At 39.2% G+C, this 144,179-nt stretch overlaps 1 pseudogene; it reads left to right on the top strand.

Annotated features, from left to right (window-relative positions):
- The first annotated feature begins 78,734 nt into the window (after positions 1-78,734).
- Pgk1-ps7 (phosphoglycerate kinase 1, pseudogene 7) lies at positions 78,735-134,993 on the top strand (annotated as a pseudogene).
- Positions 134,994-144,179: the final 9,186 nt, after the last annotated feature.

Here is a 144,179-nt window from a genome sequence, read left to right as displayed (position 1 = left end):
AAGAAGAAAAGATTAAAGTCCTTAAAATCACTTTCTTTTATTATTTGTGATTTTATGCATGCATATAATGTTTTGATTAACTGTATCCCTCCTCTTGAATTTCTTTCCTATACCCACCACTTTTCCCTCCCAACTACAGTCATCTGTTTAAAAACACAAAAAGTTCCTGATCCTATCTCCCTTTTTTGCTTCCCCTCCCTTCTGCAACCCAGGTCTCCTGAAGGAATACAGGAGAGAAACCCAGAAGGCCAGGAGAATGAATGAAGTATGCAGCTGCATCAGGGGTGGGAGGTATTGTGGGGAAAGTCTCAGAGACCTGAGAAGTGAGAGGCTCCCAGGACTCAATGGGGATGACCTTAACTGAAATGTCCAACAGCAGGGAGACGGAACCTGAAGAGACTACTTCCAGGAGATAGTCAGGGCCTGCAGTGGAGGCATGGGGTCACCAACGTACCTTCGAAAAATTTGACCCAGAATTTTTCCTGTATAAAGGAAATGCAGGGACCAAAATGGAGCAGAGACTGAGGGAAAGGCCATCCATTGACCGGCCCAACTTGGGATTCATCCCATTGGTGGGCATCAAACCCTGACACTATTACTGATGTCATGTCGTGCTTGTAGACAGGAGCCTAACATGGATGTCCTGTGAGACGCTCTACCAGCGGCTGTCTGAAACAGATGCAGGTACTTATAGCCATACATAGGACTATAATCAGCTACCCCTATGGAAAAGTTAGGGAAGGATTGAAGGAGCTAAAGGGGATGGCAACCCCATAAGAAGACCAAAAGTATCAACTAACCTAGACCACTGGGAGCTCCCAAAGACTAAGCCACAAACCAAAGGGCATACATAGGTTGGTCCATGTCCCTCACGTCTCAACATATGTAGCAGAGAACAGCCTTGTCTGGCCTCAGTGGGAGAGGATGAGCCTAATCCTGTAGACACTCAATGCCCCACAGAAGGGCCGGGGGGTAGGGGATGATGGGGGATGAGATGGGAGTGGTTGGGTGGGGGTGCACCCTCTCAGGGAATAAGGGTTGAGGGATGGGGGTGAAGAACTCTGGGGGGGACCCGGAAAAGGGGGAGCAACATTTTGAATGTAAATAAATAAAATAATTTTGAAACCAGAAAGAGTTGACTTAGTGTTCTGTTTATATACATGAGGGTAGGACCATCTACTGGAACATAGTTGCCTCTAGGAGGCCTCATTCCTGAAGAAAATGGTCTTTTCCCCAGCTGATACACATTATCCGAAGTTTCTCATTAAGGGTGGGCTTCCAAAGCTTTCCTGCTATGTATTCTGGGATTTTGGATAGCTTGATAGGTCTTTGGATGGCTTTGGATAGTATATAGATCTTGTATACAATCACAGCCACTCTGAGTTCAAGAGAGCAAAAGCCCTGTCATGTACTATTTTACTACAGATGCTCACTATTTCTTTCTGGCCCCAACAGTCTTTTTGATCTTTTCCCCACAATGATTTCTGAACCTAGAGGGGAGGGAATGTCATATAGTTGTCTAATTGAAAGCTGAACATTCCATTGATCCTCTGCATACTGACCACCAGTTGTTAGTTTTGTATTTTGCCATCTACTATAATAAGTTTCTCTGGTGAGGCTTGAAATGTTTACTAATCTATGGACCCACAGATTTAATACATAGATTTAAAGATAAGAATTTAGGGGGCAGTTGTTATTATGTTCTCTCTAATGGAATACTCAAAAAAGTCAGTAAACCAGTGAGGGTCATTGTAGGATGATGTCATTATGCAGGTGAAGGCAGGTACAAGATAAAATGAGGTCTGTCATTGGATGAAAAGGAAGGATGGGGGGAGAAAAGTTTTAGAGAGGAGGAGATGAGGGAGAGAGAGAAGCAGCCAAGAGAACATGGAAGCAGATGTTAAGATTCCTCTCTGCACATTTACAGGTTGTTATGAATATTTTTAAGGGATGGATGTGTACAGGGCTTTGTTTGTCTAGATGGGCAATTATATAGTATCAATTGGATCAGAGGTTATTGTGTTGTGTGTTCTTTCATGTGGCGATTTAATTGAGTTCAAGAGAGTGTATAGTGACTGGACACAGTGGACTGCCACGGAACTGGAATGTGTATGTCTGGCATGGTGGCAGCCTGCCTTGGGAACTAGATGGCTGGAGAGATTGTTTCCAGGCTCAGAGAGTAGCCATTGGTAGTGTGATGTGGGATGGAGCTAAATGGGTGAGACACTTTACTGACTGAGATGAAAATATTCATAGATATCATGTGGCACTATGGTGACAGCTCTAGAGTGGGGTAAAAAAAACAAAACTCATATTTTAATTTTACTGCAACAGGTCATGGGAAAATCTTAGCAGGAGAAGAAACAGACCACAGGTTATATGAAGGCGGGGAGATGAATACAGAAATAGGAAGGATAAAATAGGATGGGGGATGGAATAGCAGGGCAGAGAAGATAATTACAGGAGGGAGGACTAGTACAAAGGAGCTCTTAAAAAGCTATATGGAAATACACTACTGTTTACCTAAAGTGTGTGTGTGTGTGTGTGTGTGTGTGTGTGTGTAGTATAAGTGGAATTACCCAATACTGGGGCACTATGCCTCTCTCAAACACCTTAGACTATCAAATAACAAAAACAAAAGAAAACCAAAACAAACAAACAAGCCCCATACGTCCAACAAACAAAAAATAACCCCAAAAAACTATTCCAGGTATGGGTTATCTCTTTTCTAGTTGTTGGTCAGTGGGGTTCAATGGAACCCCATGCAACAGTAGACATTATAGTCATTTCTTGAATGTGGAAAAAACATGGCACTGATCTTGAAGCTCCACATGCACTGGCTAGCTTTTTATGTTGCTGGAAGGTCTTTGCCCCAGTCTAGGGAAGAAAAGTAATGACCAGTCTTACTCAGTTGTGAGCTTTGCAAGCTACAGTAATAGCTGTCTTGGCAAGGTGTGCCCCGGGTATAATAGTACCATGAACGTTCCAGAAGCAATTAACTACTCTTTTATAGGATTTAATGCCAACTCTACAAAAAAGAACTGATGCCTGCTATTGTCAATTGGACGACCCAAATACTATGCTTTGCTAGGTCATAGGCCCCAGGGGAGAACCTAACATTATTCTCTCTGGTATGAAATAGCCAGAAGGGAACTGGCTATTTGACCAGGGGTCCCTGTTAATATTGGTGTCCTTCCAATATGAGAATCTTTTGCTGGACAGCTGTGCCAAATGCAAACTTCAGGTCATTCTTGTTATTCATGGTAGAACCTCTTAATATCAAATGTCTCATCTGCCATGCTCTGATGTAGCATCTCACATCCTCCAGGATTACATTTAAGTATCTGGCTTTGGTTTCTGTCCTTCTTGTTTGTTGATAGACAGCACTGCCCATCAGAAAGCCTGTTACTTTATTCTTTTATGTGTCTGTTCTTAGATCTCTAGTCCTCCCTGATTTAGATGTGGCTTTGACTGATCTCTAGGAGGGTTTTACAACCCTCAATTCCAAATACATATTCCTGAAGTTGAATTTTAGCAGTTATTAGGTTCTTACCCAGAAAAACAGGACACCAAAATATGCAACATCTCAGTTTAATGTAATAGGAACATTTCCCCACACGGAGTAAGTAGATTACGGCTTAATGTAAGCCCTGAGGGAACAGATGGAATCCTAGGGAGAAGTCCAGATTTGCCCTTGGTGCTAAAGTGTAGCTAGCACAGCAGGAGGGAAGCATTAAAAATTTAAACCATTTACTTCAACACAATTATGGGTACAGATTTTTAAATGAGTTTTTGGGGGTCTTCAACATAATTCTGAAGGAAACTGAAAACACTTCACCACTTTTCTAAACAGCTGTTAGTTAAAGCTTTTAAACATGATTCTTGAAAGTTGTTGCATAAAGTCTCTAGTTTCTCACTTCTTTGTCTTTTTAAAAAAAAATCTGGGATGATTTGCTTACAACTGGACATGATAGTCATTTTTTTTTTTTGCTGGTGTTATGAAAAGTCAGGAGGAGGAATGGTTTGGAAAAAAGGCAGCAGCCAAATTTATCGATAAGAGCCTGCTCTAGCTTCCTTTCTGGTGTTGATAAAATTCTCTGACCAAAAGCTACTTATGGAAGGATAGGATTTATTTGGATTATACTTCCAAAGTACAGTCCATCAATGGGGAAAATCTGAACAGGAACTCAAGCAAGGACTTAAAGCAGAAACTATTTGTCATGCTTGTTGTCTCACTCAGAGACTCAGGCTTAGCCAGCATTCTTATATGGCCCATGACCACCTGCCCAGGGAACAGCACTGCCTACAGTAGGCTGGGACCCATATACCAACTATCAATTAAGACAACACACCAGAGGGATGCCCACAGTCCAGTCTGATCTTGGTAATTCCTCAACTTTCTAGTGTGACTTCAGGTTGGGTCCAGTTGGCAGTTAAAGCTAACTGTGACAGTGACGAAGGATGATGCTTGTGTCAGGCACCTATTAGGTGTTTGGCTTCCACAGATGTACTATCTTGTTTAGTCCTCACAGGAGGCACTGGGAATAAGCCCTATCTGTTCTGCAGATGAGCTTCAGCTAAGTTATGTGGTTAATTTTCCACAAGAGATAAGCTACAAGCTAGCATTTATTGATTTGGTATGTAATGGAGGCGATTTTTAAAACATGGGCCAAATTCAGCATGGTAAAGTTTTATGGGGTAAAGAGGCATTTTCTGTATTTTCTTTGTAAAGTTCTATAGGTAGATTCAAATTGTATTTTGTGAGGAGGTAGTTCTAAATCTGCTATTCAAAGAAGTAATTCCTGGCAACAAGGATGAACTTGAAGACTGTGAATCATCTTGGCTGCTGATGGTCCATTTCTATACTAAGCCTGAAACAACTGCTCATAATTCCTGAGATGTTTGTTTTCCTGCCATTGTACTGCATCCAATTACCATCTTCAATACTTGTCCTTTTATAAGACAAATAGACACTCAGCTTTCCATCAGTAATTTGGGAAAACAAAATTAATTCATGAAGGACTAAGTAACAGGAGATAGAGTTTGTTTAATAATTCTTGTACATGAAGAAAAAATTGGCACATGGCTAGGATAATTGGTGCTGGTCTTGAAAATTTTAGGTGTAATATGTGCAAGAGAGAGAGAGAGAAAGAGAGAGAGAGAGAGAGAGAGAGAGAGAGAGAGAGAGAGAGAGAGAGAGAGAGAAGAGAGAGAGTTAAAATTTTTTGTGACCACCAGTTTAGTTTAGTTTTCTGAAAGTATATGCTCTTATTGGCTGGGTCATCTCTCTAGCATCTTAGCTCATGATTTAATTGAACTAAAAAATGAATGTTTGATTGTTGCCTATTGCAAAAGTCGCTTTTCTGACCAAAGTTAAGAACACCCCAATCCTATAGCTATATTTTGAAGGCAATTTGACAGCATGGCCATTTAGTAAATAAGCAATATCTATCCCAGGGCCTATAACCTCCCAGCCATAGACTTTTAAGCAGGGTGACAGTACCAGACATGCTAGTCTCTCCTGTTGAGCAAGCCCCAAATATAATCAGAAAGCAGTTAGTTCACAACAGTTATGCTAACATGGTACCAGTGGTTGCATTTCTCCTGGCGTGTTGGTAGTATAGCTGGGAATGATGCTGGGGAAGACCATTTATGTCTTTTCTTTCCCAGCCACCAGCATAGCTCTTCCAGGCACTGTGAAATCTAACCAGCAGGGAGGAAGTTTCCAGGTCAGTTTGAGATTGAGCTTTCTATGTCCTGTAGCTGAAGTGTGTGGTGTCTTTAGTAAAGTGGTCTTACTTTATTGAATGCAAACAGACCTGTTAGACAAACTCAGTGGAAGAAGTGAAAAATGGCTAAAACTAAGGAATAAAATGGATTTGTTGTTTCAAGTATAGAAAAATTAGAAACCTTTAAAAATGTCTTACTAACACTATTAAGTTTTAAACCCATGTGTTTTATTTGTATAGAAACTGTTCTTTTTAAGACTAAATGAAGCAACAATATTTAGAGATGTTGTATACATTTTTTGATGTCTATGCAACCATTTGGACCTTATCACTCACTATTTAATCTTATCCATTTTCTTTTCTATGCTGTATACCAACTAATTTATATTTCTCTCCAAACAATGATTATAACATTTTTTGGAGTTTCTAGGCTTTGCTAGTTCTGTAATAGCAACTGTATGCACACTCAATGTCTTATGTATGTCAGATCCAGTGCTAATTCTATGCAGACTCCAGTGACTCACACAAATTGATCTTCTCCACAGACTCACTCTCAAGCAAGTCTCATGATGTAGGAGACTGTGTTTCTAATTAGCCTGGCATATTCAGACAAGACAGAGAACGCTCAAGGAAGAAGAAATAATCTAAGTACTTTTAGTTTTTAATGACTCTGTTGGTAAGGTATTAATAACAAGCAGGGAAGACATAGAATATTTCTGTATTCTTTGGAAGTACAACGGTGTACATAGAGTTGTTGGTATAGGATGGAAAGTAGGTGGGACTTTGAAATTTGCTTCAACGTCAAAAAAGATCCTAGCTTTATTTCCTTCTAAAGCAGGAAGTTTTGTGTTGTAGTATCCATGTAGACACATTACACTCTTGCTTTTACTAAAGCTTCACCACTGGAAAATGACAAGCAAGAAGTGATAAAAATATTGGTAAAATGAAGGAGACTAAAATAAAGAGTTGATGAGAAGGTAGAGGAGGAGGAGCTGAGGATACCGAATGGTCCAGGATACTTGATTTTTATGTAGTGAATAATGGCACACATCAGTTTGAGGGGACAAAAGCAAGAGAGTGGTCAGAAGACAGACTGAGCAGACTGAAAGCTAAAGGCCTGGGTCCCTTGTTAATCAGCCATATTTCTTAGGAGAAGATGTTGATCTTAGTTTCCTAGTCATCTGATATGAGGGTTATATAAGATGATTTATGTGGGTGTCTCTTATAGACCTACAGGCTACCCTATAATGTCAACAATCTCTATTTATGAGTAGGTAAATACTAATCTAGGGCAGGATGAGATGGGGTTGTTTTCATTGTTAGTAATACATCTTCTTTTTAAAATATGACATTGGGTTTAATGGAAAGTATACACTGTATCCTCTTTCCCATTTTTTTATTTGAAATGATTATATTCTTTCCTGAAGACTTGTCCTGTCTTACTGGAATTTTTAATGAAAAGTTTAGATCTTCCTATTTTGGTGTAGTATAAATTTGTTTCCTATAGTCTGATATCATTTTTGGTTTTATTCAAGTTGGTCAAATATTAAAACTAGATCTAGCCAGGTATGTATCAGGTTCTGGGTTTGATCTCTTCTACCAGTAATGCGCACGCACACACACACACACACACACACACACACACACACACACACACACACACGACACGTTTGTTATTGTTCTCTAGGATATAGCAAAGGAGTATCACAGAACAAATATTAGACACTGAATTCTCAGGAAAATGACCCTTCTTCTCTATGGTTCTGAATGTCTTGATGGATTACTTAAAAGTCTACCATGGTATCAATAAGGAAAGAAAATGTGGAAAGTCTAAATATTTTAATTAGGTATCTATTGGTTATGTGATGAACAAGAATAGTCCATTTTCTTTTAGAATTTTGTTTAACAAGGCAGTTAACTGGAAGGCTTGAAAATGTTTCTCTGAAGAGAAAGTTGTAGCAAGATACAGGATAGAAATGCCTGATTCAGTAAGTGAGGAATTTCTGTTGCCATGCTGCTTTGGGTAACTGCGTATGAAAACTTCAAGAAACCATAAAAGAGGGCTGAATGTGTTTCTTACATTATGCAAATAACTTATTGATGAAACAGGACTCGTAACTTCGGTGGATTCTACAAGCCAGATATAAAAATTTTAAAAACCAGACAAGAATGAATACCCTAATTACTAAGCCACACTGGTCCCTAAAGTGTTGTTGTGTTTGACATTGTGTATAATTGTTGGTTTTGGTGATCATTAAAGTAGTGGAAGGTTCTAGCAAACCCAGCTTTGTAGTTGTAGCGATGAAACCAAACTGTCTAGAAAGATCTGTTCTCCTACTTTGTCTTTTCTGCTTGTTTCCTGTTAGGCAGAGGGACGGATGTGGGGATATGAATACAACCTCCCTTTGGCAGCTCCCATAAAGAAACAATAGTTGGCAGCAAATTGTGGTGTGCTTAACAGCAATCTACTGTGCTTGCATAGACCATATTAATATTATACAGCACGTCATTTTGTTATGCTATTTGTTGTGGCAATAAAAGCACCATGTTCATACAGCATGGAGTTACATGCAATAGATTTTTAAGCATCTAGACAATCTTCAGATGGAAAGGCAAAATAGAATATTTCTTAATTTTCAGGTCCTTCATCTTTATAGATCCAAGTATGTTAGATTCTGATGTAGAGCAGAAGGAGAGTTTCACATTTGACTGAAATGTGAGTTTTCAATGCTCCTGCATTAATCTTTGTCTTGTGACAATAGTCTTGTCAGCACAGCAATCAAGGTACTATGACTCTGTCAGTCGGCAACAGTGGTGCTGATACTAGCCCTAATAAAATTCTAGCTCTCACCTATGCATGACTGGCAGTTTCTTGTCGAATTCCTCTTTTAATGAGGCTGAAAAAGTGTCTGTTCTAGAGCCTAACCCCTTTGAACCTCTGAAGTGGATTTTTGATATATAGCAATCTCAATTTCTTTTCCTATTCTTGAGCTATTCTCCATGTGAATCCTAAGTTGAAGCCCAAATCCTTGAACAGTTCCTGAGTCCTCTGGTAAGAAGCTAGCTCCTTGTTGTCAAATGTGCTCTTCCCAGGTTTAGAATTGGAAGCTACAGTGTTGGGACCACAGCTAAAGCACAGAATTACTCTAGTGCTGGTGACAGCTACACTCAATTCTTCAGGGGAGGCCATCAACCGATTTCTGCGCTCTGAAATGTAATCTGAGAGCAGGGTTATCTTCCTTGGATCCAGCCAATGGCAAATTTGCAATGTTATTTCTAGATACAAAGATTCCAGACAATCTGTGATCATTCTTCGGATAATTTGTTAAAAATGAAATTTCTGTTGTTGTAATGACATACGTTATTTGTCATTTTAAAATTGGCTTAATTCAATTAATATGATGATCTTTAGAACCTTATGCAAAAATGATAAAAGTTGTTTCAAATAAACCATCTCAGTGGTGCTTTGGTCCGTTCAGAATGCACTTATTCTTCTTAGTATGGGCCCTATGGTTCTTGGTTTAACAGTGATGTGGCTGTTGCTTGTTTTAATGATCTGTGTTCCCCTTTGCACATGCAGCACAGTGCCTAAAGCAAGGTTTCTCTGTCAATTTATGTGCTTTTACAGGGTAGCCACAGTGAAAGACATATCCACTCGTATTCAGACACCCCGAAGACTGTATAGTGTGAAGGTGAAGCCCTAGGAAAGGTCTTTGGGGAAGCCAAGCTTCCATCTTGTTTAGCATTTTTTTTTAAATTTAAAATTCACACATTGATTTAAAGAGAAATTTTGCTTTTAAGTTAATAGATACATGTATACATGCAGGTATATATTGCTTGTTAAACACATTCCCTCCGTACCCACCATCCTCTGGTTTCCCATCTCTCCATCCTGTCTGTTATCTCACCTTCTTCTTTGTGCCTCTGTAATTCTTGAACTTCTACATTCATGTCATATATACATCTATGACTTTACACATATATTTAAAATCTAGAGACCACGAAGAAGGGAAAACATGATATTTGTCATTGTAAAATTGACTTGATTCAATTAATATGATCTTCAGTCATTTTCATTTTCCTCCAGAGGGCATGGATTCATTATTTTTTATGGTTGAAAAAATCTTATCTATCTATCTATCTATCTATCTATCTATCTATCTATCTATCTATCTATCTATCTACCACAGTTTTCCTGTCTACTCTCCTGTTTTTAGACACCCAGGCTGGACCATAATTTAGCTAATATGAACAGTGTTGCTTTGGCATCTCTGTAGCATGCTGACTTAGAGTACTTTGGGTAAATAACCAGGAATGGTACAGGTCAACCAAATGGAAGATTTATTTTTATGTCTTGAGAAGATGCATAATACTGTTCGTAGTGACTGGACCAGTGTACATTTCTACAAGTGGCATTTAAAAACTTAATTTTGTCCAGCATTTGCTCCTATTTTTTCTCAATGGCTGCCATTCTCCAATTCACTTTGGGTCCCTAATGGTACACATTCCCTATCCATTTTATCCACCTCTCCCTTTATTTTAACTGTTTACTGTCTTGGGAACCATTGCAAAACTTTCTTTTTTCTTTTTTCTTTTTTTTTTTTTGGAGCCGAGGACCGAACCCAGGGCCTTGCACTTCCTAGGCAAGCGCTCTACCACTGAGCTAAATCCCCAACAAAACTTTCTTAATAACAGGCTTGACTGAATTCATTAGCTACCACTTTGTCAATTTTATCTTTTAAGAAGCATCAGGTTTTAACTGATCCCAGCAAATTATTGTCAAAAATGAAGTTCATGATACTGACTGTAGTGATGAATATTTTGCATTTCATTTTTCTAATTCCCTGCCAAAGTCCCTTTATAGGAGGTGATACTTCTGTCTTGCTTCTTCTGGGTACAGCTGTGGAAGTATTATAGTTTCTCATCTGCAGACACAGGGATATTACTTACTATGGTCCTTTTTCTATAATAACAAACATGGATTGCAGGATCATGTCTTCCACAAGGATTTCCTTTAAAAGATGTTTTCTATTTTATATTTAGAGTTAAATGTTCTACCTGACTACGTGAACAAATTTTTATTTTAAAATTTAGCACCATGTTGTCTGTCTTATTCTATGATTGTAGCTTCATGCACGAATTGGGAAAGACATCAAAGGAACGGCTGCATTTATATTACTATTTTAATATCTAACCAAATGGATTTCAAAATCCCCACCCCCACCAACCAAAAGGAAAGCAGGTTATTGCTCAGATGACACTGTACAATTTCACCTCAGTGTCCTCTCTTAATTAATTTCAAGGTACAACCCAAAGGGACCATGAAAAGGTGAAATGAAAATAAAACACTTCAAGCCTGTTCTATTTTTTCCCCCTGAACTCAATATCTCCTAAAATTGGAAGTCAGAATCCAGGTGTTAGCATAGTATTCGCCTCGGGAGATGTGAGTAGAGGTCATACTGTAGAATGCCACTAAAGCATGAATATTGCATGAGGGATTAATTGCTTAGAGCGTGTGAGAATTATGACAGCAATATGCAGAGTCTGAGCAATCATCATTGTGGGAAAATGGTTGCATGTCTCCAAACACAGGAGTGCTCTAAAATAGTGATGAAAAAGATAATAGCTTCTTTCCTCATGAATGGCAGAAGACATTACAGGGGCAAACCATCAGCAATGGGCTCCATTATGACACTTCACTCAAGTTCTTTACAGTTGAAATTCTGAGAAGTATAGTAATTGAGTCCCTGTTTAAAGAATAGCAAAGGGATACCATGAGGCGTGTCTAGATTTAGTGGTTTACCTTCCAGTCAAGTTTGTGCATTTTGAGAATTTATAACAATAATGTTGTACATTGAAGATCTACTTTATCATCCAAACCTTGAGGCACAATTAAGCCCTAAGTACTAAATGGTAATTCAATTATGTTCTTTCCATCCTATTTGCTAAGGCAGCAAATTGAAACCATTTGTCTTGGAGCAGTATTTTTCACTTGTGGTTGGAGAGGGGGACATAGAAAATTCTCCCCCCTCCAAAAACCCCATATTGCATCCTTCCAGGGGGTATATGAAAATACTTCATGTAAACTTTAATATTAACCACTAGGAAGGATGTTACTTTTGTGATGTAAATCATGCAAAAAGCTGAAGGGAACTTCTAGGCTAATGAAACTATGCAGAAGATCAACTCTGCTCCATCTCCTGGGGTCTCCATTATGGAGAAATGAGTAAAATTTCAGGATATAAAATGGTGAAGCAGAAGCTTTGGACAAGGTAGCAGAACATCACATTTAAGGATGGGGTAAGGTTGAAACAAGATCGTAAGATTACAGCCCTATGACAGGGGTCCTGAGTGGCAGGATATATATATATATATATATATATATATATATATATATATATATATAATCCTTCAGTTAACTGTCAATTTGGTTTCTCCCTTTCTATTTTTGGTAGTATATAAAACTGACTTTTATATAATGGTCTGCTTGAGACTAGAGGAATTCTTTATTGTACTGCAGAATTCTATTCAGTTTTCTGGGGCATGAGAGATGAATTATCAGAAATATGTGTCCCTTTTAATGTGATTTTGAACACTCTAAAATAAAACTCTTCACCAATGCTTGGAATCTATTGCATCTATTTTCTTTCATATTAAATGTTTCATCTTTGAATTTCTCACTAAGTTTGTTAGAGATATAACATTCAGAAGTTTCATGCAAGTGTTAAACACATCCTTGCTTTCAAATCTGGTATGTTTTAAGTTGACAAAATGATCTAGAGAATCTGAAGAAAGGAGGCAGAGTCTGCCAGTCATGTAATCATCTCATAGTTTGAGGAGTATTGGTTTTATTTATGTTTTCATTGTAATTCCAATATCTCATATCAACAGTGATATATATGTATGTACACACACACATATATATATATACATATATATATATATGTATGTATCATAGGCCAAATGTTGCATTAACCTCAAGAATATATATTTTTAGGGCATAGAGAGTTTAGAGGTTAAGAGTATTTGCTGCTTTTTCTGAGGACCCAAGTTTAGTTCCCTGCACCAGATTGCATGATCATAGCTGTCTGTAACTCTAATTCCAAGCAAGCTGATGCCCACTTCAGGCCTCTGTAGGTAGTGGGCACTAGGTAGTCATGCGGTGCACATATATACACATTAAACATACTATATTTTTCTTTCTCATTTACACTTTTAACTGGATGTGGGTCCTGACAGTAAATAATTTCTTAAAATGTCAATTTTGTTTTTCTAGTTGTTAGAATTACCTCCTTGGATATGGGTATAAACACAGTGAATCCTTTTGTATGATGTAGTAATGCCAGGTGAGGAGAGACTCTACTCCTGGTTAGATTTCTCAACTTAGGAAAAATTTTGAGACATAAGAAGCCTGAAATATCAATAGACAAAAAATCAGAATTACAACATAAAGGCCCCCAAACAGATATTCTTTGTGTACTGAGGAGAAACCAGGAAATTTGACATGCCAGGTTGGGGGGTCTAGGCCAGTATTTACCACCAGTGTTCTAAAGGATGAATATAGGTCTTTCAGGAGAACAGGATGTTTGTGTAACTCTCTACCATCTTGAGAGAGTCACGACTTCTAAGCACTTATTGAGACAGACACCATGATACAAACATGTAGAGTTAAGTTCCACTCTCTAGTGCAAATGAGCGTGTATATGTTGATTTTAACAGAATAAACTGGAAGCTCGCCTGTGGTCTGGGGAAAAAAAATCTAATGATCCAGACACACAACAGTGTAATAAATGCAGGTCTCGTTATGCTCATTTGTAAAACACCATTTGAATATGCAGTAGATAGGCTATCGTTTTTTCCACTTAGAATAGTACAGAATTTCATAGAGAGGGTGTAATCAAAGAATAAGCAGCAAAAGTATATGAAAGAAATATAGAACTAGAGTGAGAAATGACTCAAAGATACTTACACCTATTTAAATATCACATATCCAATGTTTGTAATATTTGTAAAGAATTGAATTTTCTAAACTCAGTTTTATTCGGATTTCATTTTGGTGAGTAAATCCTCGACAGACCTTTACCTTAATAATCTATTTCAAGTTATTTTCCTATATAATGCATATGCATTCCCTGAGTGTGGCTATGCTGTATAAATTTGAACTAGACTTTCTGCATGTGTGCTCAGAGACTGGAAACGCTCCAAAGAAGGTCTTTGTTGGCATCTCTGAGGCAGCACCTCATTGCTGTCGATAGCATTTTGTATTTAACCATTTCCCATTAGTAAGTCTAGGCTGAACTTGGACTCTGACAGGGTTCATGATTAAGTGGTTCATCCAATATTTTGTTCTTGGTGCTGTCCAAAGGCTTAATTAAACATAAATTATCAAGGAGGCAATAAATCTTGTTAATTCAAATAAGTCTAAATAAGAACAAATACCTGAGGATTAGATGCACCTAACCCTTAAGACACTGGAAGCCACAGGGAGTTTAGAGGTCTTGTGGGGTGGGTGGGGTGACATCCTTGTGGAGATGGGGGTAGGGGTGGGGAGCAGGTATGGAATATGGAACAGTCGGAGGGTGAACCAGGAGGAGAATAACATCTGGAGGGTAAAAATAAAAAATATAAGAGTAAATTCTTGTTCTTAGTGAAAATAGTGATACAGAGAGTGCAGTGGGAAGGCATGTGAAGAGCCCTTCCCTCAACTAATAAAAAGAGCATATATGCATACATGGGGTACTGAGGTACTTTAGGTAAGTCTCACCTTGACTATCACCTGAAATAACTCTAACAGCATTAATACATAGAGTGCAATGTGCCATTTGAGTGCTATTTGTAGCAAATGAGTGTTGTGTATTCATTCACCCTCAGCATGTAATAGAGACTTTTTCTCCTAGGGAGTGATTTCTCTTGAACATTGATAAGAACATGGGCTCCTCCAGTACAGATATCAATCTTAACTGAGTACACATGATGATTAAACATAGTCAAATAGAGAACAGCAGCTACAGACCACAGCATGAGTGGTTGTAACTCCACACTTCCTCAAGAGAAGCAATGAAAACAAGGGTAATGCCATTGTTCTGGGTCCCAGGGTGATTGAGAGATGCTTCTTTTCTGAATTCTGAGTTCTGATGTGCTGTGCCATGTACCCAGTGGACCCAGAACGCAGTCATCACACCTGTCTTGGAAACAGTGTACAGACTGTAGTCACTTTTTACCTCCACATTCACTCTCTATCTGAAATTCCATCTACCTGCTCCTCTTTTCATTGAGTAAACTAAATATATTTCTCATAACTATATTTCATTTACTGATTATATTGGTTTGATTATCACAGTGCCTGAAAGTAGAGTGGTAGTTGAACATTTGAAGGATTAAGGATCGTGGTTATTTTACATAAATTATAGCAATTAATATTGTATTAGTAATGATACTGTAAAAGTTACATGACAAAACACAATAATGCCTACACATGTTAATGGGCACTCTGAATAAACTTTTCTTCAAAAACACTTAACAATGTTGTGGTTATTTATACCTAACTGTTGAAAAAAAGGGTTCAGAAATTAGGCAATCCATCCAAATTAATGAAGATAAGACAAAAGAGACATCTCCGTTGGGAAGGATAGATAAGTATTGTATTAAATAGATTATTTCTGCATGAGCTATTGAATAATATAAGGTTTCATGTAACATATTAGTAAGTATTTAGCTGTACATGTGATATATAACTATATTTGATGACGTTATATATGTACAGAAGGCACTGCCACTGAGACATGTTTTCCTCAGAGTATTTCAGACCACTGCACACACATGTAGAAAGAGAAAAGTCTAAAACTTCTTCTTATAAATTAGTATAGTATATTCATACTTACAACCCCTGGTTTGTGGTAGTGTGGCTATACAATTCAGGGTGCATATGCTCTCTCACTATAATCAGAGATTTGCTCTCTTCTTGTATTTGTCAATTCACGTGGGATCTACTAGCTTGATGGACTCATCGATGAACTGATTTGCTTTCTGCTAGAAAACTCCAGCCTAGGTTTTTGCTTGGGGCTTGAGACTGGTAGAATGTGTAAGTTTGAAAGGAAGCTTTATTGATATGCATTTGAAAAAATTTAAATCCAATACAGAATAGAAGGAAACCATGTTAGAAAGGGTGATGTTTTATTTCCCAGACAAAAATAGACATATGCTAACTATTTAATAGGAAAGAGATGTACTGTTGAAGTAAGTTATATGTTCATATTTAGCAATATATTCAGATATTCAGTTAATAGATTTTAAAACATTAATTTATTAATCAATGTCTGTGGAGGCCAGAAAGGTTCATTGATTCCCTGTAACTAGAGTTTCAGGCACTTGTGAGCCTCCTGATATGGGTGCTGGAAGCTGAACTCAGGTCCTATGCAAGAACAGCAAGAACTTTAATCACTCTGCCATTTCTTCAGCTTCATTTTTTGGGGATTTTAAAAATTATTTTATTGCAAAATAATTTTTGCTGAAAGCAAAAAACAATCGACAACCTTGAAGGCAGGAGGTTTGTTTGGGAAATTATCCTAGCAATAAAAGTGAATGTGGAGGGGAACAAATGAATAGAGAAAGGCAAAGGCAAGACCACGAGGTCAAGCAAATGGCCTCTGTTAGGGGAGACTATGTGCAAAACCCGTATTTAATTGCCATCTACCCAGGGAAGAAAGAAACACCCATCAGCTGATTGCACAAAGATCAAGGTTGATTCTACAAGATACTGAGGCAGGTTCTTTTTTTTTTTTTTTCCGGAGCTGAAATACTGAACCCAGGGCCTTGTGATTGCTAGGCAAGTGCTCTACTACTGAGCTAAATCCCCAACCTCTCCACAAGATACTGAATGTCCAGTAGTTTCAGATTGTGTGTGTGTGTGTGTGTGTGTGTGTGTGTGTGTGTGTGTGTGTGTGTGTGTAAGGGAAGGGGATCTGAGTGAGACTAATCTGAAGAAGAAGCTGTCTTGCTTTGACAGTGTCCAGGAGATGAGATAAACCTGAGATGTCTTCTAGTTACATGGATGGAGTGCCAGATACATAGGAATAATTACAAATAACTAATTTGTGGTCACAGTAGAAAATATTAATAACATTATACACAAGGAAGTAATGTAGTAATTTGAAAGAAAAGAAAGATTGCTTTAATGGTTAATACTGATTTTAAACTTATGAAGATCTAGAATCCATCTAGCAGACAAGGTTTCTGGTGTGCCTAGGAAAGATTATCTCAATTAGTTTGAGATTAGAAAATTGGCTCTAACTAAGGGCAAGGTGATTCCATGGGAGAAGGCTGGTAGAGTGCTCAAGTTTATAGCTCTCTGCTTCTTGACTATGAATAAAGTGTGACCATGCATCTCATCCCCAGCTGGCAGAATTTTCCAGCCACGATGTAGTGTGCCAACACATTGTGAGCAAAAACATTCCTTTTTCCCCATATGTCGTTTTTGTTGGAATTACTTTACCACAGCAATGGAAAAATAACTACAACAAAAGTACTTCACATATAGCTCTTTTGAATATCCAGTTTTTGTGTTTTTTAAACTTCAAATATAATTACCCCATTTCCTGTCATCTCTCTAAACTCTCCCATGTTTTCCCTTTTTCCTTTTCAAAGTGATGGCCTCTTTTTATTATAATTGTTGTATATGTGTATATTCACATGCATAGATACATAATGCAATCTTCTGAATCTGTTTGATGCGGCTTGTTTGTGTATAATTGCAAGGCTGACCATTTTGTATTGGATAATCAATTAGGGAACTCATTTCTGGAAGAGGCTCTTTTCCCCTCATTAAGCAGTCATCAGTTGCTTGTAGTTCTTTGTCTATGAGTGTGAACCTTGTGATTTTTCCCTCTTCCATGTTAGCATGTGGGTTCATATTATCATTGCTCATGTCTTGTTTAGTCAAAGACATATTACTGAGATGTGGATGAATCTTGCCTGTCATTTTTAGGAGACACAACTTCACAACAGACTTCCTACCACTCCGTATTCTTCATCAGTTCTTCTGAATCGTTCCCTCAGCCTTAGGTACAGTAGTTATATTGTGGACATGCCTGTTTGGGATGGGATCCACAAAATCTGATGGTCTATACATGGCAACCTATTGTAGTTTCCTATAATGTCTCAGTTTGATTTAAAGAATAGTTTGTTTTAAGGAACAGCTTCTTTGATGAGTGAGAGCTACATTTATCTGTGGGTATATCAAGTTTTAGAATGTAGCCAGGAAATATACTAGTCAAGTAAACTGACAGCAGTAGATTCTCTTATAACACCCACAGTCTCACCAGCCCCAGGTAATTGACTAGGTTTCTAGTATCAGACATGATTTCTTTTATATTGAATGGACCTTTTGTCTGAGTAGACAAATCTTAGTTACTGAAAAGATATGAGTGCCAGCATTGCAATTTTAAGAATATCTTTCATGCTAGACATTGTTATAATTCACTGACATCAAAGCTTGATAGAATTATGGATTGATTTTCTCCTTTGGTTGCTTTTACAGTAATTTTTGATCACATAAAATATAGGCCTCAGGGAAGCAAGCATCCTTATATAGTGTACTTTCTTCTTAGAGATAAAAATGTATTCAGTCCCTAGAAATTCCTAAGAAGTTGGGGAAGGGACTGAAGGAGCTGAAGGGGTTATCAACCCTGTGGAGGAACAACAATGTTAACAAGGAACTAACCCAGCAACCAATGAATACACATGGAGGGACCCATGGTTCCAGCTGTATATGTGACAGAGGATGGCCATGTCAGGTATCAACAGGAGGGGAAACCCTGGGTCCTGTGAAGGCTGGATGCCCCAGTGTAGGGGAATGATAGGGTAGTGGGGCAGGAATGGGTGTGTGGGGAACATACTCATGGTGACAGTGGTTAGGGGGATAACATTTGAAATGTAAATAAACAAAATAACCAGTAAAAAAGAGTAAACAAAAATATTGACATATACCTATAATATCTTTTTATATAACATCTAAATCTATTTTCTTTGATCTTGATCCTATTCAGTGTATAGGATATGAAATTGACTTGGAATGAAATATCGCTATTATTCTTAGCATACATTCAGAATTTGAAATCATTTCATATCTGATAGTTGTTCCTCTGAGTCATCAGGGAAGAGTCTAATCATGTTGGTGAACAATAGAGTCTCTCTGTGATTTCATTCTCACTACTTAAATGTTTTCTTTCCCAATTTCAATGTGAATCATGTCACAATGCCAACATTTATTTCTCTAGGTAGGAATTCTGAATTCTGTGATTTTCATACACTGCCTTCCAACTGCTACATAAACTGGGATAGCGTTTTATCTTCTCTTGTTTTTCTTCAATTTCTCAAGTTCCTGTGGTTTAGAAAGAGAGGAAACGTTTCTCTGCATGAATGGAATAATAAGAAAAAATTACTTTTATCTTCCATTATTCTATTCTCTGGAAGAAAGTGTGGCAAGTCTCCCAAAGTCTCCAAGACCTGCTGAGTCCAATCGAGTGTGTAACTGTGGTGGGTAATGATTATTTTCTCAGTCCAGTTACGAGTGTTATTAGTTCATATCTCAGAAGAAGAGTTAGGAAGGAAGGAATGAAGCTTCCTGAATTTTCTTTCTTTAAAAAATTTTTCTTTTCCTTTAAGCCCCAATAAGTAGATGCTACCTGGAGAATGAAGCAAATCCTACCAATAAATGAAGTTTATCATTATGAAAGCAACAATAAAGGGTGGTTATGATATTAGAAAAATCTCTGTAGCTTCCTACTGACCTATGTGTAATATGTTGTGGATTTGTTTTGTTAAGTTTTCTTGGATTTACAGTCATATTTGTAAAATAACTTAGCAATGAAAACTATTTTTGTGATCATTTTCTTATTCTTATTTTAACTCAAGGTCCATGTGAAAGAAAGACATTTTCCTTTTCCTATAATGAAAGTATATTATTATCATTTGATTTCTCAGCTGTGAGTATGTGTAATGAAGTGGTATAACAAATGTCACTAAAATTGTTATCATTTTGGGTCTTTCTTTTGATTGGTTTTAGGATCTGTCTGTCAAAGAAACTATGTAGTTTATGATGGGGATGCCTAAATGCCAACATTTGAAAAATTCCTGAATTCTTAGAAACTACCTCTGGAGCACTTTTATAAACCTAAAGTCTGTGTTAGAAAGTCCTGTCATTCATTTTTTCCTGTTATAAACTCAGACCACCAGAGTCAGCACAGAGAAATACACATCTTGTGATTCCAGGGATGGGGGCAGAGGAAGATAGATTGCCCTGGTAGGTTCCCCACTAAAAGAAAAGCAGTGGTAAAGAGTACAGTGAAGTTCACATTGCAGAGACTGTGTGCAGTAGAAGTGAGCATCCAAAGTAGGCATTAAGAGAACAGAGAAAGGGTTGGGGATTAGCTCAGTGGTAGAGCGCTTGCCTAGCAAGCCCAAGGTCCTGGGTTCGGTCCCCAGCTCCGAAAAAATAAAAGAGAGAGAACAGAGAAAGGAGCTATTAAGTCTGTAGAAATCTATGCCTTTATGGTTAACTTTTGTCTCCCATGATAGGCTACAGTCTTTCCATAGGTCAGTACATTTATAGCATGATAGCATTGTCCTCAGTGTGGACCAAAGTTGGCAGAAAAGGAAAAATAGGGAGAATTACTTCAGAACAGACTGAACATTTGCAGGAGGCAAAGGAGCATTTCACACAGGCTACCATATCTTAGAGGTATCTGTTAGACTCAACAAAAATGCTTTCACTATAGTAGAAGTACTCATGAGCATCTTCAGATAATTTCTCTAGGACTGAGCCAGAAGTAGGACTCAGCTGGATGCTGAGGAGTGAAGGCTGACAGAAGGTGGTTCAGAGAATTGAACTCCAAAGTCAAAAAGAAGGTATGCAGACTATTCCCCAGTGTGTTTCAGAAAACAGAATTGAATTTTTAGTTTATGTGAGCTTTCCTTCTTATGCCTGGAATCACCTTATAAACATAAGGCTGAAGTTGACATGCACTCAGTTCCATAATATGTGATTTTGGAGAAAATATTGTCTGAGAAGAGGTTTTTGAGTCATGACTTAATTTGCCAAGATGAAGAGCAAGATGATAGGTGACAGATAGCAGCATATTGAAAGACAAGTGGTAAACTTTGAGTGTGTTCCTGATAGATCATGTGCTGGAAGTTGTTGAGATGGTAGAGTATCTTTTCTTTAAATTTATTTTATTTTATTTTTGAAGTTACAATATAGTTACATCATTCCCCCTTTCTCTTTCCTCCTTCCAAAGCCTCCCATGTAGCTCCCTCGCTCACTTTCACATTCATGGCTTCTGTTTTATTTAATAGTTGTTACATCATATATGTATCCACATATTCATATGTAGTCCTACATATAACCTGCTCATTTTGTTTAATGCTACTTGCTACCTTATACGCCACATACAATATTCCATCTTTTCCGGGATGACAATTTTGGTGTACATGCATAGTCGAAGGAGGAAGACTTGAATCTTACACATAGAACTGTAGACAACTAAAGAATGTTGAGTGCAAGAGAAATAGTCTTACCTGGGGAAGGGACAGCAGGACCTTTAAGGAGTGCAGTGCAACCTCTTATTTCCTGCAACTCTGGTGCACACTTTTTTTTTTCTTCAAAGGATTGGTGCATTCTAGACAGCAGTGGGAATTGTACAGGTCATCCTCCTCTCCCTGCCCCAGAGGCTGCTTTCCTAGGGAGATGGCTGAGAAAGAAGAAGGAAGTTCTAGCCTCTCATTGCAGGACATCTCCATTTTGAGTTTAGGATTCAACATAATATTTGGTTTAAATTATAGCTTTATTTGTTTTAAATTTGGAAATAATTGCACTTTTAAAATAACAAAAATTAAAATATTAAAATGAACCTTTATTACTTTTAACTGGGGCCCCAACTTGTCTTTCTTTTATTTGTTTGTTTGTTTGTTTATTTGTTTTTGAGACAGAGTTCTTATGTGTAGCTTTGGCTGTCCTGGAACTCTTTATAAAGACCAGGCTGGTCACAAACTCACAGAGATCCACTTGCCTTGGCTTGGTTGCTAGGATTAAAGACATGTGCTTCTACTGTTGGGTCATATTTTCATATATTTTAAGTTGATCTTTATGGTGAACATTCAAGGAAATGTGTTTCACTTCAGCATTTTAAATATGTGTCATTATACTTTTCATTTGTCCCCACCTCTACTGGCCCTTCTCTGCCTGGCTCTCTCCCCTTGACAAATTCTCCCAATTCTAGTTTCTTTTCTTGTGTATGTCTCTGTCTTCTCTTTTCTCCTCTTGTAATTCTTTAATTTCACACACATCACACACACACACACACACACACACACACACACACACACATACACAGAGAGAGAGAGAGAGAGACAGAGACAGAGACAGAGACAGAGACAGAGACAGAGAGAGAGAGTCAGTATATGGATCTTTATCAGCAAGAAGTCTGCGAAGAAAAGGCAACAGTGCTTTGCACAGGATGGGGAGAAGGAAAAGGTCTGATGCTATTTATCCCCTAAACCTTTCCAGCCATATTTTTCACATTGTTTTTTGAGAGAAATGTTACCCACGAAAACATTACTTCTTTTCCACCTACATGGCCTTCCATCTGTCAGCATGTGCTGTTCCCTGGGTTTGGCAGCCTATCCTCAACACTGCCACCATGCACTCATTCTTCATGGCCCAGCTGAAATTCCACTCCTACTGAAAGCCAGCAAAGGCCACAGCTGAATGTCATCCCTCACTTTTAGGTCACATTAATTTTTGCATCTCTTGTTTTTTTTCTAGTACTCTCTTCATGATGATTTTTCCTTAGATGTTCATGTTCAAAGCAATCCCATGACCTCTGAAGACACAATCTAATTTTGTGTTTTAAAATACCCATCTAGTTGTCATACCCACTGTCATATTATTTAATGTAAATAAGCAAATATGATTAAAGATTTTTACTTAGAGCTGAAAATGTTGGAGTGCTTACATCAATTGTGAACCTTCATACAGACACACTTTGACCTTCTGGGAACTTTTAGAGCAATTAATTTAATTCCCTATGCTTGTGGAGCAACCATCCATGCTGAGGCAGACTCTTATTTAGAGGCAATAAAGTCCCTCTCCTATCAGCTGCCTTTATAGCATGGTCAGTAAAAACCATCCTTCTTTACTAGTGTTGCGATGGTTTCAGGGAAGACATGGGCATTATTAATAAGCCTTTCAAAGGGTCACAACAGCTTTCTTATGTAAGCAATGATTTGCACTGCCTCCCAAAAACAGTTTCAGTTTTTTCCAGCAAGATTTATATCTGATTCTCTCTACTAAATTATCTGTGCCGGGCATTGACTTTTTTCTCACTCTGTAAGGGTCTAGAAAATTTGTAACATAACTCTTATTTTCCACTTCAAGAAAGAAATCGATGGTCATGTTGGTGCTTTTGTCTGTTTCTCTAAGACAGAGACTGTCATCTTACCGTCTGACTGACAAATGAAAAGAGTACAAGGTCCATGAATGACAGTAATAGAATCAAGGTCTTATCAGTGGAGCAGTGATACAACCATCAACCAGAAATAACAATAAAAGTCTAACTCATTAGGGAGGGGGAAAATGAACTCAAATTACTAGGCAAATGGCTCTGTTGCTTGTGTGTCAAATAACTGAGGAAAGGACAATGAAGAGTCACAAGTCTAATGAATGCTTTAGTAATGCAGTCAAGTGAATTAAATGAGAAGAATTCATTATTTATGTTGGGTTTTTTCATCTGTTCTGCCTTAAAATCAGTCATCAGATGTTGGTTTATATCTACTCCATTTGAGGAACTAGACAGCCTAGGTGGTGAACTTTCACATGAGCAGCATGCTAGAAGACTATCTTAAACTCAGACTATATGTAAATTGATTCAACAAACCCTTCCTGTGACTCCCATGCATTAAACATACTTTCTAAAATGAGTAAATGAGTTATACTCATCAGACACAAAAATGATCATCTGTTAAAGATTTGGTTTCAGTAGTAAGAGACTAGATAGGCAGGTATGGAACAGAATCAAAATCATGTTTTAAAAATGTGTCAGTGTGTACATGTGTGCATGTGTGTGTATAATGTATATATTAATATGTATATATAACATAAATAGATTATAAATGGCAGTAAAACTGTTTCATAAAAATGAAAGACAATCGGACCCCTACTGAAAAGGACAGTGCCTTAAACATTGAGACACAAGAATAATCTGTGTATGTATGTGTGTGTCAGTGTGCATTTGCATGTGGTGGGTAACGTGGAGTCCAGGAGCTGATGTTACCTGTCTTCTTGTCCCTTACTACCTTAGGAATCATCAATTCAGTAAGACTATCTGGTCAGGAATTTCCAAGAATCTCCTGCTTCTGCATCCTAGCATTGGGATTACAGATGCGTAGTGTGATTTCCAATTTTTTTTCCTGTGCATCCAAAGGGATTGATCTCAGGTGGACTTGTGGAGTAGGCATTACCACTCTTCTATATCTGCAGCCCGAGAATTATCTTGCATTGTTGTCTGTTCCCTGTGGTTGGCAGTTTCAAGGTATCTCAAAGACAAGGAAAGGGCAGATCAGATATCTGAATCGCCACTCTCTAAGTAAGACAACGTATAGTTTTCTATAAAATATAATTTGCTTTTTTTTCCTATGAAATAAATTAAATGAGATGTAGCTTTCTTAGTTTTATAAGAAGGGGAGATCCTGTGGGTCACCTGAGTGAAGAGCTGCGTACCAGACTGCTTTCTCATGTGGTGCCCATCAACTGAGGCAAATTTAAAATACAGAATGGACTCTTGTGAGATAATTATTTTGTGAGATAGTAAGAACAATGTTATAAGATATATCTACACGTTGTTATAGCTATTAGAGAGTGAAATCATGAGAAGGGTAATTGTTTATTTGTAATGAACATAAACATTATTCACAGACCTCCTGGGTAAACTAAAGAGGAAGTGAGGCCTCTGAAATTCAGATTTTTTATTTCTATTACAAGCTTTTTGCAACTTGCCAAGATTATATCTATAATAAATTATGAATTAGCCCATTATATTTATTAACATTTGAGACTTTGGCTGACATTTTAGTGTAGAAATATCATACATCTTAACTTTTATGGACATACATACAAAGTGTAAATTCCCAGATATTTTTTAAGATAAGGTGTTACTGTATAACTCTGGCTACACTGGAACTATGTAGACAAGATGGCCTTGAACTCATAGAGATCTGCCTGTCTCTGCAGCCCAAGTGCTGGAATTAAAGGCATATGTGCCCCTGTACCTATCTGGTTATTTTTAGTTAATATATTTTAAAACTCATTAAATTTTTTTTAATGTTATCAGTGCTACACCATATTGCAAACCCAAAAGGCAGCAAGTACCTCCCAATCCTGAGCAATTAATACAGTTCTAAGAACTAGAAAATATTTAAGATACTCTATGCAGTCTCTTTAATCCTTAATATTGGGGCTATCCATTTTATTTTTATAATCATTACTATTGCCAATAACTTTTATTCTCAGCATCATGTTAATTTTTAAATAAATGTATTTTCTTATTTATTTACAATAGATTTCAGGGAGACATTTTTATACCCTTCTTAGAGATGGCAAAGCTCAACCTGCATGGAATTCATTAACTCTCAGAAAGAAAAGGGGAAAGTTAGTACAGAACCTAGAATTGTTGGCTCCTTCACTGCCATGTGCATTGCAAACGTATTCATTAAGCTGTATCTAGTGATCCGTTTTTATGGTGCAGTTGATTAATGCTGAGCTGAGTCACAAACACTTATCAAATGCTGCCACAGTGGGAGACATCTATTGAACTCAAATATCTGTAACGGAATGCCAGGAGACTGTTGAACTGATGCTTAAATCACATGGGAACCTGGAAGTGACCGAAAGGAGAGTTTGAACTGCATTTTACACTCACAGTAGCTTTGATGGTGCAACCTGATTAAGTTTTTTAGACATGATAAACCTGTGGTCAAGCAGAGCTGTTTCTTCCTAGATTCCATGATGAAGTTCAAAATTTTCAGGTGGGCCTTCGTGTTCTTCCCACATCACCCCAAGTATGTTCACTATAGCTCTATTTCTGTGGGACGGATATCCATTATTTCCTTTAATTTTGCCTGGAAGGTCATTTCCTACTTGGCCTCTGTGCCTTACCTTGTGGGCCAGCTTGCATGTTCCAAGCTTAGAATCGTTTTCATACTCTGGCTTCATTTCTATCCACTACAATGATTCCTCACAGCACCTATAGCATTTCCTGCTTAAAGTTTCTATAAAATGATTAGGGAAAAGTAACTAATCTTCACCTATTTTTTGTTTGAATAAGCAAGCCCTGTTCTCCTTAACCCAATGTTATCCCATGTCTTTCTCAGTTTCCTGTTACGAACATTACAAAAGTCAAGAAAGCAAACCTCTGGTGATTGCTTCAAGCGGTTAGCCTCAATTAAGAAGAAAATGAACAAAATTTGTAAATTACTATTCTTTTAATTTGTATTATTTATTCATTCGTCAATCATATTTTAAAGTCAAGTCATTATCCTTCTCCCAGTATGCTCTCTGTTCCACATCCCACACCTCTCCCCATTTGTCTCCAAGAGAATGTCCTTTCAACCCCTACCCCACTAAACCCTCCCCACTCCTTGGGGCTGCAAGTCTTTTTAGGGTTAGGTATATCTTCTCTCATTAAGTCAAGTTCTGGCAGTCCTGTGCTGTATATGTGCTGGGGGCCTCCTCTCAGGTGGTATATGCTGCCTGATTGGTGGCTCAGTGTCTGAATGATCTCTGGGGTACAGGTTAGTTGAGACTACTGGTCTTCCTATAGGGTCACCCTCCTCCTCTGCTTCTTCCAGCTATTCCCTAATTCAACCACAGGGGTCACCAGCTTCTGTCCATTGGTTGGATGTAAATATCTGCATCTGAGTCTTTGAGCTGCTTGTTGGGTCTTGCAGGAACAGTCATGATAGAGCCCTTTTTGCGAGTTCACTATAGCATCAGAAACTATAGGGTATTTACAGCAAACCAACAGCCAATATCAATTAAATGGAGAGATACTTGAAGCAATCCCACCAAAATCAGAGACAAAGATGCCCACTCTCCCCATTTGTTTTTTTTCTTTTATTAGATTTTTTAAAATTTACATTTCAAATGTTATTCCTTTTCCCACTTTCCCCTCCAGAAACCCCTTATCCTATCCCCTTCCGCCTGCTTCTATGAGGGTGCTCCCCCACCCACCACCCACTTTCTCCCTCCTTCCTGCCCTGGCATTCCCCTACATAGGGGTCTGATTGGTTAATATTGTTCTTATGAGGTTGCAAACCCCTTCAGCTCTTTCAGTCCTTTGTCTAACTCCTCCATTGGAGATCTGTTCTCAGCTCAATGGTTGGCTGCAAGCATCCGCCTCTGCATTTGTCAGGCTCTGGCAGAACCTCTCAGGAGACAGCTATATCAGGCTCCTGTCAGTATGCACTTATTGGCATCAGCAATAGTGTCTGGGTTTGGTGACTGTATATGTGATGGATCTCCATGTGGGGCAGTCTCTGGATGGCCTTTCCTTCAGTCTCTGCTCCACACTTTGTCTCCATATTTCCTTCCTTGAGTATTTTGTTCCTTCTTCTAAGAAGGACTGAAGCATCCACACTTTGATTGTCCTTCTTGGGCTTCATGTGGTCTAAGGATTGTATTTTGGGTAATTTGAACTTTTGGGCTAATATCTACTTATCAGTGAGTGCATACCATGTGTGCTTTTTGTGACTGGGTTACCTCACTCAGGATAATACCATCTAGTTCCATCCATTTGCCTAAGAATTTCATGAAGTCATTGTTTTCAATAGCTGAGTAGCAAGTACTCCTTTGTGTAGCTGTATCACATTTTCTGTGTTCATTCCTCTGCTGAAGGATATCTGGGTTCTTTCCAGCTTCTGGCTATTATAAATAAGGCTGCCATGAACACAGTGGAGTATGTGTCTTTGTTGTATGTTGGAGCATCATTTGAGAGTATGCCCAAGAGTGGTATAGCTGGGTCCTCAGGTAGTACTATTTCCAGTTTTCTGAGGAATCACCAGACTGATTTCCAGAGTGGTTGTACCAGTTTGCAACCCCACCAGCAATGGAGGAGTGTTCTTCTTTCTCCACATCCTCGCCAGCATCTGCTGTCACCTGAGTTTTTGATCTTAGCCATTCTCACTGGTGTGAGGTGGAATCTCAGGGTTATTTTGATTTACATTTCCCTGATGACTAAGGATATTGAACATTTCTTTAGCTGCTTCTTGGCCATTTGATATTCCTCAGTTGAGAATTCTTTGTTTAGCACTGTACCCCATTTTTAATAGGGTTATTTGGTTCTCTGGAGTCTAAATTACTATTCTCTTAGACTCTGTTTAGTTGTGAAATAAAACATCTAATCCTTTTCTTCTTTGCCTTAAATTCTGGAACACAAAAGGTCTTATATTCGTCAGGAGTGGAGAGATGGCTCTGCAGATAAAGGTATTTTCTGCTTATCCAGAAGACCTGGGTTGGTTCCTAGCATGTATTTCCCATGTGGTGACTCACAGCTGTCTGTAACTCCAGTTCTAGGGTGTGTAACATGCTTTTGTATGTTCCAGTTGCTGAGGAAACATATGGTGCACATCTGTATATTCAAGCCGATACCCATAGACATAATTTTTAAAATTTAATTTGTCTTTCTGAGTCTTATTGATTTTTCTCAACACGATGAACTCTAGTTCTATGCATTTTTCTACAAATGAGTTAGTTCATGCTTCTTTGCAGCTGCATGGTGCTGTGCTGCGTGTGTGTTTATGCCATAGTTGTCTTAAGTCATCACCTGCTGCTGCTGATTGCTGATGCGGATTCTGCAAAGTGGCTGCAGTCAGTGATGCCACAGTGGAATGCATATGCTGCTGCTGCCTCCTCTGTATGCTGACTTGCTTTCTTTAGGTATGTATCCAGAAGTGAGGTAGCAGGATTGTATTAGTTCTAGTTTTAATGTTTAATGTTTAATGAAGACTTTCATACTAATTTCCATAGTGCCTGGATTAACTTACAAATACTAAATGCCTTTTTAAATATAGATAAATGTGCATAAACTAGTCTTTTAAACAGTGTATGGTGCGATATCCACATATAGAAACTAATAATTAAATATACTATTTTGCATGGCTAATGTGTGCTAAGGAAGTGAAAGATGTAATTTCGACTTTTAGACTTCTCACATCAATGCTCAGAAATCAGTCTTCATCCTGGTTAAATTCCCGACTTTTCACCAGAGATCTTCTACTTAGCTACTACTTCTCAGTTTTCCATCTAATTGTTAACAATATATTCTTTGAATTATTGTGGAAAAATGTTTGTGGGAAAATCTGTTATCTTTGGGTTAGCCCTAATGGTTTCTGCAATGATTAGTCTTCGCTCAACACACACATATCGATAATCACATATCCACCTTTTCGATAAGGCCTTCTGTTCTTTAATTGCCCTGCACATGACACTCTGCTACTTCATTGATTTGAAAACAGATTCTAGACATAGGCATGGTACACACTCCTATTTATGCAGGATCTCCTAGTTTAAGGCATAGATATGGCGTCAATCACAATTGACTTGTATTACCTACTTGAGATCACTTTCAATAGCATGTGTATATGGTGCAGAATGAAAAAGTTGATTCATGCAATTAAGAATAATTATATAATTGCTCTTGAGAACACTGGGGATTTGAACTGGGAGACACTAGCATCAGCATCAGTGTTTATGCCCCGTGTTATTAAAATAACATTTTAGTTTCTGGATAAATTGTTTTTGTGAAAGAAAATAATTATAATAGCCACTTCTTATATTTAATGGGAACATCACTCAGACCAGAATATTTTCTATTAGATTGTTATACAATTGTTAAAAAGTTTATTTCTTACAGAGAAATCCATTAATCTAGTCAATAAAAGTGGCACATGAATAATTCCTTAGCGTCTGGAACTGCTGCGAGTCCCAGGGATTTATGAAAAAAAAACCTCATCCCTAAAGCGACAGTCTGGCAATAGTGTGTGTACTAATGTGCCCTGTGAGGAAAAATGGGCTCAACTATGAACTTGGCTCTTGTTAACTCAGGTCTCTAGCTGTTTCTTCCTTAGACACTTCCTTTCTTTCTATTGCTGTGTTTTAATGGGAATTTTGTCTTCAACACAAGGATTCTCCCTCTATTGTTGTCACTTTTGTGAAGTTGCATAATCAAATGACTAGATTTAAAATTTTACATGGTTAGTAAGTATGTAAACTACAATAGAGTTGTTTACTCCTTTGCATTTCTACTAAGGAGCTTACCATTTGAAATTTGTTTGAGGGAAATTTTTTTTTTCTTGGTAAACATTACCTACAATGTGCAAACATTTGGAATGTAACACTGTAATGTTGTTTATTACTTAGTTGTTGCAATTTATTCAATGTTTATCTCCACAGAGTTCTTGTTGTCCTTACATGTGATAGATATTTTTTTCAATATAATTAATCTTTTGCAAGCATATATCTCCTTTAATTTATTTTCTTAGAGTTAAGACTCTCCATCCGAGCCATATTTCTGTGTCTGATTTTAATTGTTTGTGTTCCATCTATTTTGCTTCAGTCACAGATGAAAGGAATTCTGGAAAGGCAATCAGTTTCTCTGCCTTTGGGCAACAAGAAGCCAAACAGACTGTTTTATAGGATCTCTGCAGAGAAATCTGAAAAAAAAAAATGAGAGTGAGAATTCCATGCTCTCAGCCAATGATTGCTTTAAGAGAAAAACTTTGAAGTATACTTTGATTTTTCCATCTTTTAGGGGAAAAGTACATGTGTGATTTTGGCACAATTAAAAATACTCATTTGATTGCATCAACTGCCCTAGCTACGGTTTGGCTGTCACCAGCTTTTATGCTTATAGTGTATTTTTGGTGTCTTTTTAATTTCTATATTTTTTCTGTATCGTGCAGTGTCCTGAAAATAACCAGTTCAGTCCTTACAAAGTAACAGATAAAGATAATGATAAACTGGCACTTTCAGTTTTGTCTGTTTGAAATTGAGAATCGCATAATAGTTTGAGACTCTGCTGGTGAACAATGTGGAGGTTTTCCCCATATTAATTTTCCTCCTCCCTCCCAAATATTTTTCCAGTTGGCACTGTTAACTAGATCTGTGGTTATGAAGCAGAGTAATTATCACAATCTCAGGTTGTTTGACGATAGTACCACGCATCCACTCCAACCTCTAGTGGTCAGTCTTCCTCTCTCTTCCTAATAAATTTACTCTTCCAATCGGCAGTTGTCTTAATACGAGGAATCATAGAGTTTTCTCAGGCTGTAGTCTTGAATTTAATATTATTCCTCCCTGAAGACACTGAAATCAAGATGACTCGGCAGATTTTTCTCTCCTCCTAATTTAGAGGTTTGCCCTTTTCTGAGGTGATGCTCTTCTCTGTGCTGCGCTTGATGCAGCAAGCGTGCATGCGACCTTCCCGAACTGTTCTGCCTACAAATTGCCAGAGTTCTCCCTGAAACGTTCTTTTCTGTGCTGCTAGTTCTCTGCACCTTGGTTTTCTGACCTCTGAACCCCTTGCTGGCTTCTCAACTCAGGCAAGCTGGAGAGCTGTTTAGTTTATAGACTTTTACGGTACCCACTGAAGGATCTCTCCCAACAGCAAATGGTATTGCTATATGGTTTATCTATCTGGTGTCCTGATCTCAGGGAATAATGTTCTGATAAGCTTCTTATTCATTGTCTGAGGCTTTATATAATTTACTTATTCATTTATTTTTCTAAAGATGGGAGAGTAAATTCAGTTCCTATTTTTTTTAATCATGTTCAAAAGCAAACATATCTGGGTTATGACTGTCGGTGACAGTAACTGTAGTATGTAGCAAGCTCTGGACTAAGTGGTTCAAAAAACAATAGGGATGTTTATCATTTTCTTCTCTTCTGGAAGGATGCATCCTCAGGCTTCTTCCCCTGTGCACTACTGTGGTGTTTATTACTGGCTGTGTCCTTGCAGTCTTATCCTTCTGGCTCTCAGTCCTTAGAAGAACATATTCATTCACGTTTGTTTGAATGCCTTAAAAGAACCTCCAAGCAAGCACGCAAGCAAACGAACACAATCCCCAACTACACTAACTTAAAATTGATTTTGCTTATTTAATAGCCACAAGGATACTACAGTGATAGGGTTCTTTTTTTTTTTCTTTTTTGTCAGTGTGATCCAAATTGAGTTATCTGAGAATAGGGAATGTCAATTGGAAAAAAATATCTCCAGACTGTCTTTTGGTCATTCTATAGGGACAATTAATTGATTAGTGATTGATGTAAGAGGTCTTTGTCCACTCTGGGCACTGCCACCTTGGACATATGATCTGTGATGTATGGGAGAGCATGGGCATGTCATGGGAAGAGAGAGACAGTAGGTAGGGTTCCTTCATGCCTTGTACTTTAGTTCCTACGTTCAGGTGCCTACAGCACTTGATGTCCATCATTGGTTTCCCTCAATGTTAGACTATGATAGGGATGTGTAAGCCAAATAAACCCCTTTCTTCCCAAGCTGCTCTTGATCATGATATTTATCACTGCAATAGAGAGCAAACCAAGAGAGATACTTAAAGTCAATTTTATCTGCAAACTTTCCCTCTTGGCATTGAATTAACAACCAGCTCAGTCATTCAATCAACAGATATTCATTGAACTTCTACTATATTTATGTATTGAATGCTCCTCAGGCTATCTCTGGAGGCATAAAAGAATGCTTAATAATCAAAGCAGATAAAATGCCCTGACTCCTTGTAGTTTATCTTCCTATAGGAAAGTCAGATCACGATAAAACAAGTAATATAAAATATTATGGCAACATATGGGGTGGAGAAATATGGAGTGAGCAAGGGGTCTGAAGTATTTATTGGATAGGAAGATAATCCTGGCATAATGAGGAATGGTCTCATTGAAAAGTGGGGATCAGGGTAAAGTCTGAAAGGAGGTAAGGGGGAAAATGCACGATGCACTGAAGGAGTGACTCAGGTACATGGCATTCAGAGAAAAAGCTCTCAGGTGTGTCCTACAACAAGTATCTCCACAAATGAAGAACCAAGAGACAGTGTGAAGGGGGATTACAGCCAGGGACGTGTTAAAGATTGCATTGTTTAGGGACTTGTGCGTATTGCACTCTCTTTGATTTGGCATTTGGTTGTGGATCTTCTAAACGAAAAAAGAAGTTATCTGACTCATATGTTCATTTTATTTTTATAGGATGTTTCTATATGGCTCAGAGCTCTCGATCCTTTCAGTTTCACTAGTACAGGGGAGTGTGCCACTTCACCCAGTCCCTGGCTTGTGTCTTGAGAAGGTCATTGACTGTTATGTGGCGATTGTCCAAAAGTGGAAAAGGCAGATAGACATAGGAAGTACTGGGGAAGTTCAGGTGTGAGAGGACAATAAATCAGTTAGAATAATATGGGTAGAACACATAAGGAGTTTTATTTTATAATAGTTTGAAAGTAAAACTGGTGGCAATTTCTGATCAGATGGAAATGGGGATATAAAAAATGGAAAGGTCAAGGATTTCTCAGATTTATGTCATACCAACTCAAAAACTTGCATTGTAATAAACTGAAACAGGGAAAACCCTGGCTGGAGTAGGTTCAGAGTTAGGGATTAGAGATTGCTAGACTAGGGATATGATTAGCTATACAAGTGAATATGTATGTAAAAGAATGAGGGTTAGTTCTATGGAGGAGAAATACAATGGCTCAATACTGCAAGTAAAACAAACTACAGAGGAGATGAAATACCAGGACTAAGCTTGACAAACCAAACGGTAGGCAGACAGAAAGAAGGGAACACACACCCAAGACTACTAAAAAGGAGATAAGTGGTAAAAGAAAGAGAGAGAATAGTGTATGAATTCTTGAAATTCAACAAAAGAGTAGTTTCATATAGGGAACTGGTTGCGATTGGTGGATTGAGGACTGACTATGATCTTCTATTGGAAACTGACATGTTGCTCGTGGGTTTATCCTCTTTTTACCTCCAATTCAGTGTCATACCTTTAAATTTTCATAATCCACTTAGAAGTATATGCAAAAATTTCAACCAGGTTTTGTGTTCACTCATCAACATAAGTGGTTTTTTCTTTAAAAATATTATTGCTTATTTTTTTGTGTATATAATTATGCATATTTTAATATTATCATGTGTTAGATCCTCCATAATGTCTATTTTCTCATTCTCTTTTTTTATATTTTTCTGTGTTCTCAATATACTGAGAATAGAGATAAACACATGTTAAAATTTAAGAAATATGTTTCTAATGATCACTGTGAATGATAAATTCTATTTCAAGAAAAGCCAAGTTTCAAGGGCACACAGCTTCAGCTGCTTAGTCTCTGTTCAGACTATGACAAAATTGGTGAAATAGCCCAGCATGAGCAAACGAAGTCCCCAGAAAAATCTTTAATGCAGAAAAGATATATGCTGCATGTGAAAAAAAAAAGGACGTCAGTCAGACACATACATCATTATATTTTATTTCTATATGACACACTCTATTCTTATGCAATCATTATTCTTATATGTCTTTCCTTCCATCCTCACTAGTCCTGTTCTATGCCTCAAAAGCCATTCCTTATATTTCATTGTTAGGATATAACTTGTTCTCTGTTTTTTTTCCCATCCCTTGACCTCCTCCTCCCTCCTCATATTCACCTTTCTACTTCCATGCCATCTAATCTCTCTCTCTCTCTCTCTCTCTCTCTCTCTCTCTCTCTCTCTCCCTCTCTCTCTCTTCAATCTTAATAGACACACACACACACTCACACACACACACACATGCTACATGAGGTTTGTTTTTCAGAGTCTGGAATTTTTTGCTTGCCATATTTTTTCACTTTCCATTCACATTCTTGTAAATGTTACTTGTCCCGCACTATCGTCTCGCCAGCAAGAACGCACGCGGACACCAGGATCCTTCTGCAGCAAAGCGGCGTTTATTGCATCTTGAAGAGGAGACACCCGGGGCCCAGAAAGGTGCTGCTTATAAAACCCTAGCATGGCGTGTCCACGCCTGATTGGTCGCTTACCCGTGATCTCACTGGCACGCCCCGGGGTGGGCAAAGACTTGGCGAGAACACACCCTTGCGAATGTGCACACAGTTTGTTTACAGGGAGGAGCTGGGCTGCCGCAATGGAAGCCAGCGCCATCTTGTAACGGTGGAAGCTATTACGGCTTTCCACATCTCCCCCTTTCTGTTTTACTAGAACGAGGCTGGTCTAGGCTTCTGCAGTTATGTCCATCTCCTGCGGCTCCTGTCTTAGGTCGTTCCTCTAATGTCACAGCCTTATCCATCATAGGGTAACCCTATCGCCACTGGGCCCCATGTCTTAGATTGGACTGTGCATGAGGAAAGTTGCCCGTCTCTGGATACCGCAGTACTGTGTGACAATAACTGTTAAATGGCCTAGGGTGAACTCTACAAAAGAGGCCAGCCAAAAATGAATTAGTGGGGAAGTGATGATCACCCTATCGCGTGCAATGAGGAGGCCTCGGCGATGTGCAAGGGCTGATCAATGATCGTTGAGTCTCTCTCATCCCAGTGCAATGGATCCACAAATCTGTGGGGTGCAAGAGCAAAGAACTCAGATGCCGACTAATTCTTGAGCATAGATAACCAAATTTCAGGGGAGGCCCCTTGTTCATTGGCCACAAGTGCTTGGGTGATAACGACCTTGTCACGTTTCTGTTGAGATCTGAGTTTGCAGACCAACCATAGCATGAACACTAATCTAAAGCATAGGGCTGCACCAAACAGAACCACTCCCAGCCATTCTTTGAAGTAAGAAAAGGCTGAAGAAATCCAGGAAGAGAGTCCCTCCGTGGGCTATACGTGTGTTTTTTGGGGGAGAAACTGGGCAGAGGAGTATTTGACCAGCCCGTACGTTTAAACGGGGTGTAGCCACCTCTGTCTTAGGATTGACCTCTGGAATCCCAGCCTTATCTGTCATAGGATCACCTTGTTGCCCCCAAGGTTCCATGTCTTAGATTGGTTAAGGGTCAGAGGAAGTTGCCCGTCGCTGAGGAAACTACATCGGGTCATCTTCTCATTCCTCTTACTTGAGCCCAGGGGTGAAAGAGTAATAATTTAGGAGATTGTGGAGGTTGAGCCTCTCCCGATGATAAGTAGTGGGCACCTCATCTGGTTCTCCTCAGCTGCTACGGCCATACCACCAAGGGCCATAGTCAAGCCACTCCTATAATAAAATTTAGAATTCCCAATTGTTAGCAACTACTCCAGAAAGTTCACCCACTGTGCTTGCTTAACAATAGATTGGGGGAGGGTAACTCCAGACACTGCAGACACAATGGCTGCAGCAGTAATGGCTGCTACAATAGCAGCGAAAATGCCAAGGTCTTTCACAGGACAGTTCAGGATCAGTCATTCTTCTCTGGAACAACCAGCAGGCAATGGAACCATGTCTGAGATCTGCAGAACCAGGGCAGAGTTCCCCAGTCCACAGCAGCTTCATGTAGATGGCATTCCTGTGAAGCTACAGACTGCAAAATGACAACAGCAGTCAAGGCAGCAAGAGTCGCCAGGGGAATGAGGGGGGGGGCAAGGGTAACAGCTGGAGTCCAGTCTTCTCCAGCAAGCAGCAGTGCACATGGGGTCGGAGCACAGGCTGCGGTGGGACGGGACACAATGACTGCAGCAATGCCAAAATCTCTGTGATGACAAATGATGAGGGGGAATCCTCCATCTTCCTCTAAGGGCACAGGAATGACTCCAGGGACCCAAACCACGAGAGTTGAATCTTCATGCTCCCAGGATCAGCGAGTCTCACCAGTCACTCAGGCAGCTGGCACACTCCTGTAGCATCCTGGAGAAAAAACACAAACATTCCCTCTTCCCCATATAAAATACCTGGACAGGATCATGCCAATATGTGGATCTTTCTATTTCACCTAGGCAGAAGTATGCCTAGTTGTAGGGTGCCATAAACCTTGGCATCCAAATTTTAAAGAGTATTATTTAGCATACAGGGATAACTCCCCCTTTTTATTTATTGAAATTTTGTTAAAATATTATTTTTTAAGATAAGTCCTCGAGGATTAAATTGAGGACACTGAGCACTTGTATTTATAAATTGACTTGTATACCAAATTGTTGTTTCTAGCATTATTGTTTTGGATATATGAAGAGTGAGATTTTTTGACTAACTGTTCCTATGTAAGGCCTACAATCTGCCTGGTATCGTTGTCCTCCCTTGCTAAGGGGTCCAGGCAATCCAGTTGAGTTCTTAAATGGCCTATAAAGGAACAGTACTTAGTGCTCTTAACCACTAAGCCATCTCTCCAGCCCCTCACCAGCTTTATTTACCTAAACATAAGCATTAATTAGAAATGCCAAATCCTGTAAACAAGGTCCAGATTTAGCCTTATTTAGAAATACCTGAGTTGGCAGGGTGAGGCTGGGCATTGAAAGTAAGCAAATGGAGTCTTCCTCTTTTCGTGAGGGTGTGTTATCAACTCCATTACAATTTTCAAAGAGCTGGGTCTATGGTTTTGTTTAGTTGTCTGAGCCAGAGCACTGAAAGGACAGTGAGTTGTCAGACATTCACACTGAAATAATCACTCACTGATTTCAAGTAGAAAACCTGCCTCTAATAAAGCATTAAGTAATTGTAAAATTTGAGGGATAGTAGTATCTAAAAAAAACTGAAAACTTTTTAATCAATTGTAAAACCACAAGCCACACATTGGCTATCAGTATATGAATTGAAAGCTTGATTTTTAACATTTAAAAACAGTGGTTACAGCACATAATTTAATAGTCTGTGTTGAAGCAGGGGAAACTCAAGAGAATAAACAAGTGATCCAATCATACATGTAGCCTTTTCATTAGATGAACCACCTATAAATACACTAAGCGCATTTTCTATGGGTTGCATGCACAAATTTACAGTAAATCCAAAAGCATGCAAAGAGTAAAATTATCAATTTTGCCTGAAATTTGTATATGTAATAGGCCAAATATCAGTATTTTGTAATAACCAATTTGATTGCTGTTTGGAATAAGATATGTTTCACCAGGTTTCTTTTTAAAATACTTCCATGACTCTAGCCTACAATTTTGTACTAATACAACAAAAGCTTTATCTCCAATGAGGATAACAAAGGCTTAAGTCCTCTGGTAAGGTGAGGTATTTTGGCAATTAACATATCCTTGGAAGCTTAAAATTAGTTTCAAATATTCTTTTCTGGAGTAGTGTAACAGCTACTCCCCAAATATTAAAGCTCATTTTGAGAGCAAAAGTTTGTAGTAAAAATTTCCATTTACACTGAAAGATTCAAAGTTCTAACTTCTTACATTGAAGAAGCAACAAAATTACATAATACAAGGCTATTAGCCATTCTTTTGTAAAAGTTTTAATGATACCACTTCATGGGCTCTCTAAAATAAGCAAGCTCATGAAATGAAAACTCACAATCGCCAGGACGTAAACAAATTGCATAAAATCAATCCTCTAAATCTGTCTTGAAATGGCAGTTGGAGTAAGCAAACTGGCTGTAATGCTCTCACAAGTTCTAAAACCTCGTCAATCCTTTGTAAATCCTGTAACAATCTCTATCTGTTTGATTTTTTCTCAATTTTAAATAAGCTTGAGTTAGTCAATGCAACACTGGCAATCCTTAATCACAATCCTTAAGTTCTCCTTGTAACACCAGAGCACAACCACAAGGTCACCTGAGTTCTGAGTAGTGACTAGGCAGCTGTCTTTGGGGTAGTGGAATTAGCATCAAAATACAGATAACTTCAGGGCAAACCATAACTTTGGAAAGCAAAACTCAACCTCCAACAACCTAGTCTCCAAAATCCAGTCTCCAAAACGCCGAGTCTGTCCTTCATGCTACAAAGTTTGACTTCCAATTCCTACATATGAACACACGATGGTGCGGTCTCCCATACCTCAAAGAGACATTGCCCTAAATTCTTTTAGAAGCCTGGTTTCTAGAGTAAGAATTCCATAAAAATATTATCTCAATTTAGACCTGTTTCCCTAGGTTGGCTCATGCCACATGTTGTCTAGAATGACTCTATCCAAATTGCCAGCTTTATGTCGACTTTCTGTTACCAATATTATACCTTTTTAACCATATCCAATAACTTAAAAGCCAATAGTCCATAATCAAGGCATGTAGAGCATATTTATACATTTAAAACCAATCAGAAACAAATTGAATTGGCTACACAAATCTTTAATATTTAGACCAAGCACCATTTTTACTTTTCTAGCTATGATTTTAAGAGAAGCACCTTGTCACCTGCTAAGTCTAATAATAAGTCAGGGATTTTTCTAAGAGAAACAGCCATCAGATCCTGTACCAAAGAAGCTGAGGAGCTGCTGGCGCCTTTAAGATCAGCTCGTGCAGACGCTCAGCCCTCCGGGCAGCTTCTCCAGCTGACCTAGACTCCTGGCTACAGGTACAGGGCTCCAAGGACTGATTGAAACTGCTTTTTATTCATTTGTTCCTTTTTTGAAACGAGTTAAAACCAAATCAAGGTGTGAACGACTGGCAGATAATGTTTTTACCATTTTTTCTTTTGAACATGAAACATAAAACATTTAAACAACGAGAAACAAAAACCACAGACATAAACTGACATACATGGACAGCTTGGTGCACCAAGGACAGACAATAGACAGAGGGGAAAAAGCTAGATGGTGTCCCACCAAAGGGACTCAGATTCCAATAGGAGTCAGCAGAGAGGCAGGATTTCCCCTTTCCCACCACTTCCACGGTGACCATCCACTCAAGTGGAGTTGATATGGACGATGGATTGTCTCAATTCCTGGACTAGTCCATCAACGTGTTGAAACCAAATTCCTGTAAGATACTGAGATATATTACGGGATATCTGAGCAGCACGACTGACATTCACAAATGGTAATGGAAGTGAAACACGTCCTGAATATCTCCACTCACAACCCAATTACATTAACTCCATCAAGCTGTACATGGGCGTTGAGATGTCCTTGGGGGTAGGGGGTAGGAAAAATGAAACTAATGCTGTAGCTGATGTGTCCTGACTGGTCCCAGCTGAAAGTCCTTGAGACCAGGAATCCAAGTAGGCACACTCTGTACAATTCTCAAGACAAAAGTTTAGAATCGAGATATCTTTTTGTTTGATTCTCCTGAATAAATTTTCAGGCGGTCTACCTCTATCAAATCTGATCAGTATGACTCTGTGAAGTTTCCAGAGCCTAATCACACCTTTTACAAGCACAAAGACAAAATTTTTCTCCCAAAATACTGGTGTTCCTTTTATCTCCTTTTCTTTCGAGACCTTTTCTCCCTCTGACATACTTTCTTGTTGCTCTGCAAGGACCCTCTGACCTGTCCTAACGGCTGTAACGGCTTCCCACACAAAGAAAAAAATAAACAAAATTACCAGCCTTGCCCACAAAAGATCCATAACTTTCGGTTTCTTCACAGTGGCTCTCCACCTAGGCCCATATCTTTCTTCTTCATAGCGAGCTGCCTCATCTTCTAAATCCTCTTCCTCAGAGGGGCTAAGCTCGTCTGTTTCTGAACTATCAAGCCCCAAAGCCTCTAACTCCTCTACCGGATAAAGGCTTTTTTTCGGGGTTTTCTTCTCCTTCCCCTGTTTCTCTACCAGGGCGTCCTTTCCCCTATTTCTCGCTTGCTCGGATCCAAGGTCCTTGGAAGGGCCTCTTTTCTTAGGTGCACCTTTCCTTCTTAAGCTTCTAATCTTTCACCTCGCTCTGTTTCTGACATGCTGTCCTGTAACTCCTCTAACGCCCCTTGTCCTGCTATTACTGTTGGGCGGCATTTCTCATCTTCTAGGCACAAATTCTGACTGTGCCTATCGGCAGCCACAAAATCAAAAACCAAAAGAAAAAGAATGAACGCTGCCAAAACAATAACAAAAGCTTCCACCGCATCTTCTAATGGGGGAGAGAGATGAGAGAGATAAAGACCAAACATGCCTCTCAGAGCCTACCTTTGTCCTGCAGTTCTGAATCCTCTCCGCGAGCGGAGGGTCTCCTAGGCACCAGCGATGGTGAGGCATTTTTTTTCCGGGTTTCAGCACCAAATATCCCGCGCTATCGTCTTGCCAGCAAGAACGCACGTGGACACCAGGATCCTTCTGCAGCAAAGCGTTTATTGCATCTTGAAGAGGAGACACCCGGGGCCCAGAAAGGTGCTGCTTATAAAACCCTAGCACGGCGCGTCCACGCCTGATTGGTCGCTTACCCATGATCTCACTGGCACGCCCCGGGGTGGGCAAAGACTTGGCTCGAACACACCCTTGCGCATGCGCACACAGCTTGTTTACAGGGAGGAGCCGGGCTGCCGCAACAGGAGCCAGCACCATCTTGTAATGGCAGAAGCTATTATGGCTTTCCACAGTTACTGTTTTATTTTTTTTTAAGTTGAATAAAATTTCATCATGCACATGTGTCACATTTAATCCATTCTTCTGTTGATGAATGATCTCTAGGTTGGTTACATATCTTGGCTATTATCAATAATGAAGCAATAATCATAGATGTGCTACAATCTCTGTAATATACTAAGTTACAGTCCTTTCGGTAGATACCCAGGAAGGAATATCTGAATCTCATGGCAATTCTACTTTTAGTATTTTGAGCGCTCTACACTGAATTACAGAGGGGTTGATCCAGTTTACATTCCAACCAACAGTATCCAAAGGTGTGTCAATCTCTATATCCTCCCCACATTTCTTGTTCTTTGTTTTTGTGATGATAGTCTTTCTGAATGAAGAGACAGGGACTCTCAAAACAATTTATTTTCTGTGTCCATGATGGATAAAGATGTTGGACTCTTTCCCAAATGTCTATTAAATTTATTAGTCTGTTTATTGGTTAGATGATTCACCTTTTATTTCGATGTCCAGGTTTTAGACTTCCCTGTAGATTTTATAGGCTAATACCTTGTTGGAATTATAGCCAGACATTTTCCTCCATTCTGTAGGCTGTTTCCTCAACCTACTAACCATCTCTTCTGTTATATAGAAAGATTTGAATTTCATGAAACCCCATTTGTCAATTTCTTGGAATACTAGAGTCATTTATGAAAAGTTTTTTCCTTTAATTTGATGTGTCTTTTTGTATTGTGTTCTTCTGTAAGTCTCACATATATTGATGGTAAGGCTCAAGTGCATAGCTAGAAGAAAGACAGGAAGATCTTTGCTGTCAAAATTTAAATTACTTCAGCTAAAATTTTATTAGGATCTGAAATGTTTGGGTAGAAATTCAATGAGAAGTATAACCCTGAATGTGGCTTTTTTAGCTCAAAGTCTTCCTAACAGTAAAAAATAATTGGTTGACTGATGAGGTCATAGTAAAAACTTCTGGAATTACTGCTTATTATTTGTCTTAATTCTTTCTGCCTTGGGGATGCCACATTTTGTCATTTGTGTCTTTATGGTACATAGAAAATAGGACATATAAAAGTAAGAAAGAGATATTAAGTTTGTTCCAAACACACCCAAGCATGTGATTTAGGTGAGATTTATTTAAAACTTTAACTGAGATACAGCATGAATTTGGTAAAATCCAGAAAACACTCGAGGTGCAATTGTACAGACAAACAGAATGCCATCCTCCTCACAGTTGGCAATCTCATGGGGGGGGTGAAGAACATAAACAGTACACTGGTATACACTGGTTTATAGGGCACTGGTTGATCTATGAGCAGGCACATGTATGGCCCAGCATCTGTCCTGCTTTTCCTACACCTTCCTAATCCATAGCTGTTTGACACTAACTGTCTTGCACTGCCTTTTCATTGTTGTCTTGCACTGCCCTTTCATTGATCCCATTTCATGGGAAAATTTTAAATCAAAACTGAAGGAGTGAAAGTCATCCTACATTTTCATACTTTCTGAAGCTTTAAGAAACTTTTGGATTTGCAATTTAGGCTTGGACATATGCTTTGGTCTTACATTTTAAATCTACATATTTGAAAAATGTACAATAACAAAAAATCGTTACAAAGACTTCAGCTTTTAGAATTGTTCTGTCGTTGTGATTGAGGAGAATATTTAACTTTCCCACATTTGTACTTTATGAACAAATAAGTAACATTTTGTTTGTTTGTTTGTTAGACTGTTTATGGTGAAGTACAAAAAGGGGCAACTCAGGGCTTAGACTGGCTTTGGGATCTTATTTGATGAACCAATAATTTACTCCACAAATACTTTTGACCATTTTGTCTGGTAGTGCAGACACAATATTAAATGTGGGCATAGTGCCAAGTTGTCTTAAGCTGTTTGTAGTAATTTGACACCACTTCTCTTACAATGTGCTTCAACTATATTAAGCATTCTTTGTTTTAGGTATTAACAAAAGAACAGCCCACACCCTCGGATCCCGGCCCGCAGCAGCTCTCTGCTCCCAGACCCCGTGGGAAAGAGACATCACCGCCTGGTCAGGTGGGCACTCCTGAGGCTGCAGAGCAGAAGAGACCACCAACACTGCCCACCCCTGCCCACATCCCTGGCCCAAGAGGAAACTGTATAAGGCCTCTGGGATCCCGTGGGGGAGGGCCCAGGAGCGGCAGGACCCCTGCCTGAGACACCGCCAGAACCTGAAGGAAACAGACCGGATAAACAGTTCTCTGCACCCAAATCCCGTGGGAGGGAGAGCTAAACCTTCAGAGAGGCAGACAAGCCTGGGAAACCAGAAGAGACTGCTCTCTGCACACACATCTCGGACGCCAGAGGAAAACACCAAAGGCCATCTGGAACCCTGATGCACTGGAAGGGGCGGCGCAGATCTTCCTGGTTGCTGCCGCCACAGAGAGCCCGAGGGCAGCACCCCGCGAGCAAACCTTAGCCTCAGGACCACAGGTAAGACCAACTTGTATGCTGCAAGTGTCCTGCCTGGTGAATTCAAGACACAGGCCCACAGGAACAGCTGAAGACCTGTACAGAGGAAAAACTACACGCACGAAAGCAGAACACTCTGTCCCCATAACTGGCTGAAAGAAAACAGGAAAACAGGTCTACAGCACTCCTGACACACAGGCTTATAGGACAGTCTAGCCACTGTCAGAAATAGCAGAACAAAGTAACACTAGAGATAATCTGATGGCGAGAGGCAAGCGCAGGAACCCAAGCAACAGAAACCAAGACTACATGGCATCATCGGAGCCCAATTCTCCCACCAAAACAAACATGGAATGTCCAAACACACCAGAAAAGCAAGATCTAGTTTCAAAATCATATTTGATCATGATGCTGGAGGACTTCAAGAAAGACATGAAGAACTCCCTTAGAGAAACACAGGAAAACGTTAATAAACAAGTAGAAGCCTACAGAGAGGAATCACAAAAATGCCTGAAAGAATTCCAGGAGAACATAAATAAACAAGTAGAAGCCCATAGAGAGGAGACACAAAAATCCCTGAAAGAATATCAGGAAATCATAAATGAACAAGTAGAAGCCCATAGAGAGGAGTCACAAAAATCCCTGAAAGAATTCCAGGAAAACAAAATCAAACAGTTGAAGGAATTAAAAATGGAAATAGAAGCAATCAAGAAAGAACACATGGAAACAACCCTGGATATAGAAAACCAAAAGAAGAGACAAGGAGCTGTAGATACAAGCTTCACCAACAGAATACAAGAGATGGAAGAGAGAATCTCAGGAGCAGAAGATTCCATAGAAATCATTGTCTCAACTGTCAAAGATAAAGTAAAGCGGAAAAAGCTACTGGTCCAAAACATACAGGAAATCCAGGACTCAATGAGAAGATCAAACCTAAGGATAATAGGTATAGAAGAGAGTGAAGACTCCCAGCTCAAAGGACCAGTAAATATCTTCAACAAAATCATAGAAGAAAACTTCCCTAACCTAAAAAAAGAGATACCCATAGGCATACAAGAAGCCTACAGAACTCCAAATAGATTGGACCAGAAAAGAAACACCTCCTGTCACATAATAGTCAAAACACCAAACGCACAAAATAAAGAAAGAATATTAAAAGCAGTAAGGGAAAAAGGTCAAGTAACATATAAAGGCAGACCTATCAGAATCACACCAGACTTCTCGCCAGAAACTATGAAGGCCAGAAGATCCTGGACTGATGTCATACAGACCCTAAGAGAACACAAATGCCAGCCCAGGTTACTGTATCCTGCAAAACTCTCAATTAACATAGATGGAGAAACCAAGATATTCCATGACAAAACCAAATTTACACAATATCTTTCTACAAATCCAGCACTACAAAGGATAATAAATGGTAAAGCCCAACATAAGGAGGCAAGCTATACCCTAGAAGAAGCAAGAAACTAATCGTCTTGGCAACAAAACAAAGAGAATGAAAGCACACAAACATAACCTCACATCCAAATATGAATATAACGGGAAGCAATAATCACTATTCCTTAATATCTCTCAACATCAATGGCCTCAACTCCCCAATAAAAAGACATAGATTAACAAACTGGATACGCAACGAGGACCCTGCATTCTGCTGCCTACAGGAAACACACCTCAGAGACAAAGACAGACATTACCTCAGAGTGAAAGGCTGGAAAACAATTTTCCAAGCAAATGGTCAGAAGAAGCAAGCTGGAGTAGCCATTCTAATATCAAATAAAATCAATTTTCAACTAAAAGTCATCAAAAAAGATAAGGAAGGACACCATATTCATCAAAGGAAAAATCCACCAAGATGAACTCTCAATCCTAAATATCTTTGCCCCAAATAAAAGGGCACCTACATATGTAAAAGAAACCTTACTAAAGCTCAAAACACACATTGCACCTCACACAATAATAGTGGGAGATTTCAACACCCCACTCTCATCAATGGACAGATCATGGAAACAGAAATTAAACAGAGATGTAGACAGACTAAGAGAAGTCATGAGCCAAATGGACTTAACCAATATTTATAGAACATTCTATCCTAAAGCAAAAGGATATACATTCTTCTCAGCTCCTCATGGTACTTTCTCCAAAATTGACCATATAACTGGTCAAAAAACTGGCCTCAACAGGTACAGAAAGATAGAAATAATCCCATGCGTGCTATCAGACCACCACGGCCTAAAACTGGTCTTCAATAACAATCAAGGAAGAACGCCCACATATACTTGGAAATTGAACAATGCTCTACTCAATGATAACCTGGTCAAGGAAGAAATAAAGAAAGAAATTAAAAACTTTTTAGAATTTAATGAAAATGAAGGTACAACATACCCAAACTTATGGGACACAATGAAAGCTGTGCTAAGAGGAAAACTCATAGCGCTGAGTGCCTGCAGAAAGAAACAGGAGAGAGCATATGTCAGCAGCTTGACAGCACACCTAAAAGCTCTAGAACAAAAAGAAGCAAATACACCCAGGAGGAGTAGAAGGCAGGAAATAATCAAACTCAGAGCGGAAATCAACCAAGTAGAAACAAAAAGGACCATAGAAAGAATCAACAGAACCAAAAGTTGGTTCTTTGAGAAAATCAACAAGATAGATAAACCCTTAGCCAGACTAACGAGAAGACACAGAGAGTGCGTCCAAATTAACAAAATCAGAAATGAAAAGGGAGACATAACAACAGATTCAGAGGAAATTCAAAAAATCATCAGATCTTAGTATAAAAACCTATATTCAACAAAACTTGAAAAACTGCAAGAAATGGACAATTTCCTAGACAGATACCAGGTACCGAAGTTAAATCAGGAACAGATAAACCAGTTAAACAACTCCATAAATCCTAAGGAAATAGAAGCAGTCATTAAAGGTCTCCCAACCAAAAAGAGCCCAGGTCCAGACGGGTTTAGTGCACAATTCTATCAGACCTTCATAGAAGACCTCATACCAATATTATCCAAACTATTCCACAAAATTGAAACAGATGGATCACTACCGAATACCTTCTACGAAGCCACAATTACTCTTCTACCTAAACCACACAAAGACACAACAAAGAAAGAGAACTTCAGACCAATTTCCCTTATGAATATCGACGCAAAAATACTCAACAAAATTCTGGCAAACCGAATCCAAGAGCACATCAAAACAATCATCCACCATGACCAAGTAGGCTTCATCCCAGGCATGCAGGGATGGTATACTATATGGAAAACCATCAACGTGATCCATTATATAAACAAACTGAAAGAACAAAACCACATGATCATTTCATTAGATGCTGAGAAAGCATTTGACAAAATTCAACACCCCTTCATTATAAAAGTCCTGGAAAGAGTAGGAATTCAAGGCCCATACGTAAACATAGTAAAAGCCATATACAGCAAACCAGTGTGCTAACATTAACCTAAATGGAGAGAAACTTGAAGCAATCCCACTAAAATCAGGGACTAGACAAGGCTGCCCACTCTCTCCCTTCTTATTCAACATAGTTCTTGAAGTTCTAGCCAGAGCAATCAGACAACAAAAGGATGTCAAGGGGATACAGATCGGAAAAGAAGAAGTCAAAATATCACTATTTGCAGATGATATGATAGTATATTTAAGTGATCCCAAAAGTTCCACCAGAGAACTACTAAAGCTGATAAAAAACTTCAGCAAAGTGGCTGGGTATAAAATTAACTCAAATCAATCAGTTGCCTTCCTCTATACAAAAGAGAAACAAGCCGAGAAAGAAATTAGGGAAACGACACCCTTCATAATAGACCCAAATAATATAAAGTACCTCGGTGTGACTTTAACAAAGCAAGTAAAAGATCTGTACAATAAGAACTTCAAGACACTGAAGAAGGAAATTGAAGAAGACCTCAGAAGATGGAAAGATCTCCCATGCTAATGGATTGGCAGGATTAATATAGTAAAAATGGCCATTTTACCAAAAGCAATCTACAGATTCAATGCAATCCCCATCAAAATACCAATCCAATTCTTCAAAGAGTTAGACAGAACAATTTGCAAATTCATCTGGAATAACAAAAAACCCAGGATAGCTAAAGTTATCCTCAACAATAAAAGGACTTCAGGGGGAATCACTATCCCTGAACTCAAGCAGTATTACAGAGCAATAGTGATAAAAACTGCATGGTATTGGTACAGAGACAGACAGATAGACCAATGGAATAGAATTGAAGACCCAGAAATGAACCCACACACCTATGGTCACTTGATTTTTGACAAAGGAGCCAAAACTATCCAATGGAAAAAAGATAGCATTTTCAGCAAATGGTGCTGGTTCAACTGGAGGGCAACATGTAGAAGAATGCAGATCGATCCATGCTTATCACCCTGTACAAAGCTTAATTCCAAGTGGATCAAGGACCTCCACATCAAACCAGACACACTCAAACTAATAGAAGAAAAACTAGGGAAGCATCTGGAACACATGGGCACTGGAAAAAATTTCCTAAACAAAACACCAATGGCTTACGCTCTAAGATCAAGAATCGTCAAATGGGATCTCATAAAACTGCAAAGCTTCTGTAAGGCAAAGGACACTGTGGTTAGGACAAAACAGCAACCAACAGATTGGGAAAAGATCTTTACCAATCGTACAATGGATAGAGGGCTTATATCCAAAATGTACAAAGAACTGAAGAAGTTAGAACACAGGGAGACAAATAACCCTATTAAAAATGGGGTTCAGAGCTAAACAAAGAATTCACAGCTGAGGAATGCCGAATGGCTGAGAAACACCCTAAGAAATGTTCAACATCTTTAGTCATAAGGGAAATGCAAATCAAAACAACCCTGAGATTTCACCTCACACCAGTGAGAATGGCTAAGATCAAAAACGCAGGTGACAGCAGATGCTGGTGAGGATGTGGACAAAGAGGAACACTCCTCCATTGTTGGTGGGATTGCATACTGGTACAACTATTCTGGAAATCAGTCTGGAGGATCCTCAGAAAATTGGACATTGAACTGCCTGAGGATCCAGCTATACCTCTCTTGGGCATATACCCAAAAGATGCACCAACATATAAAAAAGACACGTGCTCCACTATGTTCATTGCAGCCTTATTTATAATAGCCAGAAGCTGGAAAGAACCCAGATGCCCTTCAACAGAGGAATGGATACAGAAAATGTGGTACATCTACACAATGGAATATTACTCAGCTATCAAAAACAACGATTTTATGAAATTCGTAGGCAAATAGTTGGAACTGGAAAATATCATTCTGAGTGAGCTAACCCAATCACAGAAAGACATACATGGTATGCACTCATTGATAAGTGGCTATTAGCCCAAATGCTTGAATTACCCTAGATGCCTAGAACAAATGAAACTCAAGACGGATGATCAAAATGTGAATGCTTCACTCCTTCTTTAAAAGGGGAACAAGAATTCCCTTGGCAGGGAAGAGAGAGGCAAAGATTAAAACAGAGACTGAAGGAACACCCATTCAGAGCCTGCCCCACATGTGGCCCATACATATACAGCCACCCAATTAGACAAGATGGATGAAGCAAAGAAGTGCAGACCGACAGGAGCCGGATGTAGATCGCTCCTGAGAGACACAGCCAGTATACAGCAAATACAGAGGCGAATGCCAGCAGCAAACCACTGAACTGAGAATAGGACCCCCTTTGAAGGAATCAGAGAAAGAACTGGAAGAGCTTGAAGGGGCTCGAGACCCCATATGTACAACAATGCCAAGCAACCAGAGCTTCCAGGGACTAAGCCACTACCTAAAGACTATACATGGACTGACCCTGGACTCTGACCTCATAGGTAGCAATGAATATCCTAGTAAGAGCACCAGTGGAAGGGGAAGCCCTGGGTCCTGCTAAGACTGAACCCCCAGTGAACTAGACTGGTGGGGGGAGGGCGGCAATGGGGGGAGGGTTGGGAGGGAAACACCCATAAGGAAGGGGAGGGGGTAGGGGGATGTTTGCCCGGATACCAGGAAAGGGAATAACCCTCGAAATGTATATAAGAAATACTCAAGTTAATAAAAAAAAATATGCCTACCATCCACGAACGCCATAAAATATGTAAACTTCCCTCACCCAGACCATTCCTCTTGGTTCCAGGGACAAAAATGTCATGTGCTACATTTCGCTGGTTCACTGTGGTTTGTGGCAGACATGGCTGCTACATTTGTTTCCTGTCTAGGATTTACAAATACTTTGATGAAGTGGAGTCTAAGGCATCTGTGAAAACTGGAGTTGTATTTCCCTTATTAGTCAAACAATAACCTTTTTTTCTACTGAATTGGGTTTCCTGGCAACCTGGGTTGAGAATTAATGAATAAAATGAAACAACAACTTTTAAATTATAACTGCTTAAACAGGTCGGCATTTTCATTTTTTTTTCTTTTGGTGTGTAAAATTTCTGTTTGGAAGAAAATTCTTCATATAGAATTACTTTTGCCCAAAATTCTGCGGAATAGAGATATAGTCAAAATATAGTTACTTTCTAGTGTAGAGCTCTAACACAGGATCATTTCAAAGTCCAGATGAACTGAGCACTTTGGGTTTTGACATAACATTATTCAGTTGTGTTTTTAAGCTACTATCATTTAGAATCAGTGATGCTCAGAAAGCAGTAAGAATGCATTGTGTGAGCCCAGCGAGTGAGAATGGAGTGGTTCAAGTAATCATCTCACCCCAGAGATGCACTAAGTACCCAGATCACCCCAAACTATACTAGAGCTGTGATCGCACAGACTGCAAGAGGCTGGACATGTACTCCCTGTATTCTCATGAAATCACTTGCAGATAACCAGTCCACGTCTCTGTTTTGTTTGGCAATTTTTCTTAGTCTTCCCTCTGTTCGCCCTTAAGGACCAGCTCTCTTCCCAATAGTGAGACCCACAGAGCTGGAGGACTGATTGGGGAAGTAGACCCAGTCCACGTGGACTACCTTTTGCTCATATTAAATTCATTTTGCAGTGACTGCGTGTGGCTACTCATGGTGTCAAGAACAAGGATCTCTTTTCACATGAAAATGCTATCTTGCCATGTTGTAATCAGTATCAAGATTAAGAATGCTTAAGCTATCACTTGTATGTCAGGAATGTGTGCAAAACATGTAAGCAGCCGTGGCTCTGGTTGTCATGACATGCATGGATTACATGCCTTCTGAAAGGACTCAGCAGCTGTTTGTGTCTTCAGCCCACAAGTTGAGAGCTGTAGCATTGCTCCAACACTCCTTGCTAATTTTTTTCTTTTTCTTTCATTTTAGAGCTTTTAAATAGCTAGCAGGGACCATAATGTTTTAGTGGCATATCTATGCTAAGTAAAGCATGCCTAACTGTTAGGGGCAATAAGAAAGCCAATGAAGGAAAAGATGTAACCAGGCCGCTTTGATTCAAGCTACACAATCACTATTTAAGGACCACTGAGTTTAACTGTGGAGATGACTTCTGTTTTGGAAGCAATAAATGTGATTACATTGTGGGTTGGTGTTTCTGTGACCAGCTGTGGAAAGCCATTTGCCACCTGCTTGGCTGACTGGACACTTGCTCCGCTCTTGTTATCTGAGGCACTGCTAACCAGCTGAGAACTGAGCACTCTCAATTGACTTCCTGAAGATCCTGCAGGTCACTTCTCCATAGTCACTTTTCCGGGAAGAGAGGCATATGATATTTACTTAAGCTGAGAAGGCTAGGCCGATTCCATGACAGGCTTCAAATTGGCAGTCAAGGAGACTAAGCTTAAATTTCTATTTCCAAGAACTGGGCAATTCCAGGCAAGTTCCAGCCTCATGAGCTGCCCTACCACCTGACTTGAGGCAAGGGCAATGTCAGCAGCAGTTTCCAGACACCCCTCCCTCCAGCAAGTTCCCAGCCCCACACCTGGTAATGGAATGTCTGTGGAGATGAATCCAACAGATTAACATTGAGGTCACTTACCCTGGAATTTCCTAATGTGCTTTAAATCAGGCCTGAAAGCTCATTTGGGTCTCTCCTTATTCTAGTAATGAGAGACCCCAGCGTGCTGGATTTCTGCAGAATAAAACACTCTTTTTGTTTACATACTATTTGAGTCCCGGGTATCATTGTTTGGTGAATCTTGGCCTCTTACAAAGCATGGTGTACTTAATTTCACTGGTTTGGAACTTGATGTCTGGCTTAATTTAGTTTTGAATAATAAGACTCTAGCTTCTTTCCTGGTTTGGATATGGGTTGGCTCAAGGAGCTGAGTTGGTTAAATGTCAGTCCCTACTCCCATGCTGAAAATCACAGAGCAAGGATTTTCTTCTCATGTAGGGATTCATTTTTGTCAGACCTCATGCTGGGCTGTGTATTCAGAGTGGTCATCTGCCTCTATTTTCATCTGGAAGAATTCTGGGTTCTTTGCTGATAGCTGAGCAAAGCATCATTTAGGAAGGAGCCTGAGTAGAAGTGATAGTGACAGGTGGAGAGAGATGATAACACAGGGGTGCAGGATCCCCGGGGGTCAGAAAAGCAGTGACAGCAGGCCTGTGGATACTGCCTCACCGCTGCCAGGATCACTTGGGCTTGTAGCTCTGGGTAGTGGGAATCAGTCTTCATTTTTAGAGGAACCAAAAAAAAAAATGACTACATCACATATAAATACTGCTCCTGTCTTGTTATATTCAGTCGAGATCCACCTATATTAAATAATGATTCTATTTTATGAGGGCATGATGTGTAGAAACTGCTGTAATTGTCTGAGAGTGATGTTTAATACTTTCTAAGTATAATAAGATAGAATTTGATATTGTTCTTATCTTACATGATCCTGGTCCACAGGAGCCTTTTTAGCAGAATAACAGGATAATAATTATTAATGAAACCAATTGATTTAAAAATAGTAAATGCTGGACTGCTTTGTAGACACCCTACTCCAGAAGATTCTTATAAGTGCTGAACTTTTCTGGGCAGGAAGATAGTAAGGAGTTGAAGGTTAGTTTGTTTGTTTTTAATTGGATTGCATGGGCATGAACCTGTGCTTATATTCATTTGATAGAAACTGAGGTCCAGAGAGAGAAGTAACTGACCGAAAGTCTCATGTCTAGTAACTCGCGGTGAATGTACATCACAGACATGTACTGTGATACGCTTGTGATGTGCTTTCCCTCCACTCTGAAACCGAGGTGATGCTTGCTAGAAGGGAACTGCATGGTGTGCTCCCCACTGAGCATACAGATTCAGTCTGGTCCTTATCATTTCCCTGTGGTTTGGGCTTTCTAGATCCCTATAGTGCTGATGACACCAATGCTTGTGATTTTCTACTGTATCATAAGACCCTTCATCTCTAAAAGCACTCTTGCATCTTCTATTAGCACTCAAGTTACTGTCAGAGACTAAACTGCTGGCTTCTCAAGTTTCCTTGCTTCAGCCGTCTTGTGCCCTATCACAGCACTTAAATAGGGCAAAATTATAATAGGTCAGTATCATAAGGGAGTACTCAATACTGCCTAAATTTAGTAAAATAATGAGAAACTTTGAAGTACAGAATATAATTGTTCTCTTACATTGCTTTTCCATTCCCTTTCACAGAAAAGTGCATTTTGAGGCAACACTTTTGTTGAATCCTAAGCCCCAGTTGGTGATATGGTACGGAAACTGCATTGTTTCCAGTCAGATATTCTTGAAAAACAAAGTCATCGATAATAAAGAGCTAAGCAACTGGGAAACAATCAGTGTGTTCCCCAGTAGGTTCACATAACAACAAAATGAAAGTCAGTTCTGTCAATCTGCATAAATTTTAGGTAATTTTTAAGTGGGAAAGGCACTGATATTGTACACAACTTCAACTAGATGCTGTGTGTGAAAGCTCCTCTTTGAGGCTCTGGGCTGTGCTTTATCTTCATTCTCTGTGTTCAGAGGAAGGAAAGCAGAACAATAACACATGGAGCATGGAATGCCATTTGGGGTTATATGTAGGATTAACTAAAGAGACAGATAACATTCATGATCTGGATTACACAAGAGTTGACCAGATTTTCTCTTTAGCAGTGCACAGGTGATTTGCATTGGAACATGATATGTTAATGAGTATTCCAGGAAGGCAGAACGAGAAATTGCTGTTAGTATTAAATCACAATTAGAAAATGAATCCAATAAGTGGTATACATTCTCTTCATATTATTCTAAAAAAAATTAAGTGGAATAATTCTTCCAAATACACTCCACGAGACCAGTATTACTCTATTATCAAAATGAACATGGAAACATCAACATAATCTACGGTAATATCCTTGAGGAACCTAACTAAAAATGCCCAACACAGTATTAGATAACCAAATCTAATAGCACACAGATGTCTTGACACAGTTTGATTAGATAGAGTTCATCCTAGCATGCAAGGATGATTCAGTCAATAGCTGCACACCACATCACCAGAAGATAAAAACCATTTAATATCATAATAGGTGCAAAATGAATACTTAAATATTTCCACATTTCTCACAGTAAACAATAAAATAACTAGATACAGAAGGAATATATCTGTACATGATGAAACTTCCTTATGATAGGACAAAGTTCACATTATACTGACTTGTATATTGCTTTTGTAGCAGGCATGAAACATTTTGCTTTTGAGTCAAAAGGAATCGTATCATAGCACAGGTACATTAAGCCCACTGATCATTCCTCAGACTTGCCAATCCCACGTAAACCTGAGAAGTGGTTCAATGTTCCTTTTCATAGAATAAAATGACTGGTAGCTTGTAATTTTACCTACATAGCAAGGCATGTGAAGAGTACAAGGTGCTCATAGCCGATTGCCTTCCTCACTGAGGGGCTACAAGACACTTCCCCATGCCATCGTTTCTTTGTAGATCAGACTGAAGTGAAATAAAGAGATAGATCTATGCTTATACTTATGGTCTATGATGCTTCCAGACCAGAAATGAGTTTTCCCAGATGATAAGTAAGACTTTTTAGTCAAACTTTCTGTTTCTATATTATTTATTTTCATATATTGGCCCACAACCTAAAAGCAGCCCATAGTATTTCCTTTAATTGATTTTGTTCTATATCCCCAAACAGCAGTGTCACGGATTTTATGGTGTGGGACATAGGAAACATTTGTTGAATGCTGGTAGAGCAAAAAGACTCAACAGAAGAACATTAATCCTCAAGCATAAACCATTCTGGAAATCAGTCTGGAGGTTCCTCAGAAAATTGGACATTGAACTGCCTGAGGATCCAGCTATACCTCTCTTGGGCATATACCCAAAAGATGCCTCAACATATAAAAGAGACACGTGCTCCACTATGTTCATCGCAGCCTTATTTATAATAGCCAGAAAATGGAAAGAACCCAGATGCCCTTCAACAGAGGAATGGATACAGAAAATGTGGTACATCTACACAATGGAATACTACTCAGCTATCAAAAACAACGAGTTTATGAAATTCGTAGGCAAATGGTTGGAACTGGAAAATATCATCCTGAGTGAACTAACCCAATCACAGAAAGACATACATGGTATGCACTCATTGATAAATGGCTATTAGCCCAAATGCTTGAATTACCCTAGATCCCTAGAACAAAGGAAACTCAAGACGGATGATCAAAATGTGAATGCTTCACTCCTTCTTTAAATGAGGAAAAAGAATACCCTTGGCAGGGAAGGGAGAGGCAAAGATTAAAACAGAGACTGAAGGAACACCCATTCAGAGCCTGTCCCACATTTGGCCCATACATATACAGCCACCCAATTGGACTAGATGGATGAAGCAAAGAAGTGCAGACCGACAGGAGCCGGATGTAGATCGCTCCTGAGAGACACAGCCAGAATACAGCAAATACAGAGGCGAATGCCAGCAGCAAACCACTGAACTGAGAATAGGTCCCCTATTGAAGGAATCAGAGAAAGAACTGGAAGAGCTTGAAGGGGCTCGAGACCCCATATGTACAACAATGCCAAGCAACCAGAGCTTCCAGGGACTAAGCCACTACCTAAAGACTATACATGGACTGACCCTGGACTCTGACCCCATAGGTAGCAATGAATATCCTAGTAAGAGCACCAGTGGAAGGGGAAGCCCTGGGTCCTGCTAAGACTGAACCCCCAGTGAACTAGTCTATGGGGGGAGGGCGGCAATGGTGGGAGGGTTGGGAGGGGAACACCCATAAGGAAGGGGAGGGGGGAGGGGGATGTTTGCCCGGAAACCGGGAAAGGGAATAACACTCGAAATGTATATAAGAAATACTCAAGTTAATAAAAAAAAAAAAAAAAAAAAGAAATGTGACAACATGTAGGATCTTTATCTTAGGCAGATTTGAGAGGCTAGGCCAGTATTGGAAGCAGTGTTTCACTGATAAAAGTAGTAGTGCTCAAATTTGCATTAAGTGTATGCATAAATAGGCTTTTATTTAAGATACATGAGGTGCTTCTCAGACAAATGTTTTTAAGGAATATGCAGTTTTGTTCACAGTCCATAGACAGTTGGTGGCGTCATCTTATATTTAAGGTTTTTCTACAAACCTTAATTTACACAGCATGTATAAAACTGTTCTTTATCCTTTCTTTTGCCCTAATTTCTCTACTATGTTACTTAGCACTTTTAAGAATCTTTTACTAAAAGTCTTGTGCATAAACTATGTGGTCAATTGTAGAAGCTTACACAGCATTTTTGAAAATGTATAATGCCATTCCTTTTCCGTTATCTATTGAGCTCTTAAACATCAAAAGAATGTTTCCTGTTGAACCAGATGTAGATCTCTCCTGAGAGACACAGCCAGAATACAGCAAATACATAGGTGAATGCCAGCAGCAAACCACTGAACTGCGAACGGGACCCCCGTTGAAGGAATCAGAGAAAGGACTGAAAGAGCTTGAAGGGGCTTGAGACCCCATATGAACAACAATGCCAACCAACCAGAGCTTCCAGGGACTAAGTCACTACCCAAAGACTATACATGGACTGACCCTGGGCTCCAACCTCATAGGTAGCAATGAATAGCCAAGTAAGAGCACCATTGGAAGGGGAAGCCCTTGTTCCTGTCAAGACTGAACCCCCAGTGAACATGATTGTTGGGGGGAAGACAGTAATGGGGGAGGATGAGGAGGGGAACATCCATAGAGAAGGGGAGGGGGAGGGGCTGGGGGATGTTGGCCCGGAAACCGGGAAAGGGAATAAAAATCAAACTGTAAATAAGAAATACCCAAGTTAATAAAGATGAAAAAAAAAATCCTCAAGCATATCCAGGAACTAGTGAATACTTTGCCCCATTGCCAGGGAGCCACCATTTTTGGAGAAGTTGAGACAGTGTCAGAGCACAGGCTCTAGACTTAAGGAAGTTTGGGTTCATTGCTCATTGAACTCATGGTCCCTGTTTTCTAAATTATGTGATCCTTAAAGCTAGAACAAACATATATGCTTCAACTTTAAAACAATTTAGCTAGGTGTCATGTCTAGCACACAAATTAGATGAAAATGAGTTAACATATTTGAAGTACTTTGTACATTGACATGTGTTGTGGAACAAAGGACTAATCTCACAGGCTCATGAATTTATATACCTGGGCCACAGTGGGTAAAGCCATGTAAGAAGGTTCTGAATCTTAACGTGGTAAAGCATTGATTGAAAAAATTGTTGGCTGGGATGGGGGCATCTTGGAGGTTTTATAGACGGACCCCTTGTACCTCTTCTCTATCTCCTCCTGAGTACAGATGAAATGTTAAGAGTCTTCTCTGACTGACATATCAGCCTCATGCTCTTGCTCCCATACCTTCACAGTCGATGACCATATACCCAATGGAAGTATCAGCCCAAACAGTCTCCTTCCTATCTTTTTTTCAGGGTATTTTACCATAACAGCAGAAAGAAAGCAGTAAAACATAAAACTTAGACTAAAGGCTCTGAAAAGTTCTGCACAAAAAACCCCATCTGATTTACTGTTTCTCAATTTGATGGTGACTATGCACAGTAAGTTTATTTTTATTTAGGATTATTCCTCCATGATCAGATATGCGCATTGCTTTGAACTATACAGTTAGCAAAAATGCACTGGTCAAGCAAAAGGTCTCAGTGTTATTTACAGGTTATAAGAGAAAGAATTAAACTCTACAGGAAGGAGCTAAGTTTCCTTCATTAATATCTTTGAATAAATATACAAAACAGGAAGAGCTTGGCTTTTGTGTTCTTCTTTAAACTTGGGTCATGTTTCTACAGCTTCTGAGATGTCTTAAAGCACCACTATTACTGATTTAACTGTGATGCACCAAAGAGGTTGATTTTATTTTGTGACAGCAGGGGAAATATTTCCATCAGCTGGTCCACTGAGTCTTTATTCAGAAGGTGCGTGGGTGGAGATCTGCACAGACAACCTACTTCCTAATGCAGAATGCTTTTCAGAGACACAGATAAATGTAGGTGGGATGCAGTGGCGAGGTGTATTGGATGTCATTGACAAAGCAAAACACCTTATCTGCAATTTAATGCATCCCACTGGCTTTCTATTTCAGGGAGAATCTTTCTATTTAGAATATTTATAGTTGAGGACAGAGCACACGTGGAAGCTTTTGTCAATAACTATGAAAAGACACCATGAAAAGAGGCTAGTGAATACTGACTTGCAATAGCTAATTACACACTCAACTACCTAAGCTCATATTCAATTGGGCCTTGTTTATAAGTTGAACTAAGCCTTGGTGGAAGTTTTCAGGCCACAGAAATGTTGCAGTGCTTATAATTAGAGTAAATTCCACACTCCTGTCAGACATTTACCATGCACCTCACACAAGAACTATGTACAGTTGCTTTGCTGCTTGATCAAACTGGAATCAGTAACATTGTGTTGTCTACCAGACTTGGAGCAAAATCGTACTTTAATTTCATCTAGCTTGTTGGTGGCATTCATTGCAGGAGTTTATTTCATAGATTAATTAATGATATTGTGAATCACTTATGTATGATGCTTTTCATCTATAAGAAATGGAAAAAATCATGCTGGCTCATGCTTTATGTTATCAAATGTTGTTGTCAGCTCAGTTGAAATAATTACTTTTGGATTGCTTTATAGTATCTAGAGCAACTCCAAGAATAATTAGTATGCTATGTACTTTATCCCTAGGGCAGATTTTATCTGATTTCTCAACCATCTCTCTAGTAGCTGCTGGGTGGAGGAAATCGGAGCTAAATCTAATTGCTTTCCAAGATTACTAATACTTCCTCTTCCCTCAGGGTGTGGAGTGCAGTGCTTCTCCTTAGTAAGGTACTGAAGTTTCACCTTTTAACAGATCCCCATTTACTCATTTAGATAGACTAGTTCATGTCATGAAGTACCTTGGAATCAGGACCAAAGAGGAAGATGTTAATACTCCCTATGACTGGGAACTGGCATGTTGGTCTTTATTATTGAATGTGCATTTGTGAATAACATGTGTGTGTAAGGATGCATGCCATAGCACACATGTGACATCCAGAAGACAACTTTGTAGAGGGTACATTCTCCATTTCACTCTGTGGGTTCAGGGAATTGATCTCTGATACTAGAATTGCACATCGTCACATACACATTCATCTTTGCTTCTAAAGAATGCCATGCCCATGCTTAGCTTTCAGTAATAGTGTGAAGAAATTAATAGGACCATTACAATTTCCTTCCAGAATCTCTTCTTTCTTTTGCTATTGTCAAATTTCCTGGACATTTATGCAATATCCATTTTGGAGGAGTATCAATGAGAATGTTGTGAGAACTTGAGAGGTAGACATTCCAGACCTTTATTTCTGGGAATGTATTCTTGCTAAAAGAACCGCATGTTGATTTCTATGCATTTAGCATGCCTACTGACAGCAGTTTCATGGTCTCAGACACAAATACCATCCCACCTTTGGTATCTAATTTTGGTGTGAATATTGAAACATTAGCAGGTCTCTATTCTCAGATTTCCTCATCTACAACACAAAGACAGTAGTATGAACCCTATAATTCCATTGTGTGAATAAAATGCGGAAATTGATATGAAATCAAAAGAAAAGAGACTAGTTAGATAAGTGTCAATTCAAATGAACTCTCACTATAACAGAGTTTAAATACATTCAAAACTTTTCTATGTGTCTCAAAAATGACCTCTAGGAGTTGGGGATGTAGTAAAGTATGTTCTCACAGCGCAGAGAAGGTCTTGACAATTGTTTTCACTGATGCTCTTAAATGGCCTCATCAAAGAACAGTTCTTCCTTCTGATTCCTTTGGTTTTGCTCTTTAAGAAATCATAGTTTTCTCTTCAAAACCTGTGAACATTTTTGGTAACTACCTTTCTGCATAAGCTCCATTTTTCTCTCTTGGAAGCTGTTTGCTTGGTCTTCAGTATGTCTCCTGTCTCCTTTTCTTTCCTCTCCCCTGAATACAGCTTTTGATAGAATCTTTCGCCTAACAAAACTCATGTTCTAATGGAAATCATAATAAGATGACACCACAGAATATTCAAGGGCAAATTAGTAAGAACTTCTGAATTTTATTCCAAGTCTTGTAAATTGTTAGTAATGTTTTATTTCCTCCTTTATAAATTGATATCAAATATCTACACAATAAGGATGGAAATATTGCTTCAGGTTTTTGCCTGCACCCTGAGCTGACCGGGTCCCAAAACTCTCTGTACCCAAATCCTCTGGGGAGAGAGCAGGACTCTCAGAAGTGCAGACAATTCTGAGAGCACAGGGAAGACCACACCTCTTCTCACATTCCTGGCCCAAGCAGAACCCACCTGGAGCCCTCTGGACACAGGAACCTAGTAGCAGTCAGGGATAGGATCCTTCCATTTCTGCCTGCAACCTGAGGTGTACCTATGGCATAGCTCTCTGTACCCAGATTACACTGGGAGAAAGTCGGTCTCCAGGAGTGCTGACACACAGGCTTACAGGAGAGTCAAGCCACCATCAGAGACAGCAAGACCAGCTAACACCAGAGATAACCAGATGGCGAAAGGCAATCACAGGAACATAAGCAACAGAAACCAAAACTACTTGGCATCATCAGAGCTCAGTTCTCCTACCAAAGGTAATAATGGATATCCCAAAATACTGGAAAAGCAAGATTTGGATTTAAAATCACATCTCATGAAGATGATAGAGGACTTTAAGAAGAATATAACCAACTCCCTTAAAGAAATACAGGACAACACTGGTAAACAAGTAGAAGCCCGTAAAGAGTAAACACAAAAAATACCTTAAAGAATTACAAACAGGTGAAGGAATTGAACAAAACCACCCTGGATCTAAAAATGGAAATAGAAACAATAAAGAAATCACAAAGGGAGAAAACCCTGGAGATAGAAAACCTAGGAGAGAGATCAGGAGCCATAGACACAAGCATCACCAATAGAAAACAAGAGATAGAAGAGAGAATCTCAGGGAAAGAAGATACCATAGAAAACACTGGCAGAACTGTTAAAGAAAATGAAAAACACAAAAAGCTTCTAATCCAAAACATGCAGGAAATCCAGGACACAAACAGAAGATCAAACCTAAGGATAATAGGTATAGAAAAGAGTGAAGATTCCCAATTTAAAGGGCCAGTAAATATCTTCAATAAAATTATAGAAGAAAACTTCCTTTATATAAAGAAAGAGATGCCCATAAACATAAAGAAAGCCTACAGAACTCCAAATAGATTGGATGAGTAAAGAAATTTCTCCCATCCCAAAATAGTCAAAACACTAAATGCACACAAGAAATAATATTAAAACAGTAAGGGAAAAAGATCAAATTACATATAAAGGCAGACCTATCAGAATTACACCAGACTTCTCACCAGAGACAATGAAATCCAGAAGAGCCTGGGCAGATGTCATACACATCCTAAGAGAACACAAATGCCAGCCCAGGTTACTGTATCCTGCAAAACTCTCAATTAACATAGATGGAGAAATCAAGATATTCCAAGACAAAACCAAATTTACACAATATCTTTCACAAATCCAGCTCTACGAAGGACAATGTATGGAAAATTCCAAGACAAGAAGGGAAACTATACCATAGAAAAATCAAGAACATAATATTCTTGCAACAAACACAAAAGAAGAGAGCCACACACATAATTCTACCTCTAAGAACAAAAATAACAGGAAACAACATTAACTATTCCTTAATATCTCTTAAAATCAATGGACTCAATTCCTCAATAAAAAGACATAGACTTACAGACTGGATACTTAAAGAGGAACCAGCATTTTGCTGCATACAGAAAACACACTTCAGTGACAAAGACAGACACTAATTCAGAGTAAAAGGCTAGAGAACAATTTTCCAAGCAATTGGTCTCAAGACACAAGCTGGGGAGTCCATTGTAATATTGAATAAAATAGACTTTCAACCAAAAGTTATCAAAAAAGATAAGGAAACACACCATATTTATCAAAGAAAAATTCCACCAAGATGAACTCTCAATCTTGAATATCTATGTTCCAAATGAAATGGCACCTACATTCAAAAAAGAAACCTTATTAAAACTCAAAGCACACATTGCACCTCACACAATAATTATGGGAGACTTCAACACCAGCAATGGGCAGATCATGGAAACAGAAACTAAACAGAGACACAGAGAAACTAACAGAAGCTATGAATCAAATGGATTTAACAGATATCTGTAGAACATTTCATCCTAAAACAAAAGAATATACCTTCTTCTCAGTGCCTCATAGTGCCTTCTCCAAAATTGACCATATAATTGATCACAGAACAGGCCTCAACAGATACAAGAGGATTGAGATAATCCCATGCATCCTATCAGATTACCACGGACTAAGGCTGGTCTTTAATAACAACAAAAACAACAGAAAAACCCACAGATACATGGAAGCTGAGCAATGCTCTACTCAATGATAATTTGGTCAAGGAAGAAATAAAGAAAGAAATTAAAGACTTTTTTAAATAATGAAAATGAAGGCACAACATACCCAAACTTATGGGATACAATGAAATCTGTTCCGAGAGAAAAACTCATAGCTCTGAGTGCTTCCAGAAAGAAACTGGAGAGAGCATACACTTGCAGCTTGACAGCACACCTGCAAGCTCTAGAACATAAGGAAGCAAATATACCCAGAGTTGTAGACAGCAGGAAATAATCAAACTCAGGGCTGAAATCAACCAAGTAGAAACAAAGAGAATGATACAAAAAAAATCAACAAACCAGGAGCTGGTACTTTGAGGAAATACAACAAGATAGATAAACCCTTAGCCAGACTAACCAGATGGCACAGAGAGATTATCCAAATTAATGAAATCAGAAATTAAAAGGGAAACATAACAACATAATCTGAGGAAACCCAAAATATCATCAGATCCTACTAAAAAGCCTATACTCAAAGAAAAAATTGGAAAAATTTGGATGAAATGGACAATTTTCTAGACAGATACCAGGTACCAAAGTTAAACATGGATCAGATAAACCATCTAAACAGTGCCTTAACTCTTAAAGAAATAGAAACTGTTATTAAAAATCTCCCAACCAAAATAAATAAATAAATAAAGCCTAAATAATGCCTAGGACCTGATGGGTTTAGTGCAGAATTCTATCATACATTCATAGAAGACCTAATATCAATACTGTCAAACCTATTCTACAAAATAGGAACAGAAAGAATATTAGCCAACTCCTTCTATGAAGCCACAATTATGCTTATACCTAAACCACACAGAGACCCAACAAAGAAAGAGAACTTCAGACCAATTTCCCTTATGAATATCAACACAAAAATACTCTATAAAATTCTTGCAAAATGAAGAACACACCAAAATGATCATCCATTATGATCAAGTAGGCTTCATCCCAGGGATGCAGAGATGGTTCAGTATATGAAATTCATTCAACGTAATCCACTATATAAACAAACTCAAGGGAAAAAAACCCACATGACCATTTCAGTAGATGTTGAGAAAGCATTTGGCAAAATCTAACACCTGTTCATTTTAAAAGTCTTGGAAAGATCAGGAATTCATGGTTCATACCTAAGCATAGTAAGAGCAATACACAATAAACCTGTAGCTAGCATCAAACTAAATGGAGAGAAACTTGAGGCAATCCCACTAAAATCAGGACCTAGACAAGGTTGCACACTCTATCCCTACCTATTCAATACAGTACTCAAAGTCTTAGCCAGAGCAATGAGACAACAAAAGGAGGTCAAAGGGATACAAATTGGAAAGGAAGAAGTCAAAATATCACTATTTGCAGATGATATGATAGTATACTTAAATGACACCAAAAGTTCCACCAGAGAACCCCTAAACTTGATAAACAACTTCAGCAAAGTGGCTGTGTATAAAATTAACTCAAACAAATCAGAAGCCTTCATCTACTCAAAGGATAAATAGGCTGAGAAAGAAATTAGGGAAATGACATCATTTACAACAGTCACAAATAATATAAAATACCTTGGTGTGACTCTAATCAAGAAAGTGAAAGATCTGTATGACAAGAACTTCGAGTCTCTGAAGAAGGTAATTGGAGAACTCAGAAAATGAAAAGATCTCCCATGCTCGTGGATTGGCAGGATTAATATAGTAAAATAGTCATTTTGTCAAAAGAAATCTATAGATTCAATGCAGTCACCTTCAAAATTTCAACTCAAGTCTTCATAGAGTTAGAAAGAGCAATTTGAGTATCTAAAGAAATGTTCAACATCCTTAGTCATCAGGGAAATGCAAATCAAAACAACCTTGATATTCACTTCACACCTGTCAGAATGGCTAAGATAAAAAACTCAGGTGACAACAGATACTGGCAAGGCTGTGGAGAAACAGGAACACTCCTTTGTTGTTGTTGGGATTGCAAGATGGTACAACCAGTCTGGATATCACTCTGGAAGTTACTCAGAAAATTGGACATAGTACTACTTGAGGACCCAGCTATACCACTTCTGGGCATATACCCAAATGATGCTCCAACATAAAACAAAGATACATGCTCCACTAGGTTCAGCCTTATTTATAATAGCCAGAAGCTGGAAAGAACCCACATGCCCTTCAACAGAGGAATGGATACAGAAAATGTGGTACATTCATGCAATGGAGCACTACTCAGGTATAAAAATAATGACATCATTAAATTCATAGGCAAATGAATAGAACTAGAAAATATCATCCTGAGTTAGGTACCCTAATCTCTCTCACACACACACACACACACACACACACACACGCACGCGCACACACACACACACACACACACACAAAAAAAAAAAAACAAAACCAAAAAAGAAAAACAAAAATATCACACACATGGTATCTATTCACTGATAAGTGAATATTAACCCCAAAGCGTGGATTACCCAAGGTACAATTCACAGACCACATGAAACTCAAGAAGAAGGATGATCAAAGTGTTCATGCTTCAGTCCTTAGAAGGGGGAACAAAAATATTCATAAGAGGATGTACAGAGACAAAGTTTGGAGAAGACACTGGAGGAATGACCATTCAGAGACTGCTCTACCTGGGGTTCTAGCCCATATACATACAGCCACCAAACCCAGACAATATTGCTGATGCCAAGAAGAGCTTGCTGACTAGAGCCTGCTATAGCTGTCTCCTTAGAGGCTCTGCCAGAACATATCAAATACATAGGTGAATGCTCACAGTCAGCCATTGAATTGAGAATGGGGTCCCCATTGGAGGAGTTAGGGAAAGGGCTGAAGGAGCTGAAGGGAATTGCAACCTTATAAGAACAACAATACCAACCAACCGGAGCTCCCAGGGACTAAACAACTATCCAAAGAGTACACATGGACAGACTCATGGCTCCAGCTGCATATGTAGCAGAGAATGGCATTGTTGGGCATCAATGGGTGGAGAAGCCCTTGGTTCTGCTAAGGCTGGACCCCCCAGTGTAGGGGAATGTCAGGGTTGGAGGCAGGAAGTGGTGGGTGGATAGATGGGGGAACACTTTCATTGAAGAAGGGGGAGGAGGTATGGGATAGGGGTTTTATGGAAGGGAAATGGGGAAAGGGAATAACATTTGAAATGTAAATACAAAATATCCAATAAATTCATGGATGTAAACTGACTAGTAAATAGTGTGTTAAGAATTAGTCATCATTTTAATTCACAAAATTATCTGCTGATAGTACATGAGAAGAAAATGTTGTAAAGCATTTCACACAATGACAGGACAGTATAGAATGCTGAGGGACCAGACTTGGTATTTTTCACCCTAGATCAGTTGCCAAAGAGAAGTCATTCTTTGGTCTTGATTCTTTTCTCAGCATAAATATCATAGAAATTCATACTTCAACCTTCTAACAAGCTATTCAGCTCATGCATTCATCATGTAATTGCCAAGTACCTACCATGTTCCCTGTACTAGTCATACCTCCCTGTGATTTACAGGGTTCAGAACACACTTTTCTTGAGAATCACATTTTGGCATGTTGCATATTTTAAGCTTAAAGGAGTTGAAGAAAATTGAAGCAGAAAGGTCACCTTGACCTTACCTAAACTTATGGTGAGCAGACTGTAAAACCCTTAGGTGAGGATTCTCTCCCTAAACAGGAGGGAAAGAGCAGACTTACTTGTGAGGAGACAATGTGACCAGAAGACCTCATTAAACAGGACTTGCCAGGTTTTCCAAGCTTATTAACATTATATTCCATGTTCTATTCTGTCACTGTCCTTCACTACTGTCCACTCTTCATGAAGCTTACTGTAAAAATACTGAGTCAACTGGGTCATTTGCTTTCATTTCTGTGAAGAATCCCATGAAATTTAAAACATATTAAGTGGACATGCATGATTTCCAACAGTCACTCTCTTTTGTCCAGGAGTAGAAGATGTGAATGCTAAATAGGTAGAAGGAAAGAGCTTGTCCTCATCTGAATAGATTATAGAATAGAGGACATAAAACACTGATTAACTATCTTCAAGATAATACATGATCACAACTTGGGATAAGAGCTTACCAGAAGTGCTTGATAACAGATGAATATCATCTGAAGCCAAAGAAATAGCAGAAGGCTCTAACCTTAAAGTTGAACTCTGAATGGAGCCTCATTCTGGAGTTTCAGGTAGATCTGGCCGGTACTTCATGGTACTTCATCTGCTGCTTTGTGCTTTACTGCTCAGAGAGAGGTACTCACAAGGAACAGTACCTGAATGGGAAATGCATGTTTCCTTGCATATGGTTGTCTTGCTGTGGCAAAGTTCCTGACAGCAGCAACTTAAGGAAGGGTTTGTTTTGGTTGACTGTTCAAAGGTGTAGTCCATCAAAGCAGGGTCAACATGAGTCAACAGGAGCATGAGGAAGATGGCCACACTGATACGGTGTGTGCATGTGTGTGTGGGAGTATTCCACTTACTTTCTCCTTCATATTCATCCTGACACGTCAGACTATAGTGTGATGTCTTTCATATTTATAGAGTGTCTTCCTGTCTCAGTTGAACCACCTGAGACTCCAGAGTTGCATTCAGAGATATGTCTCCTTGATGGTTCCAAATCCAGTCAAGTTGGTAAAGAAGATTAGTCATTACAAGTGCCAAGTCTGTTAGTTTCTGGACATTCATCCAGTACACCCCAGTGCAGGGTTTCTTTGACATAATGTATGAGAGCAAATGTTTAAGAACAGTGTTTCCTCCTCTTCCTGGTACCTGTGTGTCAGTCTTTCTTTGCTTTTTGAATTGGGTGCATGTGTGTGCAGAGAGCTCTTAATATGATTAAGGCAGAAGTGTCCGGAAAGCAGCTATGTTCATGAGTGGTAATATAATGTGACTTGGTGGCACACACGGAAGTAGGAGAAGGTCTCATATACTTGGTACAATAGGGAAATGTAAAGTAGAAGCCTCCACTTTAGTCAAATGCAAGAAGTGAACTAGAATACAGTGTGCTTTTGTCATTGATGTCCCTTTCTCCCAAAGATATATAATGTTGTGCACTGAGGTTCTGATGAAGGTGATGAGCCAGTCTCTGGGAGCAGGCTACAAAAGAGAGTCGAAGTAGATATGTGGACATCCTAAGGATATATACCTTCCTTATTATTTAGATCTTCAGAAAGCAAAGATTAATAATTCATGAAACAGGGAAGAAAAGAATACAGGGCAGCTGAGCACAAAAAAGGACACATGTAAAAGTCTGACATGCTTGATGTATGGACATTCAGGGACTGGCAGGGAAAAAAGGTGAATGTAGAAGGAAGATGGTGACTGTGAATATGACAGTGGGGGCCAGAAGACTGAAGAATAGATAGGGTTAATTTGCAGGAGCTTGAGGGCTGTTCTAAGGAGTCTGGGAGTGTATGATCAATAGATACTTTTGCATGAAAATTCCTCAATTTACTCATGCAAGCAGAAAATGATTTCTGTGAGTGACTTTTCCATTTAAGTATCACAAAGTGAGTAACTAACCTGGCCATACATCCTGGTTTGCTTGGGAACATCAGGCCTTCTGTCATGTTCTTTGTTCTGAAGTGTCACGGATCGAGTAATCATTATATTCACCTTTGGGTATCATACTTCCTGAGCTATTACCATAGGTGTGGTGAAGTGATCCTGGGCAAGCACTCTGTTGTTTAGTTCTGCCATTTCTCATACAGGTTAAAATACTAAGTCTGCCATTGGGATCATGTAACAATGAAAATTTTAATGTATGACAAACATAAAATTGTATCTGGAACACCAAATATATTTAATAAACCGTGGTTTTTACACATCTCACTTTTGCTTTCTTAATTCAGGGATTTTAAGGGTAAACATGTAAAATACTCATATTTCATTCATATGAATTGACCATCTGAACTAGGAAAAGGACATATGGCCCAGAGGTCCCTAGTCTATAATGTGAAGGAAGTCAATCAATACAACCCTTCATCACTTCTGGGTATAATAGGTGATAGGCTCTGTGTTACATGGTTTATAGGTGGCTTTTCATTTACTGTTCCCAGAAGCTGATGGGGTGTAACATCGTGACTCTCATTTAGTTTAGACTATGAATTATTGAAATGTAACTAATCAACAAAGTGGAGACTTGGTCTTTCAGATTGGTGATACATACTCTTAACCATCATCTTCCATGGTCTGCCAATGCTCACCTTTGAGGCCAGCCAATGCTCAGCTCCTCTTAGGAGCCCACTAACACTACATATACATTTGTTCAAGCTTTCCCTCATTGGAATATATTTATATTTTCACTACGCAGCATTACCTGAGAAGAAGAAATGCAATCATTAAATCTGCTATGCTAGTTTACATTGAAAAGGGCCCAAGGGCCCAATTTAACTGGCCATAAACTCATTCCTCTTACCTACTTACATAAAGAGGTTTTTTTTTTGTCCTTTTCTGTCAAAACTATGGAAGCTGTGAGAATTCTGCTCAAGTATGCTAGACAGAGCATGATTTTAGCTGACCTTTCCTTCCCTTACTGGAGAATTGTAACCTTTCCTTATGTCCTCACACATCAGTCTCAGGTTTGTAACCCAATTTCTGACCATGTAGAATGTATAGAGATGCTTATTTATAAAGTAAGTATAAGACTGAATTGATGCTCTATGTATTCTATAGCTAAAAATGTTATGTGCATGAGACTGGTAAAAGGTTCTATCTTGGGGCTGGGGACTTAGCTCAGTGGTAGAGCACTTACCTAGGAAGTGCAAGGCCCTGGGTTCGGTCCCCAGCTCCGAAAAAAATAAACAAAAAAAAAAAAAGAACCAAAAAAAAAAGGTTCTATCTTACAGATTCAACTTGAGACTTACACGTTTCTTTTCCAGGGACTCTTTAGTCTGCTTTTCACCAAATAAACCTATTATTGTTCTCAGAGCCAAACCTACCTTGAGTGAATTCATTCTTCTACTATTTTCTTAATGCACATGCTTTGAAAAGACCCTTCACTTCCCAAGTCTGCTTTCTTTATTTGGATACCCATGAGTGGGGCAGGGATGTCTTGTACCTGTGAAATGTCACTTAAAGCCACCTTACAGTCATCTTCACATTGGAACACTTCCCCCACTTCTATGGGGGCAGTTTGTTAGCAGAGCCGAGGAGTAAAGTTCTCAGCCTCCATTTCTATGCTAGAAGGCTGCTGGTAAAAAGGACACAGGTTTACACTTTTAACTGAAATTTATTTCCTCTTATCTAACATCTTAAGCTTTCCATAGCTGCTCGGAGTCTCAGTTGCATAGTGTGAAACAGCCATACAAATACATAACTCTCCAGAATAATGGCTCTCCAAAGATACCTATATGCTTATTACCAGAACCTGCCAAGATACCACTCCACATGACAAAGGGGTCCTCACAGGCGTGATTAAGTCTAGGATCTTCAGATGGGAGGAGTATTCAATGTGATTCTGTTTAGCCTGACATAATCACAAGAGTCTTTATGCAAAGAGGATAAGCAGGTCAGTGGTAGAGAAGATGGAGTACTGGAACTGGAGACTGAAATAATGCAAGATAGAGATCATGTATGTAGGGACATCTAGAAGATGGGAAAAAAATAAATAGGTTTTCTTCTGCTGTCCCCGGGAGGGACACAATTCTGTTGATAGTTTGACTTTAGGTCTTCTAACCTCTGGGGATTATAAAGAACCTGGTAGTTAATGATTTTTCTCCATTTTTAATGATGTTACAGTTTTGTACATGCATCTGATTTTAGTGACTTTTCTTCCCATTTCTTTCTATGTTGCTCTCCTTGTTCTTCAGTGATCTTCTTGGTTCCATGTGTTTGTGCTGATACATATGTGTGGAACATATGGGGCACATTTTATGGAAATCATTATGGCTTATACATTTATACTTTATATTTGTGTACATCTTATGTTTTATATTTGTGAACTACTACACCCTAAAAATGGAAACATTTTACAGATAGAGACACTGAGTTAGGCGGAGTTAATTCAATAACAGTTCAAAGCCACATACCTGCCTAGCTAGGGACGGCAAACCTGGCCTTGTCTGTTTGCTTCCTTGACTGAAGGGCAGAGAGGAAGGCTAAGTGCAGAACCTGTCTTCTATTCCTACCAGGCTGCTCTGCTCTTGAGATCTTTTCTGTGCCTGAGACCACCTGGCAGGTCTGCTTCTCTCTCTGGAAAGCGTCCTATTGAGGATTCACCAGGAGAGGAACCTCCTGTAAAACTGCATGACAAGCTTCTCTGCTTACCTTCTAGTTCCTTGCATTCCTGGCGTTATGGACCATGACCTTGGATGCTTAGCAATGGTGGGACAGCTGGCCAGTAAGGTGACATGACAGGAGCTGTTGTGCCACCTGTGCCCTGTCCGTCAACTGCCACCTGCTGGGCCAGCCTCAGGCAAATCTGAAATGAGTTCAAGTAATCTTAGGAAGGCAGAGCATGAGAGGCAGGTGAGCAGGGCAAGATGTGAGGGGCATCTTGAGCCCATTTTCTTATAGTTGCTTTTGAAAAATCATAGTTTGAAACAGGGGAATTTATAAAGCATGTTTATAAAGCATGGCCCATACAGCCTTCTGCAGTCTGTGGCATAGTTCCTATTACTATTGCTACATATAACATTGTCTCTTAGCCTGTCCCTCTGTAACATGCAGTATCTGCTCTGCGAAAGCTTGCCTCTCATGTTGACAGAGACTTCAGAATGATGTGCCTTTCTGCTCCCAGGATCAGAGGGAGCCCCCTTTGCCTCTTGTCTGTGAGTTCCCACCCCGAGAACTGATGTGCTGGCTCTTGTGTTTGTCCCAACAGTTTTCCTCCTTTATAAGCCACAAATTACCCAGCAGAGTCTCCATGACAGAATGATGGAGCTGGGCTGGTATCGTCCACAGCTGGGCTGACTCAATAAAAGTGATAATGAGCACTAAGCAGGATTTGAAGAACGAGTGGAAAATTTGCTGCTATTGATATTCCCAGCAGCCATTTGCTCTAAAAGCATCCGAATGGGCTTCTCACTCAGGAAAGATCCCTTAGAGACAAACTGGAGCAGCAAAGAGAGTTCATACTTATGTCATGTCAAACAGTGGCTCAATATATACTACCCAATTTTATTTCTAAAGGCAAAACAAAAGGAAACAAAAACTCCAACAAGACAAAAACAAACTTACAATGAGTCTCATTTCATAGATTAAATGAAGTAAATTCAGATGGGTTAATTTCATTGACCCTGACCTCCTGGTCTTATGCTAGTTTTAGAAATTGAATAATTTTTGAATTTTTTAAAAAAATTGTTTTTTGTTTTTTTTTTTATTAAGTTTTATATAAGTGAGTATACTGTAGCTGTCTTCAGACACACCAGAAGAGGGCATTCGGTCCCATTACAGATGGTTGTGAGCCACCATGTGGTTGCTGGGAATTGAACTCAGGACCTGTGGAAGAGCAGCCAGTGCTCTTAAACACTGAGCAATCTCTCCAGCCCAATTTTTGAATTCTTAAGTAAAGATATGCATATATATGTGTGAATTTATGTGTGTGTTTGTGTCCATATGAATGTGTGTATGTGTGTATTTGTGTATATGTTTGTATGCATGTGTTTGTATGTGCATATATGTGTCTTTGTGTGTGTGTGTGTGTGTGTGTGTGTGTGTGTGTGTGTTTGAACCTAGGGCTCCTGTATGCTAGGCAAGTATTCTAGCATTGATTCACATACACAGCCTACAACAAGTTTTTGATGGGGTTTGTCAGTGTGTTTGATTTAGAAATATGTGGCTGTCACCAGTATGTCGCTTTGGGTCCATTTCTCACAATTTCAGGTAAAAGCATAGTGGAGCCAAGTCCATTGGGGATTGATCCCAATAACAGAAGTAGACACCAGCATACACATTTCTACCTGTACCTTATTCTCCACACTTAACTTACTTTGCCAGAGCTGTTCCAGTCATCTTCCCTATGCAGCACTTAACATTCTTGGGTCCTTGTAGTTCTACCGTCCATGCTCCTCACTGTTTCCTTGTCCACCAACTTCACCCAGGCTATACATGTGGCAGACTAGTTTTTGTTATTTTGTTTTGTGTGTGTGTGTGTGTGTGTGTGTGTGTGTGTGTGTGTGTGTTTGTTGGTGTGCTTATGCCGCGCTAGTAGGTAGTCCGAGGACAACTTAAGGAGAGTGTTCTCTCCTTCTACTCTGGAGTCCTAGGGATTGAACTCAGATCCTCTGTGCAGTAGAGCCCCATACCAGCTAATCCATTGCCCTGGCTCTCAGAAAATTTTGACTGACCAAATAGTTTGAAGGAAAAGGATCCAGGAGACATGATTTTTCCATTTATGATCCTGTATAACATTTTTATGGCTTTCAATTCACATTTTCAGTCTTGATTTGTAAGTTTTATTTCGTAGTTATGTAAGAAACGTGCATTATTTATCAGCCTTGCAACAGAGCCATAGTATTCATTATTTTAAAATCATAGCCAGGAAGTTCTGGCTTTCAGGTAAGAACACAGGGGTTTGAAAAGAGGGAATTCAGGGTCATGCAATGAATTATTTGTGGAAGCAGAACTTGAAGAGGTAACATCCATTTCCTATACACAGAGCACGTTACTGTTCATAGGCACACACATCATTTTCCTTAATTCTTGACAGGCCTAAATGGGTTAGGATGATTGAGTAACTTGCTTATAATAAATCCTTTTTGAACAGAAAAAACAAAACCAAACAAAACAATAAGAAAACCAAGTTCAATTAGGCCTTCTAGGCCCATAGCCCTGATTTTGGATAATAACCTCTTTTGAATTTCTTCATGAGTTATTTTATTATTGCATACATTTTTTGTGCAAAGCAATTGGCTTTTAATGACATTTGAATATGTATAGTATCTTGTGAGTGTCTCTTTATATATCCTGTTCTCACATTTTCACTGTTTGTATATTAATAACAATAACTTAGTTTATAAAAGGACAGACTTTTTGTACGTTAGATATTCAGCAACTTCAGATGAACTGCTGCCATTTTGTGTAGGGTAACGAATGGTGTGGATTTTATAATCTCTGTTGTCAGAGCCTTGCTGTATCTGTTATCAGCTGTTCTTTTACTGTTTTTGCACTGTGCATGTTATGAAACATGGTCATATATATTCTGTTAGATGCTTTGGACAACCATTAATTTTTTGTGTTGTCCCTATAATAGCACTGAAGTCTAAGGAGCTTCTCAGTCTAAGGGCACATAGCCCAAGGTCAGGACACTAGGAAACTTAGGGAACCAGATTAGCAAGGTCATGTCTATCAGCTCTAACCTTCCCTAGTCAGCCTGTGTTCCTACACTGGCTCCTGAACAGTGTGTGCAGGAAGAGGTGGACCATCCCCAGGACAGGTCGGAAGAGGCTGGTTGCATGCCTATAGCAAGCATATTGGTACCTGGACTCAGCTGAATCTAGTGCAAGACGTGCAGTACTCTGCTCAATACTCGTAGGAAGCATTAGCACAGCACTCCCGATAAGCACTGGCCAGGTGGCTGTACTGTTCAGCTTAGGTACAATACCAAAGACTAGGTACCTCAAACAACCTCTCATAATTTTCTTACAGCTCCAGGCTAAAAGTCCAAAGTTAAGGTGTTGAATGTTTAGTTTTATGCAAAGGCCTTTCTCCTTGCTTTGCAGATAGCTACCTTCTCTCTAAATCTGTCCTGGCCTTTTCTCTGTGACTGTGTACCCTTCATACCTTGTACGCTTCTTTACCTAGGACTCCAGCCATATTGGATTAGGGGCCTCTTCTTATGACTTTTAGCTCCAAATAAATTCACACTGGAGGTTAAAGGTCAACATAAAGTGTATGTGGAGGGGGCAGACATGGTTCTTGGCCTTTTGGCAAAGATTAAGTGAGAAATTTGGGTGGGTGGGGGGCAAACTCAGTGCTTCACAGTGGGCAACACACAGTTGAAACACATTATACTCTGCTCACAGCCCACATGTCCTTTCTCAGTGCTTATTTAAACATCTTCTACAGCTGCCAAATTTCTGAGCGTGGATGAGTTGTTTTGAAGCTTGTAAGTTGCATTTCCTTTCCTCCCTAAATATTGTGCTTACAAGCACACAATTTACAAATCGAAATGAGAAAGCAAGAAGGAAGGAAAGCTCCAATAAACCTTCGAGCAAAAGGAAAAATGTCTTTGGTGAAATGAAAATGAGGAAGCTGGGAGTTCTCTCTCAGCTGGAAAAATCAATTGTTACCTCGGCAGCCCTGACAGTGAGCTAGTTGTAATCAATTCTGTTAAAGTTAATTATACCTGCGTGAGTTCCACTCCAGCTCACTGTCAATTCAATGATCAGTATGGTGAGTTATGGGTGCCAGCTTCTAAAATGAACATCAATGATTGCTGGAATTAAGACCATTACAAGAGGATTTTTAAAAATAGTTTTGGAGTTCTATAAACTGCCCAGGAAGCTAGTTAGCTTGTTGTGTCAAATCACTCCCAAGAGATGGCTTATTAGAGTCCACATGGATGTGCTGCTTGCCCTGGAGGTTGAACAAAGCACAGAAAAAGCAAGCAGGCTTGGCGCTGTCTGACTTTGATTAATGATGCCAGCATTGTTTCCCTGTCATCTTGCTGTTTTCCTCTAGTGTTCTATCACAGACTTACTTCAAGAGGGAGAACTTCCATTGACCATATTTTGCTGGATGTTTGAGTTTTGCTCTTGACTCCAAAGTTTCAGACTCTAGGTTAATCCAGTACACAAGGCTGGGAAAATAAGCTCTTTTCTATAGCGATTGAAACCAAACCGAACCAACCAAACTAACAGCAGTGTCCCCACCCCACCCCTGAAAACAGAATGCTTAGGACTTATCTAGAATGCTAGGTTTAAAACTGCTTGATTAGTGCTCTGATGGTGTGATGACCAGGTTGCTCTGGGAATGTTTGTCCTACTACCTTCAACATGCAGCTGGCCAGGTACTGTTCTATGTAGCCAAGTCTGGCCCCCAAATCACAGTAAATCTCTTATCCTGGCCTGTTGAACACTGCAATTATAGGCCTCCATGCAACTGTGTCCAACTGAGTTTTGAGTTTTGAACTAATATTGGCGAGTATTCCAATGTATACTTTGTACTCAATGTATACTCAAGTAGCATCTTCTTCTATAATTTCTTATAAAACCATTTTCTCATCTTAGAAAAGAGTTGAACTGTATTTCATAATTTTAATTGTCTTGTGAGTCTGAATTTGAGTTTTAATCATCTGAAAGTGAATCCAATGCGCCTATAGAAATATAAGCTATCTAATCAAATTTAATTAAGTACACACATAGTTAGCAAAATATGTATGTTCCACATACTACATGTGACATACTAAAATATATTGTTATTCATATATAATTCAAATTTAAATGAATTTAAATTTAATCATATTTAAGGTTAAATGAATATAGGATTCTCGTTCTGTATTTTTATTTGTTGAATAGGAGTGAGGACAGCATGCTTTTCACTTGGGTAGAGCTCAGTAGAGCTATCCTCATGGTGCTCTTGTGCCCTTCCCATTCAAGCTGGTTGAATGGAAAGATTATACAAAATGAATTTAGAGTCACCATTTGAGGATGTTGAGCCATGATTCGTTTGGGTTGTTTTAGGAATTAATTCCTTCCTTCTGGTTCACTGAGGTCTGTGTGGTCATCTACACACTTGCTCAACTTCCCTGGCTGCCTAAGTGAGCAAGAAAAAACTATCTGCTGCACCAGAAAAACTGTAGGTCTTGGGTCTGTTTTCTTCAGCCCTTCACCTGCCCAGCTATCACACTTAACAGATGGCAACAATTAACACTGGACATAGCTTTCGTAAGCAATTGTCTCCCCTGTCTACCTCATGGGGTCGATAAGGCTCAGAACTTCCAAGTAACTCCCCAAACTCTTTACCATTGATGTATCAAAAATTTCCAAACATAATATTAGTAAGGCTCATTATTTTTCTAGAATTTGTATGATTATTTGTGAATCTGAGTAATGGATATTCTTCATAACATTGATAGTCATCTTTTGCTGAGTCTCAATTTTGGATGAGATATAGATAAATGCCTAGAAAACATAATTTATCAAAACTGACATATGAAAATGGAATCATGACCAAACCAATACCAAGATAGTAAGCAGATCAGCAATCAAAAACCAGTCTCCTAATAGTCTGAGTGTGTAGCACTCAGAGGTGGGAACACTATGTCTGCCACGCTCAACTCCTAGAACCATAGGGGGAAACTTCAGTTTAGAAATACATCAAACCAAAAGTATCCAAATTGAATGCATTATTTGGGTTGGTGAGATGGCTTGGGTGGTGGTAGGGGCTGGCTTCCACTAAGTCTGATGATCTGAGTTTGATCTCTTGGTAGCTTCACATGTGCTCAGTGGCACCCTCCCCTCAAAAATCCATAACCTAAGAGGATGGGTTAAAGAACTTCAAAGAAATCTCAAGATTTTATAGCTTCAGGAAAAACATATGAGGCACTGAAAAGAATTATTACTGTCAATTCTTTTTAAACTCTTCAAAAACTGAAAAAATGATAAACCATCTCCAAAGAAACTTTTGACAATATATACAGCAGCAAAATGGAAAACAGGACTGCTGTGAGAGAACTTACAATACCTATGAATAGTGCTTTCCAAATGATGAATAACAGGAATCTACTTTAAGTGTATAAAGCAGAAAGGATCATGAAGACATAAATGAACCATGTATAATAAGAGCAATTAACAAAATATTAGAGGTCAGCAGAAGATTTTCTGGGTGCTGGTTTGGCTTAGCAGAGGAGAGCAGATGTAGGCAAGAATGCTCATAAAGACTCAGAATGAAAGACCCCCGAAGCGGGAGACCCTCACTCAAGTCTCGGGATGATGCGACCCCCCAAGAACTCACGTACGACCATCCTTGCTGTAAAAACACGAGGTTTATTGATAGGAACCAGTGCACTGGGGTCGAGACCCGTATCCCACACAGGGGCAGAGGAGTTCGAGGATGAGTAGCTGGGAGAAGAGGTATTTAAAGGAAGAAACCACAACCCAAGGGGGTAGGGAGGGCATCATTTGAAAATGTCGAGAATACCAGTGAAAAATCACAAGGAGAAGCTTCCTGTTTTATTCTATAGAGAGAGGACAGGAATGACTACATCTGAGTGTAGCCAGAGAAGGCTTCGAGATACACGAAAGGAAGCCTCAGCTCGGGTGAGATCCACAGGAAAGAAAACAGGAGGTGAAAAGTGGAAGGCAATTTCCAAGAAATATCCAGTATTGTCTCACTGGAGAATTCTTAATGATCAGATTGTGTAGAGTCCTAAAATCCACTAACTTCTTTATCAGTTGGTGTAGCAATAGCCATCAATTATCATGTGGCAACGCTGTTTCAGACATCTTTAAATAAGCTTTGTATATGCAAGTTAATTTAATTATCATTGTTGAGTAACCGGAGGGACAGAGATGTTGTGAAGGTTTTAAGAGGTTGCTCAGGTAACCACCTGGCCTGTCCCAGAAATTAGCCCTAATGCTATGCTCCAGTAATCACGGTTTTCTACGGTGGCAGGCTAATTAATATGCAGAAGATAAATGACAATCAGATGGTTTATTATCTTAATTTAGTCATTCTGTAAGTATTTGTTGAATTCTAGAGTCTATGCTAGGTATGGTTATTGGAAAGTCATTTCTCAACTGAACTGTAATGAGAGATAGTTTATTCCTGGAATGAGAGAGATGGCTAAGTCAGCAAAGTTCTTGCTATACAAACATGAATATTTGACTTTAAATCCCTAGCAACTATCTTTATAGCTGGTCACGGTGGCATAAGCCTGTAATCTTTGGGCAGGGGATGCGGAGATCAGTCCAGATTCTTAGAGCTCACCTGCCAGCCAACCTCGACAAACTGAAGAGCTTTAGTGAGAAACCACGTCTCAAATGATAAGACAAAAAGAAATTGAAAAAGACGTGTACTAACTACTGACCTCTGTAGGAGGAATGGCAGCAAAGCAATCATAGGAAGAGCAAAGTGCTCCTTGAAGGGAGCGGAGCACTTGATCAGATTACCTTCCCAGAATCCAAGAGATCCATACCTAGCATTGGTAGAGGTCCTATTTCATGTGGACTTTTTCTCCTTTGATGAGATAGGACTGAGCCCTGCTGACAAACATCGGGCAATTTTGCCCAAGGGACACTCCCCTCCTATTGGTTAGATGGAGGGACCCAATAACCTCGCAATGGCAACTGCCTTCTCGGCTTCTGGAAAGGGGGCGAGGTTATGTTTGTGTTTTCTCCCAGAACACAACTGTGCCAATATGAGCGCCCTCCAGAGATATGTGCCTGGTCACAGACCAGGAGGCAATAAAGGAGCCAGGAGAGGACCAGGAACGGGATACGTAATGTATATACTGTGTTTATTAATTTTTCTTCAGTCTGGGAGGGCCGATGAGCTCTGGGCTTTGGTGTCCTTAGCCCCATTCTTTTAACTGTGGCAGGTAACTCCCTGGCCTACCCTGTGTTTCTCTTCCAATGTGAGTTTGACTTTGCTCTTCATAGACTTAGTCACCTCTACACGACTGTTACAAGGCACCTTGCTCACAGAAGAAATTCTCTACTTTAACACCACCAATGTTTCCTCTGTCTGCCCTTGTATTCAACTACACAATATGACCATGGGCAGCTTTCATGGTAATCTAACCTATGGCACCAGTTAGGCATGGAACTTCAGGCTCTCCTTACTGATTACAAATCCCCAAAGTATCCCCCGACCGTATCACGTCCATCCCTGTCTCAGTGTCCAAGGAGTCCTCAAATGCTCACTTTTGTGAGACTTCCTATCCCTTGGGAACACTGCCAGCCTACTCTAGGTGTAAGATTTGCCAGGGCCTACCAGACATTATCTAAACTCACACGTGGCATGTGGAGATTACCTCACATAATGCTTCCAATACTACTCCATCTGTTAGCAGAAATCCCATTTGATTTCAACATGACCCTATTATGAGTAATTGCGATTTATGTGGCCCCTCTAATTGTCTTGATTTATGCCATCTTACCATCCTAAAAGGTAGTCCTCTCTTTAATGGGATGTATTTCCATACAAACTGGTTTGCAAAAAATATGGACTGGGGTGATCCCCATGAATGTAACCCATTCACAGCAAAGTTGGCTGGAAAGCCACCACAGTCTGTGTTTGATCTCCCTTTTTTCTTTCTTGTCATCAATACCTCCATTATCAGAGACAGCCTTAACTGCTTTAATGAAAAATGTCTCTTGACCACCTGCTGGATAGGATATTCAATAACAGCTCTCCTGATGAGGGAAGCAGCTGACATTTGGATGCCTGTGGTAAATACTACTCATTCTCGTGCTATCAGTCTGATGACCCAGACTCACTTCCAACCGTTACACTGGGGAAAGGGATTTTGGTATGATAGCTGCCATCATTGTAGGCATTGCCAGGGAGACAACAGCTGCTGTTGTCTTGACCCAGACAGTCACTATGATGGAGACTGTTAATGTGGCAGTCAGCTGAGGTGCTACAGGTGCAGGAGGTACTAAATCACCATCTTTATCAAGCCATCCACATTTTACAACAACAGATTGACGTAGTGGCAGAGGAGTTGGCCCTTGTCAGTGACATGTCTCTTCTGGCCTGTGACCCCAGGTTTCAATCAATCTGCCCAACCCCTTATGAAGTACATAAGACCACTGAAGCAAAACAGCAGTTGGCTCAACATTGTGAAGGTACCTTTTCAGACAAATTCCTTAACTATTCTGTGCTGTTAAGGGAGAACATAGCCAACTTCAGTGTGAGCAGGGTATCTGTTCTCTCCTTCGATTCTGGGTTCTTGGGGAAAGTTTGGGACAATACTAAGAGGCTGTTTGACCCCTGTGATGAAAGAAATTGTCATACTAATAATTATTTTATTTAAGTGTCTCACACAGTATGTTTCAAGGCAGAGCTCTATAAAGAAGGTGACCCTCCAGGTGCTGATGGTTCTTGAAAATCCTGATTGCAGCCCCCTTAAAGATGTGATCAAAGGCTGGATGGCAGAGATCCATGAGACTACGATGTAGGCCATTCCTCATCTCCCCGTTGCATGACGTACCTCCAGAGTGATGTCTCAGAGGGCTGGTAGTCAATGACAGATAAGATCCCAGAAGACAGTACAACCTAAGACAGGCACAGTCCAGTATACTGGGAATATTCTGATGTGAGGTTAACACTGTGGATTCAATGGGACCCTGGCTCCTACTAGGCTGTCAAAATCTAAAGATAAAGGGGTGGAAATGGAGGAGGAACAGCAGTGGTTACCTCTGCATAAACACTGGGGTTTGGGAGAGAGTACACACCCACAAAGGCAACTGCTACAGGAGGACCTAATTGAAGACTGCTTGAGAGACCAAGGATTGCTGAGACAATGCCAGTCAAACAGAACTGCTGTATGAAAGGGATGCTTTCTTGGAACTAATTGTTAGTAGCTACACGTAGGAGATTTACAGCCATATTCATTAAACTCTGCTTATAGGTCTCAGAAGTCCTGTATTAACCTAAGAGTAAATGTGTAAAGGTTCTTTCTTCCTTTTTAAATTTTGATGTCAGAACATTATAGATGAGATGTATAGGAGTGGCTGATAGATGAATAGCTGAAAATAATTTCAGTCCAGTCACAGCCTTCCACTTCTCTGTAATTACAAGTTTTGTATATTCTGTCTTGTAGAATATTTAGCAGAGGTATGACTTTTTTTCAATCTTCAGAACACTTCAGTTTGCAACACCAGAGATCCAGTCAATCCAACAGGTTTCCTATCCTCAACATTATGTTTCATCTTGTGTTGTTTTCAAATTTGGTACATTTTAGAAATAGCAGTTGAGTTTCAACTGACTTCATTTTTTTTAAAACCTGGCTTAAACCTGGAGACCCTCCACTGTTTAAACTATGCAGTTGATTATGATTGAGAACCACTCCACAGTACTTGGTACTAAACAAATTTATCACATTAGTCATTTAGGAACATCTTAAAAACCTAGTCTAGTTTTGCCACTCACCTCCTCCTATTTTCCTGACTAAATGACCTGAGATTCTTTAAGAGTAGAAAGCAAGAGCCTTTCTTGTCAAGGGCATCCTTTATGCGTCAGATGCTGGTGCCTACAGAGCCATACTTTAGAATCATCAGACCGTTGCCAAGCGTGAAACTGAAGGAGGTGGTGTGCCGAGCCTGGTTTATGAACTGAGTCACATTGGCCTCGGAGAAAGGATAGACTTTAGCCATGTGATAAGGAATAGAAAGAAGAGTTATCCCATGGTATCTGAATGTGACTTGATTAGTGTGTTGTCTTAAACATGTTTTTCCATGACCTTTTGATAGAATGTGGTCTGAGATCAATAGAGTCTACAAGGACATACTAGAAAGGCACCCTGGGGCTCATCCTTAATTTTAAACATCTCCAGGTAATTTTCCTTGATTTATATGAATGTTTAAGAATCATTGCTGCCTCCCAGATGGCCAGTGAACTGTAATATTATTGAGGGCATCGAGTAGGACTTAGTAGGTTTTTGAAATAATTTAAATAGCCATTTTTATTGTTGTTGTTTTAAGGCAGAATTTTATTCTTAGTTCGAGCTGGTCTTAAAATCTTTTTATTATATTTGTGCGTGTGAGTGCTTTCGTATAAGTCTGTGTACTATAAACATGCATTACTTGCAGGGGGCAGAAGAGGATATTGGATCCTCTCGGATTGAGTTTTAGATAAGCTGTGAACCTCCGTGTTGGTGCTGGGAATTGAACCTAGGACCTCTGGAAAAGCAGCCAATGTTCTTAATTACAGAACCATGGTTCCTGTCCTTACCCTTGATTTCCTTTTGATCTTCTCTTCTCAGCCTCATGGGTGCAGGAATTACAAGTGTGATCTACCATGCTGGGTTTAGAAACACATCATTAAATCACTTCAGCAACTTTATATTATGACCATTTTACGAATAGAACCCAGGGCTTCGTGAGCTTATATATTTCTTTGAACTTCAGATTTAGTGATATGATTTAAGACTGCAATTTACCTTGCTATCCACTATCTTCTTGAATATCCAACAGCATGAGAAACATAAGAGTGGATTCAGAAAATTTTTACCAGGCAAAGATTCTTGTAATAAATTAGAAATATCTTTATGTCAGAACATGTTTCAAAATAAATACACTCTGAACTAGAGAGGTCACAGTGCTAGCTTGTGAGTGACAGGGTGAGAGTGGTGCCCACAACTCCTGGCTCTTCACCCTAAGGCCACAATGTCACCCTTTATTACTGCTAATGCCTCATGTTGCCTGTTACAATGGTAGTTTCTTAAAGCTCTCTGATTTCCAAGGCCATTCTAAAACAGAGCCAAATAAGCACTTTGGGTAGAAAGAGCTTTAAAATGTACCTGGGTAGAAAATTACCTTCAGTAGATTATATTTAGAGTCACCATATGGCTTCTAGTTAGTTCACAAATGCAAGAGAGCAGGGGATTCCTATTCTGAGTCCCCGATTACCCTACCTATTTTTTCAGGTCAGCCAACTGGGTAACTGCTGGTCTTTTCAGATCAATAAAATATCTCCCAGCTTTGAATACATGGTGAGTTTTGGCCCTTTATAGCATGTGAAAAATTGTAGACTTTAAAAATCTGTAACAGGCAATGATGTCAGTTTTGTCTGACCAGTCATTAATATTACATTTGTATCAAATGGGGTAAATTTCTTGATACAGCCAAGGCTGCTTTACTTGGTTGTACAAGGCTAAATAAATCATAGGTTTTACACACACACACACACACACACACACACACACACGGTTTTATTCTCAATTTCTGAACATGATTTTCAGTTTGTAAAAAATTTTTCTTTTCAAACTTTGTTTTTTTTTCATTTTTTTCTTGCTTTTTATGAAAGCCAGCAATCAAGTCGAAAGGTCTAAAACCAGAAATTTAACATGAGACCGAGAGCCACTGCTCTCTCATTTTCCCTATGTGTTTTGAAATTCTCAAAATAAGCACGGCATTTGCTTTGATTTTGATCCATCACCATCACAATTCTGGTATGTAATTGAGAGTTTGACTCTCCCCTGTTTCCTTTATCCCAAGTTGAAATTAATTAATATTAGTCTAAGTGAGTTTAAGTTAACAGAAGATCTTGCTAGTAAGCAGGGAACCAGATCATTGTCATCATGTGTGGGCTGTAGTCTGTTGACTGTGCCACAGACTTTAAAACAATTTAATTTTTTGTCTTTTCTTTTGAGACAGGTTCTGATGCACACCAGACTGACCTCAAACTCTAATTTACCTAGGCTGACTTTAAATTTCAGATCCATCTGCTTCAACCACCCAAGTGCTGAGATTTTAAGTGAGTACTATTTTTAGATGTATAATTATGTGATATTGGGGATCAAACCCAGGGCTTCATGGGTGTTAGGAAAATACCAATTGATATACATCCCTAGTCCATAAAACAACCTCTTGATGTTTGTCTTTAATCTTTTTAGAGTAAAGTCTATTTATGCAAAGAAATTGACCCTAATTTTCCTTGGATCTAGGCAGATGCTTATGACTGAAAGCCTAAGAGAGTGAAAACAATCAAAAGTGTTAAGTCTTAAAGATATAGGCCCATTGTTTTGGTGAGTTTGTTATTCAAAGGAGAAACGGAATAGTTGATATTTGGCCAGTCCATGAAGGGCAGATAGGTTTTGACAAATGAAAAACATGAAGAAAAAAGGAAAGGAAAGAAAGAAGCAATACAGTAAGCAGAGGGGAAGTCGGGTGGGGGGTGGAGGGGGCTTAGTATTCAGGAAGCACAGGAAGTGACTTTTCTTTTGCTTAGAGCAATCCTCTGGGGCTCACTTGCAACAGGCCAATAAGACTTCACACTAAGTACAATAAGCTTTGTTATCTATTTAGTTTCCCAGTCTGCAGGAAACTCAAAGTAACAATGCAGAAAACACCAATGAGGCTTTTAGAGGCCAGAACGTTGACAGCAGCCAGGAAGGATACCAACACCTCAAAGTCATGGAGTAGAAATCTGTGACATGCAGGCTGAGGAATTTGAAGAGCAGGGAAAGTGAGAGCCAGCAGCAGGAGAAAGAACAATTGCTGAAACAGTAACTAGGATTCTTAATATTAATCTGGAGTCTTCAGTATTTCCATTTTATTTCAAGAAGACAGAACATCGTGACATGTTAAGAAATGTCTCAAAATGAAGTGTTTTGTTGCTCAGTGGGAACCTTCTATTCATCTGGAGAAGTCATTGTCATCCCCCCCCCACCCCCGGCAGTTTGCTTCCATATTTGATAAATGGTTGAGCTCATTGTTCATGTTAGGCATTGAGATATGAACTGAAAATACACTGATTAGCAGAACATGATGTACTGCCTATTTTCATGTTTCTAAAAGTTTAATGTTTTAAAAAATTTATGTGCAATGATTAGTTTAACGACATTGTGGTATCTTAGATTATTCCCTTAGAATTTAGACAAAGCTAAAATTGTACCATGAAAGGGACTCCATGTTTTATGAGCACAGGAAGCAATCACGCTTGATTCAAGATGTCCACACAATTTGAGGCTCAACACTTCCAGAACAAGTAAAGGAAAGAGGAACATAGGAGAGGGAGCAAGAGTTTTATACATAAAGGAAACTGAGTGTGCACTATGGTCCCATATTGGGAGAGGCCATGGATACTTAGTTGAGGCTAAGGAAAGCTAAGTTATCAGAGCAAAGAGAGAAAGTACCATCCGGGAACATGGGTTAAGTTGTCCTGAGTCAGAACCAGAAAGATGGTAAACAACTACTCCACAATAAGCCTGGATGACTCATGCCTTAATTTGAAGCCACAGGAAAGCCTTTGGAGGGTAGCTTAAACCGTCTTAAGGTGACTACTTTGGTGACAGTAGCACAGATTGGCAGGGAAAGGTGTTGGGTGAGTATAAGGAGTTGTAATTCAAGCAAATGATGATTGTAGTTTGTGTTGCTAGATGATTGAAAGAAAATTTTAAAAAGTTGGTTAAGTTCTAGAAATATTTTAGGACATAACCATGAAATGTGATTCACTTAGAATGAGGGAGAGACAGACTGGGGTCTTACTTCAATAAGTAAGAGTGCTTCAAAAGGGATTATATTGGGAACTTGGGCATATTGTTTTGAAGAGGCCTTTGAGACAGGTTATCAGCCCTTAGGTCTCCTATTATTAATCACTGCTTATTAAACATTCTCAGTGCATATTGATCATTTTCAGTCTGAGGCTGGAGGTTTCTACAGGAATCTCTATATAGCCCTGTATTTACATACCCCAGTAGGAACGTGAAGTCATGCTAGTCTTTTTATGTCGTGTGTGCCCCTTCTTGCTGTACATGCAAGAGAGTTAACAACTGTGTCGTGAGTGTATAATGAGGGATGAGTTCTTCTCGCAGTATTTCAGAAGACTGAATCAAACAGCTCCTTCCAAGTATGGGGAGTCGGTTGTAGCAATGTTTCTTTGGGCCATAGGTAGATGCGTATTAGTCAAAGTCAAAAGAAAAGAAAAGCATATGTAAGTTGGTGTTTAAGTGGAAACTATTAACAAAAATGGTGAGTATATAGTACAACTCAGAGTTAGTGCAGTCAAGTAAAAATTGGCAAGCAACTAGTTCATCCGTTGGAACTAAGTGGAGTAGGGAGTCTTGGCATTTGTGGATGGGATTACCTAGTGTGTAATGACATTGCTACTCCTCTTTCTACTAAGCAGAATTCAGTAGGAAGCCAGAGAGATCCCTTAAGAAATCAATGCAAGTTATCCTCTCTGAGGAAGTATAAGATAGAGAGGTGTCCTGGAAGGCAAGGGGGAATATCAAGCATAAATAGAAGGTAAGTATTTAAATTGTATATGTTATAGTGTGTAATATATACATAACATATATCACAATATATAAATATATATTATAATTAGATCATTTTCTTATTCCCTGTCTTTAACTTTATTCCCTTGTTCTTTCTCAAATTCTTGACATCTTTTTTTGAATTTTCTTTAATTGTGAGCACATATATGTATGTATTCCTATGTCTATAAATGAGACCTGATCAGTATAATGTATAATGGTGCTTGTATGTATATGTTTTTGAATTGGTGATTTGGTATTGTGTAAAAGTAATTTTTATCAGAGAGTGACACTTCTTCAGGAGATCATCCAAGGTGGTTTTCTCCTCTACAACTTTCTATAGGATGGTTGTCCTATGTAATTGTAGTCTTAGAGGCTTACTGCTGAATAGACTCACCCTTTCTAGTTCTGGCTGGCTAGTTCAACTCAGTTGTTCTGGCTCAAAACTCTTCATTCTGTCCGATTCAAACTGGCTTCTCTTGGTTCCTTACCAACTTATTCTACTTGGAAAAACTGCCTCCGAAATCCATAAACTGAACTGTGCTCACTGCACAGACTGCACGAACTGAATGGAACTGAGTGGAACTGCAAAAACTCAACTGAACTCAACTGCATTCAACTGAGCTGCACCAAACTGCACAGAACTGAACTCATCTGAACTCTACTACATTATCTGAACTAAAATGAACTCACTGAAATGTCCTCCAGCCCTACCTCGCTCTGTGCTAATCTTAAGGTGCCTCTCTTTCCTGTCTGTTCTCGTAAGAGTTGGGTGTATCCTCCTATATCTGACTCATTCTGTCAAAGCTTTCCCTGCTCTGTCACTTTTAAACATTGCTGCTTCCTCCTACAAACTAATTTTACTTTCATCTTTTGGCATTGAAGTCTATGCTAAGGGTAGGTCTGTATTCCAGTGAGAGAGACTGAATGAAGGTAAATCATTCCAGCTGGTTCTCTGCGTCTATGTCTGAAATGCATGATGTTCACAGAAAGTAACACTAATCTTGACTTTGGGGCTAAATTTCCAATGAACAAATGAGAAATAGGTTTCAATAAACTTTCATGGAATGGTGAGAGTGAAGGTGAAAAGGGCCTTGTGGACCTGAGCAATACTCCTTCAATACTTCACAACCCTTTTTTTTTCATTATTTATTATTGGACACTGAACTCACCAGATCTTGCTAGCTATGGACCTCAGGCTTTTATTTGGCCAAATGGGGACTATATTTAGCTACCTCGTAGGGTTGATGGAAAAACCCAATCACGGAAAATATATGTGAAAATGTCTTCTATGTTTTAATGCACAGTGTGTAATAAAGTAGAGAGGAACAGGAGATAGTAGTTATTAAATGATTGTGGAAATTGTTGTAGCCTCAGTTTAATTAATGTCAAAATTAGATGATAAAATGTATATTATAAAGTTTTGTTTGAGGACTAAATGAGCTAATATAGAAAAGATTTCATATAAAATACCTAAGAAAAGGTGATTATTTAATCCATTTCTTTTTCTTTCAGTTACTTAGTTTCTACAAGGTATTATGACTTACACATCTCTGTATTTTATATAGTATGTGTAGTCAAATTATTTATTTCAATACCACCTCATGTGGTATACTTGAAATTTCTCTTGATGGGTATTTGGATTGTACTTTTAACTCCTCCAATTATTGTTGAAGTCTAGTGTATTAGGAAGTATGGCACATTACAATGCATTATAGGAAACTTCTAGAGCTTTATTCTGTTCAAGTAACTAAAGAAAGATCATTAATGTTTGTGACAGTTCTATGAATACGGCAATGTTTGTAATCTAGAACCATGTAGGTAAAAGCCTTTTATGGGTCAAATAACAACAAATTGAGGGTGGGGGTCTTGTGTTTCTTACTGAGAATGAAAATATCAAGTAATAAAAGGATAAGTAGAAAAAAGTCTGGTTTAGGATTAGATGAATATAAAAGTTAACATGGTCAATCTCCTTAGCATTTAATATTAATAATATTGTAGTACAGTATTTTAATGGAAATAAACAATTAATAAGACACAAAATTGAAAGGCAGTAAAGACTGGCTTATAGGGGTCTAAGGGAAGAAAGGAAAGAGGGAAGTTATATAACTGTATTATAATCGCAAAACATAAGTGATTAAAAATAAAAAAATAGAACATAAATGGGAAAAATAAAATGCAAAGTGAACAAGAACAACAACAAAATACTGGAAATCACTACTGTGTCCCAGGGGCTTCTCCTTGGTGTGTGATAAAGTTCTACTAAACCAGGATTGGAGTTGGAAGAGGGAACATTACGAGGCTGTATAAAAGGGGCACCTTCTCTTTTCCTTGGCACCGTTTACCAGCGCCTGAGAGTCCCACTCCATGTGACGCTTAGAACTGTCAGCACCACACTGTTTATTGATGGGTCCATCGCTTATAAAGCAAAGACATAATTGGAAGCAAAACAATTTGCATCTACTTATGGGCAATTTGCCCAGGATCTTCCGGAATCTAGGACGAAGGGTGTTAGAAAGGTCTCCGTGATAGAGAGGCTACACGTGGGCATATTAATGCAATGAGCAGTAGCCATCTGGCCAAGGGAAGGTGATTCTTGTCATTAGCTGTCTACTACATCATTAGTTTCCGAAAACAGACTTTACTTTGTCACACTAAATCTGAGCCTTGTGTCTAAGGACAACAGAAATATTTGCCGTTCTTCAGTATTACTGTTCTGTTCCTGCCTGAATGTGACAGTCACAGTCAGGGATCGCTTACCATGAGTTCTTTGTCAAAACAACCAACTCTACAAGCACTACAAAGTTTATCAGCCCACAGTACATCTGCTATTCAGGCCACTTTATAAACTGCATATGGTGCCTGTGTACAGTAGTGTATGCATTTCATGTACCCATATTGGACACCTAGGTTTATAGTAGTGACACTTTTGCTAATAAAAGCTGAGCATTTTGTTGCATGTGTATGTGTTTTGTGTGAGTTGAATGGGTGTGCATTTTTACTTCTGTCTTTTAAAACATTGACACATGATAATCTTTGTAATCCCAACTAAATTGGTAGTATTCATGTCCCTGAATCATAGCTTGAACATTTGTATTGCTTCTTAGTGTTACTACTGTGTTTTGTAGTGTATAGAAATAATCACTTCATAAAAACCCCAACTAAACAAAGAATGATTAGATCAAAAAGAAAAAAGAATGGAGAGATGGGAGTAAAATGGATACAGTCAATGAGTGAGGAAGATAAGAGGAAGTAATGTCAAGGACTCCAAATTAATGGGCAAGAGTGTGGGGAAGGTTCCCTTGGTATTCTAAGAATGTTTAAAATTCTGAGGTTATGAAGCTCTGGGAGTCTTATGGAAGAACTGGGAGAAAGATTGAGCGACTGGAAAAGGGCAGGAACTCTATAGGAAGGCCAATAGAGTCAACTAACCTGGACCTTAGGGGCTCCCAGCGATTGATTAATCAGTCAAAGAGTGAGTATGGACTCGACATAGGCCACCTTCACATATGTAGCAGATGTGCAGCTTGGTCTTCATGTGGGTCCCCCAACAACTGGAGCAGGGGCTTTCCCTGAGCCTGTTGCCTACCTGCCTGGCTGTGGATCCTGCACCCCTTAATGGACAGTCTTTTCTGGCCTCAGTGGGAGAGAAGGTGCCTACTCAGGCAGCAAATAGATGTGCAGAGTGGGAGATTGGGGGGCTGGGGCTGAGGAGTTCGGAGATTGGGGAGGTGGGGGTGGAATGAAGAGGCGTGGAGATTCCCTGAGGTAGACTTTCCCTTCTGAGGGGAATAGGTTGAGGACTTACATGAGGCAGTACTGGGAGGAGAGGAAGGGCTGTTGGGATTGTAAAGTGAATAAATAAATTTAATAAAAAATTATGAGGTTATAAAAATTCAGTTTCCTGGAACATTGTGCATAGACTGAGGGATATGGCTTAAATGTCTTATACATCTGTTATTACTGCTCTGTTACAGGGTTCTAGAGATTGTAGATCTTAGGGGGCTGCCATATAATTTTAAGGCTTTTTTTCCTTCAGTAAAACATAGTATGGGTTTATTGATATACTAGTCTTAGTTTTGGCATCTGGATACATTTAGAGTCCCAGGGCCATGAGTTATCTTCTAGCCATTTTTTTTGATAGGAGATCATGGGTCCAAAATGAATGTTGGAGAATTTGAAATTTTTCCGGTTTCCTTGAAACAGTTGACTGGGGCAATTGCCATTTACTGAGTGCCCACCACTGTGTCAAACACTGTTTATCATACAGTTATTCCATTTAAATGATACCACATTCTGATAAGGTAGACAGGGCTTAGATGAAGAAAATGATGCTTAGTGAAGTTGAGTGGCAATTTACAGAGTTGAGAAGAGCTATGATATGTCTCCTAGTCAATCTAAATGCTTGTGGGTTAGGAGTAAATTTGAAGGAATTTACAAGAACATACTTCTATTATCCTTGCATTAAGCTACTAAAACCTTCATTGTTGTAATAGGTAGCATAAGCTAAGAATGAAAAACCGTTTATTATATTTTATCCTTGGGATATAAATGTTGCTGTTACCTACATGACACAGGGAAAGAAGCCCACAACATGTACTCAGTAATTATTTACATCCTGATGGCATTTTCTCCTCCCTCCCCTTCTTCTAGTTCCTCCTCCCCCACTTTCCCTTCACTCCACATACTCCTTCTCCATTTCTCTTCAGAAAATGTGACCTCTCTGATAGATATCAAGCCTTGGCATAACCACTTGCCAAGTTGTATGTTCTATTGAGGCTAGAGGAGGCAGCCCAGTAGGGGGAAAGGGCAGGCAACGGCGTCAGAGATACCCCTAGTCCCACTGTTAGGTGTCTCACATGAAGAACAAGCTGTACAACTGTTCCATATGTGGGGGAGGATCTAGGTCAGTTCCATAAATGCTTCTTGGTTGTCGGTTCAGTTTTTGTGAGTTCCTATGGGTCCATGTAGTTTATTATGTAGCTTTTTGTGGTGTCCTTGACCCCTCTGCGTCCTGCAATTCTTCCTCTTTCCTGCCTAATGTTCGGCTGTGGGTCTCTGCATCTGTTTCTCCATCAGTTGCTGGGGGAAGCCACTTGGATGGCTGTTATGTTAAGCTCCTGTCTGTAATTACAGCAGAATATCATTATCAGTGTCAGGGATGGGTTCCCTCTCATGAAATTGTCCTCAAACTAAATCTGTTTGAAGTTAGATGCAAGTCCCAAACAAATCACAGCACACAGTAAGTCTCATATGGGAGGTTTATTTGGAGAGAGAAACAGAAACAGCTTTTGGGAGAGGGAGGAAAGAAGAGGGGTTGGGAGGGTGTGCAGGGTGATGGGGATTTTTATCAGGCCATGACACATGTATGAGGGGACATGCATCAGGGGCCATGGAACATGTACAAAGGGACAGGAGCAATGCTATCACCTCTTGGGCTGCTAGAGATGACGTGTCTTTTCGCCAGGTCCCTGAGAGATGGCTGTAAAGAAGCCTGATCGTCATGAAGTCACTTCTAGCTGTCCATGGATATGCCTGAGTGCCAACAAAACCAGGCATTTGTTGGTCATTCCCTCAATTTTTGCTCCATTTTTATCCCTGCATATCTTTTAGAGAGGGAAAGTTGTAGGTCAAATGTTTTGTGGTTGGGTTGGTGTCCCAATCCTTCCACTGGAAATCTTAACTTGTTACAGGAGACAGCTGGTTCAGGCTTCATATCCTCCATTGTTAGGAGTCATAGCTTAGGTAACCATCACAGATTCCTGGGAGTTTTATTAGCATAGGTTTCTTGATTTTTAATCACATCTAGTATATAACAGATTTTCCGGGGAGAATCCCATGGGTTTTGTGATCCTTTTGATACTGTGAGCAGAACCACTGGCTGTGTTTATAGTAGGCTGTCATTTCCCAGATGCCTGTTCTGGAGGCAGCTTTAGAAGATAGGATAATTTGGGCATGCCTAATCTTTGCAAAATAAGTACAAGGAAATAGACATTCCTTGGACCATGGGATAGGCATGCCTAATATCTATAATAAAAATTCTGGGCCCTTAAGCTCAGATGTTTCTTTTATAGCACACACTATTGTGAGTGCAGGTGTCCCTGTTATCAGCTCAAGAAATTAGAGTTCATAGAACTGACAAAACTGCTGATGCTCTGTCCATTACTGTTGCTGTGATTATCAAACAATGATCTAGTATATGTATGAACTGGGGCAGAGGAATGTCTTACAAGAATGTTTTACTTAGCTTTCAGAAGGTTGCAGAACATGGCCCTTTACCTAGATTCAAATTTAAATCAATGTGAATTCACAGGCCATACACTTTACTTTTGTAGTTTGGGGTTGGAATTTATTTTTCGCCATGTAACCAAAATATAATCATGTTGCCTCCTCCTTTGCTCCTCCAAGGGGTATAATTTAATTAAAAATATCTATGGTGGGAAAATGGCAGTTTTTATTTTTATCTTGACCCTTTATTTCTGGTTTCCTTTCCTGCCATTTCGGAAGACAGTGGGGACTTTAACTGTGACACCTCCTACACCCTCATTAATTCAATAAAGTTGTAGGAGGAGTCTATGATCTGATCTGTTGATCCTGTGGGTTGGGGGCAGGTCAGGTAGAAGAGCAGCTGTCTGGTTCTTGCCTTTATCTCTTGTCATAACAAAGAATGTATGGAATATGCAATTACAAGCTTGACACGAATCACTTGATTACCTGGGAATAAGTTTCTAGGACAGTTATCTTGATTAGGTTGGTGTGTGAGTATGACTCTTGATTGAGTGAATTCAAGTAGGAAGACCCATTCTCCACAGGAGTAGCAACATTATCTGAACAGGATATCCTGGACTGTAAGAGTACAGAGAACAGAGTACTACTATGCCTTCATTATTCATTGCTCTCTAGGCTTGGCTATGGATGTGATAGGACAAAACTTTTCAAATTCCTTCCACCTTGATTCCCCTCCCGGAGAGACTGTAAGCTGCTGTGGTGAGCTGAATAAACTCTTTTTCCTTCTGTTGCTTTTACCAGGACATTTTTTTTATCAAGCAATAGGAAATGAAACCTGGCATGTCTCAAATAACTTCTTATGACCAATTATCTAGCCTTATATAGCTGTTAATGTAAAAATTTATCCTGTTAGCTCAAGATGTCAGTGATATCTTTCATATCTGCAGTTATTTACAGCCTCTAAACAAAATAGTGGTTATCTATTTAATCATAGTAATGATTCTGAGAGAGAAGGAAGGCTTTAAGGTCAGCAGAAGCCTTCAGTTGTGCAGTTCCAGAATTTAAATTCTAATCAAGATCTACTGCTTTTCTTCTTTCTGTCCACTGATTGTGGGCCTGTATCTCTACAGTAACAATCTTTCTTGTTAGATATCTAGAAATATTGCTTATGCTCTTTATAAGAAAATTCATGTGTAAAGCAGCAATCAGTACAGGCAACTAAAATTGATAACTGTCTTGATAGGAAGGCAATCCAATCCATGTTTCTCCAATGATTCAAGCTTGGTTCACTCAGCTGGTACAGAAAGGCTCTCTTCACTTCTAAAATATCTGTGACCTTCTTTTCTCTCACTGGTCTCTACCCAGTGAGCATTGAGTTAAGTAATTTATAAAGAAAACCAGTAAAAAAAGGGGTGCAGGGAGGAAGGGTTTCCTTTTCTTTAAACTTAAAGCTTAAGGAGATAACGAATTACCATTTCCAAACTAAAGTCAGTGATTTACAATTTCAGAAATGAAGGTGCAATTGCTTCATAGGAAAATCTAAGCACTGCCTAAAACAGTCCCCATTCCTGCACAATTCTCCTGTCATCTCCCTGGGCTTTCATGAGTAGAGCTCTCAGAGCACAGTGATAGAAGTGTCCCACATCCCAGACTAAGTGTGTTCTGTCACGAGATTTCAAACATTGTGTACCTACTTTTCTGGCCTTTTTCAGTTGAAGAAAATTATCTTGTTTTCCTAGGTTTATTTGGTTGCCTTTTTGTCATAGGAACTGGATGAACTTGCTGGGCAATCCCAAAAGGAAGAGACTTAGTATACACAGTCCTGTAACTGGACAGATCGTGTGATCACCTCAACAATATTTTATGAGACAAATATTAAAACACCCTGGGTGGGAGTCGGAGAACAGCAGTGACTTTTTATTGAGAACAGAAACTCCTGACCATTTGAAGCACAGGATTTCCCCTTTCTGTGTCTTTTATAAAGCAGTGGTATATAGAAGACAAAGAGCTTTCAGTCATGAAACCCTCCCTGTGTTCAATTAGGTACTTTACATTTGTTTCACATTGAGCTCCACCAAACACAAAACTCCATACATAAAAAGTAGTTTCTTCATTTGACATATGAAGACACTAAGTCTCAAGAGAGGAAAAGTAAACCCTACAAGCCATTCTGTTAATATGTAATATAGCCGAATTTCAAGTGTAAGGTTATCTATTGAAAATATATGCTCTTTTCATTTAATAAAAAGTAACATTTTTTCAACTAAGTCATTTTTCTCACAACATTAAAAGACACAACTCTTACTCAGAATGTCTACTACCACATGCTCTCCGTTAGCTGTAGTTCCTAATTTCAACCCTTCTGGTGTATGAATATAACCTGGAGTAACTACAGACTCTAGAAAAATAAAAAGTTATTATGATGATCACAAGAGGAGAGCTTTAGAGACAGTAGTGGTAGGATATAAATGCTTATGGTGTAAATAATAGGAAAAATGGGAAAGGGGCTTTAGCTGCAGAGGAAGAAGGGAGGGGAGAGGGAGAAAAAATAAATCAAGAAACTGCCCAGTATTAGGCATGAAAAAAATCTGCCTTTGAGTTGTTGGTCAGGGGAATCCTGGAGACCCATAATACAATGTAGGATTTTGCTGTTGCTCTTGGATGCTTTCCAAAATTCCAAGGTGAGTTCCTTATGCTGTAGATACCATGCACTTCAAATTGAGCTGAATCTGGCCTAAAAGCCTTTTCTCTGAGGATTAGCTGTTATTGTATGAAAACATGCCATGAAATCTGCTAAGAGAGAAGAAATAAGTAGTTCTACTCATGTATGATGCCTACGAACACTAGCAAGGACCAAAAAGTGAAGCTATTCCCAACGGTGCAGTAGTGGCACTTATATCCTAGTGCCACTTGTCACAAGTAATCAAAATGCAGAGAACTGTTGACTGTGCACTACCCAGTCCTAATTCACACATCTGCAACACAACTCTTATACCTAGGGCTCAAGGAACATTGGGGAAAAATGAGGAGGGGTTTTAAGTACCAGATGACACTTGGAAGATTGTGCCTTTTATGTATGAAAGGTAAGCTGCATCTATCAACTCTCAACGATATAGTTATGTAAACATGACCCAAATAATGACAACAGCAGTTGTCGTGCCAGTGTGGATAAGAGGTACCTCACAAAACCACACTCCTATATGAAGAGCTACAGGTAATTAATGACTGCTGAGAGAGGGAGATGTAGTCTTCCCCAGGGATAAGCCTGCTAATTGATTATCTAATATGAAATGGTCAGAACTGAAGAACTGAGCATATTTAAGAAGAAAATGCTAAAGATTTGAGAGGTAGTTGGGAGGCATGGAAATGTTTTGAGGGAAGAATAAATGATGTAAACACAGCATATACATATTAAATCTTAAAAGTATATATATATGCATATATAATTATTAATTTTGTATCCTATTTGCAAGTTAAAACGAGTTTAATGTTTCATTCTTGGTGCTTTTTGGTGTGTATTACTGTTATTACACCTTAAGCAACATGTGCGGGTGGCTCTGATGCTAAGGTCCTGTTTTCCAATTCATTCTTGATTTCTCAATAAAGAAGCCATGGGCCAACTGCTGGCAGAAGGAATAGATGGCACATCTGGGTTCCTGAAGGCAAGCAGACAGACACAAGAAGAGGAGAGGGAGAGGTCATAATGCTTCTGAGGGAGAAAAAGTGACCATCCATGTGAGATCTCAGACAGAATAGCTGCAGAGGGTGCTCCTACAGGCAGACAACTAGGGGTGCTTAGCTGGAACTAGATGTAACCAAGAAACTAAAGTTGAGGGCAGATGGAGAGGTGTGGAGCTAAGAGTATTGGTAAGGGCACACTTCCCCAGGCAGGCAGGACTTAAGTAGCACCCAACAATTGTGCCAAAAAACAAATTGGAATTGAACAACTGTGTGTCTGTGGTTTTATTCATGGATTTAAGGAAAACTGCATGGAGGCTGGTAGGACACCCTATTCCTGGATGTTAGGTGGGGTAGCAAAAGCTATATGCAACAGCAACATATTTTGGTAAGGCAATTATGGCATTAAATAAGGACTGTGTGTTTGATGGGTAGGGCCTCTGGTCTAAAATGCCAAATTGAGTCAACACATCAAATATGAAAGAACAGTATTCATGTGAATATGAAGCACTTCTGGAATGCAATGAGGAAATTCTCTGAGCCAAATAGGCAAAGATCTCTGTGTATTTGGCTTTTGATTGTCTTTTCTTATAGGGAGAAAAGCTGGTTTTTCCCCTGTCAACAGAACACTGTGAGTTCTGATAGAGAAAAAGTCCTGGAGCTGAGGCAGGTAGGTGTTAGGAACTAAACAATGAATTCTGTATATCTCCTGGTGCTGGAGAAATTGTCATCAGATCTCCACCTCAGCCACTGCAGAAGCCATGCTTTAAGAGCAGAACTGTTCTCCTCCTTTTCTAAGAAAGTCTAAAGCAAGCCTTGCCAGAATGGAGCATATGTACTTTCTCATGTAAGACTCATCATGCTAAAGGAAGACAACCAAATGTGGACACAGCAAACAACAGAAAAGGGGTACTTTGTACAAGGGAAATAAGGAAATGTACCTGAAAATTAAGAGAAAAAATCAGGAGACTGATTTGATCCTGATCCTAAAAGGAGGAAACAAAGATTTCAAGGCAGCTACGCAATAATAGACTCAAGGACTTAAAAACATAGAAAATGTGAGTGAAGTATGAAATACTTTTCAGAAGAGAGTAAGCCAGACATATAAAACAATTTTTTCCATTGTACAATATGCAATATTTCAATTTTAAAAGAAAGATCATTAAATGCATGAATAGCAGACTGAACATTGCCAAAGGGGAAAAACTGTAGTTGAATGCAAATGGAAAATTAAGCAGAACTAGTGTGCAGAAAAGAAATGCCAAAGATATAACTGGAGACTAATGAAGATGAAAAGGAACAAAACAAGCAGAAAATAGTAACATGTACAATCACCAGCTGATTAAATGGATCGATAATTGGCCGGCCATCATGGTGCATGATTTTAATCTCAACAATCAGGCAGACAGAGTCAAAAGCATTGGCAGAGGCAGATGGGCAAAGGGACAAAGGGGCAGAGTGGCAAAGGGACAAAGGGGCAGGGGGACAAAGGGGCAGGGGGACAAAGGGGCAGGTGGACAAAGGGGCAGAGGCAGAGAGGCAGAGAGGCAGCGAGGCAGAGGCAGATGAACCTTAGTGAGTTCAAAGTCAACTAAGTCTATGTAATAAGTTGCAGGACAGGCTCATGCACATGTGAACACACGCACACTCACAGGCACACGAACACACACACACACACACACACACACAGCAATGGAATTGATTAATCAAGGAAAATCTAGAACAAATGCATATCACCACATAAAAAATGGAAACATAAGAACCATTTATAATTCTGTACAAGGATCAGACAATCAGGAGTCAGTAGGTTGGATTCATATGATCAAACTGGCAAAGTATATAAAACAAATTGTAAAAAACTGGCAGAATAAGAGTTCCAAAAATTGTCCTGTATTAATCAAGTAAGATAGTCTTAGTTTCTGCACTTGATAACACAGAAAACCGGAGTGTAGAAGGTGTTCTTTGGTGAATTCTATTAAAGGTGTAAGGAATGTATCAAATAGAAACACATTAGGAAGAAACTATAATCATCCTGCTAATTCAGGTTTTGTCTAACCTTTAAAATAAGTTGTTCTAATTCAGTATTTAGACAGAATATAAGACCAAAAATTATGAGCTTTTCCATGTAGGTGAAAAATATGCTAAGCACTTAGTACTTCATTGTATTCAAAACTCTCAATAAAACAAGAACTACGGGGAGCCTCCTTGACCAGAAGAAGGCCATGCATGTGAAACCTACAGATAATACAACAATTAATGATAAAATATCTAAAATTAGAAAGTTTAAATATGATCCAATGCCATTATGGTAATTCAACATTTTGCTGATAATTCCAGTGAAATAATTCAGACTAGGGATATAAACTTATAAGAAAAAGCAAGCACATTGTTAAGCAATGTGCCTGCATTTATTAAAATATTTGAAGGCATTAAAAATAAGTACAAGAAATAATAAATGCATTTAGCAAAGATATAGTCCCTAAAAGCAGTAAAGTTATTTTTACAAAGAAGTAAAAGAAGATGGAATTTAGATAAAGCAATCTAACTTGTACGGCATAAAATACATGAAGTATTTTGTCAAAGATATACAAACACTCCACAATGAAAAGCATAAAACACTTAGCAAACTCTTCAGAAAGACCCTAGCTAATGGAGCAATGTGCTTTATATGAGAATCAGAGGTCTTAGGGTTGCAAAGATGAAAAGTCCTCTTTAATAGACCCTCAGACAGGCAACTGCGTCACCAGGAACTCCATGTAAGTTTCTGAATACTAATTGTTAAACACATATTACAGATTTTATAAAAAAATGATCTAGGATAGGCAAACCAATTTTTAGAAAAGATATATAACATCGGAGAACTGAAATGGACTTAAGGCTCACTATACAATTATTGTAATTGGAGGTCACATGTATATGACCATTTATACAATCAGACTCTAACAAAGTTGCCAAGGTAATTTAATGTGGGCAGAGTTGATTGTTCCAGCAAATAATACTGGGACAACTGAATGCCGATATGAAAAAAAAAATACAGACTGAAACCTAAAAGAGCCTGACTGCCTATCAATAATGAATGGATGGGAAAATATGGCATAGTCTTACAATGAGTCACCACTCAGAAATAGTGTAAGGTAGCAACTGATAACCATGGTAGTCAAAAGAGGCAGACAAGAGAGAGTGTTTCTAATTATAATTAGGTAAAATTCATAAGTAGGCAAAAAACAATTATGTTGCCAGATTTAAGAGCCATGGGATTTTTCTGTGAAGGCATAGCTATTTGCTTGAAAGGCACAAAAAGGATCATTCTAAAATAGTGAAAATATTCTGTCTTGATGATTCCAGTGCCTATTGCTACCATAATCTCCCTATCCACATGTTCTTGGAAACCCCGTGTTTCTCATGTGTGTAATTTAAAGATCATGTTATTGTCAGTTAAAATATATTATTAGCTAGACAGCAGGTACCAAATGAGTTTAAAAGATTTTTCTATCTGCTAAAGGGATAAAATACAAAATAGACTTTATAATTTACCAGGTCTTGAGACTTTCAATGTCAAAGTTGTGAGACTTGTAGGTAAAGGAAGATTTGAGAGACTGAAAAGTCAATATCAATAGAGGAAGACAAGAAGAGGGCTAAGTCTAATAGAATAAAGATAAACATAAAGTGGGAGGGATTTGGCATTTTATATCTGTGCTTAATTTCCTCTGGCTAGGGCTTCTGTGCCCTTTTAATAAGAAATAGTACAGGTAAATGAGAATATAGCCTGGCTTGTAGAACACTTGTTTAGTGTGCATGAAGGTTCATTCCTGGCATGTTTTATAATGAGTGGTGGGAAAGTAAAATGGGAAGAAGTAATTACAGCTACCATGAGGTAGAGGCAATAGGATCAGGTCACCATCAGTTGCTTAATGAGGTTGAATCTGGCCTGGGTGACATGAGAATGTCTAAGACAGAAGCAGCAGCAAGAGCAGTGTCAGCATGAACAGAGGCAGAGGCAGAGGCAGAGGCAGAGGCAGAGGCAGAGGCAGAGGCAGAGGCAGAGGCAGAGGCAGAGGCAGAGGCAGAGGCAGAGGCAGAGGCAGAGGCAGAGGCAGAGGCAGAGGCAGAGGCAGCAGCAACAGCAGCAGCAACAACAACAACAACGGCAAAACACAGTGCAAGCACAAACAAGTGTTTCTTTCCCATCTGTCCCAAGATAAAAACAAAATTATTTGTAGAATGTTTACTTTTTTTAAGAGCTCTTATTTATTTTTTTATATTTTTAATTGCATCTTTTTATTTACATTTAAAATGTTATCCCATTTTCTGATTTCCTCTCCAGAAACCCACTATCCCACTCCCTCCCCTTGCTTCTTTGAGGGTGCTCCCTCATGCACCCACCCACTCCCTCCCATCTTCCCACCCTGACATTTCCCTACACTGGGATATCCAGCCTTGATAGGACCAAGGGCCTGTCCTCCCACTGATGCCTGGCAGATGGAGCCATAGGTGTTCTCTTGGGATGGTGGTTTCATCCCTGGGAGCTCTGGGGGGTCTGCTTAGTTGATATTGTGTTCTTCTTATGGGATTGCAAACCCCTTCAGCTACCTCAGTCCTTTCTCTAACTGGGTTTGGTGACTGAATGTGAGATGGATCTCTATGTGTGGCAGTCTCTGGATGGCCTTTCCTTTAGTCACTGCTCCACACTTTGTCTCTGTATTTCCTCCTTTGAGTATTTTGTTCCCACTTCTAAGAAGGTCTGAAGCATCTGCACTTTGGTCTTCCTTCCTCTTGAACTTCATGTGGCTTGTGAGTTGTATCTTGGGTATTCTGAGCTTTTGGGACTAATATCTGCTTATCAGTGAGTGCATACCATGTGTGTTATTTTGTGATTGGTTTACCTCACACAGAATGACATTTTCTAGTTACATTCATTTGCCTAAGAATTTCATTGTTTTTAATAGCTGAGTAGTACTCCATTGTAAATGTACCACATCTTCGGTATCAATTCCTCTGTTGAAGGGAATCTGGGTTCTTTTCAGCTTCTGCCTATTATAAATAAAACTGCTATGAGCATAGTGGATCATATAGACTTCAGAAATCCTTTCCTCAGATTTTTCTTCACCAATCAAACATACAGAGGAGGAAATTAAATTTTACATCTAGTATAAATGTACTAGGGATATAGCACACACCAATTGATATATATTAAAATCCCTGTTCTCGATGTTTTGGAGTTAGAATCTACTCACAAGTCATTTAACTGCAAAAAGTTCAATTTTAAAGCAATCCTTTCTCTCAGTTTAAAATCTTGCAGGAAAATATCTCTTTGTATGGGGGCTTGAGACCCTTGGTTCACCCACAGTGTTGAGAAGGAACAAGCGAGCCTCAGGACAGTTGCCTTCTTATGCTATTTTTCCTCCGAATAACCTTCATTTCTACCCTGTAACTTAAACATCACACCACTCAATCATTTTAAAGTTTTTCTTTAAAATAAATTATATGAGCTTACATTATGATAGTTCACCCAACCTGAAAGAATATGTCTAATGTATAGGTTCTTTTTTTCACACATGTATGTGTGGGAGGTTGTCTTAAAATAATCCACAGGAAATTCACTCTTTCTCTGAAATGTTTTCTATGAACAACGCTTGAGAGAGCCTTTGACATTAAAATGTAAAATTGAAAATTAAGCAGTGTGAACACAGAGAGACACTAGCAGATTGACTTTATTTACTTATTATTGCTTTGTAAAATCTTTGTTGGTCTCTCTTGATCCAATTTTGAGAACTAATGGCCGTTGTTGGTCAGATCACATTTTCAGTTACAAAGATACCTGTTGGATTTTAAATAAAAAATACCATCTCTTGCCCAATGCACATTGCTCTTCTATTTCAATCCCTTTTCCTCTACTTGCTTCCTCAAGACTGATCCATAGCTCAGCTGTAGTACTGATATTGGAGAGAAGGAGTCTTAGCACAAGTCAGTTAACTGTAACTCAGAGTGTAGGGTAGTCTCCTTGGTACCTGAAAATCAACCATTGTGGGGCTGTTTGTACTATAGGAAATTGGTAGCCATTGTGAGTCAGGATTGTATTCTCAAGAGCAAGCTATAATCTATGACTACAAGGTGGAGGCAACACATGGTTTTGGTGTTGTATCTCTTCCTCTTCCTTTTATCCTGCTTCTTTTTCTTGGCAGAAAAGGAATAGAGACACATCCGGCTCCTGTCGGCCTGCCCTTCTTTGCTTCATCCATCTTGTCTAATTGGATGGCTGTATATGTATGGGCCACATGTGGGGCAGGCTCTGAATGGATGTTCCTTCTGTGCCTGTTTTAATCTTTGCCTCTCTATTCCCTGCCAAGGGTATTCTTGTTCCCCTTTTAAAGAAGGAGTGAAGCATTCACATTTTGATCATCTGTCTTGAGTTTCTTTTGTTCTAGGCATCTAGGGTAATTCAAGCATTTGGGTTAATAGCCACTTATCAATGAGTGCATACCATGTGTGTTTTTCTGTGATTGGGTTACCTCACTCAGGATGATATTTTCCAGTTCCAACCATTTGCCTACGAGTTTCATAAAGTCATTGTTTTTGATAGCTGAGTAATATTCCATTGTGTAGATGTACCACATTTTCTGTATCCATTCCTCTGTTGAAGGGCATCTGGGTTCTTTCCAGCTTCTGGCTATGCCAGAATACAGCAAATACAGAGGCGAATGCCAGCAGCAAACCACTGAACTGAGAATAGGACCCCCGTTGAAGGAATCAGAGAAAGAACTCGAAGAACTTGAAGGAGCTCGAGACCCCTTATGAACAACAATGCCAAGCAACCAGAGCTTTCAGGGACTAAGCCACTACTAAGGACTATACATGGACTGACCCTGGACTCTGACCCCATAGGTAGCAATGAATATTCTAGTAAGAGCACCAGTGGAAGGGGAAGCCCTTGGTCCTGCTAAGACTGAACCCCCAGTGAACGTGATTGTTGGGGGGAGGGTGGCAATGGGGGGAGGATGGGGAGGGGAACACCCATAAAGAAGGGGAGGGGGAGGGATTAGGGGGATGTTTGCCTGGAAACCGGGAAAGGGAATAACACTCGAAATGTAAATAAGAAACACTCAAGTTAATAAAAAAAAAAAAGAAAGAAAAAAAGAAAGAAAAATGTATCACTTAACTGGTCCCGTTACATTCTGGTCCATTGATACTGTCAAAGTGGCTGCCATCTGATGCTGGCTTAAAATCATTCTGGATGTCCACTCTACTCAGCTCTCTGGTATTGATAATAGGTTTCTTGGCTGAACTTTTGAGTCTCTTTTGACCATTTGACCCTTGCAGGCATAGCCATAGCTTCTTCTTCCTAATAAGGATTCTTTGCCTGGTAGAGCTTTTTGGTAGGTGGTCTTTGCTGTTCTCCTTTTCATGGAGGACAGCTCAATCCCCACTTCCCTTCATAGCACTGGCATATGAGTGCTCATGCATTTTGCCTACAGCAGAAAAGAGAGTTGAAGAATTTCCATTCTTGTCCTTTTGGTTTTATTCTTTCCACACGGAACTACTGCAGACACTCTAGAATTTCTCTAGTAGATTTCTATGTTTAAAATGTTCTGGGCCAGGGGTTTTCAACCTTCCTAATGTTGTGACCTTTTAATACAGTTCTTCATGTTGTAGTGACCCTAACCATGAAATTATTCAGTTGCTATTTCATAACTATAATTTTGCTACTGTTGGGAGTCATAATGTAAATTCGTGATATGCAGAATATTTGATAAAGATTTCCCTAAAGAAGTTGAGATCCACAGTTTAAGAACTGCTGCTCTAGACTATGGACAGGCATTCTGTCTGTCATCACTTACTGTATGTGAGAGAGCTCTGCAATGCTCCTCAAAGGTTCCTCACTGTGAAACTGCTGCTCTGCCTTTAGCCCCATGATGAGCCCATTGACCTGTCATTATACTTACTGGAAGGAGAATTTATCCTGCTTATAATATCCATGAGTTGTAATTTCCTGTGTTCCACTGATGAAGAAACTGAGACACAACAAAGTTAAGCAGCAGCCAAGTGGCACTGTTGAGATTTAGCCAAGTGTGATTCAGCTCCGTTATTTATGCTTCTGCCCACAAACCTCTGCTTCCCCTATGAATCAGTAGGGGAATTACGCACTTGTATGTCAAGTACATCAAGTATATATTTGTTAATACTCATTGACCACCTCTAAGGCCCCAGGATCTGCACCACATACTTTATATATCATCTCAATATTCACAATTCTCTAGGATAGTAGCTCCAGACTTTTCTAATTTATAGATGTCAAATATGTAATGAATACACTTTTATCTGTGTCCAACCCCAAGGTCACAGTGTTTTTAATTCCATTATGACATTAAATTGGGATGGTTTAAGGTATCTACTCATTTTTTTGCTGCTATTCATCATACCTACATAAGAGAGAGAGAGGAGAAAGAGAGGTGGAAGGGGTGTCTAATAGGCAAGAGCTCTGATAGGCTAATATCCGAGGAATCTGTTCTATTCAGAATAGAAAAAGTGAGTATGAAGATGGTGAACTCCTAGGTCTTTGCCAAATGCTGTTGAAAGATTTCTGCTGAAGTTAAGGGAAGGTGAATTTTTAAGATACCCTGTATCTGCTAAATCACTATCTTTCAGAGCCCAGCAAGGGGAAGGCAGATGCTACAAGGAGGTCAGAATTCTCAAGATTCACAAAACATTCAGGTAGTGTTCCAAACTGGTAGGGATCCATAAATGCTGGGGAAGGTGGCAGGCAGAGCGACTGACCTTCTCTTTCCAAAATGTAATAGAAGAATGAGATGGAGTGATTATCCATGACAGCAATCTTTCCCAACATCCAGACTGTGCACTTGATCACAAGTTAGAGATTCCCATGTGTCATGAAGATGGTTCTCAACGTCACAGCAATAGGCAAACCTTCGCACAGAGCAACTGGCCTGACAGAGGCTGTACTGTTATCTAGAGTGCTACCAGATGAACAGGTCTTCTGTCTTTTTCTCTCATTCTATTAGTTTTCCTCTTCTGTCAAGCTGTGTGTCCAAATGACTCTTTCTTAGTTAGCACACCATTTTTTTTATTCTTTTTCAATTGTGCTCTGAGTAGCTATAGGTACTCCTCAAATTTGTATTCCTAGTCACAAAGGGTCAAGGAAGAAAAGTTCAGCCAGGAAACCCAACCAACATCACCTACTACACAACAGAAAGCCTGTATAAAAAGATCTTTTTGCAAAAGGAAATTATCCAAAGGCCCCAGTTAAGCAGATCCTTCTTGTTCATGGCTTCTGTCCAATAGAATAATTCCCACACATTACACTTTCTTGAGAAAAGTCAATAACAAGAACAGAAGATTTCCTCCTTACCCATCTACTACTTTTAATGACCAATGTTTTATTAACTATCTCTGTATAGATTTTTTGAAAAAAAAGCCTGGAGAAGCTATTATATAACATGGATGTTATAACTGACAAAATTATTTTAGTAGGAAATGTTTTAAAAATAGGTATATTCTAGTGATTTTTTTCCTCAGAAAGTTAATACTGAAAAATGAATGTGTTAGCTCCCTTCTCTTTAGTTATACTTTAACTCTATGCTTATCCTCTTTCATCATTTATAAACCTAAAATAGCTACAAATCAAATTCATTTGAAAAGAGAAATTGGTTAGAGTAGAGAGTATTCCTCTCTTTCTCCTAAAACTCACATGCAGAAACATAAGAGATAGACTTGTGAAATAGTCTGATGAATATTCTATTAACAAGATTTGAAATCATTTCCATAATCTTAGAAGAGACACCGTAAATGTCCCTTTATGTAATTAAACAGTATTATTAATTTTTTAATTAATTGGGCATTAGGATTGTGTTGTTCCAAAGCAAGAGAGACAAGGACAAATACCGATTTATTGATATATGCTCACTAATCCCCACATTTACTTCATAAAGTAGTTTTAGAATATGTTGTGTGGTTGTTGATTGAGATCATGAGGTGAGTATGGAGGGAGGGGGGGGCCTGAATCTTTGCAATGTCTTAAGAGCCAGTGTACCATGCAGAGACATCTTCAGTGCAAGGCGACGACAAATGACCTGTGTAAACTGTGGAGATCCTGGTGAGGCTAAAGGAACACAGTTTTCTTCTGACAGATGCATGCCGCAGCATAGCAGCCCTACGTTTAGAGATCACACTGTAAATTTCTTTCTTACTGTTCTATTACTACTAAATACCAATGTCTTTTTATATCCTTCATGAGATAATATCCCCAAGAGATAATCTCAAGATGTTTGTGGATACCCCTAATCAGTTACATTCTGCTTTCTCCTGGCCACAATTCTCTATCATCACTGGGGAATAGCAGTGCCCAAATAGAAAAGTTTCTCCTAACAAAACTTATCCTCAAACTCCTGGTTGAAAAGCTCTCCCCAAAGAAGAGCAATATATTTCTTGGCTACAGTAAAGGATCTGACTTAATGGTGCGCATATTTGATAATCAAATAGTTAACCTTTAGTTCAGGAACATTTTAACCAGCCAATATGTTGCTATCAGTTTGGGAAAGAGAGGGAGAAGAACAGTGGGACACAGTTTGGCATTTTTTTCTCATACTTCCAGGTCTCATTTGATAAGGATAATTTAAAAGTATCAATTTGACTTGCCTGATAGAGAGGGTGGCTCCTTTAAGAGGTGTGGCATTTGCAGTGGCCTGAGAAAGAGGTTTCCTCATGAGGTTTGTCACTTTTAAACCATTCCTAGTCATTCAAACATTGTAATACCAGCTTGTCAGCTTCCTTCTAAGCTCCAGGTAAGTCAGTGTATGCTGGCTTTAAATCCTTATAGAATTATGAATTTTGGCAAGGAGACTGATGCTCCCACGGGATGCTCAGAACTTTAAAAGAACAGATGAGCATTTGCATAACTTTCCATAAACAAGACAGTAGCCAGTGGCAATTTCTAAATTATTTCTCCCTCCCAGAGGGAGGGCTTGGTCAGATGGACAATGAGAGTTTGGAGTCTGGACAAAGATGCTAAAGGTTCTGAGTGTGAAGATAAAATAAGCATCTAGGAGCACTTTTCTATACTCGGATGTTGAGTGAATGCTATAGGAATAGAAGATTTGTTTTGTGCACTTCACTGACAAATGTAGTCGAATATGCTGCTTTGTCTCTCTTACTCTGGAACAACACCATCCTCCTGCCCAATTAATTTAAAAACTCTAATAATACTATTTAATTACTTAACATATGTTGAGTGAATATTTTCTAAAATTATGAAAATTATTTCAAATCTTGTTAATAGAATATTCATCAGATTATTTCACAAGTCAATCTCTTATGTTTCTTCAGAGTTTTAGCAGAAAGAGAGGAATACTCTTTACTCTAGACAGTTTCCCCCTTAAAATGATTTTGATTTGTATCTACTTTAGGCTTATAAATGATGAGACAGGATGAACATAGAGAGTTAAAGGATAACTAAAGGGAAGGGAGCTAACACTTTCATTATTTAGTGTTACAATTTGAAGCAAGAGCAACTAAAACATTCCTATTTTTAAGCTCTATGTTATATAATAATAGCTTTTCAGGCTTTAATAAAATCTATACAAGAATAGATAATAAAACATTGGTCATTAACAGTAGTAGATAGGTAAATAGGAAATAGAAAGGATGCTACACATGCTGCTTTAGGAAATGCCAATTTCTTATTTTTCACTAACCAGAGTTGGAGGAAGACCTGCCAATTAATAATGGCAATGGTAATAATACAAATATGAAGACCCAAAGTCACACGCATGAGGGCAGAACTATGGTTTAATTCTCATTTAAATATTTTTCCCATCTTTATTAAAATGGGTATTTCTTATTTACATTTCAAATGTTATTCCCTTTCCCGGTTTCCAGGCCAACATTCCCCTAACCCCTCCCCCTCCCCTTCTCTGTGGATGTGCCCTCCCCATCCTCCCCCCATTACCACCCTCCCCCCAACAATCATGTTCACTGGGGGTTCAGTCTTGGCAGGACCAAGGGCTTCCCCTTCCACTGGTCCTCTTAGTAGGCTATTCATTGCTACCTATGAGCTTGGAGCCCAGGGTGAGTCCATGTATAGTCTTTGGGCAGTGGCTTGGTCCCTGGAAGCTCTGGTTGGTTGGCATTGTTCATATGGGGTCTCGAACCCCTTCAAGCTCTTTCTGATTTCTTCAACGGGGGTCGCGTTCTCAGTTCAGTGGTTTGCTGCTGGCATTCGCCTATGTTTCTGTCGTATTCTAGCTGTGTCTCTCAGGAGAGTTGTACATCCGGTTCCTGTCAGCCTGCACTTCTTTGCTTCATCCATCTTACTCAGTTTGGTGACTGTATATGTATGGGTCACATGTGGGGCAGGCTCTGAATGGGCATTCCTTCAGTCTCTGTTCTAAACTTTGCCTCCCTATCCCCTCCTAAGGATATTCTTGTTCCCCTTTAAAAGAAGGATTGAAGCGTCCACATTTTGGTCATCCTTTGAGTTTCATGTGTTCAGTGCATCTAGGGTAATTCAAGCATCTGGGCTAATAGCCACTTATCAATGAGTGCATACCATGTGTGTTTTTCTGTGATTGGGTTACCTCACTCAAGATGATATTTTCCAGTTCCAACCATTTGCCTACGAATTTCATAAAGTCATTGTTTTTGATAGCTGAGTAATATTCCATTGTGTAGATGTACCACATTTTCTGTATCCATTCCTCTGTTGAAGGGCATCTGGGTTCTTTCCAGCTTCTGGCTATTATAAATAAGGCTGCTATGAACATAGTCGAGCATGTGTCTTTGTTATATGTTGGAGCATCTTTTGGGTATATGCCCAAGAGAGGTATAGCTGGGTCCTCAGATAGTTCAATGTCCAATTTTCTGAGAAACCTCCAGATTGATCTCCAGAAGGATTGTACCAGTCTGCAATCCCACCAACAATGTAGGAGTGTTCCTCTTTCTCTACATCCTCACCAGCATCTGCTGTTGCTGGAGTCTTTGATCTTAGCCATTCTGACTGGTGTGAGGTAGAATCTCAGGGTTGTTTTGATTTGCATTTCCCTTATGACTAAAGATTTTGAACATTTCTTTAGGTGGTTCTCACCTGTTTGACATTCCCACCTGTGAATTCTTTGTTTAGCTCTGAACCCCCATTTTTCATCTTTATTAGCTTGGGTGTTTCTTATTTACATTTCGATTGTTATTCCTTTTCCAGGTTTCCTGGCCAACATCCCCCTAACCCCTTCCCCTCTCCTTCTCTGTGGGTGTTCCCTCCCCATCCTCCCCCCCTTTACCACACTCCCCACAACAATCATGTTCACTGGGGGTTCAGTCTTGGCAGGACCACGGGCTTCCCCATCCACTGGTGATCTTACTAGGCTATTCATTGCTACCTATGAGGTTGGAGCCCAGGGTCAGTCCATGTACAGACTTTGGGTAGTGGCTTAGTCCCTGGAAGCTTGGGGTGGTCGTCATTGTTGTTCATATGGAGTCTCGAGCCCCTTCAAGCTCTTCCAGTCCTTTCTCTGATTCCTTCAACTGGGGTCCCATTCTCAGTTCAGTGGGTTAATGATGGCATTCACCTATGTTTTTGCCATATTCTGGCTGTGTGTCTCAGGAGAGATCTACATCCAGTTCCTGTTTGCCGGCACTTCTTTGCTTCATCCATCTTATCTAGTTTGGTGACTGTATATGTATGGGCCACATGTGGGGCAGGCTCTGAATTGAACCCCATTTTTTAATAGGTTTATTTTTCTCCCTGCACTCTAATTTTATGACTTCTTTGTATAATTTGGATATAAGCCCTCTATCAGTTGTAGGATTGGTAAAGATCTTTTCCCAATCTATTGGTTTCTGTTTTATCCTGACAACAGTGTACTGTGCTTTACAGAAGCTTTGTAGTTTTATGAGATCCTATTTGTTGATTCTTGATCTTAGAGCATAAGCCATTGGTGTTTTGTTCAGGAAATTTTCTCCAGTGCCCATATGTTCAAGATTCTTCCCCACTTTTCCTTCTATTAGCTTGAATGTATCTGTATTGATGTGGAGGTCCTTGATCCACTTGGACTTAAGCTTTGTAAGAGTGAAAAGAATGGATTGATCTGTATTCTTCTACATGCTGACCTCCAGTTGAACCAGCACCATTTGCTGAAAATGCTTTTTTTTCCCACTGGATGGTTTTGGCTCCTTTGTCAAAAATCAAGTGTGTGGGTTTATTTCTGGGTCTTCAGTTCTATTCCACTCATCTATCTGTCTGTCTCTGTACCAATACCATGCAGTTTTTATCACTATTGCTCTGTAATACTCCTTGAGTTCAGGGATAGTGATTCCCCTGGAAGTCCTTTTATTGTTGAGGATAGTTTTAGCTATCTTGGATTTTTGTTATTCCAGATGAATTTGAAAATTGTTCTGTCTAATGCTATGAAGAATTGGATTGGTATTTTGATGGGGATTGCATTGAATCTGTAGATCACTTTTGGTAAAATGCCCATTTTTACTATATTAATCCTGCCAATCCATGAGCATGGGAGATCTTTCCATCTGAGATCTTCTTCAACTTTTCTTCAGAGGCTTGACATTCTAATCATACAGATCTTTCACTTGCTTCGTTAAAGTCACACCGAGGTATTTTATATTATTTGGGAGTATTATGAAGGGTGTTGTTTCCCTAATTTCTTTTTCAGCTTGTTTCTCTTTTGTGTAGAGGAAGGCTAATGATTTATTTGAGTTAATTTTATATCCAGCCACTTTGCTGAAGGTGTTTATCAGGTTTAGTGGTTCTTTGGTGAAACTTTTGGGATCACTTAATAATACTAACCTATCATCTGCAAATAGTGATATTTTGACTTCTTCCTTTCCAATCTGTATCCCTTTGATCTCCTTTTGTTGTCCAATTGCTCTGGCTAGGACTTTGAGAATTATATTGAATAAGTAGAGAGAGAGTGGGCAGCCTTGTCTAGTCCCTGATTTTAGTGGAATTGCTTCAAGTTCCTCTCCATTTTGTTTAATGTTAGTGCCTGGCTTGCTGTATATGGCTTTTACTATATTTAGGTATGGGCCTTGAATTCCTACTCTTTCCAGGACTTTTATCATGAAGGGGTGTTGAATTTTGTCAAATGTTTTCTCAGCATCTAATGAAATGATCATGTGGTTTTTAACTTTCAGTTTGTTTACATAGTGGATTACGTTGATGGCTTTCCATATATAAAACCATCCCTGCATACCTGGGATGAAGCCTACTTGAACATGGTGGATGATCATTTTGATGTGTTCTTGGATTCAGTTTGCAAGAGTTTTATTGACTATTTTTGCATCGATATTCATAAGGGAAATTGGTCTGAAGTTCTCTTTCTTTGTCAGGCCTTTGTGTGGTTTAGGTATAAGAGTAATTGTGGCTTCATAGAAGGAATTCCCTAATGCTCTGTCTGTTTCAATTTCGTGGAATAATTTGGATAGAATTATTATGAGGTCTTCTATGAAGATCTGATAGAATTCTGCACTGAAGCCATCTGGACCTGGACTGTTTTTCGTTGGGAGACTTTTAAGGACTGATTCTATTTCTTTAGGACTTATGGGGTTGTGTAAATGGTTTATTTTTTCCTGATTTAACTTTGGTACCTGGTATCTGTCTAGGAAAATGTCCATTTTCTCCAGATTTTCAAGTTTTGTTGAATATCGGCTTTTGTAGTAGGATCTGATGGTTTTTTTTAATTTCCTCTGATTTAGTTGTTATGTCTCCCTTTCATTTCTGATTTTGTTAATTTGGACACACTCTCTATGTCCTCTGGTTATTCTGACTAAGGGCTTATCTATCTTGTTGATTTTCTCAAAGAACCAGCTTTTGCTTCTGTTGATTATTTGTATAGAACTTTTTGTTTCTACTTGGTTGATTTCAGCTCTGAGTTTGATTATTTCCTGCCTTCTACTCCTCCTGGGTGTGTTTGCTTCTTTTTGTTCTAGAGCTTTTAGATGTGCTGTCAAGCTGCTGACATATGCTCTTTCCTGTTTCTTTCTGCAGGCACTCAGCGCTATGAGTTTTCCTCTTAGCACAGCTTTCATTGTGTACCATAAGTTTGGGTTTGTTGTACCTTTGTTTTCATTAAATTCTAAGAAGTCTTTAATTTCTTTCTTTCTTTCTTCTTTGACCAGGTTATCACTGAGTAGAGCATTGCTCAACTGCCATGTATATGTGGCCGTTCTGTCCTTATTGTTATTGAAGCCCAGCTTATCCCATGGATTGTCTGATAGGATGCATGGGATTATTTATATCTTTCTGTATCTGTTGAGACCTGTTTTATGACTGATTATATGGTCAATTTTGAAGAATTACCAGGAGGTGTTAAGACGAAGGTATATCCTTTTGTTTTGGGATAGAATGTTCTATAAATATCTGTTAAGTCCATTTGGTTCATGATTTCTCTTAGTCTCTCTATGTCTCTGCTTAGTTTCCATTTCCATGATCTGTCCATTGATGACAGTGGGGTGTTGAAATCTCCTACTATTATTGTGTGAGGTGCAATATGTGCTTTGAGCTTTAGTAAGGTTTCTTTTATGTATGTAGGTGCCCTTGTATTTGGAGCATAGATATTTAGGATTGTGAGTTCATCTTGGTGGATTTTTCCTATGATGAATATGAAGTGTCCTTCCTTATCTTTTTTGATGACTTTTGGTTGTATTTTTCCCATTTTATATGATTGTTTAGAGTTGAGGACAGATAAACAGAATTCAGTTATGTACGCATATTTCCAGGATTGTAATTTACAGAGCTGGGAAGCACACTACTGTGTTGCCATTTGGAAACTCCCAGAAAAGAAGACCTGTGCAGAGACATTGTGGATGGGTCCGGCACCAAAGCTTGGCTTCCTGACCTGGATTCCTGACCTTCCAATATGATGTCTGCTGCTTTCAATTCATGGGCTCCAATACACATGCTAAACATGTTTGTGCTAATTTTCTTTTTTATTCTTATGAGTTTTGCTTTTCAGCTGTTTATATTTTCATAGGCCAAAGGGCATTTTCCAAAAGAAGAGAAGGCACCTTACACAATTAAAAGGCTGATTATTTGCATTTTATGTTGGAACAGGTGTTAGTATTTCAGTTGAAGAAATATGATACTAGAATTCTCAATTCATCATACTCTTTTTAATGTTAAAGTTTTATTCTGCTAAGGTTTCTAATGTTTGCACATAAATTGTACTGATTTCTGATTAGTCAATTATTGTTGTTGGAAACAGAACACAAAACAGACAAAAAAGACAGACAGAAGCACAAATACTGACACACACACACACACACACACACACACAGAGAGAGAGAGAGAGAGAGAGAGAGAGAGAGAGAGAGAGAGAGAGAGAGAGAGAGAGAGGCTAATTTGTAGAACAAATATAAAGTGAAGTGCTCTCCAAGTTCTGGGGTTTGAGTTAGCCTGAATCCCCTTAACTGATGAACTTGACTTTCTTCTTTCCCAGGCAAATAAGTCAGTAAGTTAGTTAAGGTGGCAATATTGACGTTTTTGGAAAGGACCCATTTCAACATTGGTTTGTATTTAGATAATGCTATTGCCCTGTTGAGTTTCAAAACACAACAGGCTATGCAGAGGTTATAAGGAAGTATTAGGTAGTGGCTTCCAGCATAGACTATGAATCCTTGGAGAGCTGAGAGTTACTGCAGATCCACAACAAACCTAAGACTTGCCACACAGCTGTATACTACAGCTGTGTGCCTACAGCTTTCCCTTACCAGTTTTGTCACATGAGGATTCTTGTATTTCCGGCATCTGATGTTCCTGGGACTTTGTGGTACTGTATGTGAATGTGGAAGTTATGGTTTGAGAGCAGCCAATTCCTCTCTGGGGAAAGGAAGAAATATGGGGTCTAGGGGACAAAGATAAAGACAGAAATAGCACCTAAGGCTGACATGGATGCAAGCTGGGGGGAGTTTAGACCTTAGCTGTATGTGAAGAAAATGCACAAGGGCAGGGGATCTCCAGAAGCATTGCTATGTTTTTCCATGGCTTCCCTGGACCTACTGTCATGGGGACTTTAGATGGACTAGTTATTTTAACTGGTATTACTATTTGGTAGATACAATGCTTATGTTTTGAATCTGGCATTGTTCTTGGATGGGCTACTAACTTCAAGGGTCCCAAAATATAAAATTCCTTTAAAATATTAAAATTTCAATAGTTTTACATCGTTGTACACATGATAAATCACCTTTCTATTACAAAGGAAGCTCAATGATCTTTCATTGTTTGCTAAGGATGTTGATGTTCAAAAGGGTTAAAAGTAACCATGATAATAACTGTGAAAATTGTCTAGATCTACATATCCTTACAGAGTGCAAAGGCTCCTTATCAGTCCTGAGAGCAGGTTTGTCTACAGTCAATTCAAGCAATAGGATCCTTGTTTGTGTCATCCTGGCCATCTTTAGCATCACATTCTAACTGTGAAGTGTGCATAGAGTTTGGGAGAAAAAAGACCTTATGGAAATGTCACACAGAGCTGGTTGCAGGAGAGAGATGAGATGGAACTTTTGCTTAAACGTATGGTGAACCGGTTAGGGGCAGTCTAGGAAAAGGTGGGTACAGGTGGAGAAACGTGTGTATTTGAGTGTGTCTCCCTGTGTCTAAACACATATATGATGTGCCCGTTAAGGCCAGAAAGGGGTGGTAGACCCCTTGGATCTGGAGTTACAGGTGGTAGTGAGCCATTTAACATGCGTCCTAGGATCTGAACTCTTAAGCCATCTCCCCAGCCCCAGTGGCAAAACTCTTACCATCCAGAATGCTGGGAACTGGGTAAAGATCAAATGCTATCACAGATGTAATTAACACACAAGTAATGCAGCTTTCACTACTATAAACGGTAGCGTTCAAAAGGGCAGAGTGGTGCTGAAGATGCACGGTGGGGGATGTGGAAGTCAAGCTTGTGAAGAAAAATGTGTTATGGAGAGCTAGGTGCCACAGTCTCCTGAGACTCCTCCTCAGAAGAGTCCTGATCTGCTGTACACAGAGTTAGATCTAAATTGGCTCCTGGCACACCAGTGAGACAACAAAAAGGAACTGAGATCAGGGCAGTGGCCGATTCTTCCTTTTTCAGGGAAATCCTCACAGGTGATAATATTTCCCAATTTGTCCTGATTTATGTCATTAGGCAGGACTTTCATTAGGACTGTCATTACAGTGTGGTGACAAATGAGTGGCTGAGGACTTAGGGGCTTACGATTGGCTCAGACACTTATGGGCTGGGCAATAAACTCAGGAATTGGTCTCTGGAATCAGATTTACCAGGATCGGTCAGGTGACTCAGTTGCCTAGCAACACAAGACAGCCTGTCCCTTCCTTCCTCCCTTTCTGCCCTTCCTTCCTCCCTATTTCCCTTGCTTTTCTCTACAATTATAAAACAATTAAATGGATAAGAATATAAATCAGTTTTTATTTTACTTTTCTTCATATTTCTGATTTTGTTAATCAGTGAAGACTACAACGAAATTCTTTTTTATGAAAATTGTGTTAGATAATGTAATCTTAAGGATAGTTTACATTTTTAGACATTATTGTCTTTCTCACTGTGGCTGAAATTAAGCTTCTCTCACGTCATATATACCTATTTCATACATTTTAAATAGCCTGCTAGTTTGTTTTATATGAATATTTAATAATTTACTTTATCGTAGCTATGTTAGTATTTTTAATGCCTGAATGTACATGTATTCGTTTGTGGAATACAATTACTTCTTCTCTCCACAATTACTCACAGAAGTATGTCTGCACTTGCTATCTTCTATGTAATTATTGGTAATTTTCTCTAGTTTTCTCATCAGATTTGTAGAGTACTAGCCCATACATTTCTCAGCGTTCTGACAACATAAGTAGGTTCTCGTTTCCCTGGAGTCACTTCTATGGTCAAATTGTATCTTCCTACACCATAGCAATTAATGCCTCTATCAGCCCAATCATCCTTCCCTTACAGGACCACTGTTTGGACATCTTTTATGTAAAGTTTCATGTTATTGGATTTTTTTTTTACTTTCTTTCTTCTAGGTAAACCCTTCCTTTTTACACTCCTGATTTGGTGACACAAATCATGAGAAAGAATAAATTAAGAACTAAGTTATTTGATGGGTTGACTGGCAGGTGAATTCTGGTGGGAAATAGTTTCCCTGAGCGACTTGAGTACAGCCCTCAAGGATCTTGACTTTTCCATGAACATTCTGAATTATAATGTCTGATTTTTATCTGAATTGATTTTTTATCATAGCTGAAAAAACTTAGGATTCTCTCTTTACTTCTGGTATTTGAACATTCTTAATAACCTGACTGCATATGGATCCTATTTGTCTATGTCCTGGATACTTAGGAGCTGACTGCCCTCCCCACTGCAGTTAAGGGAAATACATAAATATTAACTGTCTTTTGGTAACTTATTCTCTTATGTTTTATACTTTCTTCTTGTAACTCCTGCCAGCTATAAATCAGAGATCTTGAATCAGCGCTGTGACTGTTAGATTATGACTTTCTTCTTTTTATTGAATAGTTTTTATTTACATTTGAAGTGCTATACCCTTTTCCAGTTTTCTGGCCAAAAAACACCCTATCCTATCCCCCTCCCTTCTTCTATGAAGGTGTTTCCCACCAACCACCCATCCCCCTAGCCTTCTGGCCCTGACACTCCTCTATACTGGGGGGTGGGTCCAGCCTTGGCAGGACCAAGGGTTCTCCTCCCATTGGTGCCCAACAAGGCATCCTCTGCTACATATGCAGCTGGAGCCACAGGTCTGTCCATGTGTACTCTTTGGGTAATGATTTAGTCCCTGGGAGCTCTGGTTGGTGCTACTGTTATTCTTATAGGGTTGCAAACCCCTTCAGCTCCTTTAATCCTTTCTCTAACTCCTCCAATAGGGATCTTGTTCTCAGTTCAATGGTTTGGTGCTAGCATTTGTCTCTTATTTGTCATGCTCTGGCAGAGCCTCTCAGGAGACAGCTATATCAGGCTCCTGTCAGCATGCATTTCTTGACATCAGCAAATATTGCCTAGGTTTGGTGGCTGTATGTATATGGGCTGGATCTGAACGGCCATTACTCCAGTCTGTGCTCCAAACTCTGTCTTCATATTTCCTTCTATGAATATTTTTGTTCCCTCTTTTAAGAAGGAGTGAAGCATACACACTTTGGTCATCCTTCTTGAAGTCTTCAGCTTCATGTGGTCTATAGATTGTATCTTGGGTAATTCAAGCTTATGGGCTAATATTCACTCATCAGTGAATACATACCATGTGTGTTTTTTTTGTGATTGAGTTACCAATCTCAGGATGATATTTTCTAGTTCCATCAATTTTCCTATAAATTTCATGAAGTCATTGTTTTTGATAGCTGAGTAGTACTCCATTGTGTCGATGTACCACATTTTCTGTATCTGTTCCGCTGTTGAAGGGCATCTTGGTTCTTTACAGCTTCAGTCTATTATAACTAAGGCTGCCATGGTCTCTGTTTTATGTTGAAGAGTCATTTGAGAATATGCCTAGGAGTGGTATAGCTGGACCCTCAGTTAGTAATATGTCTTTTCTGAGGAACCTCCAGACTGATTTCCAGAGTGGTTGTACCAGCTTGCAATCCCACCATCAATGGAGTGTGTTCCTCTTTCTCCACATCCTTGCCATCATCTGTTATCTCCTGAGTTTTTGATCTTGGCCACTATGCCTGGTGTGAGGTAGAATATCAGGGTTGTTTTGATTTGTATTTCCCAGATGACTAAGAATGTTGAACATTTCTTTAGGTAATTCACAGCTGTTTGATATTCCTCAGCTGAAAATTCTTTGTTTAGCTCTGTATCCCATTTTTTTTCTTTTCTTTTCTTTCTTTCTTTTTTTTTTTTTTTTTTTTTTTTTTTTTGGAGCTGGGGACCGAACCCAGGGCCTTGTGCTTCCTAAGCAAGCGCTCTACCACTGAGCTAAGTCCCCAACTCCTGTACCCCATTTTTAATAGGGTTATTTGATTCTCTGGAGACTAACTTCTTGAGTTCTTTATATATATTGGATATGAGCCCTCTATCAAATGTAGGATTTGTAAAGATTTTTTCACAATCTGTTGATTGTCATTTAGTGCTAATGACAGTGTCCTTTGCCTTACAGAAGCTTTGCAGTTTTATGAGGTCCCATTTATCAATTCTTGATCTTAGAGCATAAGCCATTGTTGTTCTGTTCAGGAAACTTTCCTCAGTGCTCAGGAGATCAAGACTCTTTTCCACTATTTCTTCTATTAGTTTGAATGTATCTGGTTTTATGTGAAAGTCCTTGATCTTTGTACAACATGATAAGAATTGATTGGTTTGCATTCTTCTACATGCTGACCTCCAGTTGAACCAGTCCCATTTATTGAAAATGCTATATTTTTTCATTCGATGGCTTTAGCTCCTTTGTCAAAAATCAAGTGACCATAGATGTGTGGGTTCATTTCTGGGTCTTCAATTCTTTTCCACTGATCTACCTGCCTCTCTCTCTTCCAATACCCTTCAGTTTTTTTTTATCACTATCACTATATAGTACAGCTTGAGTTCAGGGATGCTGATTCCCCAGAAGTTCTTTTATTGTTGAGGATAGTTTTTGCTATCCTTGGTTTTTTGTTATTCCAAATGAATTTGCAAAGTGCTCTTTTTAACTCTATGAGGAATTGAGTTGGAATTTTCATGGGGACTGCATTGAAGTTGTAGATTGCTTTTGGAAAAAATGGCAATTTTTACTCTATTAATCCGGCCAACCATGAGCATGGGAGGTCTTTCCATCTTCTGAGATCTTCTTCAATTTCTTTCTTCAGAGACTTGATGTTCTTGTTTTACAGATCTTTCACTTGCTTGTTTAGCATCACGCTGTTGTATTTTATATTATTTGGGACTATTATGAAGGGTGTCATTTCCCTAATTTCTTTCTCAGCCTGTTTATCCTTTGAGTAGAGGAAGGATACTGATTTGTTTGAGTTAATTTTATACCCAGTCACTTTGCTGAAGTTGTTTATGAGGCTTAGTAGTTCTCTGATGAAACTTTTGTGGTTATTTAAGTATACTATAACATCATGTGCAAATAGTGATATTTTGACTTCTTCCTTTCTAATCTGTATCCCTTTGACCTCCTTTTGTTGTCTGATTGCTCTGACTAGGACTTCGAGTACTATATTCAATAAGCAGGGAGACAATGGGCAGCTTTGTCTAGTCCCTGATTTTAGTGAGATTGCTTCAAGTTTCTCTCCATTTAGTTTGATGTTGGCTACTGTTTCTCTGTATACTGGTTTTACTATGTTTAGGTCTGGGTCTTGAATTCCTGATCTTTCCTGACCTTTTATCAATGAAGGATTGTTGGATTTTGTCAAATACTTCCTCAGAATCTAATGAGATGATAATGTGTTTTTTTTGTTTGATTTTGTTTACATAGTGGATTATATTGATGGGTTTCCGTATATTGAACCATCCCTGCATCCCTGGGATGATTCCTACTTGCTCATGATGGATGATCATTGTGATGTGTTCTTGGATTTGGTTTGCATGTATTCTAATGAGTATTTTTGTGTTGATATTCATAAGGGAAATTGGTCTAAAGTTCTCTTTTTTTGGGTCTTTGTGTGGTTTAGGTATAAGTGTAATTGTGGCTTCATAGGAGAAATTGGTTATTGCTCTGTCTGTTTCTATTTTGTGGAGTAGTTTGGACAGTATTGGTCTTTATTTACATTTCAAATGTTATCCCCTTTCCCAGTTTCCTCTCCATTGACCACCTATTCCATCCCTTTACCCTCTGCTTCTGGAATATCAGTCAGGGAGGTGGGAAGTAGCTGTGATTGGGGACTTCTTCTTATAGAAGAATCAGGAGGGTGATAAGGTAGGGAACTTACGTATGAGAAACCAGGAAAGGGAATAACATTTGAAATATAAATAAAAATTATTCAAAAATGTAAATAAAGAAAATGTCTAATAAAAGAAAAAAAGACATTTTCTTAATTGTGGTTACCTCTTTCAAAGTATGGCAAATTGACATAAGACTATGTGTATAGTGCTCAATAATTACTTGGTAACATTTGATGACTTTGATTCTATGACTCTATTTTCATTTCTAGTTAAACTCCAAACCTAGGACTAGACAAATGGCTCAGTGTTTGGGAGTGTTTACTGATTCTATAGATGGCTAGAGTTCAAGTACAAGCACACAAGTCAAGCAGGTCACAATTGCCTGTTTCTTCACCTTTAAGTGATTTGATGCACCTTCTGGCCACTATGAGCACCCACATGAATATGCAGACACACACACACACACACACACACACACACACACACACACACACACGTGTATTTAAGTACAGAAATAGTTACATATGTTTTAAGTGAAGAAAATTCCAGTAAACATAGTATAATTATAACATGGTATTGAGGCTTTAAGTGTTCTAACTCAAAATATGGCAGTTTGATACTTTGTATTAATGTAACAACTGAAAACAGTGGAAGCAATAGAAAAATCAGAAAATAATAAGTAGAATTTTCCTTTGAAGTCTCTTCATATGTAAAGACATATCCTCTAAAAGTAAAGTAAGGTCATCATCAGTTTCCTGGAGGTTCATCACAAGCAAATATCAACACCTACTACAACAGAGGAGAATGAGGGGTTGGACTCCGCAGTTAAAATCACTTGTTGCTTTTGAGGCAGACCTCGGTTGGGTTCACAGTACCACAAGATGGCTCAGAGCCAGCCCTAACTTCATTTCTGTGGAATCTGACACACTCTTCTGACAAGGCATGCTTGTAGTGCTCTTATTTTAGGAAATAAACCCATACACATAAAATAAACAAATATAAAAAATCTTTTTAAAAGGGAAGTGATTGGAAGTCAATAATGTATATAGATAAAGCCTATCAAAACTATAATTTTTTTGTTTATTATGCAGGGGACCTTATGTCTTCTTCAAAAATTTGCTATACTTTCATTCCATTCAGTAAAGATGTTTTATAAACTTCTAATCTTTCTCCATATTTGAATTCACTTTTTTATATCCCCTTGTATATACAATGAATGAATTTCCTTTTTTTGATCAATATACCAGTTGTAAACTTATTAATAATATTTATTATTATTAAGCAATTAATACCAGCTACACGTAGCTTCAAACAGTAGAGGAAAAGCATTTCTCTCTATGGTTCATATATGACTGTTCCATAATTTAATTATAATGTCATTGCATCCTAAGAATGTTTGAGGTTTTATAATTACCAGATAATTGACTTTATATAATTATTTCCCTCTTTTATAATTTTATTGGTAGATTTTAGAAATACAATATTTTACCTTAGAGCATAAGAAGATCATGATTATGTTGACATCTATTTCTAGATTATTTTAAAATTTTTGTTCAAATTTTCTTACAACATGTGTTTTCAAAAATGCAGGAAAACTATATTAAAAACAGACTGTCATTATGTGCTATGTATTTGAACAAAATACAAGCCTTAATTTAGATATCAATATATTGAGCAGGTATTTCAAATTTTTATTAAATTTTAGTAATGCTGTTTCAAAATAAAAATTTAAAGGCACATTTTAGTCAATATACCTCCATTCTATAATTATGAAACAATGTAGTCATAAAACATTGCATTAAATATGCAATTATTTATTAAATAAATTATTAATAATAAATACTTAAATAAATTATTTCTTTGTTTACATTTTATACATTTGAGGGGCTGGATTTTTCCGTGCTATTTGCTCACCATAATGCTGAATTTTCCATTTTTAATTTAATTTCCCTAGAACTTTCAAGCTGAAATGCTCTCTTTAAATCTTTTCTGGTGTATTGTTATGATTCCTACTTTAACTTAAACCCCACCTAAGTAGACAAGAAAGCTATTATTTTGAGATGAGTGTACTGCACAGAAAGCCATCTGGATTTGTAATTTAGGATGAACAGTTTGATGCTTCTGCAAAGCAAGTTAGATTTTGCTTTCAAGTTTGCCACCAAAGACTCAGTGCCACGGGATCAGGCGATCTGTGGATTTAGGCTCTCCTGTCTCATTAAACCATAAAGAACAAACACGAGGCTGTGTGCTAGTGCATGCTGGTATCTCAAGAATGGAATCAGGTGGAGTTCATGGACGAGTCTCTGCTGTATTGATACCTTCTGCTTCTAATCTACATCATACATAAAACAATTTTTACTTAAATTATAATCCATTTTAATATGTTGAAATACTTTGAAATGTTTTTCCTGTTTAATTGCATTTGAAAGCTTCTTTAAATTGCTTTAGAATATAATCCTCTTGTCTTAAGTGAGTTTCATGACAAGGGAGGCTCACTGTAGCTCAGCTGAAGCTGTTCAGACATTTTTTGAGATAGGATTAAGAAAGATTCAGGGATCTAAATGCAGCAACTATTAAAACCATTCATCCCAGCCTTTCTCCAGTGTATGAAAATCTGATCAAATCATGGGTTCTCCTTGCACAGTGAATCATTTTGTTTCTGATATTGAATTTGCATTAATAAAAAGCCTCACTGAAATGGAAAGCCAAGCTACCTAGGTAACATCCAGAATGGGCATACATTGATGCCAACCTTCCTTTTGGACTGGAGGAAATAAATGACCAACTATGTATTTGGAACACTGGAGATCAGACTCTTTAATCTAGCCAAATCCATTTGTAGTCTAAAAAACCAATTAATTGTGTCTCATATTTATTAATTAATTCATTGTTATAGGAGAGTGCTATTTCCCAGGAGCTCCCAGTTGCTATCTTCTTGGAAACTAGAAACTCTTATAAGTTCTTGAGTTTCATAAAGCAATCCTGACTTTATGACATTGTGTTGACATTATGTAGTCCTCAGAAGGGGTGAACACACTGGTGATTTCTTGAATCTTCTTCTATACTTGGTTGGCACTTTGAAGAGCCTTTAAAAAATTGTAAGAATACATTCACAGAATTATAAACATCTAGTAAGGGGCACGAACAGTTGTGGAAATATTTGGTACTTATGCTTTCCCTAGAATGAACATCAGAGGTAAATCACAGTCCTTCTCAAACATGATTTCTATCACTTCCTTTAAGATCAAGATGGCACCCAAAAGCTGTGTTCCCATGAGGAGTCAGCTGACTGCAAATAAAAAGCTGAGCACAGAACTCATGTACTCAAGAAATCTGGCTTGCTTTATTTGTTTAATGTACAAAAACTGCTACTTTTTGGAGACACGTTCTTTAAAAGCACTTGCAGGAAGTGACAGCAGAGAGATTGGCATTCCTCTACTTGTAAGAAGAAAAAGCCAGATGTACCCTCACTTAATGCTCCAACATTGCCTTCTCCAGAGATTGGTATCATTAAATTAAAACTTTTATTAATATTCTTTTTTTCTTGCTGCAGAATTTTTTTTAATTTATGTACTTGCTTTATAACCTGATTGCTGCCCCCTGCCTCCTCTCCTCACAGTCCCACCCTCACACATTTCCATTCCCTGTTACCTTCTCCTCTGAGAAGGAAAGGACTCCATGACCGTCAATCTGTGAGCCACATGGACTGTGCCACCAGAGGAAATGTCATGAAACTGGCAAGCGTGCTCAAACTTCAGAACTCTCAGAATCTGAGATTTAAATCTCATCCTGAGACTGATGGGGTGGGACTAACTCCCTTTGTTTCTGTGACTGCTTCAGAGCATGTACTTTGGTGATCTTCACCCAGGTGGTCACAGGTAGTCACTTACCACATCACCTGGAATTAACTCCAACGCGAACAGAGCATCGCCAGAATCTGAGCCTCAGCCAATTGGATGCATTCACCCTCCCCCCCAACCCCATCCTATTCCCCAAGGTTCATGTAGCTCCTGCCCACATGGAAGGAGTCATTTCACAATCCCACAAGTCATTTCACCAAGGATTGTCTGAAATTGGCTGCTTTTACTGAGCTGTGACACTCGGTGGAACACTTTCTCCCCCGCAACTATCATTGTTGGACCTTTGTATCCATCTGCCTGGCCTCTCAACACTTGCAGAAGCACACATAAGAATTTGCGATGCCGGGTTGGGGATTTAGCTCAGCGGTAGAGCGCTTGCCTAGCAAGCGCAAGGCCATGGGTTCGGTCCCCAGCTCCTGAAAAAAAAAAAGAAAAAAAAAAAAGAAAAAAAAAAAAAAGAAGAAGAAGAATATGCGATGCCAACATTGCCGATGCTGCCACCACAGCCATCTCAGCACCAAGGACAGCCACCTGACCCCCGTCCCAGATGCCTGAACCTCTTTAATCCTTTCCTAAGAGTGTAACAATATTCCAGAAGTCCCGGGTGGATCAGAGTTCTGTGCATCCTGTTTGTCCAGGACTCTGCTTTACACCATCCCCCAAAACCACCTCCAAGGTTTGATGTGCAGCAGCATCAGACACTCTACAGGGAGAAGTGGGCCATGGATCCCACTCTTTCAGGACTTCATCCAGTCCTCTCCGAGCTGGTATAATGGTGGTGTCCAAATACTGGAGAGGAGAGGAAGAATCCAGAACCACACCAACCCATCCTGCCACATCAAGTCACAGAAGGACTAGACACATCTCCCACTGTGGCAAGACAGACAGCAGTTAGGGAAAAAGGATCCAAACTGAAGAAATAGAGTCAGAGTTAACCCATAAAGACTATGCTGCTATACATGTTTAGGAGGCCCAGGTCCAGCCTCTGCATGCCTGTTGGTTGATGGATCAGTCTTTGTGAACCCCCAGGGGCCCAGGTCAGATGACTCTGTAAATTTTCTTGTGGTGCCTTGACCCCTCCAACTCCCTCAATCATTCTTCCAGTCTTCCACAATTCTCCCTTAGGTCTGCCTAATGTTTGGCTACGTGTCTCTGCATGTTTCCATTAGCTGTATCAGAGGACAGTTATGCTAGGCCCCTGTCAGCAAGCATAGAGGAATATCGTTAATAGTGTCATCGCTTGGCACTCTCCCACGGGATGGGTCATTGGCTATCCATCTCAACCTCTGCTCCATCTTCATCCCTGCATTTCTTGTTGGCAGGACACATTGTGGGTGGAAGATTTTGTGTGTGGGTTGGGTCCCCTTCTCTCTACTAGCTTTATAAGTTTGTATCCTCCCCAGCAATGGAGAAGTGTTATCCTTACTAAGATCCTTGTTAGCATGTGCTGGCCTGTGAGGTTTTGCTCTTAGTCATTCGGGCTGGTGTAAGATTGAATCTCAGGTTCTTTTTGATTGGCGTTTCCCTGGTAACTAAGGATGCTGAACATTTCTTTAAGTGCTTCTAAACCACTAGAGATTTCTCTGTTGCAAATTTGTTGTTTGGCTCCGTAGCACAGTTTTTAATTAAATTATTGAGTTTGTTGGGTCTAATTTCTTGTGTTCTTTACATATTTTAGATATTTGCCCTCTGTTAGATGTAGGTTGGTGAAGATTTTTTCCTCTCCTGTTGCCTCTGCCATTTTGTCCTAATGATGATATCTTTTGCCTTACAGAAGATTTTTAGTTTCATGAGGTCCCATTTATTGATTGTTGATCCTATTAGTGACTGAACCATTGGTATTCTATTCAGGCAGTTGTCTCCTGTACCAATGAGTTCAAGGCTATTCCCCACTTTATTTTTTATTAGATTTCATGTATATGGTTTTAGTCGAGGACTTTGATCCACTTGGACTTGAGTTTGGTAGAGAGAAATAAATATAAATCTATTTGCATTCTTCTACATGCAGATATCCAGTCAGACCAGTTAGACCAGAACTATTTGTTGAAGATGCTTTATTTTTTCCATTGTATGATTTCAGCTTTTCTGTCAAGAGTCAAGTGTCCCTTGTTATGTGGTTTTATTTCTGGGTATACAATTCTATTCCAAGGTTAACCTGTCTGGTTTTATTTCAATACAATATGTCTTTATTACTATTGCCCTGTAGTATAGCTTTAAATCAGGGTAATACCTGCAGAAGTTATTTTAGTGAATTGCTCCTTCAAGTTCTGTAAAGAATTGTGTTGGTATTTTGATGGGAGTTGCATTGAGTCTGTAGAATTCTTTTGACAAGATGACCATTTTCACTATGTTAATCCTATGGATCCATGATCATCGGAGATCTTTCCATCTCCTTATATCTTCCTCAACTTCTTCAGAAAATTGAAGTTCTTGTCTCACAGATCTTTGACTTGCTTGGTTACCATTATACCAAGATATTTTATATTATTTTTGTGGCTATTGTGAAGAATTTTGTTTTCCTAATTTCTTTCTCAACCCATTTATTATTTATATAAAGGAGAGCTAATGATTTTTTTGGAGTGAATTTTGTATCTAACCACTTTGTTGAAGGTGTCTATCAATTGTAGGAGTTCTCTGATAGTGTTTTGGAGGCTACTTATGTAAACTATCAAATTATGTACAAATAACAATACTTTTACTTCTTCCTTTTCAATTTGTTTCTCCTTTAGTTGTTTTATTGCTCTATATAATAATTCAAGTACTATATTAAATAGATGCTGAGAGAGTGAGCAGTCTTGTCTTGAATCCCTGATTTTAGTGGAATTGGTTGAAGTTTCTCTTCATTTAGTTTGATGTTTGGCTTCTGTATACTGCCTTTACTGTGTTTAGGTATGCTCCTTGTCTCCCTGATATCGCCAAGACTTTTGTCATAAAGAAGTGTGTTGCCAATACCTTTTTCGGCATCTAATTAGATGATTATGTTTTTTATTTCTTTCATTTTGTTTATATGGTAGATTACATTGATGGCTTTTCTTTTTTATTATTTTGTTATTCTATTTATTTACATTTCAAATGTTAGCCCCTTCACAGTTAACCACCCTATCCCCTCCCCCATACACCCTGCTTCTATGAGGGTGCTCCTCACCCACCCATCCCCTACTGCCTAAGTGTCTTAGCATTCCCCTACACTAGGTCATCTAGCCTCCACAGGACCAAGGGGTTCCCCTCCCACTGATGTGAGATAAGTCCATCCTCTGCTGCATATGCAACTGGAGCTATGGGTCCCTCCAAGTGTACTCTTTGGTTAGTGGTTTAGTACCTGGGAACTTTGGGGATTCTGGTTGGTTGATATTGTTGTTCTTCCTATGGGAATGTTAACCCCTTAAGCTCCTTCAGTCTTTCTCCTCACTTCTCCATTGGTGTTGGCATGCTTAGTCCAATGATTGGCTATGTACATCTGCATTCACATTGATCAAGCTCTGGCAGAGCCTCTCAGGGGACAGCTATACCAGGCTCCTGTCAGCAAGCACTTCTTGGGATTAACAGAAATAGGTTCTGAGTTTGGTGTCTGCAGAAGGGATGGTTCCATAGGTGGGTCAATCTCTGGATGGCCTTTCCTTCAGTCTCCTCTACTCTTTGTCCCCACATTTCCTTTTGACAGGAGGAATTCTGGATTAATATTTTGAGATTGGTATGTAGCCCCATCCCTCAAACGGGGATCTTGCCTGTCCCCTGGATATGGTCTCTATAGGTTCTCTCTCTCCTTTTTTGGGTTTTTCGGCTAATGTCATCCCTGTTGGGTCCTGGGAACCTCTTGGATCCCTGGCATCTGTGACTTTCTACTCCCAGTTTCCCAGCCCCCACTACTAAACATTGATGACTTTTCATATATTGAATCATCCCTACATCTTTGAAGCCTATTTGCCAAGGTGGATGATGTTTTGATATGTCCTTGGATTTTTACATTGTGAATAATTTAATGCTTATTTTTGCAACAATGTTCCTCAGGAAATTTGTTCTTTTCTTTTTTTTGTTTTTTTGTTTTTGTTTTTGTTTTTTCCGGAGCTGGGGACTGAACCCAGGGCCTTGTGCTTGCTAGGCAAGCACTCTACAACTGAGCTAAATCCCCAACCCTCCTCAGGAAATTTGGTCTGAAATTTTCTTTGTTGAATTTTTGTAAGGGACTTAATTTTCAGGGAGTCTGCTCATATTTTGTGGAATCATTTGAAGATTATTTGTACTAGTTCTTCTTTAAAGATCTGGTAAAATTATGCACTATAACCTGGGCAGTTTTTGGTTGGGAGACTTTAATTGATTGCTGCTATTTCCTCAGGGGTTATAGGCCTATTGAAGTTGTTTGGCTGATCTTGATTTAACTTTGGTAAGTGGTATCTATCTAGAAAATTCCCCATTTCCTTAAGATTTTCAAATTTTGTGGCATACAGGTTTTGAAGTAGGACCAAGTGATTTTTTTTTTTTTTTTTGGATTTCCTAAGTGTCTATTGTTACAGCTCCCTTTTAACTTCCGATTTTGGTAATTTGGGTATTGTCTCTTTTCCTTTTAGTTAGCTTAGTTAAGGATTTTTCCATCTTCTTGATTTCCTCAAAGAACCAACTCTTGATTTCATTGATTTTTATATTGTTGCTTTTGTTCCTAATTTGTTCATTTCAGACCAGAGTTTAATTATTTCCTACACTCTAATCCTTTTGGCAGTATTTGCTTCTTTTAGTTCTAGAGCTTTCCAGTGTGTTGGTAAGTTGCTGGTATGAGATCTCTCCATGTTATTTATTAAATCACTTAATGCTATAAACTTTCCTTTTAGCACTGTATTCATTGTGTCCCATAAGTTTGGGTAAGTTGTTCATTCATTTTCATTGAATTCTTGAAAGTCTTTAAATTCCGTTTTTATTTATTCCCTGATCCAATTGTCATTGAGTATAAAGATGTGCAGTTTCCATGAGTTTGTAGGCTTTCTGTTGTTTCTGTGGTTGTTGTAGTCAGGTTTTAATGGAGGTCTGGAAATATATAAGACGTTATTTCCATTTTGTTCTATCTCTTGGTACTTGCTTTTTAGATGAGTATATAGTCAATTTTGAAGAAAGTTCCCTGAGTTCCTGAGAAGAGGGTAAAATCTTATTTATTTAGATGAAATGTTTGGTAAATACTTGTTAGGTCTATTTGATTCAAACCTTTGTTAGTTTCATTAATTTTCTGTTTAGTTTCTGTATTAATGGCCTGCCTATTGGTTAGTCTAGGATGTTGAAGTCTTTCACTATTAATATGTGTGGTTCAATGTATGCTTTAAGCTTTGGTAATGTTTCTTTTACAAATGTGGGTGCCCTTGTATTTGGGCATAGATGCTCATATTTGAACCATCATCTTGATATATTTTTCCTTTGTTGCTGAGGTGTGTTTCTTGAATGCACCAGAGTGAGGAATCCTATTTTTTGCATTCATTATGTTAGCATGTGTCTTTTGTGTGTGTGTGTGAATTGAGTTCATTGTTGTTGAGAGATGGTAATGACCAATAATGGATTTTTTTATATTGGTGGTGATTGTGTGCATGCATGTGTGTGTGTGTGTATGTGTGTGTTTGTGTTTGTGTGTGTGCATGCATGTGTGATCATTTTTTCCTGGTGCAGAATTTGTCTTTTTCCCTTGTATCTTTTAATATTCTTTATTTGTTCTGTATATTTAGTGCTTTGATTATTATGTACCCAGTGGATTTTCTTTTCTGGTCCAATCTTCTTGGTGTACTGTATGTATCTTGTATGGGCATAAGCATCTCTTTTTTTGGACTAAGGAAAATTTGTCTGTGATTTTGTTGAAAATATTTTCTGGACCTTTGAACTGGGACTCTTCTTCTATTTCTATTATTCTGAGGTTTGTTCTTTCCTTTTTTATTGGATTTTTTAATTTACATTTCAAATGTTATCCCCTTTCCTTACTCCTGTCCATAAACCCTTCTATTCCATTCCCCTCCCTCTTCTATGAAAGTATACCCCCTCCCCAGCCACCCATCACTTCCCCCCCCCACCCTGACATTTCCTTACACTTTGGGTCCAGCCTTGACATGACCAAGGGCTTCTCCTCCCATTGGTGCCCAACAAAGTCATCCTCTGCTACATATGCAGCTGGAGCCATGGGTCTGTCCATGTGTACTTTTTGTGTAGTGTTTTAGTCCCTGGGAACTCTTGTTGGTTGGTATTGTTGTTCTTATGGGGTTGCAAACCCCTTCAACTCCTTCAATCATTTCTCTAACTCCTCCAGTGGAGACAACATTCTCAGTTCAATGGTTTGTTGCTAGCATTTGCCTCTATATTTGCCATGCTCTGGCAGAGCCTCTCCGGAGACATACATATATATATATATATATGTATATATATAATTATCACACACATATACACACATATATACATATATATAATTATCATATATATATATACTATATATAATATTATATATTTTATATATTTATTATATAAATTATATATATAGATACATATATATATATATATGCTGGGTCCCCAGGTGGGACAGTCTCTGAATGACCATTCTTTCAGTCTCTGCTTCAAACTTTGTCTCCATATCTCCTCCTATAAATATTTTTGTTCCATTTTTAAGAAGAACTGAAGCACCCACACTCTGGTTGTCCTTCCTTTGAGCTTCATGTGGTTTGTGGATTGTATCTTGGGTAATTCAAGCTTTTGGTCTAATATCTACTTATGTGCATATGTGTGTGGTTTTTGTTGTTGTTGTTGTCGTTTGGTTTTTTTGTTTGTTTGTTTTTGTTTTTGTTGGTTGGGTTACCTCACTTAGGATAATATTTTCTAGTTCCATCCATTTGCCTATGAATTTCATGAAGTCATCATTTTTGATTGCTAAGTAGTACTCATGTCATCCATGTTGGGTCCTGAGAAACTCTTGCTTCCCTGGTATTTGGAACTTTCTAGTGGCTACCCCTAGTTCTACATCTCCCTTTGCTACACACCTCTGCTTAATTTTCTGACCTTCTGTACATCTCCCTGTCTCCCCCATACCTGTTCTTGCCCCCCCTTTCCTCTCCTGCTTCATTTTCCCTCCCACGTCCCTCTCTCCCTCTATCTCTTGTGATTATTTTGCTACTGAAAGACCCCCGGAGCGGGGAGACCCTCACTCAAGTCTCGGGATGATGCGACCCCCCAAGAACTCATGTGAGAGCGTCCTTGCTGTAATAAACATGAGGTTTATTGATAGGTACCAGTGCACTGGGGTCGAGACTCATATCCCACGCAGGAGCAGTGGAGTTCGACCCCCAGTAACTAAGACAAGGGGAATTTAAAGGAAGAAACCTCAACACCAGCGGGTAGGGAGGGCATCATTGGAAAATGTCGAGAATACCAGTGAAAAATCACAAGGAGGAGCTTCCTGTTTCTCAAGATTGTTTACTTTATGGTCCATCAGTTCCTGGGAGAGGCTTCCTGCTTCTCAAGATTGTTCTCTAAGGGCCTTATCTTAAGTCTTTTTATCTAGTTCCTGGGAGAGCAGGCTCAAGAAATGTGACCTTTTACCTACAGATAGAGGGCAGGGTCTGGAATTTGAGGTATTTACGGCTTTTTTAAACTTCTGACTTCTTAGCTGCATTTTTTATTCTTTCATTACCCTTTCTAAGTTGGCTTGAAGCATCTACACTTTGGTTTTCCTTCTTGTTAAGCTTCAAACAGTCTGTGAATTGTATCCTGGATATTCTGAGCATTTAGACTAATATCCACTTATCAGCAAGTACATACCATGTGTGTCCTTTTGTGGGTTACCTCACTCAGGATATTTTCTAGTTCCATCCATTTGCTTATGGATTTCATGAGGTCATTGTTTTTAATAGCTGAGTGGTACTCCATTGTGTAAATTTTCTGTATACATTCCTCTCTTGAGGACATCTGGGTTCTATTCAGCTTCTGGATATTAAAAATAAATCTGTTATGAATGTAGTGGAGCATGTATCCTTGGTATATATTGGAGCATCTTTTGGGTGTATGTCCAGTAATGGCTGGATCTTCAGATAGAAGGATTTCCGATTTTCTGAGGAACTATCAGATTGTTTTCAAAAGCTTCACCCCACCAAAATGGAAGAGTATTCCTCTTTCTTCACATCCTTGCCAGCATCTGCTGTCCTCTGAGTTTTTGATCTTAGCCATTCTGACTGGAGTGAGGTGGAATTTCAGGGTTGTTTTGATTTGCATTACTCTGATGAGTAAGGATGTTGAACATTTCTTCAGGTGCCCCTTGGCCATTTGAGAATACTCAGTTGAGAATTCTCTGTTTAGCTCTGTACCCCATTTTTAATAGAGTTATTTGGTTTTCTGGAATGTACCTTCTAGTCTTCTTTGTATATATTGTATATTATCCCTCTATCTGTTATAAGATTGGTAAAGATCTTTTCCCAATCTGTAGGTTGCCATTTGTCCTATTGACAGTGTCCTTTGCCTTTTCAGTTTTATGAGGTCCCATTAGTCAGTTGTTGATCTTAGAGTCTGAGCTATTGGTGTTCTTTTCAGGAAAATTTCTCCTGTGCCAATGTGTTCAGTGCTCTTCCCCACTTTCTCTTCTATTAGATTCAGTGTATGGTTTTATGTGGAGGTCCTTGATCTACTTGGACTTGAGTTGTGAGCCTGGGAGTGTCAGAAATGGGGGTGTCAAACTATCCCTCAGAACCCAATATTCTTAAACAAATTGGCTTTTAAGTGTTCTATGACAGAAAGGAATTTTCTCATAAATACAAAGTACTATGAAACAAGAAACAAAACAAAACAAAACAAAACAGGAATAATGACTTTCACACACTACAAATTAGATTAAAAAGGCCACTTGGGGCTCTCAGAGTCTTAACCATCAACCAAACAATATGCCTTGGCTGGACCTAGGCTTCTGGTGGATAGGTAGCAGATATTCAGCTTGGTCTTCATGTGGGACTCAAACAACTGGAGTGGAGGCTATCCTGAAAGCTGTATCCTATACATGGATATGTTCTAGCTGAGCTGCATTGTCTGTTCTCAGTGGGAAAGGAAGTGCCTATCCTTGCAGAGACAGGAAGAGTGAGGGTGGGGCGTGTGGGGGAGGAGTGGGGGTGGGTGGGGGTGTGGAGGTGGGTGGGGGGTGGGGGTGGGGGTACTCAGGAAGCTCCTACCTGCCCGGAGGAGATGTAGAGAAAGGGACTAGGGAAGGATTGTGGGTAACCTAGAAGGGGCAGTAAGTGGGATGCAAAATATATAAACAAGCAAATAATAACAGCAAACTAGATACATATTTTATTACTTAAGTTAGTTATTTTTGAGACTGCATTTGATGTATAGTTTATCTTGGCCTGACATTCATAGGTAGACTAGACTGACCTTTACATTTTGGTAATCGTTTTCTTTTCTTAAGTTGGAAATAGATTTTTTTCATATAGTATATTTTGATTATGTTTCTCTTCCCCTAACTTCTCCCATATCTTCCCTACATACTCAAATTCACATCCTTTCTTGCCGTAGCTCTCATTAGAAAACAGTTATCTTGGGACAGCAGCCTTGATCCTTTGGTTATTTGTTATCTGGTTGTTCTTCATAGGAACATTGAAGTCCACCCTCATCACGACCTGCTTCCCCTTCATGTCCAGCTTGTTCAAAGTCAGCTTGTTAGAAAGCAACATTTTGGCAACACCGTGAGGTCGAGAGGCCGGGAGGAGAGGAAGAGGATAACACTGCAACAGACGTGTGCTTTTAAATCGTACAGAATGCTGGGCCACAGGAGCCACCTGGGCTGTCCTGATGGTGTTCCCATGCCCGACAAGTACTCCTTAGAGCCAGTTGCTGCAGAACTCAAATCTCTGCTGGGCAAGAGTGTTCTGTTCTTGAAGGATAGTGTGGGCTCAGAAGTAGAGAATGCCTGTGCCAACCCAGTGACTGGGACTGTCAGCCTCCTGGAGAACCTCTGCTTTCATATATAGGAAGAAGGGAAGGGAAAAGATGCTTCTGGGAACAAGGTTAAAGATGAGTCAGTTAAAATTGATGCTTTCCAAGCCTCCCTGTCCAAACAATTGACATTGTCTATGTCAATGATGCTTTTGGGACTGCACACAGAGCCCACAGCTCCATGTGGGTATGACTTTGCCACAGAAGGCTGGTGGATTTTTGATGAAGCAGGAGCTGAAGTACTTCACCAAGGCTTTGAAGAGTCCAGAGCGACCCTTCCTGGCTATCTTGGGAGGAGCTAAAGTTGCAGACAAGATCCAGCTGATCAATAATATGCTAGACAAAGTCAATGAGATGATCATTGGTGGTAGAATGGCTTTTACCTTCCTTAAGGTGCTCAACAACATGGAGATTGGCACATCTCCGTGTGATGAAGAGGGAGCCAAGATTGTCAAAGAGCTCACGTCCAAAGCTGAGAAAAATTGTGTGAAGATTACCTTGCCTGTTGACTTTGTCACTGCTGTTAAATTTGATGAGAATGCCAAGAATTGCCAAGCTACTGTGGCCTCTGGTATACCTGCTGGCTGGCTGGGCTTGGACTGTGGTACTGAGAGCAGTAAGAAATAGCTGAGGCTGTGACTTGAGCTAAGCAGATTGTTTGGAATGGTCCTGTTGGGGTATTCGAATGGAAAGCCTTTGACAGGGGAACCAAGTCCCTCATGGATGAGGTGGTGACAGCCACTTCTAGGGGTTGCATCACTATCATAGGTGGAGGAGACACTGCCACTTGCTGTGCCAAATGGAACACAGAGGATAAAGTCAGCCATGTGACCACTGGGAGCGGTGCCAGTCTAGAGCTCCTGGAAGGTAAAGTCCTTCCTGGGGTGGGTGCTCTCAGCAATGTTTAGTATTTTCCTGCCTTTGGTTCCTGTGCACAGCCCCTAAGTCAGTCTAGTGTTTTCCGTATCTCCATTTGGTGTTAGTGCAGCTAGTGGGCAAGATGCAGCACCAGGAACCCTAAGCAGGTGCACAGCATCTCAGCTCGTCTTTACTGCATCGGGATTTGTCTACATTCAAGATCCCATTTAAATTCCTTAGTGACTAAAACTATTGTGCATTGTAGAGGGCATCTATTTTTTTTTTTTTTTGGTTCTTTTTTTCGGAGCTGGGGACCGAACCCAGGGCCTTGCGCTTCCTAGGTAAGCGCTCTACCACTGACCTAAATCCCCAGCCCCGAGGGCATCTATTTATATTCTGTCTGTGAAAGGAAGTGAGCTGTAAAAGCTTAGCTCTCTTCGGTGTATGTAGCCTCTGGTTAGCTTTGTCACTGTTCATGACAGCATGGAAATACGATAGATTTGGAGAAGTTGATGATCTATTAAACAATAAAGATGCCAACTGGGAAAAAAGAAAACAGTTATCTAAAATATAAAATAAAAAATGTTAGATGCAATAAAAGAAAAATGAATAAATATGAGTAGAACATAACAAACAACAGATCAACAAAACAGACAAAAAGCCAAAAAATAAAGGAGAAGAAATACACATAGATCCAGAGATGTGAATTGGCAAACATAGGAATTGCCTAAAACCACAGAATTGATAGCTGTAATATGTAAGAGAAAGACACATAGGGTAGGAAATACCAACCAGCCAGCCAACCAACCAACCAACCAACCAACCAACCAACAAATAACAAATGAAAGATATGCCCTGACAAAAAAAATCACAAGACAATAAGACCTCTAAAAATCCCACTGAGTTTATTATTGCTAGGCATGAGACCTACTCTCATGTATGGCCTCTATATTCAGTGAGACTGTGTTGGGAAAAAGTGGTTAATATTTGTCAGTGGTTATTATTTGTAGATAGCCTATTGCTTGGTAAGGGATATTGGCTTATGTGTCAATTTACACTCTCAGCATTGGGAACAACATCAAGACCAAATTTGGGCCAGTCTTGTACATGCTGCCTACAGACTATGTGAGTTCCCATGTACTTCTGTCCTGCTGTATTTGAAAGACCTTGATTCTTGGTATTCTCTATTTTTTTCTGGCTATTACTATGTTTCTGAGTGTTTTTCTGCAGGATTTCCTGAGTCTAGGTAGACTAGATGGAGATATCCCATTTCAGGCTGAGTGTTCTAAAGTCTCTCATTTTCTGCACATTGTTCAGCTGTGTTTCTTCTCAAATACTTCATATATGTCAGAAGAATACCATATACTTAAGAATAAAGGTTCTCTAATAATGAGTGACTATTGTAGCTAGATTGAGAAAAGTTCATAGACTTGAATGCACAGCCATTAGGAAGTGGCACTACTTGACAGGGATTAGGAGGTATGGCCTTGTTGAAGTAGGTGTGGCATTGCTGGAGGAAACTCGGGATAGGCTTTGGAGTTTCAAATGCTCAAGTCAATTGTCTCTTTCTCTTTTCTTCCTGCTTGTGTATCTGGATGTGGAACTCTCAGCTACCTCTCCAGCAGTGCGGTGCCTGCCTGAACTTCTAAAACAGTAATTAAGCCCCAACTAAGTGTTTTTCTTTATAAGAGTTGCCATGGTCATGGTGTGTCATCACAGGAATAAAACAGAAACTAAGACAGAAGAGGGTTATTGCTGCTGTGACAGACCTGAGCATAGTGCTTGTTGACTGAATATGGACTTTGGGATTTTGTATTCGGAATGCAGTTGAACACTTTAAATTTAAGTTAGAACACGGAAGACAGTGCTAATGACAGTGTGAACTGTGGTGCCTGACTCAAGAAGTTTCAAAGGCAAAGAATATTAGTAAATGGCCTAGAGACCAATTCTAGTGATATTTGTGAAAGAATGCATATACTTTTTGCCATTGTACAAAAAATATACTTGAGGATAAATTAAAAAGTTTTGGATTAATGATATTTGCAGAGGATTTTAAGGCAGCCTATTCCATGCGGTTATTATAAGCCAATTTTATGAAGATCTGTAGTTTAAAAAAGCAAGTTAAAAAAATAAAAAAGCAAGTTAACTAAGGAAAAATATAAAATGTACTGTTTGAGGGGAAAAGGAGAAAACGAGGCTAAATCAGGTACTCAAGGAGATAAAAGCCTGATGCTAAATGGAATAAAGCGATCAGGGCAAACCCCCACCCAGCTAATCCTTGTGACAAGGAATTGAAGAAAATCCTTGGACAATCAATGGTAGCATATGCCTTTAATTCCAGCATCCCAGAGACAGAAGCGAGCAGCCATATTTCTGAATTCAAGGTCAGCTTGGTCTACAAAGGAAGTTCCATGACAACCAAGCTTAGGCAATGAAGGAAAGCACAAAAAAAGGAAATTGGTTAAAACATATCTGAATAAAGGGGCTGTATTCCAAGCAGAACTTGGCAGTTTCATCCATGTGGTTGTGCAATCAGGGACAAGAATATAAGAAAGAGGTTGTGGAATCTCACTTTGTGGCTAAGGAAGGCTGTTGAGGCCTGATGTGGGCTAGAGATGTTCCGGCATGGAGGTCCAAAAAGGCCATTTTGCTGTGTAAAGCTGTGAAAGTTATGCCTGGATTTCACTGGAGACCCCCAAGATGTCAGAGATACCAGAGCTATGGGATACTTGCCAAAGAGAGCTGTTGACAGGGTGTGGAAACAGCCCAACAGAGAAAAGTGTACTGCAGCCAACAAAGCTGAGAGGAGATAGAGATCTGAAGATCACTTTGACATCAGACATGGAGATGCAAAGTTTGGAGTTTGTCCAATTGGATTTTGGTCTTGTTTTGGTTCAGTATTTCTTCACTAAGCTCCATTTTGGAGTGGTAATGTATATTGTTTGGCATTGTAGGTTGAAAATATGCAATCTGTTCTATTATTTTGATTTTATAGGGGTTTACAGTTAATAAATTGTTGTGAATTTCAGAATAGACTTTGACTTGGACATTTAAACAGTGTTGAGACTGTAATCAACTATAGGGACTTTTAATCTTGAACTGAATGCATTTTTACATTATGATATGGCTCCAAGCCCATGGAAGACAAGGAGTTGGATGTGGTTGTTTGGATAAGCATGACGCCCCCCCCCCACCCTGTGGCTCTAGATTTGATTGCATAATCATCAGGGAAGAACACTATTTGATAAGGATAAGGTGATGTAGTCTTGTTGAGATAAGTGAAGCATTGTTGGAGGAAATGTACTATTATGAATAGGCTTTGGAGTTTCAGATGCTGAAGACAAGTCCACTCTCCTCTCCCTCTCCCTCTCCCTCTCCCCCTCCATCTCCCTCTCCCTCTGGCTCTCCTTCCCTCCCTCCATCTCCCTCCCTCTCTCCCTCCCCACCATCTGTTCCTACTCCCTGCTGATCTGGATTTAAAACTCTTAGTAACCTCTTCAGCACCATGTCTGCCTGCATGCTACCACACCTCCCACCATGATGTTAATAAACTAAACCTCTGAAAATGTCAGCCAGCCCCAATTAAATACTTTCCTTCATAAGAGTTGCCATAGTCATGTTGTCTCTTCATAGCAATAGAACACTTACTAAGACACTGTTCAAGTCACTGATCTGTGAGTATAGCAGAATGCTGCCAGGAGTCATTTTGTTGCTATGTTACTTTAACAGAATAGTAATATTGGATTTCCTGTAGATCTCTGGCCTATGTACTCTCAGGTTCTTGGCTGTATGAGCGGTATCAGGGATGGGTTCCATCTCATGACTGGGCCTTAAATCTAATAGATATTGGTTGGTTAGTCACTATTACTATTGTACTAATACATTGTGCATACATGTCACAAATTGAAGGATTTGTGGCAGGGTGGATGTTTGCCTCTTTTCTTTGGTAGCCTGCAGAGTACCTCCTAGTACCTTAAACACTAGTTAGCAGGGTTTAATGAGAACAGCCGAATTTATCCATGTTCAATGAGTTGTGTAGGTATGATATTCAGAAATAAGATCTTACCAGTTTGTGGAGAGAGGCTAATAACTTTGGTGATAGCCTTGGTGACTTGGGAGTTTATATGAATCCCCTTTATCTAACAATTCACTTAGATATAACTAATCACCAGAACTAGAGACTTCATTTGGTAATAAGAGATGTCCATTTAGTGATTCTGCTTAGATCACTTTCATATATGTATGTTTTAGGAAGCTTCCATTGGGTTAGGTTTCCATACAAGCCCTCAACTGTTCCTTAATTTTAGCTATTCCACCCTGTATTTTCTCCCTTATTCCACTCTCTCCTGCCCTCACTGTTTGATTCCACCATTCTAGACTCTCATCCATCCATAATAATCTCTTTTGTTTCTGCCTGTCTCTCCCAGTCCCTTGTAGTTATATGGATTATATACCTACTTATTGAAAACTTAACAGCTAATAGCCACATATAATTGAATATATTATATTTATCTTTTTGGATCTATTTATTATCACTCAGGATGAGTTTTTTTCCTAGCTCCATCTATTTATTTCTTTTCTTGGTGACTTCTGAATATTTGGATCACAGACGTGTGACCACACTAGGCTCGCCTATAATATTAGAGGTTTTAAACAGTATTTTGTTCTCTATAATGATTGGGGTTTTTTAAAAAAATATTACTTTCAATAAATACTTCGTTTTTCAAGTTCCAGAAAAAGAGTTGCTGGTTCTAAAAATAAAGTTTATTTCTTAGTGATGAGTTTGGTCTGTATCTTAGGAAAGGTGAACAGTTATATCTTTCTGCCTTTGAAGATTATTTCTAATATTAATATTCAGAGTCTACTTAGTGATTCTCTGGGCTCTCTAAGCACTAAGAGCATATGTACATATGCTCAATATCCCTAATTAACGTGACACTTGAATTAAGGTAATTTATTCAGTGCAAACATGACCTTGAATTATACAGTAATATTTTAATGTTGTACTGAGAAACTTTACCTACTAGGAAGAATTCTAATTAGAGGATGATGAGGAAAGACATTTAATTTGGCTCATTGACTTGCTGTTGTTCAGAAAATAATTGGCACTGTTTGAAGCCACATAGAGAGTTCACATTAAAGAATCATTTGGCCCAAACGAACAAGAAAGGTATGCGCTGGTGTGCAAGTGAGCAGTGAAGTTCTCTCTTTTCTTGCTCATCCTTGAATGAAATTAGCAATGCTAAAGACTTTAAAACATCCTCAATGGGAACGTACATCTTCAGTAGACATGCAAGCACTTTCTGTATCCCCCAGCCCTTCACTCACAAATTATTTGATATCATCAAGAAATAATGTTACTTCAGAGGGGCTCAACTGTCACAGTATAAATTTTAGCTTGTCTACCCATTAAACATTTATTGTGATCTACCATAAGTTTAGTAGAACTTTGGTGCTTATAGTAGTTAAGAAGGCTTCCCGTTTTTAGGGAGAGACAGAAACAGACAAGTTGAAAGGGAGCAAGGGAAGGGGTGCCTATGGGAATTTTGAGGAAGGGAAGGGGTGGGGGAATGATGTAATATTAATTACAAAAACATAAGAGAAATAATTAAAAAGCCCTCCTGTGTTTACTTTATCAGAATATAATGTAGTTCTGAAAACATTGGAAATGACCTAAATGCTGAGCACTCATACAAGTTCAACAATCAACTTTAAACGACACTTAAAAAAGTTATTATAATATTTTAATTTATTGCATTTCAGGATATTATTGTTATTATTATTATTATTATATTATCAATTTCTTCTCTTTACACTCCAGATTTTACCCTCTCAGTCCACCCTCTGACTGTTCCACACCCATACCTTGTCCCCACCCGTCCTGTCTATACAAGGATGTTCCAACCCCACACACCCCACCAGACCTCTAAACTCCATGGGGCCTCCACTCTCTTGAGGGTTAGGAGCATCTTCTCTGACTGAACCCAGACCCAGCAGTCCTGCGCTATATATGGGTTGGGGGGCCTCATCTCAGCTGGTGTATGTTGCCTGGTTGGTGATCTAGTATCTGAGAGATCTGCCGGTCTAGGTTAACTAAGATTACTGGTGCTCCTACAGGGTCACCCTCCTCCTTAGCTTCCTCCAGCTTTTCCCTAATTCAACCACAGGGGTCAGCAGCTCCTCTTCCTTGGTTGGGTGCAAATATCTGCATCTGACTCTTTTAGCTTGTTGGGTCTTCTGAAGGGCAGTCAAAATAGGTCTGATTTTGTGAGTGCTCCATAGCCTCAGAAATAGTGTTAGGCCTTGGGGCCTCCCCTTGAGCTTTTTCCCACTTTGAGCCTGTTGCTGCACCTTCTTTTCCTCAGGCTCTTGTCCCTTTCCCTCCCTGCAGTTCTTTCAGACAGAAAGAATTATGGGTCATAGTTTTGACTGTGAGATAGCAACCCCACCCCTCACTTGATGCCCTGTCTTTCTGCTAGAGGTAGGCTCAACCAGTTCCTTCTCCACACTGTAGGGCATTTCATCTACATTCCCTCCCTTTGAGTCCTGAGAGTCTCTCACTCCCCAGGTCTCTGGTACATTCTAGAGGGTCCTCCCAACTTCCTACTTCCTGAGATTGCCTGTTTCCATTCTTTCTGCTGGCCCTCAGGGCTTCGGTCCTTTTCCCTAACCCAATACCAGATCATGTTCCCCTCTCCCCTCTTGGTCCCCTTTCCCTCCCAGGTTCCTCCCTCTCTTGCCCCTTGTGGTTGCTTTCTTCTCCCTCCCAAGTGGGACTGAGGCATTTTCACTTGGACCCTTCAGCTTGTTGAACTTTTTGAGTTCTGTAGACTGTATCTTGGGTATTTTATACTTTTTTGGCCAATATCCACTTATTAGTAAGTATATACTATGCATGTTCTTTAATTTTCACAGATATTCTATTTGAAAGGAGGAACAGGCCTTCTTCAAAAAGCCTGTCATATTATAGAATATCTCCCTCAGTGTTCTTGTTACTGAGAAACTTTTCAGTACTCTGTGCTATGATCTGATTAATGAATCTTCCCACCCTGTTCTATAACGTAGATTAGAAAACAGACCTAATCTCCTTTGTTGTCACAGTTCCTTGCATGATGCTTTCCTTACAGAAATGACATGATGTATATTTGTTGGATGGATGGATGATGAATGAACCTGTAGCATTAGGTTAGTCTCTGCTTTAGCAATGATCACAGTCTGGATTAGAGAAGTAAAATTTGAGGCTGCTCAGAAGCAGACAGATTTAAAAGATATGAAAGCAATTCAGGACTTTACTTTTGATTAAATATGTGAGATGAATGAGAAATTGGCAAGAAGGTTGACACCAAGATATATATTGTCTGTGTAGTTGGGAAGATGTTATTGCCTTTTCTTATGGCAGACTGAAGATTCATATACTAGTACATGATAAGGACCTTCAGATGCAAACATAGAGTAGCTGTGGGTCAGGGATGACAGAGTAGCTTAACAGTTAACAACACTGTGAAGCTCCTCCTGAAGAATTTCTAGGAACCTTGCCCTTTCATTCACTGGGACACTGTATAAATCAGTCCGTGTTTGTTGTATAGTTATAACGGGTCACAGAAAGTAGTCGTTATAAAATAATAAATGTTTCTGCCAGATCTCCAAAGGCTTAGAGTTTGAAGAGCAGGAGTTGGCATGGGCACACTTCCTGTTACAACTCTGGAGGACTTCTTGTTTCCACCTCCTGTAGATCTTGACATTCTTTGGCACTGGCAGGTCAAATGCTAGCCTGCCTTCATCTTCACACACTATTTCCTTTGTGTATTTTGTTCTCAGAGGAACACCAATCAATAGAGCTTTTAAGGACTAACAATGCCGTTAGTACTCAGTCAAGATTGTTCAAGAAATCACGAAAGACTTTTAGAGATTTTCAAAACACTGGAAATAGTGTGAATGTTTATGACAATAGGTTCAATCTTTAAATGTAATGAATAATTTTATAGAAAAAAAAAAGCAAAACCGCTCATAAATACAGAAAATGCATGACCCAGGCTGTTGATAATACAAAGGTTTCCTCTTCACAAACTGAGAGTGTGGCCCCTTTGCTGAGGATAACACCCACACAACTCATTGAACATGGAGAGGTTGAATTGGTACCTACTTGGAGCTTCCCCCCCCCCCATATTCTAGTCTTTTTGCTTTGGGAAGATACTCTGCAGGCTACCAAAAGAGAAATATGGAAACCAAGCCAGCTGTGAAACTTTTGGCCTATAGTCTGTCCTGCCTGCAAAATATGCTGGGGCAATGGTGGCAGAGAACTTGTGAGAGTAGCCAACCAATGTCTGATTTGACTTAAGGCTCACTCTATGGGAAGGGGCCTATATACCCAGGATTCCTTGGGTACCCAAGAACTAGAGACTAGACAGTCCAGAGACCCAGGTTAAAAAACTAGGGTCTTGGGGCTGGAAAGATGGCTCAGTGGTTAAGAGCATCAACTGCTCTCTTCCAGAGGTCCTGAGTTCAATTCCCAGCAACCCCATGGTGCCTCACAACCATCTGTAATGAGATCAGATGCCCTCTTCTGGTGTGTCTGAAGACAGCTACAGTGTACTCATATAATAATAAATAAATCTTAAAAACGAAACAAAACAAAACAAAAAGCTTAGGGTCTTAAAAACCCAAAAAGCATCAATAACATGCCTCTGAAGGATATTCTGCTATACTTATAGATCAGTGCCTCATGTAGTCTTTATCAGAGAGGCTTCCTCCAGCAGCTGGTGGGAACAGAAACAATACACCACAGCCAGTCATTATGCAAAGAAAGACTCTAAATGCAAGGTCACCTTCAAGTACTTCCCACCCAGAGCTCAGAGAATCTCACAGAAAAGGAAGCTGAAAGATCATAAAAGCCAAAGGGGATGGAGGACACTGGGAAAACAAGGCCCCTTGAATCAACTAAACAAAAATTATATGAGCTCATAGACACTGAGACAGCAAGCACGGGGATGACTGTGAGAATGAATGGTTCTCTGACTCTTTTTTTCTTCTATTGGGTTACTGTGTCCAACTTTGATATGAAGATTTTGCTTTGTCTTGTTATATTTTACTTTGTCATGGTTGGTTGTTATCTTCAGAAGTCTGTTCTTTTCTAATGATAGACAGACAGGAGTGAATCTGGAGGGAAGGAAGAAACAGAAGTAGAGGAAGGGGAAATATAATCAGGATATATTGTGTGAGAAAAGAATCTATTTTCAATAAGAAGGGGAAAGAGAAAAATCAATTATTAAGTCTCCAATCATCTTCCTTTCATTATACATGAAGTCTGAATGCTGAATGTAGTGGCTTGTGCTTATAACCCCAGATCTAGAGAGCCAGAGACAGGAGTATTCTGGGCTTCACTGGCCAGCATCTTTAGTTTGAATGGTGTGCTTCATCTCAAAGAGAGA

Source organism: Rattus norvegicus, chromosome 1, assembly GCF_021556685.1.
Source record: "Rattus norvegicus strain SHRSP/BbbUtx chromosome 1, alternate assembly SHRSP_T2T, whole genome shotgun sequence".
Lineage (NCBI taxonomy): Eukaryota > Metazoa > Chordata > Mammalia > Rodentia > Muridae > Rattus > Rattus norvegicus.
The sequence above is the reverse complement of the archived record's forward strand: the minus strand, read 5'-3'. Positions and strand labels throughout refer to the sequence as shown.